Source organism: Molothrus aeneus, chromosome 4 (genome assembly GCF_037042795.1).
Source record: "Molothrus aeneus isolate 106 chromosome 4, BPBGC_Maene_1.0, whole genome shotgun sequence".
NCBI classification, from domain to species: Eukaryota; Metazoa; Chordata; class Aves; order Passeriformes; family Icteridae; genus Molothrus; species Molothrus aeneus.
In genome coordinates, this window is record NC_089649.1 from 44,298,506 (window position 1) to 44,442,684 (window position 144,179).

At 35.1% G+C, this 144,179-nt stretch overlaps 1 protein-coding gene across 1 annotated transcript; it reads right to left on the reverse strand.

The window, feature by feature from the left end:
* Window positions 1–10,054: 10,054 nt before the first annotated feature.
* TUSC3 (tumor suppressor candidate 3) lies at window positions 10,055–119,221 on the reverse strand. Its single transcript, XM_066549089.1, has 10 exons — window positions 119,058–119,221; window positions 81,766–81,935; window positions 74,072–74,189; window positions 71,627–71,767; window positions 70,930–71,070; window positions 61,841–61,930; window positions 33,077–33,140; window positions 20,481–20,555; window positions 17,638–17,728; window positions 10,055–10,340 (listed from the first exon to the last, which is right to left on the reverse strand). The coding sequence occupies exons 1-10, from the start codon at window positions 119,184–119,186 to the stop codon at window positions 10,325–10,327; spliced, it is 1,035 nt and encodes a 344-aa protein (XP_066405186.1). The 5' UTR covers window positions 119,187–119,221; the 3' UTR covers window positions 10,055–10,324.
* Window positions 119,222–144,179: the final 24,958 nt, after the last annotated feature.

Below are 144,179 nucleotides of genomic sequence, written 5' to 3' on the forward strand. Positions count from 1 at the left end.
TGCATCCTTTGCAGGAGATTCTGGCAATAGCTCAGATTTATTAGTAAGTGCAATGATGTCAATCAAAAAGGGAAAAAAGAAGTGCAAGCAGTATCTTCCATTATTATGTTCATATTGATAGTTTCAAAACTTCTGTGTTTTGAATTCTGGAACTGTTCTCTACTTTGAACAAAATATAACCATAAAAAAGGAAGCATATTAATTAATATAATATAATTAGTATAATTAGGAAGATAATAGATCTAACTATACAATAGTATATTAATGAATATACATATTTTAGGGAAAGTACTTTCAAATTAAAATAGCCACTGCTAATTTTAATTTAGCTACTCTAAAAGGTAGCCACACTCACACATGTAACAAGCTCAGCTTATGTTAGGGTTACAATGAACACCTATACTTGCACTGCCAGGGTTTACAAACATGCTGGGGCATGGGGTAACCTCATGAATGAAGTACAGCTGAAGGAAATGGGCTCAGCTGCTGGGAATAGAAGAGCAGGAGGAGGCACCCAAAGCTTTGCAGAGAGCAAGGAAGCCTAAGAGAGGTGGGTGGTATGGATTCTGCGAGCAATGGTGCTGTGTGACAGAAGCTGTCCTCACTGTTGGACAGGTTCTTCTGGAGAGCAGAGGCTGTCCCAGTCACAGCTGAGGGGCTTCAGCCCAGTGGTGGGATGGTACTGGTATGTTGCTTTCTGAAAATTGTTGGTAGATGAACATTCATGTAAATGTTTGTTATAACTTTATCAAAACACTCCTTTGCATATCCTGTAGACTCAGACTTTTTTGTGTTATGCTGGGAACCAAAAAGACAAAGAACAAGTCTCCTTGTCAGAATTGCTGTATGGGACATGTGAAGCCATTTCAAGTGCTGCATCTATCTGAGATTCCTGATTTTCTTGATCAGAGATAGCTGAAATTGAGTTGTTTCTATACTCTCCTTGAAGTTAGGATGACAAAGGCCACGCAGTTTTTAAAGGCAGAGTTTTATGAAGGTACTCTATGTGGAGCTGTGATGAAAACAGACAAACACATGAGCCATTTAACCAAGAATTATCTTTCCCACTGTATCCTTGCTCAATGGATGATTTTCTTAGACCCCACAAAATTAGCTGTGTTCTCCTTGTACAGGATGAGCTCTAACATATCTGGGTTTTAGGTATGCATCATATCTCTTAAGAGTGCCTTGAATGTCAGTCTGTGCTGTAGGTACTTGGCTGCCTTTGCCTCTCCTCAGCCTGCTGCCTGACACTGTGCCAGCACAGGAGGTGCAGCACCCTTGGAGAGTGAGCCACGTCCTTCACTCATGGCCTTGTGTCTGGCTGGGAGCAAAGCAGCCTGTGCCTTCCATCACAACACCTGAGACATGCAACTACACCCAGCTGGAGGGAAAAATCAGTATAGAGATGCACTGGGGTTTTTCTATTTTTGTTTTGATCCACTGCATTTGTTTACATTCCAGTTACCTTTACCATCTTCTGGAGTTCACATCTGCTTGCAAATACTGGAAATTCATAACTTATGTTTATAATTGGAAATTTTCCATGTTATTATATTTCATGTTCCCGGATCTCTGTTCCTATTATAGTCCAGTGTTGAAACTAGTAACTGCAATGGAAAGTATAGGAGATGTAACTAGTAAATACAAAGTTGCTTTCTATTATGAGACTTGTAAGCTTGATTTAATTTCTTTATCAGAAGCACTAAATACTCTTGTTCTTGCCATGACACTTTTTATCAGGACTTTGAAGATGATACTGATAATTAGCACAAATGTGCGCCTGCTGGTAGCATGCATGAAGAACTCAGCCCAGCAGTCTCCTAAACTAAGCAAATTGGAAACCAATCAATTATTCCTAAGTAGAAAGACAACTACTTTACATAAGAAAAGCTTAATGTAAAATGTAATTGTTGCTTTTATAAGCCAGGATTATTCATTATTTTGTATCTCATAAAGCTGTAATCCTAATTACATAGAAGGCTGCATGTCAGATCCACAAGCCAAATTACTCCTACGGTTGTTCTGATAAACTCAAATCACACACAGCATCCTCTCTGTAGAGAATTTCTGCTGAATGAGCTCCTCCCAGACATTTCCTATCACCAGTACTATGTAAAAACTTAATTTTATGTTCTGCCTTGTAAAAATAGTGCAGTTGGGTTCTTCGTGCATATTTTAGTACTGAGAACTGAATGCCAGGAGTTCCTTACATCATACATACACACATACAGAACAGTTTTCTTGTTTATTTATTTTATTTAGGAGTAGACTTATCAGGTACTTACCTGAATACCTGATACTCTTGACTGCAACTAACCTGTAAAGTTTAAATAAAGGATTTATTTAAACTGAATTCAGAATATCTGAATACAAGTAATATTTATGGGGAGAATGAAACCTAATTCCATTATTTCTTCATAATGCAAACATTGGTTTGGGAAGTACGGCAAGTAGACTCCAGGAAACTTGTTATTTAATTGCAGCTAGCATGTGATAATTGAGAGCTGGTGTGTATTAAGAGTACATTTTGTATCTGTAATTTACTGCTAAATCCACTGACATAACAATATTATAAATCTAAATATTGAGCAGTACTCTTGCTTTTAGACTAGTCCTGGGAGAACTGCTGCTTGCCTTGCCCCACCTGAAAATTGTGCTGAAAGCTAGTCTGTTTCAAGCCATTTTGTTATACATCTTCATTTATCTCTATTATCTTGCCTAGTTTTTTGTCTTTATTAATGCATGACACACTAGAGCACCTTTCAGTGTTGATTTATATTAGTGTCACAAAAATTGCAGCCTGCAAAAAGGAAATTCCTTTCCTCAGGAGGATGATAAATATCTACTTAAGCCTGTAATGACATTAAATGTTAATGTTTTCCTGAAATGAATCAGACAGAAGAGGTGTTTAAAGGAAGTGTGACCCAGAAAGCACAACCAAGTGAAAACAAAGTCTCTTAATGCACTTCTTAAGGTATCTCTCAATGTGAATGACACTTGAAAGTACCAAGCCACTTCAGAAAGAAAAGTGATGATACTTGTGCACTACTAGCAGTAGAGAGTCTCTTGAAGGAACAGGAAATTTGGAGGGCTTTTTAATGTACCTAAGATTTAGCAAGAAAGGAAGGCTGAAAGAAAGATCATTAGATTAGGGGATTTTAAGGACAGAGAGGTTTATTATGGGATAGTGGACTCCTTGGCTTATTGTGCTATGCCTTGTAATACTATGAACTTCTTTGAAGAGCTCATAGTGATCAAAATGGGTTTTTTCAGTTTCTCGTGAAACTAAATTTTATAATAAACAGAGTCTCTAGAGGCATTCAAAATGTCCCTGAATACATAGGAAAAAAGGTGTAGGGTACTTGTAGGAATATTATATTCACATTTCTCCTAGCAGGAGTCTCTGTGGGGACAGAGCTCTTAGGACCTTATGATATTTTGATATTTAGCTACGTAGCCATTTAAGACTAATTTTCTTGACCCTCTTAAGAATTGCCTCACCTGGCAACAGTTCAAAGCATGAAAAAACCCTGTTTCCAGATCTGTGGGGGCTAGATTTTTTTATTGTTACATGTCTGCCTTAATTATACATTATAGTGGCTGTTTTCATAATAGCTGTCATAATGCACTGGGATGAATGCTTTCACTATTTTGATTCTGTGAACTAAGATGCAGTCTTCAGATTTTCTGTAATGTGTGTGCCTGTGGTTTAGACACTGTTTTACCTTTTTTTTTTTTCTTTTTTTTTTTTTTTTTTTTTTTTGTGAAACCAGTCTGGGGAAGAAGCTACAGGCCTAGCAGGAAATCTTCCTTTAAGGAAATTCCAGTAAGATAGCTCTTGTGGGAGGGCTGGGCTAATGTTTTGACAGATGTGATTACAGAAGGGATATAGGATGAAGTTGTACCATTACTATCAGTAATGTCTTAACTTGAGGCATTTAAAATGGTCATTAAAATTCCCAGAACTTATAAAAAATTTTAAATAACTGAGCTGTGAGGGTAAGCTTGAAATGAACCTCCAGTGGCTTCAGGACAGAGGCAGCATTATAAAGCAATGAACTGTGACTATGTCCTGCTCTTCCTGAATGAGAAGTGCTGGAGAAATGCTTACTCTGCTCTTCCTACATATTCTCTGTATTTGAGTTTTTGTTGCATTGTATGTTAATTGGACATTTTAGTTGCAAGTAATTGCATGTCTGCATGAAAAATACCGTTTGAAAACTTTTATTTTTGCCAAGCTGTATCTGTTATTTTGTTGTGCTTTAAGCCTGTCCTCTAGAAACAAATGGACTGGTAACTGCAGGAAGGTCTCTGGACTGACGTCTCTGTACAGCAGAGGCTGATTTTTAGCTTTGTTTCCTCTTGGAGTTTTACAATATGCAAGCTGTGGTAAGGAAAGATCATTCTGCTTCAAAGTGCAGGGGAATTGGGCCAGCCCAGATCTCTTCTAAGAGTATCCCCTTAGAAGGAGACCAGCAGGGAAGCTGGTAAGGAAAAGAGGTTGCTTGGGTCAGGCAGTCATGGGATATGTGTGTAGGAGGAGAGGGAGCTTTGGCCTGGGGCTAGCCCCCTCTGACTTAGTGGAATTCTCTGAGAAGTCACAGAACAACCCAGTTGAGCTTAGAAGTGGTGAGATAAAGATTCAAAAGCCTGGAGAAAACAGGGCATCTGAACAGCAATTATCTGATGAGGATTTTGAGTGCCATGATAGCTGGGCCATCCACCCGCCTTGGCTTTATCCAAGATGGAGGTGGAGGAAAGAGTTATTTAAACACAGCTGAGGAGAGTGAGAAATTATAGAAAAGGAAGGGATAAAGGTTGTTCAGCACCAGGTATGATTATTCCTAGTTTCAAATGCCTTGACTAGTGAAAGACTTTATTGGCACAGATAGATGGCCATATCCAAAGTCAGAATTGAGGAGATTTATTAGATGTGCTGATGGTAGATAGCCCTCTTGAGGCCAAAAACTGGCTGCAACCTTCTTCTAATACTAACAATAACTTCCACTAGCTTTGACCAATGAAAATATTTTCAGATAAATAAATTTATTTATTTAGCTAAATAATTAGATAAAGAATTTAAAACTAAATATTTTCATTAGCAATTGAGTAATTTAGCAGAATGTTTACCTTCATTCTGCTAAATGACTCCATTTCTAATGACATTACATACTATTACAAAACAAACTAAAACTGAACAGGACTCAATCAGCTTCTTAAACACAATATAAAGCTTCCTGTTCTTTATTCTTAAAACCAAAGAATGAAACTCCTGCACCAAGTGCTACTGGAGGGGAAACAAATACTTATGGTAGAGCGTGCTCTACAGCCTAGATAAACTCTTATTTTGCACTGTTTTTGCCTGAAGCACTGCTTGGTAATGATTTACCTTCGGGCTTTTTTTTCTCTCTAGAGTAAGACTCCTGGAGCAAAAATGTAACTATTAGAAGATAAAACAAAGCTTTCCAACTTTGGAACTTCTAAGGCTTCTTCATTACTCTGTATACTTGTGATGCATTTTTAAAATGCAAGGCAGAAAGGCTAAATACAAACCAGAAAAATATTCCCTATTTCATTCAAGTACTTCTAGAGGGACCAGCACTGACTAATGTTATGAAAGCTACTAATCTGAAAATATACAGACCTGTGTTAATGGAGAGTAAAACATCCCTGGAAAATACAGATTGATGCTTCTTTGGGCATCATACATTTATTGTGTTGCAAAAAGAAATAAATTTGGGGTTGCTTATTCATGTCATCTATCTGGTGCATAGTGGTATAGCTAACTGGGGTAAATGGAGGACATCAAATTTACATTTTTAGCATAGGTAACATAAAATTAAAAACAACTCCATAAAATTCTGTTCCTCTGTCTCCATATCACAATGTCAAAGAAACTTAGACTTGAGTTGCTTGACCTATCTTTATGGATGATGGGGATTCAGTTTGCCACATGACAGACAACAAGCCCTGAAACTGTATAGCTCTTAGTGTGTGTAGCATGTATCCATAGTTCAGAGAAAAACATAGGATTCCTGTTCATACATGGACTGAGCATAGGAGAATGTCTGCTCTTGGATTTGAGATGTTCCAACAGGAAGTCTTTTCATTAAGAACTCCTAATGAGGCATTCTTTTGTATGTGTGTGTGTGTGCATTGGGAAATGAAAGATATAGGAGTCAAAATTCTCTAGGACAGAAATATAGGTGAGTAAAAAACCTCAATAAGAGTAAAAAATCTTCAGCTAACACTAGAGAGTACATCTATATTACATTTTTCTCTTGAATATAGTTATTCAGTACTACCAAACATATACAGCAAGATCATACTCAATTGTTCATGTGTTACAAAGAATTGGAAAAATAACTCCCAGAGTTTCTAACTTGCTCAAAGGATAGCTTAAATTATTTAACAATGAGGTCCTGAATTCGTGTGTGACTCTGCCTGATGAGAAACCTGCAATCATGTGGAGGTCATTTCTAGGTCCTTAACAGGACACTGAACCTTGTTAATGCCACTTAACATCACTGTGGAGAGAGATTTATTTGGGTTTTCTGAAGAGTATCCGGAGTTAAATTTAATTGAAAAAAGTATAGTGATTTTTTTTAATTTTTTTTTTTACATTTTCTTTTGCAGGGTTTTGCTTCTATGAATCTCTTATACTTTGATCCTCAAGTAGGGATTTCTTTTATTAAAAGTTTTTAGGTGTCCACTGCTGCAAACATGAACTAGTGAAAAGTGTCTTTAGGTTTTTTAGTACCATACTCCTGCTTATTTAGAATCTGAGCTCTTTTAAGAGACACTGCTTGCTTATCTCCACTTGTACCTTGAACTGCTGAGTCTTTGGAATGTGTGGATCAGAGCTACATACAGAACTCAACAGGAATCCACAAAGGTTTTGTGTAGTTGTAATGTTACCCAAACCCCTCTACTGATGACACAAAACATCTCCTCTTTGGCTGTCAGCACACACTGACAACTCTGCTAAAATTCATTCACTTACATCTTTTTCCTGAGTGTTAGCTGAACAAGGTATTTATTTTTCTCTAGATGTATTCCCAAGTTTTTACCCTTTAAAACACCCCAGTCTTACCCATCAAAGTTTTGGTGGACTTTTCTCCCTCAGCACAGTACTGTGAGCTTATCTGTAACACAGGTTGCACTGCCCATGCATTTTCTACACATCACTGATGAAGATATATTCCAGTGGTCCCAGCACTAGTTTTCAGGAAGGATGTATTTCTGACTTTAGTGCCCATTAAGCCCTATCCTTCTCTTGGTGTCTTAATTGGGTTTTCAAGAAGGACATCTTTTCCAATTCTATATTAGGTTCTTTAATAAATCCTTACCAAGGGATTTTTATCCTTGTGCTTTTCAGACACTATTTTAGCCATCTACAAGCTTTGTGAACCTAAATTCTCCTTTATACAAGTCCTACACCTTTTTCAGATGACTATGTTTATCCTTGCTCTCAGTAACCTTATTCTTTATTGCCAGCTAGACCATCCCATCAGGACTGGAAATTGTTCACTGGTCTGTAGCTTAACTTTCCCTCTAGACTCTCCTTTTTGTAGGTGACAGCTGTGTTGGCCATCTCTCAGGCCTCTGACACAGAGGCAATCTGTAATGATAGGTAAAGGCACCTTGCTCAGCAGTTCTGCAATCTCACATTTGATTTCTTTCAGAGCTCTTTGATAAATGCCATTTGGTCCCAAGATCTTACCAGCACCTAGCTTATCTATTTAAAACAATCATACATAGTGTGCCAGACCATATTGACCTAAATCTTCTGGCCTAGCTGCTGCAGAGAATTTGGCTTCTCTGTCACAGTCCTTATCAATGTGTGCCCCTTCTTACACCTTTGTCATCAACTCTGACTAGTTCCCTGCTTTGGGTGTATTTTAAGAAGCCTGTGCTACCATGATGAGCATCATTTTCAGATGATTTTTTTGAACCTGTTGTTTTTACACTTGACCTGTGTGCTGCTGTGTTTTTTATTTCTTTTAATTGTGGCACATATTTTATCTGTGCTTCTAATGAAATATTAAACAGCCACCAGGCTGTTTGTAGGTGTCTCACTTTTTGCTTATTGTTTGTTGTTGTTTGAGGGGGGTAGGTTTGTTTGCATTATTAGCTGCCTTTATTTCTAATATACTCCAAATTATTTCAGATTTCACTTTGTCCTGTTTTACAACAACATGTACCATACTGTACTGTGGTTCTTGTTACAGAGTAGCTATCCCATGAATAACTCTTACATAGTATGTTAGCACCCATGCATTACTCAAGCTGCTGCTTTTGATTTGAATATTATGTGAGATCTATTAGCTGTTCCAGCAGGCAGTCATGTGTCACTGGAATGCTTTACCTCATCATAAGCTGAAATATTTAGTCTCATTAGCACAAGGTCTTAAGATCTCTAACTATTACTTCCTGTCTGAAACTTGCACTTTTTCTTCTTTCACTTTCTAGTCACTTGTCATCTTGATCAAGCAGCACAATTCTAATTCTTTTTTTAGAATACAACTTCCAACCATGGAGACTTACTGCTCTGCTTCTTGTTTTTCCTGTAAGATGTCTATGCTGTCACACTCTATGTCATCTTTCTCATACAGCCCCACTCTGTCACCTGCAGATCTAGCTGTGCCATCCTTAAGTCATTAGCCTGATAACTGTCCTAGTGATTTATTTATTATCCTACCCAGGCTTTGAATGCTTGTTATACCAGGGCTGTTGTTGAATACCATACAACTTAATTTTTCCATCCCTTTCTCAAGCCTCTACCACTGACATAAAGGTCTTGCAAACCTGTCCTGGCTTTCATGCACTGGCACATGCCACTCAACTGGAATCATGGGCAAGCTGATCTGTCTTCCTGAATAACAGCTGAAGCATCTCTGAAAAGGCTGCAACCCCCTTCACAGTCCATATCAGTCAGTGAACCAGGTGTTTTGAGTTTGTTTTTACTCAGCTTATAATTTAAATATTGCTCTACAACCTTCTAGTGTTTTCACTAGGGTAACGAGTAGGTCTTGCTCTGGTTTTGTGTAAGATATAAGCTGTCTTTCCTCTTTTTTTTTTCTTGTCCAAAAATGTTTCCCAGTTCTTAACATACCAGTATTTCTGGAAAAGAAATAGTAAATACATAAGATGAAGTGAGTTTTGTAAAGTCTAGTCAATCTTCTCCTCCTAGATGCATTTTTATATTATGAATGAAGAAATTCCTAATGCTACTGACAGAGAATTGGTACTTGAAAAAGTTCCAGTTGGAAAACTGCCAGTAGGGAGGAAAAGAAGTAGGACTGAGGTAAAGTATCTTGTGATGGTTGTTGTTTCCTGAGCTACTGAGAATATACTATGTAGGTGTATACAAGGATTTATGAGTAATTCACATAATATGAGATGTGAACTGCTAAAAAATGGCATTTGAATGGCATTACTAATTCCTATACAGGCTTTTCACAGAGCTCAGTGGACACACAAAACTGGCTACTTCTGTAACCCCAGTTCCAGTAGACTCACCTGTACTGTGTTACAAGCATCATTGAGTAATACCTTCCTCCTGTTGCTACTTCAGAAAATAAGCATGTTTTAGGTTATAAAATATTGTTGCTCCCCACCCTCCCATTTTGTCACCACAGATTCAGCTTAAAAGGATCTGAGTTCTGACTGCTGTAACACAATGAATTCCATTATGAATTTCATCCTTTGGCATAAGAGAAAGATGAACTTGTATGTGTTCTACACACTGCTGAGTCAGGAAAAGAAATACAGGATGAAAATGTGTAGAATAGAATTTTATGTTAATGGCTCAGCATGTCAGAGTTGATCAGAGACTCTATACAAATACTCTGTTACAAAGCAAAGTGAGGGTAAGGTGTAGTCATTAAATAATAGTTTCCACCAGGGTGTATCTCTTAATTGTAGCTAAAGAACTGATGTTATTTTGTTCAGTTCAAAAACACATCTCAAAACAAACTTTGGGTGAAAAATCTCAGAAATACCCTTTGGATCCATGTAGTACAGTTAATAAGGAAGACTTAAACAGAAGCCCATTATACTGAAATTTATTTAAATTCTTGAGCACACTATATTCATAGCATTTTAGCACTTCCCAATGAGATATTTACTATATGTTTCTATAAATTATGCATTCATTGCATAAAACTGCATTCATTTCTCTATCACGATACTATATAAATTATCACAAAAACAGATGAACCAACAAAAGATTCTTGAATACATGTAACATTGGTGAGCTGAAAATAGCAGTTGTAGCTTATCTTCACGGTAAGCAGCTCTAAGTGAATCCCACTTGAATTCATTTAATTAAGAAGCTGAAAAGAAAGAAAACATGATTAAATGCTGAAAAATGCATATAAAACATAGCACCAAAATAATTTGAAAAGAATAATAAATAAGGACTTCAAAACATTAATTTGAAAAGTCATTTGACATTTGTGTAATAATCTCTTAAGTTTTTATATTCCATTTAGTAATTACTAAGCAAGCATGAAAGTTATCAAATAAAACATAAGTGATTGAAACTTAAATTTGCCTATTTAAAAAAATTAAAAAGAAAAACGCTCTTCAAACATCTGTTCTCTTTAATCAAGTTCTGCATCTGTTCTTATTACTTGAAGTGAGAAATCTCTCCCAGGGGATGTTTCAGGTTTATTTCAAACCATCTTCTTTTACTGCTGAAGTGGCCCCAGAGTTGGGAGAGTATAGAGCAATTGGCAAGGCTCTGTAGGGTTGCAGACTCTTAAATTCTTAATATTTTAATAAATTAAGACATTTCCAATGACATTGCTGTTTCTTTACATCTGGAAGGAAACTTTTTATTTTTAAAATGTAGAATATATTGTGTGTCACACCTTTCTAAGTACTTTACCAAATCCCATAGACTGGGAAGTGGGAACCCAGAGAGACAGAGACTTGTGCAAGACTATGGACTAACTGTACAAACACACAAGCTAGGAACTGCTAAATGAAAGTACTGCCTCTAGCTTTGCCTGGTAGGTCTTTCAACTCCTAGATATGCAGTGTGCACTAGCATACATGCTGTAGTAATTTCACCAGTTTTTCCATTCATGGCAATAATTAATCATTACAAAACATAAATACAAGTGCCACAAGCTTAAGAGACTGTATCAGTATAAAGATGTTCACTGCTGCAAAAAGCTGACAAGCTCATTAGGCAAGACATACAAAGCAAGGCAAAACAGACAGCGACTGTCTGGTGCTGGGGGTGAAGGGATTAATGACGGGGAAAAGCCAGCAAGAACTACTTCATGGAGAGAATTGCAGAGGGCTGAAGGGGGAAGTAGGAATGCTGAGCACATATGACTGAAAACATAACCCAGGTCTAGAACAGATGTGTAAGGCCATGTACAGGAAAGGATCTGAGAGGAGAAGAGAGAGGACTAATAGTAGTGAAAAAGTTTGGAGAGAAGAGTGGGAAGGGCTGAAGATTTCTTAAGCCTAGCATTGATAGGCTTAAGAGCTGTAAAAGACTCAGTAAGTAACAGCAAAGAAATACAAATACAGCAGTTGGATCAACATGCTTCTACCACAGCTATTGATCCTTACTTTCTGCCTATAAGGGAACTGCACCTTTAGCAGCTAAGAGACACGACACAGAATGTAGACAAAAGAAACACTGAAAGATCTAAAACAAGTGTAGGCAGAAAGCTGAAACACATCAATTTCCATCTGAGTATGAGGACAAACTTTCTTATTTCAAGAGTGAGAGAGCAGTGGAACAGGCTATCCAGAGAGGTTGTGGAGGCTCTTCCTGTCAAAAAACCTGCCTGGAAGTGATCTTGTTCAAACTGCTATAAGTGAACCTACTTTAGAAGAGTGATTCATCTCTAGGAGTCACTTCAACCCTAGCTATTCTTTGACTCTATGGAAAATACAAAAAGCCAAAATCCCATGAAAAAACCATAGAGTAGCCACAAAGGAGGAGATGGGGGGCAGGCAGTTTCTAAAAATCAAGAGTAACAAACTGGACAATATCTGTTGGGATAGATCTGCAGATAGATAGAAGAAAACATGTTGCAAGACAGGGTGCAGCAGAACAGGAAAGCCTGGACAAACTGTGCCCCTCAAGACATAAACTAGATGGGAATGGATAGAAATAGGTAAAAGTAAATGGCAGACTGTCAGACTTATAGGAAAGGCATACAAGCAAGAAGAGGCATTTTAAATGGAGAAAATCACAGAAGCAAGGTCCTTCTGGGAGAAGAGCATCCAAACTGTTTGCCACAGTAAGAGACCTGCTACAGACGCAGACATCTAGCATTCAGATCTCCCATTTTTAAAGGATTAGAAAACAGCACTGATGTTGACACTTCACACAGAGAAGAATATGGAGGTTTGTGACTTTTCATGAATTCAACATGCTGTTATATGGTTTACATGAATAGAGGGAGACTGTACTGTGTTGTCTTCCATTTTCACGGGCAGCTTTTTTCTTGAAAACATACTGTTTAGCCACATTAATAGTAGTAGTATAGAAAATACTAAATGTAAAGGCTTTGTTTTGACAACTGTATATTATTGTTTTCCTGTCTTTTAAAATAATCTTGATTTCTGCTGTTTTAAAGAAAGTAGGCAGTTTTGCTGGACACTATAGATCAAATTTTGAATCCTGGTATTTATCAGAAGTAGGTTTGCCAATTCATAAACTTAAGGTTAATAAATTTAATTGTGCATGAAATATCTAAAAAGCTGCTAGTAGTATGCTCATGTTTATTAATAAATTTAATTTCATATGTCTGTAGATGCTATTTTTTCTAAGTATTAATATTTTTCCAGTATATTTCCAAGAAATAACTATTCTATTTTATTCACTTGCATGTAATTTCAATATTATATAGGATTTCTTTACTGAAACTAATTTAATTACAACATGGGGTAGATGTGTATACAGTGAATGTGAGGATTTTTCAAGCTCTGGGGCATCTTACAATTTGTGTGTCCTGTTGCATTGACTGCCCTTCCCCAAGCAATAAATGAATACTTTATGTCTGACTTAACATTTATGGGTTTTTGATGAAAATAAGGCATCTCTTATTTATCATGCTTTGCACAGCTTAGTTCATTTTCTCTTCTAGCCAATAAAGAATATGTATTTTCTGTTCCATCAATACATAGTTCAGAAGGCTGATTATTTTTTATGGTTTAACTAAAAAAAGTTCACGTTACTCTTATTACTCTGAAATATAATGGCTATGAAGGATAATTGGATAATGAAACATTCAACTGCAAGGCAGGTTCTAAAAAAATTCAAAATCTACTTAATGAATAATTATGAAAACATAGAATATGTTCAGGTGTTTATTTCATTTAAATTGAGATTAAAACAACTAATGATAAAATGTAGGCTTGAAAGAACAATTTAAAGTGTTAAGAGTAATGAAACTGTGCTAGAAGTTTCATTCAGAAAATAAAGCAGAAAAAGCAATCTAGGGCAGTTAGGTTGCAGCCAAAGCTAAAAGAAAAAAGCAAGAAATGTTTTTAATACCAGTAAAGCGTGGATGAAACTTTTCTCTGCATCCTCTTGAAGCAGTGTAACAAATATTTACATGCTTAAAATTCCCAATAATACAATACTGTGCTTATGTACTGATATCTTCTGTTCTTAGCATGCTCTCTCATTCTTTTTCATAATCTGTATGCTTTTTGGGCTGAAACTGCCTAAGGTGTGGTTTCCAGAGAGCCAAGCTCTTTCCTGACTTGCAAAGTCAACTTAGAGTTCATGGTTTTGGCATATAGTGAAGAACAGTCTCTGTGTCACTCCCATGTGTATGAGATGACAGATGAAATTCTGTATTGTTATAATTACATTTTATTGCTCAGTCACTGAGTATATCTGATATTTAACATATCATTTATTCACTTTAAATAATAGGGTGAGAAGGCTTCCTAAAAACATTGTCCAAGATATATCAAAACACTTGTTTTATCCAGAAATAATTATAAAGAAAAAATGCTCAAGAGTATAAAATAAAATTATTACATAATCTTTCAATAGTTAATGATATCAATTAAAGTGAAAGTTTTAGCAAAATGAAAAATTTCATCTCGTTCCCATAAAAAGGTAGATTAATACAGCCATGAAAAATTCCTGCCATGGCAAAAATGGGTCTAGCAGAAAGATTTGCTGCATGTGAGCTCATCTATCATGATTGTATTTGCTTAGTGAGTAACCTTCATGATGACCCCCACTTTGAATCACCTTTCCCATTTCAATGCTATACTGTGTAAGAGTATTTTACCAGCATATTAAAGAAACAATTTTTGCCCAATACTAGCCTTCAAGAAGAAAATCCTGTGAAAGAAAGAATCAAATCAGAATTGGGAATGTCTGAAGTGGATCAAAAAGTCTGTTGAAATTACTGTGCCTTCCTATATACATGTCCTCTAAAGAGCACCTTAAAAGACCCCATTAAAAAAATAAATAATTTTTTTTTTCCAGTTTTTGACTGTGGCTTTATGTTTATCCAGCTCTGTTTTGAGTTATCTTCGCTACCTGGAGGCCGCTGCAGAAAAGAAGATGCACAGCAGATTGTGTTATTGTTTCACTTCTTACCAATGCGTGATATTTCACAAAGAACTGACTTGGCTGTTCAATGCCAGAGAATGGAAACAATTTAGGACATTTGAATTCTTTTCTTTTTTAAGTAGGATAGGGAAGTTGATGCTCGAGGTCATGCATATAGCATTAAAGCAATTTCAGTTTTCTTTAACTGCTGCTTTAGGCAGGCCAACATAATGTCACTTTTTCCCTGACAGATCATTAGTATGCATTGTTGTTAATATTGTTAAAGGCAAAGCTTTACTAGCCTGAGGACAATTCATCACATAAAGACTGAGAGTTTCAAGGTGAAATCTACAACCAGTGAAAGGAAAAGGATAGACATATTTCACATCTTAAGATATATCTGCATTGGGATCAATTGATGAGGTGTGGAAATGGAACTTCTAGGAAGATCTTAAGGAATTCAGACAAGAAGATTAATGTATTTCAGCACATAAGACTGAAGTCAAAATGCAAGATACTAAATTAAAAGAGGAAAGAGAAAATAAGAGTTTATATACTTGGTCCTCCTCAGTGCATTGCATATTCATTAAAATTCCTAAGAACTATCCACAAGAAACATAGAGGCTTCTCTAAAAAATGCTGTGGGATTGTGAAGAAGATGATACATTGTGACCACTGAAGTGTCAAATAATCAACAGTGTTTATTTAAAATAACAGCAAATTGGGTCAGAGCTACCCAAGAGACCAACAGAAACATGAAAGATTTAGCACTGAAAAGGACATGATAAATAAATTACACATTTACATTTTAAATGAGTAAATGAAATTTGATAATAGCAGAGCAAAAGGATCAGCTCTAGTGATGGCTTCCAATACTAGACGATTGTGAGGATTTAAGATTGAGTGAGGATTTAAGATTGAATGATTAATTTATTACCAGGAAGACTTGGAACCATCCAGGACAGACCAACTAAGCCCAAAAGATCTTGCGTAATTATGAAGAAGCAGTAACAGTATTTGAAAAACCCCAAGAAAACTGCATCACACTTACCCAGCTATTAAATGTTTCCTATGAGTTTAGGCATAAACACTGTTCATTTCTTTATGAATTTACTTGATTTATAAGTTATGGTATTGAGTCTAATTAGCTCCTTAAGACAGAATTTGGTTTATGGATCTAGTAATTTCTTCACAGTAACAACATGATATGGCACTACTTTATTTTATCAGGATTGTGATGAATTATCCTTTTTCATTGTCCCAGATTTATTTATTTTTTAACCAGCTTTAGCATACTAGCAGGTACACTTTTGATATGTATCACCTATCAAATGAATAAGCTTTTATTAGAATTCTGCCCCCTAGCCCAAATCATCCTCTCCTTTATTCTTAGCTTGGATAATAAAAGAGAAGTATGAAATCTACATAGGCCTCCAACTTCTGCTAGACACTCCCATTAAAAGACATCTGGTATTTCAATAAATTCTAGATTAATTGTGGGGAGAATAAAATTTAAAACTCTACTCCACCTAGCATTTACAGCAAACAGATTAGCAAGAGAAGAGAGAAAAGCCCTACATTATTTAAATTAAGATTCCCAAAGTTTATAACACCTGATACTACAAGATATATTCAGTGACTGAGTTTGCACTAACACCAGTGGTATGGTGTTGGCATGCAAACTCACAGAGCACACTAATGCTCACAATGCTGCTCAGCACCAGACATCCTAGGTATCAGGCAGCAGCCAAAATCCCCTGTTGCAAACTTTCACAAAAGCAATGCAAGGTCTGGCACAGATATATAAGCATGATGTTATAAGTGATATGAACATTCCTAATATGAACTAAAAGTGAAACTAGTACAATTGTCAGGTTCTCTTTAGTAACTGATAAACTGCATGGCAAGGAACATGCCACCACCATCGCCTTCTCCATTTAATAAACTTGTTATGAGAAGTTTATTAAGTGGAGAAGGGAGCTCAGACCATGGGTTGCCATTCTTTGGCAGTGCTTCTCAAGTGAGCTTTCAGCTGCAGATTAAGCTCATAAATCCTGCTTCTTTAAAGTTTAAGACTTAAACAGTTAATGGAAGGTAAGAAAACCTCACACTTAGGAAAACTGTATCCTGCCTTTCACCCCAACTCAGTCAAGCTAGAAGTAATCTCCAGAGAGGATGGTGAGAAGCAGGACAGTCTATCCCAAATGGCTATTAATTTCATACTGATGAAACTTTGCAGTATGATGCTACTGAGTCCTTTACAGACCTCTTTCCTTAGCAGAAATTACTAAAAAGCAGGAGCAAACCTTGTGCACATATTAAAACAGAAAGAGTTTCCTTTTCTTCAGTATGGTGTTATTAAATAATAAAACTAATCTGAAGCAACCTAAATGTCAATTAAATGGCATAAAGAGACCAAGCTCTGTAAAAATGAAAATAGTTCTGAAGTCTTAGAGCAAAAACTAACAGAAAAATTGTAAGGTTATAGCTGAAATGTTACATCTAAGTTGGCTTTGCAAGGCTGAATCCTTTTTAGTGGAATATAACAAAAAATACAAAACTGGCTGTTGTTCTAATCATGTGGCCTAATCAGAGAAATCTACTTTTTCCTTTGTCAGAAAAATTGCAGCTGTTTAACTGACAGGTTTATGTATAATTTAGAAAAACTATAATCCTTTCTCTCCTGCATGGTGCGGCTGACAAAAGAAAAGGGTACTTTTAGTGAAGTCAAATTTTAGCAGCATACAGTGCTTTGTTTTTTCTGCCCTGTCTTAAGTACATCTTAGTTATACAAAAATAAAAATCTAATAAAGCCTTACAAACCAAAGCATGTTTTTTTTCTGCATTTTTCAGGGGGGCACTGCGTATGTCACACATCTGTGCTCAAACCCTTTTAACTGGTCTGCTTTAACAGTTGCATTCCAGTCCTTTTTGGGTTGTTTAAATTAATCACCATTCTTCCTGCTTCTACCACCTTCCATTGACTTCAGTGGTAAAGATTAAAGATTGTTTAGCTGAAAGCAATTCTTAAACTTCTACAGAGCTATTACAGTCTATAGGATGAGAATTTAAAGACAGATTACCTGTATGGGTAGCCGTGGTATTTGGAGCGAAATATCGACAGCAGGAAGCTGAAGAAAAAGACCACAAGACCAAGGCCTACCAGACATATTACTGGAAAGAAAATAACTTTGTTTATTAGCACATAAAAGATTTAAAACTGCAATCTCTACAAACAATATTATTTATGTCAATCATTTATAGAGAATTCTGACACAGTTAAACACAAAATGTTACTGCCTTGACTACTGAAGCCCACTATCTTCTGACAGGATTTCAAACAGATATGGAAATAACATTTATGGTTATTAGGAAAAAATAACCTGTCAGGGCAAATGTATTTTCAAGAAAAAAGCAGAAATTTGAAAGTCAAATGTATGTGGATGCAAACACCTTACCGCTGATAATGGATTTAATAGCCCATTAAATTATACATATCAAATAATGTCATTTCAGGTATTTGCTTGTTCTTTTTGGAAAAAAAAAATCTATTTAGAAAAATGTCCCTTGACTAATGGAATCATGTCTCTAGCCAACCATCTATGGCTGAAGTAGTTGTAAAGGCAGCTTAGTAACTACTTTATCTAGTTACTAATAGCTAAAAATGTCATTGTTCTAAGTTCCAAGGCTGGCAGCCAAATTACTTTTTACTCTTAGCTCACTAGCAATATAAATCTTCAGGTTCTGAAGGTAAGTAACAATGATGCAGATCTTCTGATACCATCCAGGTGAAAGTGCTTTGCATCTTTTCAGATAAAGAATGAACTAACAAAGTAAATGCTTAAATTAACAAACAAAATTTGGAACATCTGTTGGCATCCTGTGCACTAATAGCATAAAACCTTCTTGATTGTGATAGCCCACTCTACTGCAAGTAAGTAATTTTTTTAAAAAGGGGCACATGTTCCAAACTGAGATGCAGCTCATCTGCATTAGATAACATTTTGATTCTAGTGAGCTACTTTGATTTTAAAAATTCCTCTTCTTATACTATTCCTACTTCAGCCAACTCCTTGCTGTTTAATTGCAATATTCATGCTTCAAAAGTGTGCTGCCTTTGAGCGAAGGATGAGAAAACATGAAGCGAAGGAAACTGACAATGATGCATTTTTTCATTAAAACTGACCATGTGGAAAGTGACACATGTCAACTGGAATATAAAATTTCTACAGTTATTTTGAGAAAACTAGCCAGGTACAAACCTAATAAACATACTTCATTATAAAGAAATCACCACTCACAAATATGATTTACAAGCATGGATGAATAAACTGGAAGCATGAACAGTGCAAGGCAGATACATAGAAAGCATTGATATAATGGCCACAAAGAGCAAAGAGCCTGAATTTTTACTGCAGTCCACTGATATTTCAGTGTGTTCACAGGCCCAGAGCTATGATCAAATTCCAATTAAACTTATGTCACTGTATCTTTTTGATACCTTGTGAAGGCTGTCCTAGAACAGAGACTAGACAGAGCTAAAGAATAAAGTAGGTATTTATTAATGTCTCCAATGGATCCACCTTGGGCAGCACAAGAGCCCAGCCAGGGCTACACCCAAGATAAACCAAAATGGTCACAAAATGGGCGACCGGTCACAAGGTCTCACACTTTTATATGCCCTGGTCCATTTGCATACGGGAGTTAATTGTCCAATTATAGCTTTAGGTTATGAAGTCCCATCCTTCTTGTTCTCTCTTCAGTCCACCGCTGTTTATGCTCTTGGACCTGAAATTTGGATCAGTTGTCCTTGCTCCCAAGCTAGAAAAGGAACTGTTTTGTTTACCTACTCTGTGAAGAGAGCTTACCATCCCTTAATATGAAGCTCAGAACTACACACTAAAGCAGTACAGAATCTGAAAAATATAAAAGCTAAAACCTAAAGCATCACTTTGACACCACTGTTAAAGCTAGCTACTATAGAAGATATTCACAATTAATGACACATCTACAGCTTGCTGAAGGAGAGCCTCAAATTACTATAGATTAGAGATATCTCTAGCCATTCACCCATTCACTCTAGTTACCATGAAGAGTTCTAGAATCCTTTTAAAGAAAATGGTTGGCCAGCTCTATCTGCAATACTGTGTATTACAGGGAACCTAAAGAACTGACCTCAAAAGAAAGAGGAGGCAGTGTAGGAAATATGGTATCTTCCAAAGACCTTCAATGGCTTATATAAGAAAAAAAAGTCAGGGGATATAAAAAGTGCAAAGGCAGATGGGCATCTTTGTTTCAACCTATGTCATACTCAGTAAAACCTTGTTTGACATAACAGTGAGGAAGTTTGATTCTGGATAAAACACTTTCATATTGTGTGTTTATGTGATTCATTGAGAAAAAAATCTCACAAATATTCTGAGTACCAACAAAATTCAGAAAAACATTAAAAATTGCACTTCAAGCTAAATATCTTTAGACATTTCAGATTAGGTATGTTCTGTATTAAACCTACTGTTGGGCTTCCACCTTCCTCTGGAGACTCGATACTCGCAAGAGTACCAAAGAAAAGAATTTTCACACTATTTTGGATGTTGTCAACTGAAAACGTTTTGAAACTCTTGTTCTTTAATGTCACTGACTTCTAATATAATTCAAGAGCCAAAAAGCATTTATGCAATGTAGTAGAGATACTGTGTCAAGCTGTACTTTGGCTGAAAATGCTTAAAGTATTTTTTTACTGTTACTATTTCATGTGAATGCAGTTTTATCAACAGAATTTTTATGCTCTACTCTTTTCCAAACAACTAAAGGTAAAAATTGGTTTAAGTAGAGACTGTCTGAAAGCTTAATCAGATATTCACTTGTAATTTTTCAGTGTCTTCTAATTGTCCAAGCATTACTTTAGCTGTAAAGTACAACTTACTTCTCCTTTTTCCAACATCCCCTTTGGAGGTAGCAGCTTCATTCAGGAGTACCATTCCCATGGTGATAGCAGCATCTGAATTGCCATTGTCAAGGAAAGCAGCAGATGTGTGGATACCTCAGAAAGCCACAAAGGTACATCTATGAACTACAGGTTTCAAGTTCATAAAATAAAAGTAGGTATTTATACGTAACAACTGCATATCACAATCTGTACTGTGCCGATACAGTCACCTATAGCAAAAATGTGCAGGAATTTCTTTGTACATTCTGGATTTAAAAAAAACCAAAGAAGGTTCAAGAAGTTTTAAAGGCCAAGTCATCAAGTAGGACAAAAATTTTGGACAGTTATGGAAATAGCCATTCCCCAATATTTTAAAATATTCTGTATATTGGTAGCAAAAGATTTTTAAAAAACAGAAACTGTAAGATCCAGAAATCATTCACTGCAATTGCACACAATTCACTGGTTATGTGACACAAATTGAAGCAGTTGGACTGGTTTATCTTCCTCTGCATTTAGATAAGACATTAACTCGCTCTTTAGTGTCATATTGCTTAACATTTTAGCAGAGAAACATCTCAGAGGCAAAGTCCTCCGTCACTTTCAGTGTTTTGTTGTCTTATTATAACTGTTACAAACCTGAACAAGTACATAACAATAAAACAATTTCACTAATCTAGCAAGCTCTTAAGCCATTCTCCTAATTGTTTATTTGAAGCCATATCAACAAAAAGGAACAGTTACTACTGTGCATAACATCTGTTCTGAAACAGAGGCAAGCCTGAATGCTACTCTGAAGCAGGTGTGAATCATGAGAACCATAGGTCACAATAGCAGCAAAGACAAACTTCAACACACTTTTACAGATGGTCAAATAAGGTTGGGGATTTCAACATTACTTAACCCAGGGCATGATGACTACAGCCTTGAAGAATAAGATGTTATTATTTATGCACACCATTCAAGAAGACACTTCAAATGTGCTAGATACATAAGTAATATCTGCCTCTCATAACATTACACTTGCACTAATCATAATATATTAATATTTTTTCATTTTAGGAATGTTCAAAATTAGACCAAAATGTTCAAAGACATCTGAAATTTTCATTGTAAAATTTTAATTAAGCTGAGCCTGAGCAAAAGGATTTAGAACTGTCAATGTGAACACAATCACACTTCCTAAGAGATGAGCAGCCTGACTCAGGTTTGACTTCCAAATTTTATACACACAAACTGAGAAAAGTCAAATGAAGAATAACAAGATTTTTAGAAGTAAACATCAATGGTGAAAGATGGCAGAAGCAAATAGGCAACATAGAGGAATTATAATTTTTACATCACCTCTTTGATGCAGACATCTTCCTACAGTCCTAAATTAAGCTCCAATTAAAATTATGCTAGTAACTCAAATTAAATTCCTCACACATGTACAAGCTGCAAGACACAGAGCCAGTCTGTGAATAACTGGTTACATTCAAGTCTTCCAAAAGCTTATGACTGCACTTGAAAAAATACTAAAAAAAAAAAAAAGGCAAAATACTGTGAAAAAAAAATCTTGGAATCCATGATACAAAAATTGCTTTCTAAAAGTTTTACTTGTTAAGATTCAGATTCACGAGCATATGAGACTGGGAATCTCCTGTTCTACTGCTATGCTCCCAGTAGTGAAAAAGAATTGGGGAGAATGTAATGAGAATATTTCAAGTCTTCATTTTTCAATGTTACAACACCATAAAGATTAATTAATTGAGGCAGTTGTCACAAAAAGGGCTGAGAAAAAATATTCCATATGTATTTCTACCCTATTAAAGAAAAGCCCCTAAGGCAGCATTACCTAATAACTTTATTTTACCAATTCCTCACTTAGATTTTAGTAGTGTTTTTCTCCTGAGTTTAACAGTCAAGGGAAAAAAACCTCACAGTCCCAAGGTGTAAAGGTAACTCAGCAAGTCCTCTTGGGAAAGTGCTACTTTTTGCAAAGGTTTTGAAATATCTTGTAAATGTTTTTGTGTTTTGTTTTTTTTTCTTGATTATCTCATGCAGTACCAGTACATAGTGTGGTTCTTTGCTATTTCTCTTACCTGGCTGCTTCTGAGAAACAAACCAACCAACCAACCACACACTAAAAAGCCATTTGGGAGACATCCCCTGTGTAACAAAGTTCTTATTTTCTTAGCAGACCATGAGTTTAATTCACTTTTCTTACCATCAGGAACAACAATCTCACAAAAGTAAGTTGTTTGCTCTGCAACTGAGAACTATAGATCTGTAACCACATGAATTGTGCTGGGGAATTTTTCCCCTCTCTTTTGAAGCTTCACATCATTACCCCTAAAGCTTCCCTAATGCTGTCACTATTTTTGCTTCAGTTGTTGCTTTCTAACCTTAATCAACATTGCTGAGCTTTCAGCCTCATTGGCTGCCTTTTACCTTCAATGACATCAGCTTCACAGCCACACTGTAACACTGTGCATGCCACTTGCCTCAGCTCTCTATTGCTAAAATAAAAATTCAACCTGAGTTGTCATTTTGATACAATAATTAGCTTTTTTTACCAGAGAATATATAGCTTGTTACTATTTTTCACTCATTTCTAACATTCTATGTTATGCCTTCACAATGTCTTGATATTATACAACATAAGGCAACAGTCCCAGCTCTGAAAATAATCTTTTACAGTATCACAATTCTCTAATAGTGCAGAATGTAAAATTTTAGCAAGTGGTTGCTTGAACCTGCAAAAAATGATGCATCAAAAGATGTACTTATTTTCCAATTCCTCTTTATCTGCCTCACTATGCATTATGAAACTATTTTGAAAAGATGAGGAGAATGTGGCACTCAGATAAGCCAAAGAAAGCAAATGTTTTCTGATGAATTTATTCCTCTATTGAATTTTTTTGTGTAAATCCTGTTATATACCTTCCCAAATTATTACACTTTTACATATGAAACTTCTGCTTTTCCTTTTCCCAGCTGAAAGGTTTTCATAAAAATTGAAAACATATTATTTACATAGGGCATTTGAAAAGGTTTTGAATTTTGATAGAGGAAGAACAACAGTTTTAAAGCAGGATAAAAAAGGCAGTAATAATCACAATTTATAAGCTTACACAATAAAATGGCCGGTAGTAACAGAATAAAAGATTGAGCCCTGAAAAAGTCAAGATGCATTATCAGAAATAGAGAAAAAAAACAGACCACTAAATCCAAAACAAAACAGAACAAAAAATATTGGATCAATAAAATCAAAATTATAGATATCCTACAAAATGAAACTAATTACTAGTAAATTTTGGATACTTATTATTAGCATACTTTAATAGAAAATTTAATCAAAGAATGCCCAAAAGGAAGAAAACCTGATAATTCCAAAGTTTATTAATGTAATACATAATTTATATCATTATGTCACAAATTTATTCATAATTAGTAGTAAGTGAGGAGAGAAAGAAAGAGAGAAAATAGCCTGACTTAGCCTGACTAGCATTTTGTTACTTATGTAAAAAAAAGTTTGGTGGTCTCATTCATATTCAGTTGTTTTTTTGCCAAGGGTGCAAAATCTGGCATTAGCATTACAAACACAGAAAGAAACAACTACCTTTTAAAATGCAGATCATGCAGTTGCTTAATAACACATGAGCAAGAAAAACTAGAGAACAAAATATTCATCCACTTGAGCCTGTGCTCAGTTTACTGTTACCTAAAATGGGGATAGATTATCATTCAATTTTTAAAAATTGATGGTTCAATTTAGCAGACATAGAACAAATAAAAGCACACACTTTTTTTCAAGGAGTAATATGATCAAGATAAAGATCTACTGAGATTTTGTCCTCTCTCTTTTCTATTTAATTTTCTTTTTTTTTTTCTTTTGATTTTATTTTTTGTTTGCTTGGCTTTTTGCTGGGGGATGATGATTAGAACATGAGAAATTCTTTGCTGGCCCCTTAAAAGAGGGCATATTATGCTGATAGATATTTAGCTTTTTCTTACTGAGACTTAAACTTCTATGTTTAAGATGCCAACTTCCCTACGTTTCATCTCACTGAAGAAGGATTATTTCTAAATCAGAAGTTGAAAAAGTGGAGAACAGTCTGAAAATTATTTATCTGAATATGGATTTATGGATGAATACACAATCAAGCTCTATTTAAGTACTTTTTAATGGCCTGAAATCCAGTTGTAATGATACTAAAAACAACCCTAAGCATACTTTCTGTTTAACACCTTCTGGCTTCAGCTTAACTGAATGTTTTTTCAATAATTTTAGGAAGCATCCCAGAAGTCTTGGCTTTCACAGAATTCTACTCAGCTCCTTGAAATATGCATGTCACAACAGTGAAGTAGCTCAAAGTTTGCATTTCTACCATTGAAATTCCAACTATACTATACCACTTTTCTTTTTGATGCTTTTTCATCATTTTAACAGAGCAGAGAATAGATTTCACACTAATATAGAATGTCCTATAGTGAAAAAGTTTATTATTAATTTGATTAGTTTTAGCTTCAATTCATGAACCTGTCACTCTAATCCAGACAAACTGAAGGAACTATTGCTCTTGTGGTGCTCTTAGACATCTGAGAATGGAAAGGCCATATAAAAGCATCAGAAGGAGAAAAAGACTCTGGAATCTGTTTTAATTCAGCTGCAAAATGGAGCATAGAGATACCTGATTAAGTTTGTGTTAAATCACTAATCAAACATTCAGAGTTTTTCAGTCTGATTTACATCCTAATTATTCACATTTAGGATCAGCTAAAACTAACACTGGGGAAATGATTTTTACATTTATTATTTATGACCTTTTTGGTTGTATAGATTACATCTAATGAAATTTCAGTTTAGTCCTGTCCACCTTGCAAATTTCTATAGCGTGGTTTGCCCCATAATATCTTTTTTTAGCTTTACTTGTATTTTGTAAACCATTTCTTTAAATTTTCAAATATGTATTTCAAATTAATATTCAAATCACAAAAGTATAAACACCTCTAGAACAGGTAGATGTATAACAGTACTTTACTTTCATTAATGTTAAGCATACCAGAGAAACAAATAAATGAGGGAATTTCTTAACAGTTTAATTTAACTTTTAAACGCAGACACATTTCCTAAAACAAACTTCATTTGAGCTATTTTTAAGTATTGATGAGGCTATATAATTTTCTCTCGGTATTCTAACACTATTACAAACTACCTTATCTACCTTATTTTCAAGCACTTCATTTCAAACACTAGACCTATGATGTCTCATCTGTTTTTTAGTACACATTTGATACTTGCACGCAGGCACAATCTCTCTTGCTTTCCCTAAAAACCTATAAATATTTTTGAGAATATCACACATTCTTTTTCTACACCATAAGTCATCATCAGTGTAAGTCTAGGCTGTCGTTTTACTCTCCAACATTGCTAGGATCTAGGCAATATAATTTATTTCTTAGCTGAATGCACTTGAGGACTACTCCATTTAGTAAAAGCATCTGTGGATCCAAAAAGTAAAAAATTAAACTTTGGACTAGTTTTCTGCATCTTTTATCAAGCTAATATTTTTCTTAACCACTAAAATAATTAACTGAAGCCTAAACAAACCCTTAAAAATGTCTTCAGCCCATTTAGGTCAGTGAATGCCTTGTGTTGTGTGGACTAGTAGTCAGCTATTTGTGAAAGGCAAATAAAAATGGGCCAATTGCGAGAGCAGCTGACAGCTAGATTAGCTTTGCAGGCGTCTGCACTTGCATTGGAAAATTTTAACCAGAAACTGAAAATTGTTGAAAATCACTGAAATTCAGAGTTGGTAAATTCATGCAGAGGACACACACCATATGTGAAGGTAGTTCACCAATTCCAGAGTACTGCCATTAGCTTATGAAAGATTATGATTTATGTTTCATGTTGTGTTTACAAATGCCCAACTGTAAATTTAAGGTCTCTGCATATCTCTCTCACATTTAAAGAACCTTAATGTCTTTTCTAAAGGGTCATATTATGAATTCCTTTAAGGCCAAGTGTTGCGGTGTGAGCAGTAGGAGACTTTGTTAACATAAAACTGTCTTGATTTTTCTAGCTATCATCTCCTTATGCTTCACTACATTTAGGAGGAATCAGACAGCTTCCAGAAGAATCAGAATAAGTTACAAGGTTAACAGGCAGTACAGGCAACTAATGCAAGTAAATAACAGAAAATGTACAGGATGTTCTGCTGCTTTGGATGTTGATTTCCTAAGTTAATTAGGAAGCATGCTTAAATATGCTATAATGTTTTGGTTTTAGTCCTAACTTTATCCACCGTGGTCTTCTTTCTTTCTTATCCTTAAGATCAAGAATACAACGATCTTGTCTAACTGCTTTAGTTACCATCCTCATTCACTTTACCATATAATCTCTGAGGAACACACAACTAGTTGTGCATATTGATGCACAAGTGACAGAATCTTACTACTGAGAGCTAAGTGAATATTATTCAACTAACTTACGACTCAAAATTTCAGATTCTTATTTTCAGTGACTCTGACATACAGAAAGTCATCTCTTTACATTCATCTTATGGAAAAGTTTCCTCACACCACAGAGGCACTTAATACACTTAATTTAAATTCCCTCTGTAGGACAGGAAATATTATCTCTTTCATAACAGGTGTCATTTTAATGCTACCAAAAAGCTTTGTCCTTTTCCCTTTCAATCAGTATCTCATATCCACCTACACAGGTGTCCCATTAAACTTTGCCTTAGGAATTCAAATTAGGAAACTGAAAAGACATTTCCATTTTTACTTAGGTGCATGTGTTTAATCAGCATCAATGCTAAGTTTAATAGCAATAACGAGAAAACATACCAGGTTAATCAAAACTTCTAATTCCTATAATAATGGGTTTTGGTTAATATATCTCTTGTATAGGAGCTATATTATATAAATATGTTATATAAGTATATAAGCAAATTGTTTAATAACTGAAACTCTTTTGATAATTAAAATATTTACTTTTAAATTTACTCCTTAAAGTTGGGATCCACTGTACTACAAAAGGGAAAAAACTATGACATATTACATTCAAAACAGTATTATTTCTCTGGGGAATGACATAAAAACTTGATGAAAATTCATTAGAAATACTGAATAGTGTCTACAAAAAGGAGGAATAAAAGAATTTACAAAATCTTTTAACTTCAACATAGCTTATCAAAAATTATTACTCCTTATCTTTCTTGCTGTATCTTGACACCCAGAGCAATATTTACAGCTGCACACTTCAATGCCTTTTTGGATATAACACACTATCTGTATTCAACTGTAGTTAATTACAACAGTAAAATTGATTGGGCAGTCTACTACATGTCATTTCTCTTAGGCAATGACAGCTCTTCATTCCAAAGTTATCTCTCTTTTGCATTTATGTCTTCTTAATAACTCTAGCAACAGTACTTCAATACCCTTGTCTTTAGTTTCTCTTTCTTGTCTCTCCAAGAATGTCAACCTACTCAGCATTTAAAAAAAATTTATTAGTACCCATCATTTCTGCTGACTCCTCTTATCTATGACCCAATTTCTGTCAGAAGAGGGCTGCAAGAATAGACACCACAAGCCTGGAACATCTTCTGCATGGGGAAAGAGAATTTTTCAACTTGGAAATAAGAAAAGAGAAGTATCTTTGGTGAACTCTATAAAGCTCCAAATGGAAGGGGAAAAAAGAGAGAGAATGGACTGCTTCCCATGACTTATATACTAAAGTTACACAATATATTTACTGTGCAAATATTAGGCAAAAAAAAAATCCTAAGGAATAAATTCTGCATACTACATGAAGTTTACACTGAAAATTCATTGCTATAGAATGTTATCCCATAATTAATTCAAAAAAGGATTAAAAAGAACTAAGAATTTATTAATTGATTACTAGAATCTATAACATTCTTTATAGTCAATCTGGCTCAAAAATCCCTGAATCATTTATTCCGTTTGGTTGTTTTGTTTTGCACAATTTTTCTCTATGTTCTTAAAAGTAATTGCTTCACTAATACATGTGGATGCAAACTGATGATAACTTGAGAAGATGATAAACTTTATTCCTAAATAAAAATGTGTTTAGATATGTGCTCTTTTTGCATGGTAGAATTGGATATTGAGCACACAATTACACTGCCTTACCAGGATTGTGACTGTGAACTAAGTTACTGCTCTGTGTAAACTGTGTAGTCCTTACAGATACGCAAACTCTTCAAGAGCAAAACATTGAATTACAGACTGCACAATGACTAGCATGTTCACAGCTCCACACATGTTACTGCTTTTAAATAATTTATCAAAACAAAATTCACTTTAAAAAAATCTATTCCATGCTCTAATTTTTCTTTGTGTCATCTGCCATATTTATTCTACAGCAGTTATACTTCTATTTATGTAATGACTTTTTGTTAAATTTTCTACTTCATCAGAAAGTCTCTTTACTGAGACTTTCTGATGAAGTAGAAAATTTATCAAAATTTATACAACCCCTTCCAAAGTATTATGTGATGATGAAGTAGAAAATGTATCAAAATTGATACAATCCCTTCCAAAGTATTATGTGTGTAAATTGAGCCTAGTTGCTTGAAGCACTGATTATCAAGATGATGTGGGCATATATATTATATAAAACTTCCTTCTCAATTGCATATAATAATAAGGATTTGTTGTTTCTGGGGAGGATGCAAAAATTGGCCAATTTCAAAGAAAATTGAAAGCAGATTGAAAAAACCAGCATTTTTTATGGATATAAACTCAAATTAAATTTATACCTCTTATTCCATATTACTTTTTTTGGGAAATAAGGATAAAAATATTTTCTTTATAAAAATTTTTTTAACCTGTCGATTTATGGTGAACAATGATGCATAATGTGGCATGAATAAAAGCAAACCTTGGCTTTTGTTTTATTCCTAGGCAATAAAAAGCTAAAACATAAAGGATCACATACTTTTATTCCATAGAGTGTTCTCTTCATTTTTTAATGAAAGCTTCACTACAGATCTTCCACCAATTCTATAAGGCTGGCAAAAGAAATCCAAAGGGAAGCCAAATGTTATGTCAGACAAGATTGTAATTCATACCAGAATGCACCATGAATTGTAGGTGGGAAGGTTCAGACTGGATGAAAAACAGCTTCACAGCTGAAACTGCCCAGAGAGATTACGTGATCTCCATCCCTGAAGTTTTGAAAAAATTGCACCCGACAACACCAAGAAAGCCAAGCTCCAGTGTTAGTGATAATCTTTCATTAACAGGAAGACTGCAGTATGTAGTCTTCCAAGATCCCTTTCAACCAACACTTTTATGATTTCCATAATTATGTCCTGAAGTTAACTCTCCAATACAAGAGAAAAGGGAGCCAAAGAACAAAACTGAGTAAGAGTCATCTTGTCAGCATAACACAGACTGCTCAAAGTAATAGCCTGGAAGTCACAGAAGTGTATCATATAAGCACCATGATATCTTAGAGGTCTTTTTCAACCTTAATGATTCTCAGATATCCAACCATGTCTTTTCACTGCTCTCTGCTACATGTTCATGAAGACATGTAGTTCATTAAGTCCATGAAGAACTTTCTCCCATAGGAGGAAGCAAGGGAAGAGTGTGATGAGTTCTCATCCTGAGGAAGAAAGAGAGGCAGAGACAATTGTGATGAACTGGACACAACTTCCATTCTCCATCCCTTTGCACCACTGTGGGAGACCAAGTCGATACATCAGGAGTAAAGTTAAGCTTAGGAGGAAGGGAGGGGTGAAGGGAAAGTAATTTTAAGATCTGTTATTTATTTCTCATTACCCTTCTCTGATTTGACCAGTAGTTACTTCAATTAATTTCCCTGAGTCTCTCCTTGTCCTTATCTTGACCCACGAGCCTTTTGCTACATTTTCTCTCCCCTGACCAGCTGAAGAGTGACTGAGTGGCTTTGGCAGGCTCCTGTCCAGTGAGGGTCAGCCCACCCCTAGTGCCAATGAAATTCACCCCTAGTACCAGTCCTTGGTGAGTACACTGTATGTGTACATATACCTGGTATGTAATCAGTAAATTTGTATAGATTTCACTGAATTTAATTTTGCCTTATAAAATGACTTAAACTGTATCTGAAATCTTCACAAGTCCTTCTTACCCAAGTCCCAGTTATGAAGCTAAAGCATGGAAAACCAGATCTTTATATAGAAATCAACTAGCAGATGAGGTAGGATCACTATCTAAAACAAAATACAGAAATGCAAAGGAAACTCATATTTTTTCATCTGAGGTATTAAAAATTCACTTTATAGAGAAATGAAACATTGCATTTCAACATCTAGCAAGAAGTGACAAGCTTACTACTAAAAAGTAAAAAGAAGCAACCAAATGAAACATGTACATTACCAGAATAGTAATGTCCTGGTTTAAAATTCAATGCATCTTTCAGAGGATACAATTAATCTTGCATATTTTTTTTCTATTTCCTACATTTTCTAACAACATTTTAAAAAAATAACGAAGGAGCAATTGAGCAGCTCATAATTACTAACAACACTGAAAAAATAAAGGAATATTAATTTTCATGAGCAACTGTTAAACTCTGTCAAGATTTTGTGTGAAAGATTTCATTGTGAAATTTCTGTGTGACCAAAAACTCATCTCAACGATATTGAGCCATGAAATGAAACCTTAGAGAATTCTTTCTGCAAGTGGCAATAAACAACATCACTGAAAGGATTCTTTCAGACAGCAGCATTAATGTAGCCAGCCAACTTCTTGGTTTAAAGACAGTATCTGCCAACAAAAAATATCACTTTCATGCCTGAGTCAGAGAAAGTATGTCATCAACACAATTTTTATTATTAATATTCTCTGGTTTGGGGGCCTACTTTTCTCAAGCAGTCAATGGGTTTGTTTTAGCTAACAGATTTGTTTAAATTGTGGCAGTACACGAAAAGCAGAAAACCGTGAAATCATAAATTATAGCTCTACAAAGGAAAGCATAAAAATGCTACCAGTAAGATGCATACTCTATCTAATAAACAAAAAAATTTTCACATGAAATGCAATAGCTGTCTCTGTGTACTTTTAAAAAAATGTAGCATTAAAAGTAACAAACACTGCGTTTTGACTTGGCAGTTTTGAGGTGGAAACCCGACACAGATGGAAACTCTGTAGCCCCTCTGAGTAACCTGTTCCATACTTGCACACCCTTACAGTAAGAAGCATCTTCTTGTCTTCAGGCTGATTTTCCTGGTTTTCAGTTTTAGTCCACTGCCTCTTGCTCTCTCAAAGGGCACTACTGAGAAAGCCTGTCTCCTTCCTCTTCATGTCCTCCAATCAGGTACCAATGCACACAGATGAGATCTCCCTAGGAGTCTGCTTTAAGTTTAAACAGTTCCAGCTCCCTCAGCCTTTTCTCACAGGATAATCCCCTAATCATCTTTGTGGCTCTTTGCTGATCTAGCTCAATTTAAGTCTGCAACATTCCTGTACTGGGAGATCCAGAACTGGAAACAGCATTCCAGTCCAATTGCAAATATTATATTTGCTCTGCAAAATATGATCATAACTTTGAAACTAAATTAATAATGGCTATTTATGAAGCATATAAGGTTTCAAAGGTAGCAAAATGGATGCCAGACAAATGAATGTAATGAAGGTGTAATGAGGGTGTTGTCTTTGGATAGGAAATGCCAAAGATGAAGGTAGACAGGGAAGTTAAAGGAAGGGCAGGTTCCAAGGCAACATAACTTCAGAGAGAGAACAAAAGAGTAGCCACGATCACAAATCTGGGATCTATCTATTACTGCAGATTGGGAAATACTATTTTCTTTTGCTTGTCCCTCTTAGAGAAAGGTATTTGTAATGGAACTACAGAACTTTAAAAATGGTTAATGGTGATTAGAGTTCGCATTCAGTGAAGAAAGATGGTAAGAATCAGGATTTTAAAACCCCAGAGAGAACAGAAGTTTTTCTTACAGTTTATTAAAACTTTCAAAAAAAAAAAAAATCCAACGCCGAAAACCCCAACTTAACTTTCTCTGAATCATTAAGACTGAAAGAGCAAAAGTAGGTCTCAAAGTCTTTCTCTGAGGAGGTGATGTCAGCGCAAAAGTGACTGAGTTATTCATTTCAAGAAGCAGTAGTAAACTGTTTATATTAGGTAGGGGAAAAAAAATCCAAGGACTATTGGAGGACAAATCATCTTCATGCACACTTGGTAAATTTCTGTATACCTTTCTTGTAAGTAAAAAAAAATAAAATTATTTTTTCATTGGATTTTTAATTATTATAAGAAAGGTTAAAAAATAAGGAAAATTAGTTTTTGCCACTGGAAAGGTAACACTGAAAAGAAAAAAAAATTAAGAATAGTAACCAGGCACAAGACTAAAAAAGGAGATAACAAGGTGCACATAGGTGAAAAGCAATGCCAGTGTTACTTGACAGTAAATAGAAACAACAATGAATATTTATTTAAACATATGATAAGTAAGCCAAAATATAATACCTGCCTAAATGCTCAATGATATTCACTGCCAGAGCAATTTTATTTAACAGTGCACTGTGCCTCATATTGGTTTTTTAATATTTATCACCAGTTTGAAGGATACTCAGCAGAAGAATAATATGCGACTCTGCCACGAACTGAGCCTGACTGCTTCCATGTATGTAACTCTGTAAAATAAAAATGAAAAACATTCCTTTAAGAAATCCATTCAACATGGCACAACCAGATATGTGAGAATAAAACCTGTTTTGCAGAAAAATGCAGGTAGCAACAGCTAGAAATTAATAGTACAGTTTATTTATATAGGTTTAGTAAAAAGGAATATTAAAAATTTAGACAAAACACATATATAGAGTAAATGTAATGTTTCAAACAGGAAAGCATTATGCTGGGCTCTTTTTCACTGTGCTGCTATGTGAAATAAAGAACATGCATTTATTTGCTCAAGTGATACAATTTTTCAGAAGGGAGATGATGAAATCAAGCGCATGCCACAGCATGGTTTTTACAAAAGTGATAACTGAAGCCTGCCTTAAACAAATCATTCTACTTTAGTCTTTCTTAGATTGAGTGAAGTTTCTTCATACCAAGTCTATTTTGTTGTTCTCCAGTAAGGTAAAATGTCCATCAAAGTTCCTAATGCATAAACCATCTTATTTAAACGAAAATATTGTAAAATGTTCAGACTAAAAATAAGTCTAACACAGTCTACTGCCCTCTATTCCAAATAACCATTGTTAATGGGCTCCCATTGAACATTACAAATGTAGATTTTTTTAGGTAGATTATTCTTAAAAGTTACCTAGCAATATATCTGTGTGTGATCAACAGGGTCCTCAAATTGCTTCCCCAAGACATTTTTCTCCAAGTACTCAAAACAGTAGCATGGCACATCTCCTCTATAGCTATGGGTCAACAGGAGCAGTGCTTGGTAATTACAGAAAGTGACAGACTATTCCAGGGATGAAGATTAACCAAAATAATTTCAATTTGACAACTTATTGTGAATCATCTACAGTACCTCATTCTATTTCTTATGAGGAATGGATATTAACCACTTCACAAAAGAATTGCAGAATATGTTTTTTCCTCAGTGAACCTTCAGACCTACTTTCTAAGACAAAAAACAGAGTAGAAGTTTTCAGAAGACAGAAGAACAGTATTTAATGTAAAAAAAAATTATGGCAAACAGCTTTTCTTGAAGAGCGAGTGGTGAGACCTGTAGAGCATTTTTATTTGTGTCCTTCCCTACAGGCATATGACAATAGTTTGAGGCCACTTGAAGAATGGATTATATGTGTATTGATACATAAATATGCAAATGTACCCCCCCACACACCAGTTCTGTACACTGCAATGGCCACTGACTCATCAAGTTTTGAAATTCATGTCCCTCTGTGACTCATACTTACCTAAAATAGAAATGTACTTTAAAGAAACATTTTTAAAGGACTACTGAAGGATTACCTTTTTATCAATTCTCAAACTAAAGAAGAGAACTCACCACATGTGAGATTTCTTTATTTTCATACTACTTCTTTCCTTCTATAAGAAGATTGCTAAATGACATTCTCATGAAATTTTATTTCAAGCTACAAACCATTAAAACACTGAGAAGTACAATTTCTGGTTTTGCTATGTTTTCTGCTTTTTGACACTGAATCCACTTAATATTTGGAAACTCTGTCAAGTCTACCTGGCTGCAAATGCTTTAGGCAAGTGTTTTAAATAAATTCATTAATAAACTCAGATTTTCTCTTTCATTTTAAAGGCAGCAAGAGGGAGGACCAGGTAAGATGCAAAGATAAAATCTGTCAGAAGAGAGGCAACCATAGGTTGAGCAGAAAACTGGACAGCCACACGATTAGCACTGCCACACAACAGACAACAGCAAATGTCATTGGTGGTAGGACTTATAGGGGAACCAGAGCCTGAGTAACCCACACTTTAAACAACCAGTCCTTTTCCAACTCCAACATTCTCCCATAGCAGGTCTTATTTCAAAAAAAAAAAATTGAATTTGGAACTGGAATAATCATATCCCTAAATCAGGCCATTTTCTTTGGCAGTGACAAACAATTGTTCAATGCATGCACATTTTTACAAAACTGTGTTAAATGTTTATCTACTATTCATAAACTCATTAAATATTTAGTGTTATTGAACTGCAGATGGCACACACACACACATATATACATAAATATATATAAAATCCCACACCAGAATACTCAAGGATAACAGCAATGCAATATCCTTTTTAAATTTCCCTAAATGCAGCATATGCTTGTGACTTCCCTTCAAGAGTCATAGTTGTCATGGTTCAGTAATATACTTAAGTATAATCTGTGCTCTTTTTTCCCTTTCTGTTAAAGCAGTGTAAATAAACCAGAAACAAAGCAAGGAAAAATAAGGCCTCTGCAAGTCATGTGCTAATTCTTAAGGCAAGAAGAATTTTGGACTACCCAAAATTAAACATGATTTCAGGTGCTTTCTTAAAACAAACATCACGATGTTTATTTTCCATTAGTATGCACAGGAAGGATACTAGGGTGAAGGGAGCTGATTAAACTGAGCTGGGTTTAGTAACAGCCTAAAATATGAGGCTACTTAACAAAGTACAACTTGGGATAACTGAGAAATAACTCATCCTGAGTTTATGAGATATGACACATACCTAATTAAAAACTGTACTGAAAACTGATCAAAAGCAGACAATTTTGCTAATAACTACTCTTGAAAATGATGAACTGAATTTGGATTGTATGTTGAAGAAATCCCTAGGTGGAGACTGTGCCCTGAAGGAGACAACGGGCCAAGTTCAAGCTAACATATGTAGAAAGCAATGAAGCAACAGAGTAGTTAACTGCCCCAAAGAGAGAGTTATGAATTCCACACCATTAGGATAAGCACTATTAATCTGTCTTCTTTCACTACATTAACATTCAGGGTGAAATTCATCAGAGAAAGGAACATTACAGAAAGCCATGGATTACTTAATTATGATTGAGCCTTTGGAATGGCACATTTTAATTAAAGACCACCAATTTTGCCAAGAACATGCATTAGATATAAGCAGATGTTATTTTCTCTTAATTTAGAGAGAAAAAGAACTATGCAACATTCTCTATCAATTCAGATTTTACATAACTTTCAAGTCCAGGAACAGCAGGACTTTCAGCAGTATTTAAATGCTTAAAAAGCAGAAGTTCTAAAACATTGTCCCACAATATCATTTCAAGACTTTTTCATTTTGAGTGCAGAAAAAGCTTAAACATTTTATGAAGACAAATGATTCATCCAGTAAAGCAAACACTTTGAAACCAAACATCAAGGTACATAAATAAATGTTTTACAGTATGATTTCATTACCATACCTGCATTTCTCCAGACAGGTTTTCTTCTAAGCAAACTATGTAACACTTCAAAAGCAGCTTAAACTACTCAGCAAGATTAAGAAAAAAAATCTTATACAGCTCAAAAGCTGAAGCTTTCTGACTCTGTTACAGCAGCTACTTATTTAAATATTATGCTTTCTAAAACCAGCACAGTTTCACATAGCTTCACTTGAAGCATGCACTCCCAATATGCTTCTTTAATTCCAGTGTAGTAGTATTTGTTCAGTTCATACAGGCAAATCAGTTTTATCTTACTTACAAACCCAACAGGGGACTTCCTCTGAAGTTATTGGCCTAGTCAGGTCTGTGAAAATCTCAGAATAGAAGCCTAATCTAATTCCCTGCTTTCTTTCCATCACAGAAGATACTATTATCTGCTGGGGATAGCACATGTTCAGTGACCTATTTCTCCTGTACCAGCCAACCCTAAAATGCTCTTCTTGGGACAAAAGACATGAAAAACCATGAGATAATACTGGTTTGGGCCTAAGTTATTCCCATGAGTGAGAATGGCTACCAGCTGGGGACATACCATGAGTATGAGTTTATTTTAAAGAACTTAAACAACACTGAATCCCAGTAAATAAATACATTAATCCCATCTCAAAAACTAAAGAAAGACAAGAAAGCTTGAAGCTAGTTAATTTACTAAAAGAAATCTCTGACTAGTCTAATCGCATATTATTATTCAATAGTTAGGAAAATGTCCAAGTATTTAATTGGGCAATTGGTATTATTGTAGATAACCAGATATAAAAGGGACATCTCCAAATGATGCTTAATGGCTTCAAAAATTAACGTAGTATTAAACAAAAAATAAATCTAAACTCACTTACTGCTAACAGAAATACTAAATAAATGAATTTGCATTTCTAGCAAAATGAAGACCACATATGACAGTAAGAAATGTGCAGTCAGCTATTTGAGACAATACCTTTTCTAGGAATCTTCATTTTATTTAACAATAAACAGAAACAATAAATTTCAATTTGACACTAACTCACCTGAAATAAACAATTGCTTTTGAACAGTTACTAGCTTTATAAACATTTTAAACTCAAATACAAGCCAACAGTTCACCAGCCTGGTGAAAATTTCATGTATTATAAGCCTAGCAAGCAATTTCTCTAAGCAATGTCTCTACATGAAATGCCACCTACCTCAGTTAGAGACAAGCAAGACCAGGACCAACAAAACAGCTGAAGTGCATACACCAGCACATATAAAATAGTGAGGAACAGAGAGAATTATTAGATGTTGTATTTATGTACTTTCAGTAATTTTATTCCATTTACTCAAGCACCTTACTCTAAAAATTAGTAGGATATCTAGAAAATCAACTGGACCTCAAATAAAACTCGATGTGTTTATTATTTTTTCAGTGTCCTTGGTGCAACAATTAGTGCAAGTATTCAGACTCACTAAACAAGACCATAAATCATATCAGCTACTTTTGATGGCTGGGTTTAATAGCTATGGATGAAATCAACCCTTTTAAAGAAATATTTAGTGTTGGTGTTTTTTTAAGCATCTTTGTAATACACAAACACACAACAATCTCATACAGACTATTTGATTACCTCATTTTTAAATTCAATGAATATGAGTTACCCTTTCCAGACCTGAGCTCATTCCTGTGTTCACCTTTGCTCAAAGCAAAAACTGAGACAAGAGACAGCAACCAGTTTTCATAGGACTGGCAGGCTGAAACAGCCTGTGCTGGCTGCCTTCCACGAAATCCATCTGGCACCAAGCACAAAATGTGATCTGGATTTCCAGCCCTAGAACAAAAGTGGAGAAATGCTGCCTTACTTTTGAAGACTAGCAGGCTGAAAGGGTAGCTGGTATAATTTAAAATAGCATAAAAACCCTGGTTTATTCGGCTGCTTTGGTTGTTCCAAGACAGCTTTCATACCTATACTGCATTATTTAGGGTTTCTAGGTGTACTATCAAAGGAGTCCACTAGTAGAGATTATCTCACAAATCTAGAAACTGTAAACACTGCTCAGATATAGAGGCTTTGATATAACCTGCTGAACAAGAATTAATTCTGAGGGACTTCTTCCATATTTATTACTCACAAAATAATAAAAGAACAAAAGATGCAGCAGGCCTTAAAAGAATCATACTTTGTGGATTTCAGAAAAAAACCAGAATTTAAACCTCTAATTAGGAATAAAACATTGCTACCCTTAAAGCCTTAATTCCCATGTTACGAAATGGATGGAACAAATGCAACAAATATCTTCCCTCTAAATGTGAAATATGACACAGAGTACCCAGGTCAGAGACTTCAACAGGGATGAAGATTTCCAGGATCTCTGAAACAGCATGTTGGTAGGCTGGGGAAGTTTGAGTGACACAGATTAGCCTACTTGCCTAAGGAAAAAGAATTTTTTGCAATTGTGATGCCTTGCTTAACAACTTGACTACTTTTTGATCAACTTTAAAAAATGGTAAAAAAGTTCTCAGAGAAAAGTGATTCCCATGTTACAAAATGTGCTCCTGCACATTTCATTACAGCTGGACAACCAAAACAGTGATTCTATTGAAAGAAAAGCTGTGATAAAAGTTCAACTGTTAATAGTTGTTCTGGAGTATGGACTGTTTGCATAACACAAGGAAGCCAAACCATAATACTTCTAATTAGGAAACAAAAGAAATTGAGATGTTTTTCATGAACAGCATGTAGTATATGGTAGAGATAATTCATGCTATTAATGTATAAAATATTGTAAAATCCAAGCTATGTCTTTTCACCTCCCCAGCCAGGAGCAGAGTCTTTATTTTTATTCAATTAGTTCCCGGGCAACGTTAAGATAATATTGAGTTTGTTAATGTATGAATGGAACCTTCCTGAGCGGTGATCACCGACTTCCCCAATGCAAGAGTGATCTCCCACCTCGCACCAGGAAGATTGCATCTACTACACTGAGTACTGGGCGCCACTGTGTTACATATGAATGCCGACTTCTCTGGAGTGCTCTGACAACATCTAGACACCTGGAACTGGACTTTTGTCTACCCCTGCTCATGTATGGCCCCCGTTCTGCATGTGAAGGGACACAAAGGAAGATTAGAAACATTCGGTCATTTCTGCCTCAGGCAGAACAAACTGTATAAGAGCATGCTGCACAAAGCAGCCGATGTGAACCAAGGGGGAGACTCTGACATTTTTGGTGGTCAGATCCAGGTTCACTCAGCGCCGATCCCGGGGCTGACGCTGCCTTGGCTGTGATGGATTTTTTTCTGATCAAAATTCTGTTTTGCTGACAATCTAATAAATCATTGCTAAATTTTCTTATAAATTTGGCCCCCGATTTGATAATTTATAACAAGCATTTCACAGAATCACAAGGTTGGAAAACACCTTCAAGATCATTAAGTCCAACCCATGCCCCAACAGCTCAACTAAACCATGGCACTGAGTGCCACATCCAGTCTTTTTAAACACATCCAGGGATGGTGACATCACCACCTCCCTGGACAGACAATTCCAATACTTTATCACTCTTTCCATAAAAAACTTTTTCCTAAGATCCAAATTATATTTCTCTTGGTGCAGCTGAGACTGTGTCCTCTGGTTCTGTCAGTGCTGCCTGGAGAAAGAAACCAAGCCCCACCTGACAACAACCACCTTAAAGGAAGCAATAAGGAGACTTATCTCCACTTTTCAGGAGAGTGGTAAGGTTACCTCTGAGTCTCCTTTTCTCCAGACTACACAACCCCAGCTCCCTCAGTCGTTCCTCACAGGGTTTGTGTTCCAAGCCTCTCACCAGCCTCGTTGCCTCCTCTGGATGTGCTCCAGTGTCTCAACATCCTTCCCAAACTGAGCGGCCAGAACTGGACACAGCACTCAAGGTGTGGCTTCACCAGTGCCAAGTACAGGGGAAGAATGACCTCCTTGGTCCTTTCTCTAAAAATACAAATGTATTTCTAATAACAACTATTTTCTGACTTCACAAATATTTCTTTTTGCCCTCTGATGCTGAGCCCAATCTGGGATAAATCTCATTAGTCTCAAAAGAAAAAAAAATGAAAGGCAAAGTATGCACCTAGATTCTGCCATATATCAATCTATTCCACAGCGTGGAAGTGTGATGATCTTCACAAAACTGATGTTCTGACAAAGAATGGCCATGGCAAAACAGGAAAGAGAGCTACAGTACAGCAGAACAGAAGGTTTCCTTACAAATATACAGATGGAAGAGCTGAAAGAGCCATTCAGCTAAGCTCATGTCATTGGTGTTATCTAAATTATGGTTTAGAATCTAAGACTAGTGAAAAAAAAATTTGTATCTTAAAGTTTCTGTTCTCCTGGGTCTGCAGTAATATTTTCTTTTCACAAAGAAATTACAGCCATTTTGGATAAAGCCTTCAGCATAACCCCATATACCTTTTCACAGTATTTATGACTCAAAAGATGTTTTTAATTTCCTAGTCAGGAGCTGCAATATTTTCTCTTTTGAAATTTTGAAGTGTTATTTCAATTGGATTTCAAGCTGTGAGGCATAGAAGGTATTTTCACTTAAACACTGAAGTGCTGCAAGCAGAAATGAAGATGGACAGACTACTATGACACTAGTTGCAAAATACGCTGAAATCAAAGGGCTGTGAAAAACAGAAACAAAAAGAAGTTTACTTTGTAGCAAAAGCAAGAGCAGGTGTCGATGCCAAATTGCTTCAAAGCTACAATCCAATCAACAACAATGGAGAATTTGGGATACTGTGAATGAGTCTGTTGTTCTGATAAAGACCAAAACATTTACATTGACATCTGATGATAAGGAAGTAACAGTACAACCCTTAACTACAACTGAAACCACAGATGATTGTCAGGGTCAGCAAAATATTACTAAACTATAGTGCTGTATACAGCTACAGAAATATCAAAGTTTGGCTATAAATCAGGTGGTACTGAAATCCAGCAAACGGAATCCTATCAATGCAAGCCATACGTTCGGATTCCAGCTGGGTCTTGTCAGCAATTAATAACATTTCTAATAGATATGGGAGTACAGCATTAATGCAGTGGGGTGCTGAGAAGCTGGGTGTACGAGACAGACAGCAAAGAGTCAAAATCACTGGAGTAAATGGAGCAAGAAGTGTCATCTGGGAATTGCTGAGGTTAGTTTGTGGCTCCTGGGCAAGCAGTACAAGTCTTCTCATCTTAACTCTAACAGCAATGCAGCGGTTGGAGTGCACTCGTTCCGTGTGGCACCTGCACTCCGTAATTCAAGAACTGCTGGTGTATCATAGTACTGTATTTTTCCTGCAGCACAAAATGAATGTATGAAGTTATAGCTGCTTTGACGCCATTAACAGCTTCAATACAAAAGAGAGGAAACCTAACAGGCATAGTACAGGTACCTGGGGTGCCTTCACATTCTCCTAATTCTAGCGCCAATGATGCGGAACAGGTCAAGAAAAAGATGGGAGATGCACCACCAGCAGTGCAGCAAGCATTTAATGAAATAAAAGTTATAACTCCACCTTGAGAGATATCAAGTTCAGGCAGTTAAACAACTTGAAACACTGAAGGATAATCTATCGGGACAAACCCCTCTGAGACTTGTGTTTTTTTCCTATTCCAGGAATAAAGCCAGAACACCCTCACTGAAGATCAAAGGAACCAGTTGGAAGTGGGGGAACTGCCAATTCTCGCAATTTACATGAGAAAGCTCACAGAAAACAGCCAAGATGATATGAAAAGCACTTTTATTTAGGCCCTTTTAAAAAGTAACTTTTTAGTTACTTTTATGGTAAGCACAAGAACCTTATCATAATCAATGGACTGTTCCTTTTTTTAATAAAAGGTCTATAGTAGACCAATTGTCATTTTTCTTTTTATAGGAACCTGCTAAGAGATTAAACTGAGCTGTGATGAATGGATGAAACTTTCAGTTGCCACTATAACTGCCTGTATTTTCAGTTTATTAATGTGATTGTGATCTGTGTTTTCATCACGAGTGCCTTGTATGGAAAAAAAATTAGCAGGACTGCACATTTTATCTGCACAAAAAAATATTAGCAAGACTGCACATTTTATCTATTATTAGTTTGATTTTTGCTAACGTTGTCTTTTTACTTAAAAAAATGGTGTGAGGAAAAGCTTTTACATTTATCTTATGGATGTATAGTTTTGCCTCAACCAAATTTAGCCTTGGGATTGGTACAAGAATTCATATTTGGAATCAAGGAAAATGTATTAGGCTTCCCAGGTCTTTCTCGGAAAGTTTTAGATTTATCATGGTTTGATTAAATTTTCCAGAGATATTAACAAGTGAACTAAATAATCTTGACAAAACAAAAGAAAATGTTACATACAAAATGGTTGAGTACACCTTCCTAGACCAGAAGGAGGAAATTCAAAAGAAAGAAATAGCAAGCTGGGATAATACAGCTAAACTTAAAAAGGATAATAATTTCCTTTATGACCCCACCAATAATAAAGCCACAATTTCTGTTTTGTGTCAGGATTAAATTACACGGAGTTGTACTCTATGTCCTGAAGAATAGAGTAAATGTAAAGATGTGTTTCCACGAAAACATTTTATACAGGAACATTTTGTATGAAAACTTCATAAGCACAAGCAGTCTTGTTGAAGGTACACTATTACCAGTAATGTATCGAATTACAGAATTCCTAACTAGGTAGAACTCCTTGTCAATCTTCCCCTTTTGGATTGCCTTAAAGGAGTTAACTCCAATTCCTGGCCTCTCTCGCTTGCTCTGCTCTCTTTTCAATTTCTTTCTAATCTCTCTACCTCCCATTTTACTGGTAAACAAAATCCCTACTATTGACTTTGGCATATGATATCTTTTGCACCCTAATTCTTGTAGAGGCATCTCTCAATAATTGGATGTTAACAGCTTGTTATCTTCATCCCAGTACAATCTCTCTCATTTGCTCTTTGGTTTTGCTAATTAACACTTAAGATCACAAAGAAGCAGTCACTTGGAGAAAAGAACTAAGGAAAAATACAGGCTTAGCATGATTGTAAGAAAAATCAAAATAGAACTGAATACCTAAAAAAAGGGTCAAAACCAAATTCCTAATAAGTTTTGCTGCAGCTGATTTTAAAATTTCTATTAGTATCCTAGAATAAGCCTATACTAATCAGAATTGTGCAGCTGAGTTATTATAAAAAAAGTGTTTAGTGTTGCCCAGAGCAATTTTTTATATGGTATATTAGGTCTAGTTAGCAAATTGGAAGAAGTACTGCTGACATGACATAGCAACTGAGTAAAATGAAGCCTTTAGTAGAACAAATTGAGAATACAAGAATCACTCCATGTTTAGAATATAAAGTTTGAGAGCAGGCACACCTGACAAATAGGAATTTATTTCACAATAACAAACTCTTTGAATCTATGCTTTATGAAGGCAGGTATAAAAGTCACTTATTTAAAGGCATTGCTTAATGCACTAGGAGATGATTCCTAATTATTAGAATAAAGAGTGAGAACATTTTTTTCAAAGGAAGTGCATGCCATTAAGAATCTTGTACTTCAGCAACTATCACATTTGTGAAGATGTCTTTCATAAAGTTTTTTTTATGATGTCAGGCAATCACTGGATATAACATAAACACCAGTAACTAAAAATTTTATGTTATGACACAAAACCTCAGACCTATTTGCTGTATTATCCTTAGCAAGTACTCCAGCCTAAAATGAATACAAATCAAATACTGCTGTCAGCAAGACAAGCTGTATTTCAAGCTTCTTCCATCTGCTGTCGCCAAGAAAAACACCCAAAGAGTAAAGCACTGAAAAGTTTCAGGATTGCAAAAAGCAACACAAGTTTTATACACATTCTGATTTATCATTACATTCAAGCTTATATTGAAGTTTTTTTAAATGCTAGCTTTACTAAAGAAGCAACATTAATATATTAATACCTAGAAGAGGAGAAAAAAAAAATGGAACAGTGTATGTCCATGTATTTGGGACAAAGAAAACTAGGAATTATTTGATGTGAAATAAAAAAATCTCACGATATTTTAAGGGCTTGTTCCTGTGCGACTTTGATACTTGGACTAGAGTTTGCAAGGAAGTTAAGAGTACTACAAGTACATCATTGTGAAATTGCAGTTTGCTTCCAGCTCAGAAAGGAGAAAATAAGCTTAGTCATATTCTACAAATATCAGAATCAGTTATTTAATGTTCAATTATTGTGCCTCAAATAATAAAATAACAAAGTTCTACTTTTCAACAAAATAATTGTTTTGAAATAAATAAACAGGTGACTCTGGACAAATAAGTTTTTAGGCCAAAGGCAAAGATTATATAATTAATTTCATTAACAAAGACTGAAATGCAAAGCAGAATTTTGAGAGCAAAAACAATACCTCATGATAAACTATTCTCGTTCTCTGCAGTAAGAGAATAATTTTCTTGGCTTCAGTAGATCATGGCTTGCAAGTAAGTACTATTAATTTGGGCAAAGTTGTTGAAAAACAAAACATTTAAGATGGTTCAGTTATAAGAACAGCATAGTAATTAACTAGAAAAAGGCAAAAAACTGATGTCAAAAATAAAAAAAAAGGTTTCAACACACACCACTTTACTTTATATAAGGTGTGAAGCTCTAGTTAAAACAGCTCAAGGTGACTTTGACCTAAGCAGATTCCCAGTCCCACATATTTGTAGAAGAGCAAAGAAGTTTCTTTGTACCTGAAATAACTTGGATGAAATAAAGATTCAAAAGAAGTCAATAAGCACTTTGCTATTGATTTCAACGAGCCAATATTTCATTCTGATGGTTTATTGCTGATAGAATTTCAGAACATTAATATTTAGAAAGATATATAATATTGAGTAAGCCACTTAATTGCACAGAACAAACGATAAAGTAAAACCATTTACTCTATATTAAAGAATTTCAATAAACATTTATTTCTCCATAACATTTAGCTGCAGAAGGCTGAACTGGCTATCACAAGAAAAATCAAGCTTTCAATATAGACGAACAGGCTCTGCAAATAACCTTGGGCAAGAGATTCAGCAGGTAAACTGTCAGACACGTTTTTGGTGGTTAGAAATGCCTCTTTCCCAAGTTCCTTCTAAACTGACCTGGAGATTAATTATTTAGTGAACCAAAATAAGACTTACATTGAGTGATTGAACAAGAAAAACACGTAAGAAAAGTTTAATGACATCCTCCTAATGTTCCACATTCAATCTGGTGTTGCACATTTAGCAGTTGAAGTTTCTCAGGTGAGTTTTTTCTCTGCTTGTTATGAGAATACTTTTTTTTTTTAAACATTAGTGAATATAACTTGCTTACTCCAAAATGCAACTAACAGATGGAGCTCCAACTTTTACAGCAGTGTCTACCTCAAGAAGGAACAGTGATGGTTAGAAGCTTCTGTATGTAATGTATGTGCTCACCTGTCTCAAAGATTGTGAAAGGAAGGTCTGAACACACATCAGGAGGAAAACAGTCACAGTCCTCTAAGTACTACTACCACTCTCAACTACTACTACTACTACTACCTCTCAACTCCTGCTAGTAGGAAGCAAGTTTCTGCCAATTCCATCTAATTATCTTTTACATGTCCTAAAACTCCTTCAAGTGATATGGAATGTGGCATCTGCCTTGATAAAGTACTCCAAAATATAAGCTATTTTCAGCACTAGAAAGTACATCTTTATGTCCTTCCTTAAGTAGTTTAAGAGCCCCTTATTAGTGAACATCTTTTATAAGTATCTGTAGTGATCTATAGTCCCTCAGAAGTTACTCTGAACAGCTGGCATGCTTTGCACCTGCATGTATTAGCATGACTGTGTATTGCTCCCTACCAGTCCACATCTCTTCTTCCTTTCCCTTTACACCTTGCTAACTCCAAAGAACCTGAATTAGTATATACACTGTATAAATGATTTAGGATGACCTTTGAAACAGGTAAGCTGGCTAGCAAAAAGCTGAGAGCAGCTTCAAATATGGATAATTGCTTAGCTATCTTAAAGATACAATACCTTTATTTTTAAAAGTTAGTCTGTGATAACATAAGCAAAACATTACCAGTAAGCCTGTGCTACTGTCAGAGCATTTTGAAAAAATTTTTTTTAGTTCCTTATGTACCTGGAAATTTGAAGACAGCGTTTTGCATACACATTAAAAAAATCCCAAAACAACTACCTTCTAAAGCAGAAAAGTGTAACTGAACCACTACTATCTGAATTACTCTGGTAGATTACAGGCTTCAGAAGCTTCCTCAAAGAATACTGTTCTTTATCATTATATGAACTAAATAATTAAAAGAAAATTTGGATAATAAATGAAGTATTTTTCATCTCGTCTGTATTTTCATTTCTTTCAATTGTCTTTACTTTCTTTTTACATTTTGGAACCTTCTAGAACAACAAAATCTACTAAGATTCAATCTGTTAAGGTATGAAGAGAAATATGAATTTATATATTTGAAAATAATACCAGTTTAGGTATAGGATTTCAACATTAAATATTTTTATCTTTTTTAGTGCACTTAATTACTCCATCAGAAACAGGAAAATTGAGGAAGAATGCACTTAACCACTGCTTCAGCCATTTTTGCTTTCCTGAAGGCGGCTAGATTGGCAGGGGAAGAGATAAGGTAACTACAAACAGCAAAGCAAAAATAACCCCAAATTTAGCCTCATTCTGTATGATGAACACTGTAGTCCAACCTTTCATACACTATAAAATATGTATTATCAACCATGGACCTTGGTAAAATCAGTAATACTCTGACAGAAGTTTACAACTTACAGCGTTCTTAGCACAACATCCAAAATTGATCTAAAGGCCATTGTCCAAATTAAGTAGGAATCTTCCTGTCAAAACCTACATGTTTGTTATCAGCCTCTTGAGTGATGCTAACAGGGAAAACAGGCAATTTTATATGATTTGGGATACTGTTAACACACCAAAAGAACTATCTTCAGTAGTAAAAGTTCCAACCATTACAAAATATGGTCAATTTTGTGTTATACTAACAAGGTCTAGCTTTCAGCAGAGCCACAATTCTGCCTACACAGAATTCTGCAAGCACTTAACATATTTGATTATTTTTTTGTTGTCTAACAATGACTTTTTGGATTTAAGAGTTATTTTCATACACTTGAAATATTTGTGATTGCTGGTGAAACCTTAAGTTCTGTGAATCTTTATTTGCTAACCTATATATTAGAAGATCAGAATTTCAAATAAGTAAAATACAAATATTACTTTAGAATATCTAAATGCAGTAATTATTCATAAGACTACCTATATCTTTTAGTTGAGATAACACATAATTCTTGTAGAAATTATCTCAAATAATAAGAGAACTATTGCTAACAATGACCAGTAAGTCAATAGAAATGAAAAGATAGTCTTCAAAGCTCTCTACAGTCTACCAGTAGTGGTTAAGCCCCTGATATCAGTGTAAATTCTAACAATATTGAAGTGGGCCGTGTGAAAGTTTAGCAGAATTTTATTACCATGCAAAATTTGCACAATACTTTTGAATGCACTGCTATTTCGTGCATTAGGTAGCCTATAGAAACAAAATAACAATATTTAAGAAATGAAACTAACAAGCTGCTCATGAAGAGCTGCTCAAACAAATTGTCAAAGACAGGGCTTGAATGCATAATTAAAAAAACCCCTAAAATTCCTTCGATGGTGATCCCAAATAGCATGTAATGGTATTTGTATATTACACTGTGTGCTAGTTTATATTCTGTATTTCACATTCCAGAGATAAACTTTGAAGTTCTAACTCTTTGGTAATTCAACACACCCCAGAAAAAAAACCATATTTAATGTCAATTTACTAGAGAGGAGGTTAGAAATGTGTTTGAAAATGACTTTTTTTCCCCCCAAAATGCTCATAAAAATCTCTGAAAGACACCAGAGTGTTATTTAATACTGTAGCAGGACTGACAGAAACATTCAGAATTTATTTTAACAGTCTGACATATTTATCATTACATTAATATCAAAACTGTATTAAAAAGTGAATTTCAGTACATGCAATGAGAAATTGGCTACACTACAAAAGCACTGATAATAGTGTTATCTCTTCTGTTCCAGCAAATATAACCTCAAAGAGGAAGCTTCCCTCTACTGACAATTCAAAGTATTCACATTATGACTCTGACACTTGCATGACTGATAAGAGACAAAGTCAGAAAAAGTTTGAAGGTCATTCTTTTGTCTCCCTTGAAACTGGTATTTTTAATACCATCTAGCAAGCCTTTTCTGGGAAACTCTTTCTTTGGAAATGCACTCTATTTGGGTAGATATTAAAATGCAACTACTGTGTGACAGAAAGTATTCTAGTCAGGTTTTTTTTAACTTGACATATTAAAAAAAAACCTTCAGGAATAATAGAACTGACCTTTAAAATTAAAAGAAGCAGCACTACGATTAGGAAATATACCTATAGATACAAAAAGTTTTCTAGTTATATTAAAAGATTAAGCTTTTAAAACTGATTATGTCTAGGATCTAGGTAGCAACTTGAACATGTATTTTCACTCAAATTTCCGAAGAGTTCTAGAGAATTATAAAAATATTAAAGGACTGAAAATTGTGCTTGAAAGTCAGGGGAAACAGGATAAAAACATATTTTTATGGTGTGACCTGTTAAATACAGAAAAATTGTATGGATAGCATGTTAAAAAAGCAAATTATCCTCATAATACACTAAAATGAATAAATGACAAAGGGGCCAGGATTCAACCACTGTAATACTTCCAAAAATTACAGATAATCTACACAGGAAAGTTTTTTACATACAAAGGATGCGACACATTTTTAAATTATTATCACGCATAAATAGCTTTTAAATTGTTTTATAGTTTCTCAGTTGAGAAATTAAATTTGATAAGTAAACAAAATCACTTCAAACTTGTCACTACAAAAGCTAAGTAAAGTAAGTCAAGATGTTAAACTGAAATATTCATTGAATTTATTGAGATTTTGACTTAACTATTAATTACATACAGACACCCTCCCGATTCCCCACCATATCTCTTCTCAGCACTAAAATTACTCTACAAATTTGGAATAAGGAAGTTTACCCTTTGGTATACTCATTTTCTAAAAATTCATTTAAAGAGGCATTTTTACTCTCAATAAAAAATTACAAGATTGAAGAGAGAGGATCTTCAACCTAAGTAGACAATATATTTTCGTATCCAATGTACAGTCTTACAAAGCCCTTAACTTAGGAAAGCAAAGCATTTAAGTAAAGATTCTGAAGCGCCTACAGACATTCGGTCTTTTCAAGAAATAAGAGAAAAGAGTGATATAGTTCTACTAACATAAAAGTAGACAGGACTCAAAGCTGTATCTTAGCTTTTTTTCATATATATATATATATATATACACACACACATATATATATAAGCAAGAAATGAACATATATTTATTATATACAAGATCATATTTTTTTAATGATGTTTTACCAAAATACGTCTGGTAAAACCTAAGACACGCCTTCTCTTAGGTACAGGCATATTGGATACAAATCTGTGGTTGAAATGATCTTCATGGAACTAGAGCTTCTAGCACAAAATCACTCTTCGTATCAGAATGAATTTCAAAATTTGACAGGAAGAACACCACAATTACTGATACAAAGATGCTTATGTTGAGCTGCTGTGGACCCAAAGACTATGTTTAGATTAGCAAGTAGTGCATTTTAATTCTTCAAACCCAATATACACACTGCACATGTCTCAAATAGTTCTATTTCACACTAGTTCCTCTTTGGTCCAACAGACTGAACAAACCAGTATCATCTGGGAGTGTACAGGCAAATTCCTAGAGTTCACCTTGTAGCATTATTTCATGCAAAAGGATCATAGGTCATGAGCCCTGTTTACTGTAAATCGAAGTACAGAAGGTGGGCATAAAGGCGGCACGGACACCAAAAGAGCAACCCTTGCCTGAACTAGGAACGATGTGAGTGAACATTTCATGCTTTGGAGGAGGACAATGAAGTCGAGAGATAACTGAGACCCCACTCTTGGAGAAGGATATCGCAGAGTAGAAGAACTGAAAAACATTCAGAAAAAGAACTCCTTGTGGAGTAAAGACTAATTTTCTAGGTAGAGTGGAAACAAATACTAATAAGAGAAGACTTCAATGATCAGTATATGCCACCTGGCAGGTTCCATTCTCATTTACCTACTGATTCCACAAGAATCAATAATATTTTAAGTGTGCTTTTGATATAAAAAGGGGCACTGTAAGGACAAAGGAAGCACAAAATAGTTTCAGGTAAATTGACTTGAGCTAATTCAGTAAAATAAACTGAAATAATAATAGCAACACATTTTAAACTTTCAATTTAGGATTTTTGCACTTGAAAAGAGCTCAAATGAAATGAAAAATTAACAAGGGAAATCACGCACACTAGAAAAAATTGGTGAACCGAGTGAGTCAGAGACTAACCATTAAAGTTCCTTAAGTTATCTTGAATTTATATCCAACACATCTTAAATAAGCAATTAATAAATTATTGACCTTTCGGAGAAGAATTCCAGAGCTAACTGATGAACAATCCCCTATGGAATACAATGAACAACCAGAGCTCAGAAAGAATGGAAAGAAAATAACTAGCAAATACATTTCCCTCTTAAAAGGTTAAGAAACTTATGGACAAAATAGAAGTTGCCAGGAGGCAAACTGAGGTGGCCCCATAGCAAACAGGTAGCTCACATTTCAGTCATTAAAGCAGAGAAAAAGCAAAATAAGTTAATATGCAGTAAATAGTGGTAATAATGGTAATAATCCAGTTTCCTAATTCTGTGAATGTTTATGATGAATAAAAGGAATACAAGTCTCCATAGCTGACAGGATGCATCTGTACCACATAAAAAGTTGCAGGAAAACTCAAAAAGCAGAATTCCAAAACTAGTATATGAGTCTTAAAGACCAGTAGCAATTTTATGCATTGATTTGAGACAAATCTATGTGCCCATGTTAGAGTAAATCTACAGAAGAGCATACACAGAAAACAAACACATCCTGAAAAGAAGGAAATAGAATTTCAGTAATATGAAATGTTGCTGAATAAATTTTGAAATTAACAACAATTAAACATGGGAAGGAACATGAAAAATAAGATGAAATACAGCACACTTGATACTAAGAGATAGGTTCCAGATCCATTAGATATAATCATTTTTTAAAAGTAATTAATGCTCCTGAAAAAAAAATAAAAGCTACTATTTATCTTGACTTTGCTATTTCATTCCTTTATATTTAAAGGTGTTAAAAAACGGGATTAGAACAAACGCGGTAAGCAGTTTGAATAACTGGCTCAATAGGGGACAGAACAGGCTGTTTAAAAATGCATAAAGGAAGTCTACATCTTGGAACTAATTTATGAAATTTGAAGTTGATGACTTGGGTGCAAAAATTGGTATTAATGAATTCAGCTGAGGCCAGAAAGGAACTGAGATAAAAACCACCACTACTTTACACAGGAAGAACTGAAAGTCAGAAGGATTTCCAGAAATTCTGTTCTCATTGTATGAAAATAAATCAGACAGGAAAAAGTATCCATTTTATAAGTATGGGCTGAATGTGATTAATATATGTGATCAAATAGGTCAAAATCAAGGTAGAAAGTGTTGCATGCATGATCCACCCAATAATTAAAAACTTCATTTGAATACAAAAGGTGGTAAAATAGCACTACAAAATAAGTCTGGGAGCAAAATCTTAAGTGAGAGACTTTTATAAGATATATTTTCCCATGACTGGACAATGCATATGGGGCCTCCTGCTACTGCATACCCATGCACTACAAATTAGGATTTTTTTTGTTAGTATTATTTTTGAGATCACAACTATACAATATGGTGTAGATGACTGACTGAAAAGAAAAAGGGCAAAAGAGGGCAAATTCAAATGTATATTATGCATAAGGACTGAACTTGCTAGCTTGGTATTTATGTTAATGACCCAACTGAACAGAGGTTCATTAAATAAATCAGTGTACTTGTCACCTATAGCAATAAAATCCAGAATTCTGTTGGAGGATATTTCTGCTTTTTGTTTGTTTTGTTGGGGTTTTTCCCCAGTTATCCTTTTCTTTTTCAAATTGTTGTTCCGTGTTTACTATTCCAGCTGTGCTGTCTATTTTCAGGATGCATTTTGCCCTGTGCCATATACGCTGTCTTTTTTGGAAGATAGCATGTTCAGAACAGATGTTCTTAAATTTATACAGAAAAGAATCCTCTGAGCAAGATGGTTTGAATGTGTTTTTAACCTGTTCCTTCTAAATTTTTTCCCCAGTTTTAAAGAAGCTTGGGTTGAGGGATTTCAATTGTTTGTTCTTCACTAAACGAAGCTTTCCAATATTTTAGCAGAGTTAGGAAATTTGCAAATGAAAAAAACAGGGGAAGAAGCTAGAAGAAATACAAATTAAAGTCTTTGTACTGTCGGCTTTTTTTTTTTTTTTTTTGCAGTTTTTCAAGATATTTGTAGACCAGAATTTGATCCAGTGGGTTATAAAAGTAAGAGCAATACAGCAGACCACAGGTCAGCCTGAGCAATAGCTGAAGTGGCACATTCATTCACATCACAGTCTTGTAGTTCTCTATTTTCCAGAGCTAATTAATAATAATGTATGTGAATATTTATTGGGATTTTAAATGACTAATAGCATAATTTTAATTCAATTTTGATCTCAAATCAATTCTTAAAATCTGTTATTAAACTGTACAGCTGATCCAATGCCTGCATTATCTCCATTTACTGTAGCACACGTCTAGCTAAATGCTCATCCAGTTCTTTACAGGGCCATATAAAAAGGCTGTGGGTACTATCATGTTGTACTGGTTTTAACACCAGCAGGCAAATTACACTTCAAATAAGCCACTTACCTCCCTGCCCTCCTTTTGGAAATTTCCTCATTTCCAGCATTAAGAATATCTTAAATGACAGTACTGGACAAGACCAGATAGTATTTATTAAGTCATAATGACACTGATTGAATTGTTCTCTGTCTATAAAACAAATAAAACATCAATAATAAGACCTACTCTGAAATTTTTGTTTTTCAATGACTCTGGTATTTAGCCACATGGAAAACTATGAAAAAATTCCTACTTTTCTATATCTGATAGGGATTACTCTGGTTAATATGAACTATGGAATATATTTTTTCTTTGAAATATTTTTTAGAACACTGACTATAAAAAAAAACATAAACCGAATCCTTCTTTCATTCCATTGACGCATATTAGGAGTGTGAGAGACTGTAAATGAAGACAACTTCCTTCTTTTAAATGGTAGTGCTATTTTTATTTCATGTAGAGCATTTTGCTATGCTAAGTGACCCCAGGACCTGTAAACATGAAGGAGATTATTTCATGCTTTTGTTTTCTGCTCAAAAGCTAGACTTGCAAGACTGTCAGTAAAGAACTCTTTTTAATTTGCACTGTACCTTAAGTTGAAGAGCTGCAGCCTTTAACAGCTTTGGTTTAAATATTAATGATAGACTTCTATGGGGAACTGTGAAAAAGGCCTCTTTTTTTCAGTACAAACATATACAGAAGAACTACAGTCTATTTCAAATAAACATGAAAGTTTGATTCTGTGAGTACTGAATACTAAGAGCAGGTGATGCACACAAAATCTGCTCCTCAACCCACTTCTGTACATAATATTAGCTTACAAAGATGCCTTTGAAATCTTTAAAAGAGCAGATCAATTATAGCTGTTACGCACAAGCAAACTGTCCTAAGATGGGCTAAAATCCTGCAATGTCTTTTTAAGTGACAGACAGAAGTGTGTGTGCCTAAAGCCTAGTATGAAACAAAAATAATTCCTTGTTGTAAAGCTTGTGTAAAGCCTACTCCTTTTGTGAACTTGCTTCTCAACAATGTGGACATAAAAGAAGTTTGAATGCTGACCAGAAATTAGGGTAGAAGTTAAATTATGTCCTCCCCATATTCCAAGAATAAGGACAAAGCAGTTTGAAAACAATAATTCCCTTAAAAACATTTTGGTGACTTATTTGAGAACTACTGCTTGCTGCTTACATAGCAAAACAATTGACTTAGCAATGTCTGCTTCTAAATATAAGCATTTATAACGCAACAGCCATGTAAGCGATTCTTGAGCAAGATCTAATTGGAACTAATATAAATCAAACTTTTCACCAAATAGTTTAGCTTGCCCATGTCCTTTGGACATAATGGAAGAACAAAATGCTTTAATATTAATAACACATGTTGTATGGCATTTCTGGTAACAAAAGCTTTATCGAATTTGCAAAATTTTTATAATTACTATAATTAGAATAAACAGAAGCACAACAACAACCAATGAACACTAGAAATTATTAATCTGAAAAATACAAAAGAGTCAGGAAACAAGGTCCTTAATTTATTGAAAGATTCTCATTGTTTCTTCTAAAGGAAGAAAAAATTTCTTTCTGCTATTGAAGCATTATTGTGCCAAAAGAAAAAAGAATACAAACATGTTCCTCCTTCAAGTTGATTTTCACAGTTGCTTTTAATAGGTCTATTGTTACAGAAGTCACAAACACCACCAACTCCTCCTCTGCTCCAACCAACTACAAAAACAGTTGAACCCAACAGTCAACTCCTGCCTTTACCAGAGCACCTACTTTCACATTCTGTTCATATGTATAATGCTGCCAAGTACCAGCTTATTCTATTTTAATTTTAGTATAGGAATAGGTTATGCCTATCTGAGCACACCAGATGAAGTCAAAACTGATTCCTCAGTTACCAGGGTTCAGACTGTTTAATCTTAATTCATTTTTGTTGCTAGAAGTGGGGAACAAAAAAAGGAAACTACCAATAGCAGGACTATTTTAAATCTCAAACCTAATGGAACAAATAACAGTAGTTGCAGCATCATTAACCTTGAAAATATTTATAATGCTTCAAAAGAATATGTAAGGAAAACAAGGAAATATGTAAGGAAAGCAGGTTTGTGTGTCTATCCCTAACTATGACATATATATCTAAATAATTTGTGTGGCAACATCTATAAATAAAAAAATTAAAAGTCTTATGAATGATTCAAAGAAAAGAAAATGGAAAAAACCCATATAAACTGCTACTTAGTATTCAGAAACTCAGAAATATTTGATATCTAATAGGTGAGGTATATAGCACCACCCTACTTGCCTTTGAAGGCAGAAGAAGAGACTGCAGGTACAAAACCTTTTAGTTTACCTTTTAATTTAGTCCTTAGTCCTTTAATTTTAATTTAGTCCTTATGTCTTCTTCGACTGTATCTTCCTTCAGTAATAGTCAGTTAACATGAAAGCTTAGCCAAAGAAAAGAATTAATGCTGGCAGCAGAGATAGACAAAAAAAAGTCTCAGAATAATTTTTGTTTCCATGAAAACATACAAAAAACATTTTATATTTAATAAAATATCACATAGCAAATAATTTTTGTCTTGCAGGAAAAAAGAAAAAAACAAAACCAAAAATATAAACCCAACCAAAAGTTCCTTACGTTCAATAAAAACCATGATAAAAAATGAGTAAGGACAATAAAAAGGTATCTTTCTGAACCAGAGATTCTGGGTGAATTAGTCCATGGAGGACTACCTGAAGTATGCTGCTTCATTTACATTAACACACTCAAATGCACATTCCTTCTCTTGGCATAGTCCGCAGGCATAAGAGAAGTGTATCTGTTACACTGAAATTACAGCATTAGAGCCAACTAGCAAAACTGTCTGGAAAGGCAAGAGCTCACCAAATCTAGAAGGCTCTGCAGGATAGAAAATATTTTGAGACTTTCTTAGAAGTTCACAAGACAATTCCCAACTGCTGAAATTTTACTTCAGGAAAAGAATCTTGCACCCATTACATTGACTATGTTTCTACAGGGAATAGATAAGATTCACAAAATAATCGATCAAAAAGAGCGAAAAATGGTGATGCACAACATGGAAAATATGGTCCTTTCTTCTCCTCTGCCTTCCCCAGTCTCCAAATTGTAGGATTTTAGAAGAAAACAACTGTTTAATAGGTACAAGAAGAACATCTGCATGGCTCTATTGAGAGAGCAGAATCTATACAGAGAAACATCTCTGACTACTCCAGGCATAATATTTTTCTTGTTTTCAGTGTGGATTTTGTAGTGATAACATAGTGTCACTTAAGCAAAAGTATGCTGGTTAGAAGCTCTGAAAAGCTGTACCACTCATCCAAGTCCAAATTTTATTAAAGTCAATATTAAATTCTAATTAAGAACTCAGCTAAATCAGCTTTACTGAAGAGGAAGATAAATTTTAGCATGACTGTTTCTGAGGGAAATTAAAAACAAAAGATAAAATATATTAAAAGGTAAAACTAAAAAAAATTCTGTGGATGGTTAAACACTGGAATAGGTTGGGAAATCTCTAACCACAGAGACATTCAAAATTCTCTTAGACTAAGCCCTTTGTCTAAGAGAAAGAGCAACCTTTGAGCAAACAGCCAGACTACACAATCTTCAAAGTTACCTATTAATTGTTTTAATAGATAAGGCTCTTACCATATACATCTCCACAACCAGGAAAGTCCAGGAAGACAGAAAAACTACATTCATGTGTGGCACTTAAACTGGCTTTACAAAAATGGTTCTTGTTCTGTTAGCAACAGAGGAACATGAACCAGTTATTCCCATGTGCCATTCTGGTTTTCTGCCTTAAAGTATATTTTACTGCATTGCATTATTGCTCTATCTTCAAATACTTCAAAAATTCATGTATTTGAGGCCTCCCTGATTTCTGACATAAGAGCTGTTCTGCAGAAAACAGTTCTTCCAAATGAAAGTAAATGGCTTCTAGTAAATTCTAGTAAATTCTTCCCACAATAAAAAAAGAGTACCAAATATCGTGTAAAGTTTCCCTTTTCTAATATCAAGGTAGAAACACAGGTTATACAGAATGCCAGATACAATCATCCTTGAATCTTGTGCTGCCAATTGATAATTTTTTTTACTAAATCATGACAGAAATTTAATTTAAAAGCTTTAGAAACCCTTTACTTCTTGTAGCTTCTGAATACGCTAACTGCTTTGATAACAACAAGAAAGCTATTTCATTAAAAAAACTCATAAGCAATGCACTCCTCATTTCAATCCAGCATGCCATTATAAATGATTGGCTATTCCAATAAAATATTAAGATATATTTTCAACAGTCCTATGGCTGTGATTAGTGGCAACAGATGCATCAAAATATTGCTGTGGTAAAAGTCAGGCCAATCTGGATACCTTATGTTAGGTACTGATAATAACCCGTATGAACTCTTTTTTTATCTGGAAGCAAGACAAAGAAAATAATTTATCACACAATAAAGTGACTTTTGTCTGTATTGCACTGCTACCATCAATGTGGCTACTTTTCTAAAAGTCAGGCATTACAAAGACAATCTTGGCAAACTTTACTTCAAACATGCTTCCAGATACACTGAAGGCCAAAGGACAATGAATTTAATGTGACTGACTGAGCTTGAAAGGCTGAGTTGTTATTTAAAAATGTTTCAAGAAACCATTCCATAGATTTTAATTAGATTCATATCAGAAACCACAGAAGAATTAACCTTGGTAAGTGACATTTTGCCCTGCTTAGCAGTGGAGGATAGTGCAAATTAAGAATCCTAGTATCCTTAGCATAAATTTTTCAGAATACCTTTGTTTTGTACTAACAAATGGAAAAAATATACCAGCAGTCAAATATATTTTTCATTTAACTTCAGAAACATAGAGCTTACTACATAACTGTATCAGCAAAACAAGTGAGTAAAGATCAGTGGTTATAAAACTACAAAAGGTAAGTAGGGGAAAAAAACAGGATGAATAAATTCTACAGTTAAACAAATATTTATATTTAATGTGATATTGTAAAGTGTTTAATGTAAAAGATCTTTTTATATACAAACTGCTTCCTAAGGACACAGCTTGTGTTATACTTAAGGAATTTCAACAAGATTTTAAATATAAGACAATAAAAAAATTCCAATTAATATAGTGGCAAATAATACTATTGTCCATTTCACAAAGCACCAACTTACACAAGAAAACCACCTAATATCTGATAATAAAATACTATATTTTCCTCTTCACACAGAAACTTTTCTAACTTTTAATACTTTTTTTAAGAGAAGGCAAGAAAATGACGAGCTTTGGAAACCATGTTAATTCAGCATTTTGGATCAAGTTTGTCCCTTTCCCTGTTCTCATTTAGAGCAAACTTCCAACCATTTTAAAGATGCAATCTTGAGCATATTGCACAGTAAAAATTGTAGAATTTGTATGCATAATAACAACAACAACAACAACAATAATAATAATAATAATAAAAAGGGCAGCTAACTCGTGGACAAATATATATAAATGCTCTCTTAGCCATTGCTGCTATTTGTTTAAAAGTTGATAAAAGTCTAGTGAGAATTCTTTGCTGTTAGGTCGATTAAATGGCAGCAGAGCTACCTCTACAGAGGGCTCAAACCCATGTAATTGCTTTCTCCATTTCTACTTCTCTCATCACCAGCTCTATACAGGTCAAGCTCTGAATAAAAATCAGAGGTCTCACAAGGCTTTACACACAGACACCAACAGAATGTTTAATTGTCACTCTCAGTCTCAGTAAAACAGGTTCAGATTTTAAAATAACAGAGTCAGTAGCGGCCCAATCCTAACCAGATTATTGGCAAAAGATGGAGAACTCTAGAAATAAAACAGAAATAAAGTATGTGTCAAGATCGAAGACTAGCATAGTTTCATAAACCTAAACCAGAACTGAAATAGCAAACAATGTTACTGTCTGATTCAGCTTTCTACATAAAAATGGATGCTCTTCCATGTGGACCCAAAACCTGAAATTAGCTGATAGCAGTAGGGAATGAAGGAACTACCTACAACAACTGCAATAAGAGAGACCATCAGCTTTATAGAACAGACCACACAGAAATATATAAAAATATTTCAAAGCTTCAAAGAGTACAGTCATGCAGTTAAAGCAGCTTAGGAAATCATAAACAAAATGCAAAAGCCAAGTTTTAAGAACTGGTGATGTTATGTGCACAAGATACTGGCAAGAGTAAGTAGTGTTGTCTGAGCAAAGGAAACAGATGTCCTTTCATCTTTTGAAAAACCCCCAGGAATTTAAGAACAAATTAAGTGTCATCTAAAATTACAGCAAGAACAAAGCATATAATAGGAGATATTTGAGGCAAAGAACAGTTTATGAAGACAGAGTATTACCATTTTCAAAGTCTGTTGGCATATCAGGCTAGTATAGAACTGAACCACTAATTTATATGAAATAGGAAAAACTTAGAATCCATAACTTTGAACCTAATAATAAAACCATTAAGCTTGGTGAGCTATCCCACGCATCGTTTTAAAACCAGAAATTTCCGTGGTAATACTGTCAACAAAGTTTCAGAGTATTACATGCAATTAATCCTTGCAAAAAACTGGCATGCAAATTTGGAATTGTTACTAAATGCTAGACATTGGAAAGAAAGTGGTGAGTTAAATTTCATCCAGAGGTAAAGACAGCAGCTAGTGACAATTCACAAAGTGTTACAGTAAATTATCATGGTTGAATAAATCTCACAGAAGGCTAGATAAGCAGATTTATTGCTTCAAATTCACAGAAACATGGATAAGTGTTAGAAAAATGAAACAGGAAGATGTTCAAGTGTTATTTGAAGAAAAAAAAAAAACAAACCACAATGTAAAATAGGTAAGGATTTATAGCCTACTTATTAAGCCTCTAACACTTCTCAAGTTAGAGCTTTAAACGACAACTATACTGGTCAGTGATAGCTTAATTAAAGCAGGATCTTGGTAATCCTGCATTTACTCTTCTAATTCTTAGAATCTAACTGGTTTTACTTATTGTCACATACAAACCGGTCAGAGCACTGACACATATGAACAAGGAGAGACAGGTGAATCAGAGGCACCAATAACTTACCTGAAGTCATAAAATGCATCAAAGCCAGAAAAGAATGCATTCCAGTCAGTACAACATATTAGTATCTAGAATTTAAAACCATTTTTGCCATTATTTCCGTTACTTATCTGTGTGTTCTAACATTCCCAAAGTAGTAGCACTTCGGACCTGCAGGATATGAGTTCACACTCTGAAAATGCAGACAAGCCAGCAAAAATTCAGGAATATTTTAAAGCTATTAAATGCGGAGTATACTTCCAAAAAAGGGGTTTAGGACATGCAATGTGTGTAAAATTGGATATGGTAAAAACTAATTTGTCACAAACAGTGCTCTTTGTAGTCAATATTTCTTCTTTCTGTCACTTCACTGAAAAGTATCATAAATTTAATCCTGCAAGGCAGTAATGAAAAATTCCAAATTTTCATAAACAGCATTTTATTGAGGTTATTTATGCATCATCAAATCTATATCTGAATAACAAAGTTCACAGATGAAATCCTGTTCTATTATGACATTAATATTCTGCTTCATTCCTGATAAAACACAGATCAGTAATTAATTTCAAACCATCATTTTTTCCTACTCCAATTAAGATATGACACAAAGAGAGCTTAAAATAAGTCTTTTCTTTAAGATGTAATACAGTTTCCTTTAACCAGTGATGGACAAAACAGAAAATAGCTCAATGGATTGTGAATTATTAAAAAAAAATCTTCCTGGTTATTGCAAGTTTTGTAGATTCCATCTCAAGAAATTGCTTTAAAAGTGGTAAATAACGAGGAGTGATTAGGAACTAGCCAAGGTCATTTGTACTATCCTAATAGGCAAAGAGAGTTTATTCTTCTGAGATCTGATGAACATTTGTTACCTTGTGAGCAGGGAGAAACAAATAAGGTAATCCTTTATAGGCAGCAGTAGCAGGATATAAAAGTAATTTTGTCAAGAGTCAATGGTAACTACCTAGTAAAGCTGATAAAGAGATTAAATTGAAGGAGCACGGAGATACAGGAAAAAGCATTCTGTAAAAGGTAGTGGAAGAGTTATAGACATGATGGAAAATGGTATAAAGCACATGAGGCATCTCCTTTTCTAACTGAAATGATTGGGAAAGGAAGGTAAGAGCTTACAAACCTCAAGGGTTTATGTAAAAAAAGGTTTGTGTAGTCTAAATGTAGGAAACAAAACATTTGTTTTCCACTGTGTGAGGAAGCACATCCCTGCAAAAAGACACAACACCAACATTCACCTTTGGGCATCGGGAGTTGTGTGGTATGGAACAATTCCTAACACATTCACTACCGCTAGGAGCTGCAGAGAGAGATGTTTGAACAACACAACCACTCATTTCATTGCTCAAATCAGAGATGGTGGCACCTTCTAAAGATCTGAAATTCCAAAAGAGACTCTGCTCGCAACATTTAAGACTTTCATACAGACCTACGGACCTGCAATTATTTGCAATTGTAGGCTCACTGTAGCAAGTGATTGCTTACACATCCCTTCCCCTCAAAATAAAACTATAAGAACCAACTCACCACTTGTCCATTCTGAGGATTTTTATGTGCATATGGTGGTCCACGGATGTGATTCCACATCTGACCAGATGTCATAGCAAATACAACACACTAGAAAAGAAAAAGAAAAACAATATACTAATTAATTTACTGTGAAGGACTGAACAGAAAACCATTCTGTTGGTTACTCTTGTTTTAGATATGCAATTTTTTCACTACCCAGACACAGCATCTACCTCTATTTGAATTTTAGGATAGTATCTTCAGATGCATTACTTTCATAAAATTCTTAATGACTTCTACCATTCTGAAAATTACTTACCTCAAGCCAGATTTTCCAAATCTCACTTGAAATAACCCAAAATTTATACACCATATTTACACATCTACATGACAACAAGTACTTGCAGCAGTAGAAGGCATTCATTGCAAATGTTCTGGAAGCCAGTACTCAACATTTATACAACCTTCCATGAAAATATTTCTGCCTCTAAATCTTATACAAATATTTATCTTACCCTTTTGTTTTCATGTGTCTGAAATTATTCATAAAGTAATAGAAAAAAAGCCAGTTATTAAAAAAAATCTGTACTATTTTATGAAATTCTCATTATGTGTCCAATATGACTGTGATTCATTTTAGCTATGACAAATAGCAATGGCTGATTTGCTGGAAAGGTTGAAAGTTCGCAACAGAAAAAAGTGTGAGGTTAGGTTAGGCATGTGTGACAACTGTAAAAACAGACCTTAATTCTTGTAGAATATCATACTGTAGAATATCCATGACAAACACCAGTCATACCAAGAGTCATTAAGACTATTTTAAAGAAGAAAGGACAGTATTTTGGATTACCAAGTAAGAGAAATAGGAAACATGTATCATCTAAATATGTCTTTTGTTTTATCAGTGTGAATAATCTTTACAAAAGCTACATTTTAAATTCAGTACATGCTCATTTTTACTGTACATCAATATTCCAAATAGCATCATAAAGTCATAAAGATATGGCAGATGGATCATGCCATAAAGGCAGATGGATCATGAATGTAAAAATTTGTACCATAGTGACTGACTAAACCAGGGTTTACTAAAACCCTTCAGTGTTTTCTTTAAAAAACATTTTGTAACATGCTTCTGAAGTAAATACAAGCTAGTGTAGCTCTGCATCTCTGTAAATGCAGCATTGCAACCTCTAGAAATAAGAACAAGGCCTTACTATGGAAACTTGTCAAACTTTATTAAAATCTGTCTTGGTTTTCCTGGCTTTGGGTTTTGTTGTCATTTGGGGTTTGGGTGGTTTTTTTGTTTGGTTGTTTCTTTGGGTTTTTTTGCTGTTGCTGTTAGGTAGTTGTTGGCGGGGGTGGGGGGGGGTGGTACCTACTCAGCTAAAACAGCAATTTTTCCAAAGACCAGGTGACCATACCTAGTTTACATTACATTGGCATATTATTTTTCCCCCTATTCTGTTTAGGATGAAATAGATAGGACTAATACATTGATGCATTACAGTAGTGAAGAGGTGACAGCAGAGACAGCCAAAGTGTAAACACAGGCTACAATGTGTCAGTATGGAATGACAAGAAATGATGCACAGGATTACACTGGAGATCCCAAGCCTATAAATATTACAATAGTGAATAAAGAAACACAGACATAGGAGCACATAGGAAACAGTTTTAGTGCTAACAAAGAAAACAAAGGAGAAGCATCCAACATATTTAAGATCACCTCGATTTACCCTGTAAATTCTGATCACCTCGAATTACCCTGTAAACTTTTCTGGCAGATCAGTGAAGAAGAACAAAGCATGAAATACTCCCAAATGGACCCTAAACCAAGAAGGAAGAAAGCAGCAGCATCATACTCCTCCCAGCAAAGACCATGGAATGCTGACAACTCATCATAATACCACATCACCCCAAGGGAAAAGAATGATCTGCAGATCCAGAGAGAACAGTGGAAGATTAGCCATGACATCAGAGAAATGCTAAGATACCAAGAAACGCATGCAGAACGATTTAATAGTGCTGTTATTAATGGACTTGTAATAGAAAGAAAAGATACATTTTCAAACACAGCTTAATTACGACTTTGCTGTAGTGCTATAATTTTAATTACAACAAGAAAAAGTTGTTATTTTTAATATAAATGTGTTTCATTTTGCTTTCAACAGGATTAAGAATGTAACAGCATAAAAACTAACATGGCAGATGAAGACATACTGGTAGCGATTGCTAGCAAATGGATTGTGTTTTTATTAATAATATGCAACAAAATGAAAAGAGTATACAGTGACATTACTGGGAGAAGAGTAATATAGTTATTTCTATACCTTGCAGATTGTTTTAGCAGAGAAATTTATACTTCAATTTTGCTGATGACTAACATAATAGCTCATGTGAAAGGACAAAAGTATAGAGATTGAAAGTATCAAAAGTGAGGTGAAAGATATTTAGAAAGGCAAAAAATTAGCTGAAAAGTCAAACATTGAAAGATAACAGATGAATGGAGTACACAAACTGTGCCGCTCTGAAAGTGTGCTTTCTATGAGAAGTAATTTTTCTCATTTTTAAATTATTGTTTGTAATTTATATTCTCTAGGGCCAAATCTGCTTCTATATAGAAAGATCAAAAAGACTCTACCCCATTTTATATATATTCATATATTTTATAAATTATAGATCTCCCAAATTACGAAGATCTTTCATGCTTTAAATACCACACTGTGAGACAGCATAAAATCTAGCAAAAGAAGTAACTAGGAGACACAATAGTGGGGAGAGGAAAATATGTAAGTGCATCTGTAATTCACACTGATAAACAATGTTTTCCATTCCAAATGGCATATTTTCCATAGGATCCTATACTTTGGGGTCGAAATATTTCTAAACTAACCATTACTGTGAGTTGATTTTTCCCAGTTAGAAACTTTGCCAAATTCCTACAAATTATCAACTTGTTCATATTTACTCTCATATGCAGAGAAATTGTGCCTTTCTGCAGTTTTCTTGGATCTTGTCAAAGTTCAAAGGATGAAAACTGGAGTAAAGGAAAAGATTCAAGTTGAGCACTTATCTCTGATCACAATGCTACTTTTCCATAGTAGAGTCCGTATTTCGGCAGTTCTACAGAGAGGAAGACTATAGACACACCTTTCCACCATCTGCTCCTTCTTTCTCCTTGTCAGACCCCAAGAACACCACTGACTGCTGCATGCCACCTGATTTATCAATGGAGTTCAGGATATTTTTCAGGGTTTATGCTATTTGAAGAGCTTCCAGATTTAGGTAGCTTATTTTGCATCTAAATGATAAAAGCAAGCAGAGTATTTGGCTCTGTAGCCAAACAGTGGTGTTCTAGGTGAGTACACTCCATGTGTAGATGGATCCACTGCGGGACCTTGTTAACAAATTACTTCAAGTGATGCTTCCTTGATGGCTTTTATCCTTAAGTTTCACTAAGGGGGAGACTGCTTTAAGCTCACCCATGGTGCATTTGTGTGTAAATCACAAGGTTTCTAAGAACAGATAAAAGATAAATTAAGCACCAAGAGTCCCAGCAGAACACTGAATTACAAGCAAGACACAACTTCACAGGCACATAAGCAGAGTATCTCAACTTCTTGGTCTTGCAAACCTTGCAAATTATTTATTTGTGTTTAATATATCCCCTTCTCAAAGGCCCAAGTTTTGTTTAACACTGTCTGCTAGTTCATCAAACAAAACTGGAGACTTAAAAAGTCATTTAGTATGCCTTTTGAAGAGAAGTTTCCTATTAGCAGATAGTATACAAAACCAATAATGAGATTTCTTTGCAAGTTTAGACCCAAGAACATGAGAAACTCTGTAATGTAAGAAAGATAATGAAATTTTAGATTCATTTATGAATATAGTTAAATTCAAGCATAGGTTGAATAAAAATGAATGACAGCTAGTTCAACACTTTATTTCTATATTGTTCTGTATATGTAAACTCTAACAATTTCAGAATTACTGTTTTAAAGAAACGTAATCCTTTCTTATCCAGTTTAGCCTTGCTTTTGCACTCAGTGAAGACTCTCATGCTATGAGCTATATAATCCATTTCTAAATCCATCACTTATCAGATTCTCCAATAAGAGATATAGAATTAAAAAACAGAGTGCAAAACAGGAGCAAAGAGAATTGTAAATTTTACCTCTTTAAATTTTACCTCTCTAAAATCTCTAATTATAGGAAGAAAAGGAAATTAACAATCAGAATTTATTGATGTTCTTTTGGATACCCACCTAGCCACACAGAGAAACCTTTCTTCTAGTGTTTATCTTTGAATAAAGCACATTATTTTTCATCCTCATTTCCAGAAAGGGGTGAAAAAGTCACTAGCAGCCATAAGACCCTCCAAGCTCCTTTGGACCAATAACTGCTGATGAACGTACTATGTGGTGCAAGTACTGGGGAGTGTATCCACACAATATGCATTTCTCATACCCATTAACTGTTATGAGAACAGGGAACACACACTTTGTCTCCTCATTCAAGTGACCTGTCATATTTTGCCCAAGAGAATTAAATCCTAGGCAGCTGCCTTCTAATCTGAGCACAGATTTTGTCTTCCCTGATTCCACAGGTATATAGGCAAATCTGAAATATACACATAAAGTAAAACTGAAAATTACATGCAGAAAACAACAGCCTGGTAAAGAAAACACTGTCAAAAGACAGTCTAGCCAACAGAACAGAAATTCTCAGCACACATACTGTTGTCTAAAATGAAGCAATTCCTTATCTAAACTGTTAGAACCTTGCCTAGTTTATACCATCTGACCTTTTCTTCTCCCTGCTTAAGAAATGAAGAATCCTGAAGAGTCTGAATTGCTTCTTGTTACCAGCATAAAAGGACAGGAGTCTGCAAATATCTAAGGACTGAAGTCCTTTGTCATCTTTGCGTTGGCATGTCAGAGGGAAAAATATCCATAGATGAATAGCAGATTTTGAATTAAAGCACAAAATAATCTAGGGGATAAATTTTACATGTGATTTCAAAAGATATTTTGGGATATTATGTACCGGGACTCAAGTCATCGTGGTTTGCCATCCTAAAACTCTTCTGGGTAATGTTGCAAGTGAAAATGCCTAAGGCATACAAGATACTACCAGAGCCTGCAGCACTTCAATGAGGGTATGAAACCACAAATATTGCTGTGGTGCAATCTAATGCTGAGGGCAAAACGAGTTTGATGGTCTTGTGTGAGCTGGCACTGGAATCAATCTGTGAGATTAAACCTGTGGTCTTGCTTCTACAAGTCTATCAAAACTATTAGATGCATCATTAAAACTGCATTCCTAAATATTCTTCTAAAACACTACTGGAAATACTGTCTATGAGACAACATTTTTATATCAATGAAGTTATCAAATTAACATTTCTGGGATCCCCTGTCAAAACAGCACAGACTCTTTATGCTGAGAATTTTCTTCTAATTTTAACAACAGATCATTCAATCAGTGACACAATCCATTTTTCATTTAAATGAAAAGTAAACACCTTTTTTTTTCCTTTTTTAAGATTTGGGAACAGTAAAACTATTCAAAGGAAACTGAGAAGCTCTAACAAAACAAGAAAAAGAAAACAAGAGTCCTCTGTTTGCAATGATACAGTTTTCAGTCACTGAACGCCATAATCTCTATGAAAAGGTTTCAGTTGGAATTTAAAAATGTTATTTTGAGTATGTTTAATGAATACTAGCCACCTAGCAGTACACCCAAAAAGCATTTAAAACCCAAACCTAAAGCTTTCAGAAAAGTGCTTTTGTGCTTTCTCAGCTCAATGCCGTCTGAAAAAACAACTGCCAATAAGGAGCAAAAGAGTTGTCAATACTTCTGCTGAAAATGTGGGCTTTCTGTAGCCTTTAAATATCTTGCCAGGATTTCTGTTTAATTTGGTTTTGAAAGTTCAAAAAGGAAAAAATATTCATGAAGAACATAATGATTTATAATTAAACATTTATTACTTATTTATACCCTTCATAACAAGCATTTTCCTAGGCATTACTTTCTCTCCTTAACTTGACACCATCTTATCAATTTTTCCTTTTAATGAGCTTTTATCAAAAAAAGAAGCTCTAAGTTTACTGGTAGAAAAAAAAGCACTATGTCAGAGAATCATAACTATACAATATTGAATATATTACTACATTATATAATACACAAACACACACATAAATATATATATATATATATATATATATAATATTAGTGACTGCCCGTTTTCTTTATGAATCACAACAAATTTTAGTCATTAACCGAGGTCATCTGTCCAAAAGCCTGCAATCAGGAGTCCCTGCTGATTCCACCAAAAAGAAGTTATAAAATTAACTTGTATGTCTGTGCAGGTCTGAATAAAACCAAAACGAAAGGACTTCTGATAAATGTATGATCTTTGCTAAACCATCACTTTAAAGGGTATGGGGCTTTTACTACATTGTGAAGTCAGAACAGTAACAATTAAAATAGTAAAGCATTGGCTCAATGCCATCATTAATTACAACATACTTTCAGATATAAGACCACTTCCTAGAACATCCTTTAAGTACTATTAATTTTTAATGTAAACAGAATTTTTCAGGGAAAAGTATTAGCAACAATATAGGGCATTAATGCCATTTTAGTTACTTGCTTGTCTATACAATCAGCAGGATGACAATTACTGAATTACATCAATACATTTCTTAAAATATTTGATTACATTTGGATCTGTCCTCAGGAGTTCAACTGAGTGACATTGTAGGTTTTCTACACAGCAATTAGCAGTCATGTTCAGATGCAAACTCTTCAGCTTCTGCTAAAGAGAAAAGTAAACATTCTAAGGAAAAATTGATGCATTCATTCTCTCAATTTTATTACATCTTCAACTATTTATTGCACCTTGTAGTAGAATGATTCTATGATTTGAAGAACTCATTTTTAACCTCTGCAAGAGAAAAAAAACAATTCCACAAAACACTGAAACAAACTTTTCATCTGAAAAGTCTGAGGTATGAAATTGAGATGAAATTGCTGTCTCCAAAGATAGAGTGCATGGTTAAACAAAAGAAATACCACTGATTACATATCTTTGTTTAATTTTTTGACACAAGTATCTATTTTCTTGTGATAATTACTGCTTTAGTCAGGTTGTTGCTATAAATTAGAAATCAAAAAAAAGACTGATACATATCAAATGGGAGACTAACTGGTGGTAGAGCATCTTTAGAAAGCATTATCATTGAAAAATAACCTAGAAAAATATATGGAATTAAATATGAAAGACTTTGGGAGAGACATGTCAAAACTCTGTGCTAGATCTTGGGATATTCCAAATGACATCCTGGAACAGAGAAGACATTCTGATCCTGGCTGTCTAGATCAAAAGGAAAGTTCATTCTACTTGAAATGTAGTCATAGTGGTGGTTTATTTGAAAACTTGTTCTGTATTCCTTTCTCAATGTATGGTGTAGATTAACAAACTGCTTAAATAAAGATGTTTTCCTACACTAGTAGGAAAAGCTATGGCAACACATGAGAGAAAACAGCATTATCAGTAGTCATTATTCAAGATTAATGTCAAATATTAAAGAATTTAGAACAAAGAGCTTTCCTTAATATGTTATTAATAATGTAGACATAAAAATTAGAACTCACCAGATACTAGGTAATTTTATCTTTGACCTTTATGAGATAAAGTCTGCCAAAGGCCCATCAGGTGATAGTACCACAAAAAGAAGATATCTTGTCACAATTTTGAATTAGAGCAGAATAGCAAACCAGTAATATGATATTGAAAAGGAAGAAACAGTTTTATGATAACCTAAGTCTAGCAGAACTAAAACACATAGAACTACGAAATAGCCCAGGTTGAAAGACCTTGAAAGACCACCCAGTGCAAGCTTTCTTGGGAAAGAGAGCCTAGATGAGAAATACAACATGAACGCTGATGTAGCAACAAATCTCATATTCCATATAAAATCCTAGCCATGTCTTTCAAGAAAGGTTAATTCATATTGATACAAGTTGAGGAGAAGTCTTTAAAATGATCACGGGAATAAATAAACATCTAAATGGCAAAAGAATAAAAGTTTTGTTGCAAAAAAAAGGTGGATGAATTTCTGAAAAATAGTGTTCTCCATTGATGTAACTACTAGAACAGTAAAATATTGGAGTGGACTCACTAATTACAGATACTATTCTAGTGTTGAAACCCATGCTTCTGATGCCATGTCCCTGAAAATTAAGCATTTGATGCTGTTCCTCAGATTTTTCCTCTTCTGTCAGTCACAATGATGTCAGAGTAATGAGTGCTTGTTGATGCACTGTAACAACATCTACCATCCCTGAATACTATTTCCTGTTTAAAACTGAGACAACTAAGTTGCACATCCCACATTTTTCATCAGTCTACTCAGTTATTTGAAAACAACCATGAAAATAAACACAGTGCAATACACTATTAAGCAAATTCAAGCTTCATTCATTATTTATGGTTTTGAGGATTGAGTTGACTAATATTTCAAACACACTTGGCTAGATCTAGTCTTTCCTCAGAGCTAACACTAAGGTCCATCCTACATGCATTTAGGTCAGCAGTAGAATGTTAAGGTCAGTATTACTGAAACCAGTTTTGGAAACAATTCCCTCTTTTTCTTTGTTTCTCAGATCTTTTATCATTGTCTTAGAACATAAAAGCCTCTGTTTTTTTCCTCAAACTTTCATTACTCTAAATTGATGTAGTCTGACATCAACATCTATGCTAAACCAACTGATTGACATTTTGGATTTTATCAAAAAAGGGCAAGTTGAACCATAGCCATAAACATCACTAACCATTATTGAAAATATTTTCATACTAAAATTCAAATAAAAAACTGAACCTATCAGAGAATTTGCTCATTTTCATTGAGTCACTCATAGTAACTGATACACACTTCTTACGAGAATCAGACCCAAAATCTGGATTATGAATCTTTTTCTGACAGTATAATTCTGAACAATGTACTAATTTAATTGTTTTTCATTTATCCTGTAAATAATAAAAACATATGCTAAGATAAGAAATTAATAAAAAGCATATTAGTAAAGGAAAATCTGCATACCAGAGCTGCCATTGCCCAGCCAGTTTTGTTATAGATGAACTCTAGATTATTTCTTCGCAGATATAACAAGCCACCAACAAGAGATACCAGAAGAGCCAGTGCAATTGTACCAGAATAGTTAGGAGGCCTGAACACTCTAATCTGGAAGGAAAAATGCAAATACAGATTGTAATAAATGCTTACATATAGATCATCTTCCATGTGGAGCACCAAACACAATGGAGCACCTGAAATCTGCTTTCAGAGTCAGCAAGACTAGTCCCTAAATATACTTTAATAAGAAAAAAAGTACTTTCTTTAATGAGCACATACTATGAAAAATATTCATGTTTAATTTGGAACTGTGCAGCTGTGAAACATTATTTCTTCAAAAGATTTGCAGGTTGTGTCTGAATTAAAAGCAGCTACCTTTGAATCTAAGTGTTTTGTATATAGTTTTGTAAAGCATATTTTATTTATTAACAACTAATTATTACTGCTTGTTTTTATCCAGAATTAGACTATAACAAAGCAAGAATGGAGTATAATCTGCAGAAGTTCTCACAAGTACCAAAAATGTTATTTTTTTTAATATGTTGTAGAACCCTTGCTTGACAAAGAAAGTTATTAAGGAAAGATGGAATTTATCGTCAACCTGTCTCAAACCACAAAGATACTTAGATTTACCTTCCACTTTTAGAATTGCTGAAAGACTTACATGAACATCTGTTCTGTCAGCTATCCATTTAGCTAGCTGTTCAGCTGCAAATCCGATTCTCTGCAGGTCAAATGTGTCAGCTCTCTTGGGTTTACCCTTTGGAGGAAAATGCATGAAAGTCGGAGCAGAGTTCATGTTCAGCTACAAAACCAGGAAAAACAGCAGGAAAAAAATTAGTAAACTTATCCTCAAAATATAATACCACAATAGCCTCAATAACACAAATCTAATTAGCACAAAAATATCACTTGCCTCCATACATTACATTTTTTGAAATATTCTCATATACAGTCCTCCAAAAAGAGTGCTCACAATATTCCTTCCTGTAGATTCTTCAAGATGTTTAATTATTTACAATGTTTCACCCACAAGCTTTTCTATATAAGAGTATCTTAGTGCTTTAAAGTTCTCATACATTGTAAGACCTTTCCTGTAATTGGTAAAAAAGAGACCCTGCACCCAACCGATCTATTAAATTATATTAACTTATAATTCTAAGGGAGTAAAGTAGCTTGACGGTGTTTGGCTACAAGAGACTAACCACTAGTGACTAGACTTTTTTGGAATCCAAAAACAACTGGATAACTAGCTTAAACTACATAACTTGTCCTAGAAGTTACTGTTAATTTAGGTGTTGATGCCACTGGAACTATTCACAGTATATTAAAAAATCCTCAAAAGTGATAAACAAATAGATCTACATATACATTTGCTATTTGAAATTTTGACTTCAGATTTGCAAGGTAGTATAGGAAAATGTCATTTCACTATATAAAATTCCAGTCCATCTCAGAAATCATGCAATAAAGCACTAGAAAAAATGAAAATTAACATAAACAAAATCAGGGGCAATGCTTAAAGCTGATGCAATATGGAGCTTTTTAAATAAAGTAAGGTTTTTTTTTTTTTTAATCCTGAAAAATGAAGTTGACACCACATTAGCAAAAATTTATATTGAATCAAGGACAAAGCTGAATTTATCAATAGAAATTATCAACTATTAAAATACTTTCCATCTAAGCAAAAAAAAAAATAGCCCTCTTTACTGAAATGATTTGGAAATAAAAAATATTTCAAGAGAGGCTAAAACACATGCTGTGAAATAGTTAAATAAAATATTTTATGAGATACAGAAACATTCAGACATTGTACAGTGTTTGGAGGCAGCTGATCTGGAACTGGTTTATCATTTCTCTATAAACATGGCAAAAGCTGCAAAAATCAAAATCACATTATTTTATGGGTTTTTTTTTTTGCTATGGCATCAGTATTACATGACTTTGCACACATAAATGTAAAGTCAGAACTACATTTCCCTCAAATCCATGTTGAAATAGTCATTAGTATAACTTATTCTTAACACTCCAAAAAACCCCATTACATATTTATGCTTAATTTTATCTAAATGTAAACATGCTTTTAAATGCATACCATTTGAAATAAACTGAATTTGTGCCCTGTTATACAAAGAATAAGTTGAATTGGACTCTTCTAACATGTGCTGATTGGCTTAAGGAAAGGTTAAAAAAATATTTTGTGTTATTATAACCATGCAGGTTACAACATATATAAAGTTCTCCAGTCTATATAGTCTATAGGTTATAAAGCTTTAATGTTTATAGCAAAAAAATCTTTAATTTTTAAAGCAAAATCTTATGCCACTAATAACCATTTTTACACAATGTATTCTAATATTTCAACTAGAAGTAAAAATAGTTATTAAACACACTATTTAAACTATTTAAAATAAGTATTTTAAAAAGACATATTAATCTTTCCCCTGAACATTTAAAAGTCACACACTTCACCAAAAGGTATTTAAAATATACAGATAACTTCAAAGTTTTTCACTCCTCCTAATCTGCACTTTTAGCTTCAATCAATGGACAAGTATCAAAGATAACATGCCAATATTCAGTATTCATTTTCAATAGTTGCCTTTTTCCTTGACTTCTCAATTTCAGAGCAGACCTTAAACTATTCTCCAACTTTTATTCTTCACAGCCAACAACTAAATTGTAAAACAGTCTTTTCTCTTTTCCCTGAAGAAATTCCAGACTAAATATTACTAGCTGGAAAATATTGTATTACATAAAAGCAATTAAAAGGCTCTTAAACTAAAGAGCTGGTTTTTTTCCCTAAAGAGAAAATAAAGGAAATCTTTAAATGAAAATGTTACTTACAATGTGTTTAATTCTAAAAAATGGCCTAAACAATTGCTTATAAACAAAGATTAAAAACTACACTTGGAAAATACTAGAAGTGGTTATTAGTAGAGTCTGTCTTCACTGATGTTTAAAAAACTGTTATGTTTTTAACCAGGAGGAAACTGTATACAAAACAGGGGTACACACCTGCAAACAACAACTAATTTATCTTGTATTATTTGATAAATTGACATGTAGTTCTAAAAATCAACAATGCTTTACAGTATTCAACATTTACCTGCTGAAAAACATCTGCCCCTTCGTCATAATCCACTATTGTGAAAAACAGTTTGTTTGAAAAAGCAGATGAATAGCGCCATGAATTAGCCAGCACTTGATATTCCTCATTAGCTTGCCTGTTAAGAAAAAGAAACAAATGTATACCTATATGCCATTCACTTGCAAAAAATATCCTATAAACAATGGTTAGATGAGTTATATTTGCAGAATCATTCTCCACATCCGTACTATCAATTAAAAAGTTTCAGCTCCTTATGCAACTTTCTGTTTCAAATTTGTCACCTCCAAAATTAGAAATGTGTTATGTTAAACTATACAAGAGAAATCCCAAGATAATATTAAGAAAAAGTAATGTTTTCCATATTTAAAGTCTCAGTAAATAGGACTGGTCTGAGTTGCAAGTATCAAATAAATCTGCTAACAGATCCATGTGAGGATATGCTTATGTGGCCCTTGAGTGTGCTATCAGGATATACTTGCTAGAAACAGCTATACATAAGGAATTCTGAAACTAGGGAACAAATAACACACAACGGTGAAAGTAGTACGTTCCTAAAATAGCAGAGCCACAGGAGAGTCAAAGAAGCTGCTAAGCACTGGGGAAATGATCCTAAGGGAATAAAAAGTAGGCTTGTAAGCAGCATGACAAACTCCAGACTATTTCTCTGAAAGTCGTTTTAGATGTGGTGATTTTATACAATATCTAATCTTTTCTATCAGCACTAGAAGGTGATTTGCTACTAAATATCCTTCTAAATAAAATAATCAAACAACAAACAAAAAACCAACCAACAAATACACCAAAAAAAACAAAGAGAACACAAACCAAAACAAGCAATTTTGCTCTGACTTTACTAAGAGGAAGAGAAAGACAAAGGGAATTCCAAGACAATAATACTAGCAATGAAATCCTCTAAACACACAGTGCCATAAAACCACAGGTTATTCCACAGGACAAATCTATACAGGAGAAAAAAATACCCGAAATGAAGGGATGCTTGCAACACTTTCTGATTTAGAGAGACTCCTTTGCTAATTTCCATATTACTGTTTAATCACATCCACTGTAGAGTCCAAACCAGTGGTTTACCACTTGGCAACTCAGCTTTGCATATGACAAGATTCTGAAGTAGTATAAATGTGTTCTGCAGCTTTTCTCAAAACAGTGTTTCTAGAAAAACAGTTCTATGTGTTTCATGGTGCAGAACACTATTTAAAAGCTGTAAATGCAAAAATCTGTTTGCTGCAAGAGAAACTTTGCACTAAAAATATATAAGAGAGAACAAAGAAGGGAAGACAATTACAGGATCATAGATATCATAAGACCTTCCCCTTTTCTCCATAACTGAGATCAACCTTAGACATGAAATATATTACATACAAGCTCCAATACAGTTGTGCATTATTAGCAAATCTACTGTACATGAAAAAAAATCATAAAATGCCAAGACTTAAAATGAAAATTGATGATCTCTTACTCCCACAAAGAATTAAATAACATGAAGCACAATAAAACTCAACTTTCATTCTTATTACCTGACTCAGTAAAATTTGCTACTTAACACCCTTACTCAATGGGCAGTTTGCAATTAAAAAAAGAAAAGAAGCAATTTAGGCATTAGATTGGTTACTTCTACAAACAGATATTATCACTAAGCAGACTAACGTTCATTGTCATCCTGAAGAGGGCAGTCAGACAACATCAAAGGAATGCTGTAAAATCTTAAGCAATATCTGTAGTGCACTCTTCTGTTAACCTGCTATATTTAAACTGAACCATTTTTATAATAAGAACAAGATGAAAATCAGTTCATCTTGATGCTACCATTCTTCTTTATCTACCTTTCACTTGTGATGAAACAGTATTTCTGGGAAATTTAGATACTTAGGCCCCACTATTTGAGAGGTCTCTTGTTCCCATTGATCTCCATATATTTTGCATCTTTAAACTATTCTGAATTAACGGGTAACATTTAAAGTATTATTCTGCAAAGGCTGCATTTTTTTGTAACAGACTCAAAACACAATTTCATCCTCTCACTGAAAATAGCAAACCATTCTATGATGCATCCTCATAGAAGCTCTTGAAGGGTGTGGAAAAGAGTGGAACAATGAGCAGTAGAAATACAAAGTTAAAGGATTACCACACACTCATAACTGAAGATCTTCCTACACATCACTATATCATTTCCAATTTAAAAATTTCTGATAGAATAACATTAGTAACTCTTTGTAACACTGGTTCATTCCTTTTCAGACACAGTAACAGTAAAAAGCATAAGCACTTGACTGAAAAAACTCACCCTTCAATTATCGGTTTTCAACTTGACAATATCAATTGTCAAGTTATCTACCTATCTCTATACTTAGTTCATACCCATTCTAACAGCTTGTTTCTAGGAAGTAATATTAATTATACAAAATTACTAGAATAATTATGTGAAAATCAATAAAGGCATAAAAGCAAAGAACTACACTTGGTCTGAACTCAACAGAATATAATGTTAGCACTGCTCATTTTCTTGACAGGATTGTTTAATAGATGGAGAAGATTTGAATGTTATTGCTGCTATAGTCACTTCTTTAGAATTTCATCATAATAGCAACACAGGAGCTAGCAACAACTGTAATATTGACCAGCTGGCAGAAAATAGTGGCCAGATCAAAAGGGAATGCTACTATTAGATTTACTCAGAAAATTCAATATACTGGAAAGTCAGCTGCTAAGCAAATGCTCTACAGAAATTCTTCCATTATGCAAGAGGTGCTCATGAAATATTAAAAGTTTTACTTAAATAGATTAATTATGTGTGTGGCTATAGCAGTTAATCAGATTTTTATAACTTGAGCTATATTTAATGAGATTAATTTTATTCTATTGGTCTGACATTATAGTAAGGAAAACACAAACTGAATATTAGGAGAAGAATAAAAGAGTATGGAATTATTTGAGAAAGAAAGTAGTAAAGCATTATTTTTTGGCACACTATGTACAATACTTAAAAATGTACAGTTGGCACAGAATGTACTACCAGGTTACTTACACATTCTTATCCATCTGTTTAAAGTAAACTGTGATCAGTGCTGCAATTTACTTCCAATACAACTTCTGGCTTCTATTTGCAATGGTGCTCCCCAAAACTGAAGGAACAAAGGCCTAAATGCATATTTTGACATCATCTCGGTGTCAAGAAGGCGGTAAATTCAGAATGCTTACTTGATTTTGTTTAAGATGACTCATGTCTTGATGAGAAGCACTGAAAAATCTACAAATATGTCCAGAAAGTTCACTAAACGCAACAGAGAGTATAAACACATTGAAAACCATGCAGGTTTTGCAATCTAGGTATCTATAAAAGGAGAAAGAAAGCTAAAATCTATGCTATTCTATTTACAGCATCCCATGAAATTTTCAATATTCTGTAGATGAAAAGAAGCTATGAGGTCCTCTTCTGTAGAAGTTGCAAAGTAAAAGAATAAAAAATTGTGATCTCAGGAAGAATAAGGAGTCCGTTATGATCCAAGTATAAAATCACTGCCTTGTTAAGCAGGACTCATCAATATTTCTACCAAGGTCCTGAAGTGCACAGAAACAGCAATTGCAGAACTTTCAACAGCTTGTTCCAAATTTCCTATTCCTTCATTGAACAAAAGGTCTCATTATATTTAAGAGACCTGTCAACGATTTTCTCACTATCTGCTCTTTATCAGCTAACAAAAAACTAAAACATTGGATCCTGTTTCATCTTTCTGATGATGCTCCTTGACTGCCACAATTCTTCTTGCTGTTGATTTACTCTTGCATCAGCTATTTGATGTCTTCTGAGATTTTTTTTAAGCGGGAAACCAACAAAATTCTTTTGTTTTTTTCAGAATTAATAAACCTCCTGGAGGTCTCACTGATATGGTAGATGCTAATAAAAGTATTTGGAATTTCTTCTCACGTATTTTTCCATTTTCTTCTCATCTTTTCAAGGAACACTAAGAAAAAAAAACAACACAAAATATGCATCTTTTTGTTGATGGGCTTCAGCTGTTGGGAAAAAGCTCAAGTGACCAGTCTCATTTCTCTGACCCAGATATCTTTTTCTAAATGAAAATACCCCAGCAATGAATTTGAAAAATGAACCAGACAAAACTGTGAACTGTTTGATAACAAACAAAACACCTCTTGTATGCACCTGTATTCAGAGCAGAGATGGTTGCTTCTGCCAGTCAGATAAGAGCAGCAGAGCTCAGAAAGCAAACTAAAAGACTTCATATAATGTGTTTATGGAGTGGTCAGATGGTACAGCAACAAACAAAAAAGGAGCTAATTATAACAACAGAAGATGCAGAGGACAGTCAGCATCAGCAGGCTTGAGCTAAAGCCCTTTAGTAGGTAAAAATCAAAACACTAATAATCAAGTGAGGCAGGGGGGGCCACTGAATTCTGGCTGGTAAAAGGTGCTGATCACTTTGGAAAAATGTAGTGATAATAAAATGAGGGAGCTGATTGCAAGGTGCAAGAAGATGAAAGGCACAGAAGCTGGCAGCAAATTTTCCCCCCAAAATCATTCAAGTTAGTCCAGTAGTTACCATTTGCCTGTATGCAATTCAAAGTACAGGCTGAGAAACAGTCCCTCCATCTCTATGAAGATATTCCTGTCAGAGTGAACGTGTTTTTTTCTCCTTCTTACATACATAAGTAATTTTTTTCAGTAGTCTGACTGATGTGGGTAACAGAGATAAACTATTTAGCTGAGTGAAGACCTAGGGACAAAGGGAAAAGGGAAGCTAGTCTTACATGCTGAGGAGTCACTATTTAGAGTGAGATTATTTCTGCCTGCTCATCCAAACTGATTCATCATCACAGTGCATCAAAGGGCCTTTCAGTGTCTACTTCCAATGTACTGTTGAAGAATATATACACCAAAAACAGCAGTAACAGGTAAATCAATTAAAACTAACTAAGTTTAATTTCCTGGAACCAGAACAGTTTAATCAAACACATTTCCAAACATGCATGGAAAAAACCCCATCCTAAGCCATTAGAAACACATTCCAGCTCTGTTCAAGAGCACATTGAATAGTTAATCAGTTATTCCTACTTCATTTTCTAACACCAGCTGTGTCATATTGGACTTAAATAACTGGGACAACAGAAAAACTGACATTTATGCTACCACTAACACAGTTGTAAAGGCATCAGATGTCTTTCAATACTTTTTTAGATCAGAAACCTGTAACTTGTTTGTTTGTCCACAAAGCTAGATGAAAGAGTTCTGCTTTAGAATAAAGATAAAATTTCCTTGAAAAAGCTCTAGAAGTGTGACTATGGGCTGTACTAATACATGTACATAGCTGCTGGCTTTCAGAAGTCTTCATGTGTTCGGACTAGATTGATTCAGACAGGATTGACTGAAAGGATATTTTTAAATACAAAAGCTTTATCTAAATATCTAGTGTCCCAAAGACTTCTTTGTATGCAGCATTTTAACATATAATTTTAAATTGATATGATTTCCATACACTTTCACAAATAACGTGATTTGTGTGACTGATGTTGTAACATCCTCCTTGCTGCACAGAGAAAATCCTCAGATTGTCTAAGACAAATTTGGTCAACTTTCCACATGTATCATAGAAAGATAAAATACAGAAGTGTCAAATCTACACACCAAAAGGAAAACTTTTTTTTTTATAGTTTTGTGGTGCATAAACCAACCACGCTCAATTTTTAGAGAGGAAAAAAGTTTTCGTTCTTGTGGCAAAGTTACTCAAAGATTTCAGACTAGGGGCTTCTTCATATTTGAAATATGACATTGATTTTTTCTCTCTATGCAATTATTCCAAAAATATTTTGACTAGTAGCAGTTAACTTAAATCTTGAACAAGAGCATCTTCACAGAGCCTTACAGATTAAGTTAAAAAATCAATTTAGCCTTTAGGCAAAGTGGCTAGTGAATATCTAACAATCAAGTAATGCATGCATTTCAGTTCTATATATCCTTACAGTGCTCCTGTCCATTAACTACCCATTGATTTGAAAAGATCTATTTTCCTGATAATGGTTTTATGTGCAGTATGATCAACCTCATTAAATTCCTTATATTTCACATGAACACATGGATCGCAATTTCACATTTCTTTAAACAAACCCAACTGAAAGTAGTATTCTTATTTTTCCTTCATTTTATGCTTAAAGATTTTGTACAAGATATCTAGTCTGGTCTTTCCTAAGATGAAGTTTATAAGCTCTTTTTCAGTACAGTAAACAATATACAGTTGCAAGCAAAATAAACTTCCTTAATATCAGCAATATTTATGTTGTTTGACATGCCCTACAAAGGACCTATATGTAGAACATGGAAAGAATTTGCCATGGCCATTATAATGACAAATACAATGATCCTTATAAAGCTGAACTTGGTGCATCTCGTGTAGCTTTACCCATTGGTAAATAAGGAATGATATAAAACAATATAATAAACTTTCAACTCTTGTATCATCTCCTGAAGCTGAACTCTGGCAACATAAAGAAGAAACAACAGAAAAGAAACTACTGAACTAAAAATTAACTTCATCTGAGAATGTTGGACAATTTCTGTACCTAAGCCTTCAGCTTCACAGTCCATATATGGAGGGTGAAGTGGAAAGACAATTTATATACTCTCCCTCAAAACTGACCAACTGACTTCAATGACAGAAAATTAATATATAAAAAACCTAATAAAAAACACAGACAATTACAGATACCCAAGTTAAAGTATCAGTTGTAAATGCCACATTCCAACACATCAGAAATCTAACACAGTGCTACATTTACCAACCTCGCATATAGTTTAAGTAAATGTATTTAAAAACAAGAAATAGTATTACCTCATATACAGCCTACATTTTTCAGTCTTACAAAATATTCTGCCACCTATCTAAATAGTGTTTAGAGCTCCCTGTTCAATAATCCCATTTATTACTAAACACAGTAATTTCTAATGCATATTTTGGCTGAAGAAGGTTTTATTAGCACAGTTTCTGATTTAGTGAGGTAATTAAGTGCATGACTACCTTTCAGTGCCTTGGCCCTATTTCCCTATCATTAGTCATTTTTGGATTAACTTATTGCACTAGGGACTTGCAGAGAGAGATCTTGAACTTAGAAGACTACTAGAGGCACTCTAATACATATTCAGAATGGAGCTACCAGAACACATCAAATTGCTGTGACAGACAGTATTCCACAATACCTATGACCCCATGGAAAAATGTGCTAGCACATAAGAACTGTCCAAACCTGTGAAATCAGAGGGTGAGACATCTGCATGAGCACCTTGGGCATCTCTTAACTGAAGAAATCACTGAAGTGCCATATTATTAAATGGTAATGAATCACTTTTGTCACAAAATGTCTTTGGAAAGATCATGGTCAACTGATAATAAAATAAAGTTGATTTCTTAAATAGAAAGTCTTCCTCAGCTATGTACATTTTGTTCAACTGCAATCTAAAAATCAAAACCTGGACTAATTCTAAAATGTGACACATGGATGAAATGCGGTCGAAAAGATGCTGTAACAAGTACACGAGCCTGTTGATTGGTGAGCATCTACCCCATGCAAAGAACAACTCCACTTGGCATACTGCACATTGATTCCAACACTCACTTGAAAACCAAGGTAAGGAAGATGAGCAAGGTCACCAAGGTATAAATTACCTGCACACAGAGCACTGCCGCTGTGGCTGGAGAGCAGTGAACATCACAATCACAGAGTAGTTACGAGGTGGAGCCTTCACAAACCTTCGGAATTTATCTCCGTTCATGCGGATGACTGAGCGCCTTGAGCTCCACTCCATCAGCTGTTCCACTTTCTCAGCCAAAAGATTCTGTAATTGAGGACAAGCATGAAGAATGTTTAAGCTTAAAATTTAAGTGCTTTGTACCTATATTCTGCCTTTGCACTCTCCAAATTCCTCTGGACTGAAGATGGAAGTTATATATAGTTGTATGTAGCAGAGTTTAGCTAATAGCATAATTTAGTCTTTCATGTAGTCAATGAGACTTTAAGTACTTAAAAGAATAACTCAATGTGGTCTTAAACAGAAAGAATACATAAAATAAAATCAAACAGGTCGCTACCAAAGACAAAGGAGTAGAGTAAGGATCACTGCCTATCTAGAAGTTACCAGTACAGCAATTATGTAACTTTCATTTAAAAAACTGAAGTTTTAGAAAACACAGCCTTATGTTGTATTTATTCTATTTAGTAAAAATCACAGCAGGATATTGTCAGTCACTTGAGTACAAAGATGAAAGATCAATGTACCTACAAAGAGAGAGAAATAGTTACTATGTTTAGAATTTCCTACAAATGTATCATACAGAATTTAAATTCATGCAAGTTTTGTATTTTGTTAGAGACAAGACTGCACTGTCATATAAACTCATCTAGGTACATTCCATTATGAGATCAATGTTTTAAGCTGATCTCAGGACTGAGAAGCACAAAATATTTTGATTGAACTACCACAGTATAAGAAAAATCTGCTTGTGTATTGTCTTTTGCTTGAAAGCATTCCACCCCATGAGTGATGTAAAAGCAAGCTATGAGACATACTACAAGACAGCCCTCTTTATCTAACTATTCCTATGAAAATCTATTTAGGGTTTTGTTTTTTGGTTTTTTTTTTATCAAGTAAATCTGATGCCACTCATGCTCAGCAGAAAGTGTTTAGTTTCCTAAGTTACCTAGGTTCAGCAAGCTTGTACTGACCATGCTGTAGTGGATTGCTGCATACAGCATACCAGAATTAATGCATCTATCTTGGCAAAGTCTTCAGCTCCATGCTGACTGGCCCTGTGGAAGCTGCTTTATCAAATAAAAACTAAAAATAAGAGTGGAGGACACTGGAATATTACAACTCAGAAGCTAAGTGCTGAGAGAAAGTGAGAAGGACAGAGAAGGGGGCAGAGAGACAGGAACAGAAAGTGAGGAAGGCAGACCAAACAAAGAGGAAACTAACTTCAGAAAACTTGAAGATGCAAGAACTCTGTTAAAATACACATAAATTAGTGAAAGAGTTTACAAACTGGTCAGGCTCTGGCGAGGAGGGGTAGAACAAACTAGCTTAAAAAACCTATAGAAGTAGGGACACGCTCAGAAAAGAGAGGCTGATGACATGTAAAGGCAAACAGAATGTTTGTGTAAGAACAACTTGTGTAAGAGCAACTGACCAAGGAGACAAGGTGGGTATTCTGAGAGTTTTTTTAAAAATTGAATAGAGTAGAAAAATTAGGTCATCTAGTAACATTTTGACAAATCAGTAATGCTATGAATGAGAGTAGGGATAGATATATGGGGGGAAGGAAGGAATGAACTGAAAGGATAAAGAAAAATTATATTTTGCCTGTCAGAAATTCCATCTTCAAAATTATCAGAGCCCCTTAGGGGCTGTGCCCCCCTAGGACAGTTCATCACAAGGCTTGAGTCCAAAAGAGGCTTTGATGAGTATGGATCATGAACAGTTCTGAAATACCTGAATTTACTCGACCCTACAAAAAAAATCCTTTAGGTTTTTGTTCTTGTTCCTGTTTTGTACCAGAATTTAGCTAGTATTTGCAATCATGAATGTGAAGGAGAGATTACAACTTTGTTTATCATGAGAATATCAATGATTCAATTAAAACTATAATTTTTCTTCTTCTTCTAAAAGACATATATTTTTGGTGGTTTTGCCTCAAGAAGATATTATGTAAGTTCTTTTCTTTAAAAAGAATCATAAAGCAAATTACACAAAAATTAAGCTTACACATTTGTAAGATTTCCTTCAATTAACAGTGTCAGGATTAAATCTTTGTTCATTTCAAAAGATTCACTTGTTTTGCATCAGACACTACAGCCAGTAATGCACAATAACATATGAGGAGCTAAAAAGGATGGGAACTAGTATATCCAAAAGCTTTAATTATTCAAGCAAAAAGATAAACCAAAGAGAACTAATAAAAAGACATAACTTTTATATTAACAGAGGAATGATGCATAATATTCTACTTGGTACAGAAAAACAAATACTTTTCAGATTAGGCTTTATTCAAAGAAAAGAAACCCATGAAATAGCATTAAGGGTATGAAAGCAAAAGCATGATCTTGACAGAAAGAAAAAAAAAACAAGGAGAGGGAAAAAATCCAGCTCTATTAGTGCTACATAATTTGCTTCTATAAAATACAGTTATATAGAAGAATTTTACTGAGAGAAGTCCCAATTGTAGTTTTACTTGGAAGCTAGTTACCAATAAAAATTAGTCTTGATTCCTTTAGATTCAGCCATGTGTAATGTCACCTTTACATAGCTCTTGTGCACTATTCACTAAAGTGTTCTCAACCACTTTTATCACTTCTTGTTGTTCAGTTTTTCCTATATGCACCAGTAAAAAGCTAATAACTGCACTAATTTTATATGTGTACTACACTAGGTAAAATCAAGCTAATATTTCAGGACTATAGTCATTAAGTACAATGTATATACTTGCTTCACTGCATTCTGAAGAAATCTATTTTTTTCAAATAGAAAGTTATGAAATAGACTGCAGATAGTGTCCTGCCTCATAAAACATTCTGCTATAGGCTACACTTCTCTTAGGTAACTGACTGCACTTCAATATCCTAACAATATTTTGGACACTTTATTTTAGAAGCTGTCTTTTGCAGAGTAATTAACAGAAGAGACCTTGGGACTGACATCTCTAGAATTCACAGTGCAGTCTTTTTGACTTGTAAGTCTTTAGAAAAATTTGAAGGTCAGATACTGGTTTTGTCTATTACAAAATATTTTCACAATATATGCTCCTGAGTAAGTTAGCACCTTTTCCTCATTTCATTTAATAATGAAATCGAAGAAATAAATCTGAGAAATAAAAGTTTGCATTTTAGCCATGTATTTGACTTTAAAGCTGAGTCTTAAGGAAATATGGCACATTTTGAAGTTCCGTCTAATTCAGCTTTGGATCAAAAAGACACCTACCTAACAGATACCACACTCAGAAGATTGGTCAGTGTGTTAACTAACAGGCAGTGGGCAGGGTAAAGTGTGTTTTATGTATACTGAAGCCAGCAGTCTTAAGGATTTCATAATTCAGAATCTGGTTTGGATATTTTTGTAAGAAAATTATTTTTTTCAAGATAGAAGTGCAGAAAACAGAAAAACATACTGTTGAATAAAAGCATGACTACATCAGTCAAAAATTTTCTCCAGTGCAAAAGAAGAGTGTTGAAAAGTAAAGAAAAATTGACTAAAAACCATGTAGAATGAAAAGGCAAAATTTTTATATTACCCTTAGAAAAATAATCTACTAATATCCTAGAAAGCACTGTTAGAAAAGACAATGGTCTATGTCAAATTGGTTTTGCTCTGAAGATACTGAAACCAAACATATTTTCTTTCACCCTTTATTGTCCAACTATACAATCCATACATACAATTGTCAACAAAGTGAATTCTCATTAGGATTCTAGACACTTACAGACTTTATTAACTTGCCTCTTTCCACCCCCTAGGAAAAGTCTTCTGCCAGAGAAAATCTGGAAGTAGGAGAGAGAGGCTAAATCTACCAAAACACGTTGTGATGATAGACACAACAACTGTTACTCAAATCCAGAAAACAAGGGACACTACCTCATTTTCACTCCAGATTTCTATTCTTCTGCTCCTTTCTATAGTCTCTGCAAGTAAAGACTCTGCATATATTTAAATCTATTAATTTACAGAATTCCTCTAAGCACTTACCAGATTTATGTGGATAACTGAAAGGGTTTTAGTTGAAACACTAAGGGAAAAACACCAAAAACCAAACAAACAAAAAAACAAGAAACCCAAACCCTAAGTATGACAAAGGAAATTCTTCCTGTAAAAAGAAAAATCTGGGTGTGATGCTTGAATAGCTACAAAAGGATCAACAGATAACAGTCTGTAAAAGCACTGAGAACATTAAATCAATGAATGAAGAAGCAGCCATGTATCATTTACTTACTTTCATTAGCTGATGCCATAAGTAGAATATAAGAACATGTATGACTATGTGTGCAAACAAAATGAATGCTAGTTTCTGTAAACAAACAGAACTACAACATTACTTGCTGCTCCTACACTATTTTGTAGCAAGTGAAAATATATGGCACATCAACATTTTTACAAAACTAAATAACCCTTAATAATCTGAGAAAATCCAAAACCCAGGAATTTTCTTACACAACAAGTAAAGCTGTTATTTTTTTAGAAAATGGGATTACTTCATAAAGCAATCACGTACAAAAATTGTCCTTGCTCTTGAAATAGTGACAGTCATTGGTATCTTTTCCTCAATCCTGTTAAGCAGATGATCACTCCCCACTGGAAAAAAAAAAAGCTGCTTGGGAAAACAATTCTAAAAAATTCCTCTTTTATCCCTAAGGCTAGTAAATGATTATTTCATTTGCAGTTTTCCCTATTATTGAGTCATGAAGGAAGCAAAAGGTAAATTTCATCTTGGTTTCCAGTGATGTGATGAATCAACCAAGCTACCTGTCAAAAATCTAAGTGTGACAAGTTATGAAACTAAAGATGCTAGCAGGCCAAGCTTCTGGCACTGAAGCAATTCCCTATTAGGGACTGCTTCCCAGTGATCCCCCATATCTTCTCTCTGCTTCTTAACCCAATAGAGCTTGACATCTACAAGCCTTCCCTTTCATACTCTGTGACTAGCAGATTAGCTACTGAAAACACAGCTTTACTTATTCATTCTCCCAAGACACAGTTGCCTACAAGACTAAGCATAAACAACAAGAATCACCTTGTATACACACATGCTGCCTCACTTGACTTTTAATCTTTGTTGGCCAGATTTTCTAAATTTCTTTTGGTCAAATAACACTGCTGTGGGCAGGGGGTACCAAACAACAAAAAACAAAATACCACACATATTTTTTTAAGTGCTACTTGCTCTGTCTGTCCATTGGATGTCCCTGATATTTTCAAGATTTCTTCTTTAGACTTCCTTTCATTTACTTTGCCTTCCATTAAAACAATGTAACACAGGTAACCTAAGGCATAAGGGGTTATTGGAAAAAAGCAAAGAATTAAGTTCAATTATATTACTCAATGATTCAGTGTTCAAATTAACTCCTTCCCTTCAAAAAACATCACCTTTAACACTTTACATCTTTCAGGTTCCAGAAGAAGTTTCAGGTTTTTCTGATGTAACAAGGCCCTGAATAATGCTCAATATGTGAACCTGGAAGACTAATTCCTCAGCTTTAGAAAGACTGGGTCAAAAGCAGTAACATGAGATTCCTATACTAGGAAAAGTATAAATTAGCTAGAGACTCAATCTACTAATAAGGCTGAATGTAGCATTCCTTATTACTGAGCCATTCCCCTTTCCTACTAAATTCCAATTCACTCCAGTACCTCAAATTTCACTTTTTGTAGTGAAAAAAATAAAGAAAGGAGTTTCTAATTAATGATTTGACATTACATTTGCTACTGGAGATGAGCTAAATACAGATTTTGTTAACTACTTCTGAAATGATGTTGCAAAAAAAAAAAAAAAAAAAAAAGAGATGGCTTGACTTCCATGTTCCCTTTATGTGTATTTTACCAAAACTAGCTAAGGCAGATTGAAAAACCACCCTTGATGAAAATTCTGTTTTGTTCACTCAGGTGCATCAAATCCCCAAGAAATGCTAGCTCTGTACACAATTATTTCAGGACAACACTCATTGTGGAAAAAAACCAACCAAAAAGCAAACCACAAAACAAGGTTGCACTGATACTGCATGTAAACTATCTCATAAATCTATCTAATGCATGTAGCTTAAATTCCAACTTACTTTTACAGTCTCCATTCTAGTCTTTAATTACACTAAGAATAACAGTACAGAGAAACTAATAAATACATTTCACCAGTATGTTGTAAGAACAGTTAACTTCTCTAAAAATGTGTCTGATAAACATTCACAGATATGCAATTACCGACCCCATTAAATTGGTGGCAGAAAGATGATGGATTCAACATTCAAAGTGTTCTTACAGGCATTCATTCCTCTGCTGTCCTTGGTCACCTGATGTCTGCATAAAAATGTAATTTATGCTACCAATATATCAGTATCCTTAAACATATAAAAATATTTTTATCATTTGTAAAACTCAACACACAATAATGGCATATATTTGGATAATTTCATATAAATTTCCTATACACTAAAAAGGGAGAAGATAGAAGGCTACTTTCCTGTGTAGGTCTTCTAAACATGATCTCAAATAGCTCATGGACTTGAAAGGTAATTTCTTTGAACTGTCTGCATCTTCACTCTTCTCTCTAATATTTTCTAAGCTAATCTAAAACCTGGGGAAAAAGACTGAAATATATTTCACTTTTGTCAAAATTTATTCTCTTCATATTAATGAAAGTACCACCAGTAGCTTTATCAAAAATATTTAGTCTCTATTTTGAACTTGTCTTTAAACAGGAATAGAAACCATGGGTCATGTCAAATTTACAAACTCTGATTTCTTGATTAACAACCCTTAGCCTAATGGAGAACTCCCAGATTAAGTATCTGAATATTCCAGTGAGCAACACATTATTCTACAGCCATACACTCATAAACTAATTCTTCTATTGAGAATGACTATCAATACAGAAAATATTTTCTTCTATAATTTCTCTTCTGCAAGAAAAGAGAAGCATGAATTAATGCAAATATTACTAACCACTAAGATATACAGAAATCTGTTTGGATACTTTTTTTCCTTCTCAGATTATTTATTTATTTACAAGAAGCCATTGCCCGAACATAATTGAGAAGCCATGTAAGCTGGCACAGTATGACTGACTTAATATTATGCTCCATTGACTCAAAGTCATTTAGCTGTGACTGAGGATTTGCTTTTTGGAATGAGACGCTGATTTTCATCTTTATGTAAAATGCCTACATTGTGGCATAATACCTAAAAAATGTCCTTTTAAGGATGAATAGATAAATGAACAGAGAATCAAAACTACTGTGGTTTTTTGTTTCTTTTTTAAATTAATATTTTAGCCCATATGTTCTATTAGATTCAGAAAAATCTGGTTAATTTCCTACTACATGAAGCTCTCATTTTCTGAACATTATAAAAGTATTAACATTAATATTTTTACACTGTGTAAGATGCAACACTGAAAATAACCTGTGTAATAGTTTACATGGATGTATTTTGTCCAGCTGATTTTACAAAGGTCATCAATTTCCACTGAGTACAATCAAAAATTGACAACTGATTTCAAAATACAAGAAATTTACCATTTTCTACTTAATATTTTCAAATTTTTCACAATTTGTCACAAACTTTAAAGTAACTTACATTCATTTAAAGATAAAGTTCATCTGATTTAAATAAAGCCTATAAGATCAACAATATGAATTATAGAGTAAGACTCTAGTACTGTAAACAAGAGCATAGCTTATTTCAGGAAAGATAATACCTACTATATTGCATTAAATAAACAAAAGTTGAACTATTTAAGTTTTATAGAAATAAGCCTAGGTAAGATGACTTATACGACTATAGGCTTTTCACTTACAATTTTATTTTACTTTTTTTTTTCTTTATAAGCATGGAAGTAATTCATTACATAATGAGAAATATCAAAAGGTTGAATTATGAATTAGAGAAAAGATTCTACAACAAAAGCACCAGCTAAACCTCAAAGTACATTTTGCTTAGGTCACCTTTATACTGGAAGGATATTAGTCTCAGGAGAGCATAATATAGGACATCCAGGATGATTCCAAGAGTGCTTGTTATACACAAAAGCTAAAAAAGCTCCAGTTACTCTCAGTGGAAAACAATTCAGGGTGACCTAGCAAAAATATTGCAGAAGTTCTTAAAGATGGGAAGAAATTTTTAGCTAAATATTAAAATTATGCACAAAAAGTTAAAACTAATTCTGCACATATATTTCAATTCATTAAGATCAAACTCCTAATTCTAAATTACTATTTTTTTTCAATATTCAGAACCTTCAGATTCCTGGGAATTGGATTCAGCCATACCTTTAAGAGTGCTAAATTTATTATTTTTATGCAGATACTTGAAGTTAACTCTATGCACAATTATTATTTCACAAATCAAAACTCTTTCTAAGTCCAGGAACACATCTCAAAGCTGCAGATTATCAAGATGTTTAATATCAACTTATTGGCCTGCCATTTTCAAATATTTCTGATTGTTAGGTAAAATTAAACTTAACTAAGTCAGCATTTTAAACTAGTTGCTATTTAGATTGCCATTCTGAGTTTCTGGACCCCAAGGAGTTTTTTTTTGTTAAGTTCAGCTTTCTGCAAGAGTCAGAGCATTCAATTAGCAGAGTAGAGTTATGAGTTCACTACTGAAAGCCATTCAGGAACTAAAATATACTTTGTGTACCTCTCCCCTCCTACAAAGAATAGACTGCTCAACACATTAACAACATTGTATTTATGTTTAAAAATAAGTAACTCTTTCCTTCACTTCAGGGTTTGCTGAAATCAGCAGGCAGCCTTATTTAACCTAGATCATTTGAAGAAATTGTATTTCTCTACTAAAAGCAAAGGTCTAACACTACAGACATTTCTCCTCTGTTTTCTTCATTCTAAAACTAGAGTCCAGTATCTCCAAAAATGTGAAAATGAGTTCTTTTTTTTACTCTCAAGTACTGTATATGAAGTTGAATGTTCTACAGTGCTATATAACCAGTTGCTCCCTCTCAACTTTATCACAAAATCTCTTTGCCAGCTGAATCTCTTACACTATTCAAAAAGAAAGTGTTACAGAGTAAGCCATAAGAACCTGATAAGGCAGGATCAGGTTACTCATATACTAGTTCTGTATACACCAGAGCATGTAGCTCTAGTACCCCATGTATTCCAAATTACATGCTGCCCTGGGAAAAATTCAAATAACTTATGTAGTATATTCCTTAGGAAAAACAAACAAACAAACCCAAAACCAAATGAAAAACCAGAAAAAAAAGTCCAAATAAAACCCCAAAACAAGTAACAACAAAATCCAAACAAAACAAGCACCCACCCCTAACTTCGGCACAACTCTTGACAATGCTCAGTCATCTTCACAGTACAGAAGTGTTCACTGATGCTCCGATGGAACCTTTAGTGTTTCATTTTGTGCCCACTGCCTCCAGGCCTGTCACTGGGCACCAACAATTCTGCCTGTCATCTTAACCCTTCAGGTATTTATTTGCATCGATATAACTCCTCCTGAACCTTTGCTTTTCTAGGATGAACATTCCCAACTCTCTCAGCCCTTCCTCAGATCATTTTTAACTCCAGAACATTAGGTGGGAAGCATGAAAAGAGATCACTTTACTGAAGAGTGGTTCCATCCAAATTTTTGGTTTTTTCATTAATGTAAAGCAAGTTCTTCTTTACAGAGCAGGTAGCATCTAGAGAAAAGGTGACTTGGACAGACACCAACAAAACTGTTCCTTTGTTCAAAGCGTATTTATTCCCTGTTTCACAATAAAGTAACTCACAAACTGAATTGCTGTTGAAATACTGCCAATCATGTTTCCCTTTCTATCTCTTACTGCCTATTTCCCTGCATATTTGTGGAATGACAAGATTTTATGTTGAAAGCTGATAAAGTAATGATGATAGTAACTTCACAAAGAGGTAGTTCACCTCAGAAATTTGAGGTTGCTTTGATTTTGGTGGAATGCTACCAATAAATCACAGCTTGAAAGGTGTCAAAAAGCCAGAAGAGCAACAAAAGTTCAGGGTATTACTGGATTTTCTCCCCAAAAAATTAAAAAATTAAATAGAATCTGGATCACTTTTGCTCTCTGTAAACAGGCATGCTAGAGAGACATTTTACAAAGTCATTGATAACTCAGCTCTCCTCTCTGTGGAACCACATAGAGACTAATCCCTCAAAGCCCTTAAGCACTGTGCTACACTGAAGAATTACCCAGACAACCAAATCATGGCTAATGCTAAAAAAAAAAAAAAAAAAAAAGAATAAAAATCTCTCTTCCTCTTCTTCACTTTTCTATGTTATTCCAAACACCAGGTTAAAATACAGATGCTGTATTTCCAGTCTCTGCAAGTACAGAATAGATGACTGAACTGCTACAACGAAAAGAAGTTTTATTAAAAAAATCTTATGAAAACTAGCTAGGGAAAGCATCAAGAATTTAAAGTGCATTAGATTATAAAGAAGACTGGGAAGGGGCAGCAGCAGCTACTGTTAAAGAAGTTTAGGACAAATCAATTCAACATTTGAAATGTAAAATGCAGAGTAAATGCAGAATAAATCAGAGAAGATTTGGTTCTGTGAGTGAAAACATACCAGAATGAAGGGGCAGAAATTAAATTGTTTCAAGGCACATAAGCACTGTTTGGTAATCAGAAATATAACTGCTTGAACAGGAAAACAATGAGACCTCAAACAAGCATACTGAAATAATTTTGACAGAATTTCCTTAAGAATAATGCCTGCTTTTTTAAAACAAATTGCTCCAATAAGGAATACAAGAGTACTTCAACTTTCTTTGTTACTATATAATACACATTTAAAAAGAGGATATATAACATAAAAGAATTTAGAGAAAGCTAAGTGACCTTTAACAAAATCAACAAATCAGCAGAGTTCTCCATACAAGCAAAGAAAAACTGGTTAACTTCATGCAGAGAATACATAAAGCATCTAGTTGAAAAATATTCTGGGAATGAATACTCTGGCTTCTTCATCTTCCAAAACATTAAAAAAAAACCCACAATCAAACAAAACCAAAAACACCAATCAAAAAACCAAACCTAAACAAACACAAAAACCAGCAACAACAAAAATGCTGAAACCCCAAAATCAACACATAGGCAGACATCATGAATTTGTCTTTTTGGTATTACTGAGAGAATTGTCAAGTACCTATTTCTTATTGGCACCTTAATACAAAAGGTTATCTTGCTGATCAGTACACTGGGAAGCTAAAAAAACAGAATTAAATTTCTCACTTGCCTCTTCACAGCAAGTGAATTAAGAGAGTAATGTCAGAGGAAAAATATGGTGATGATAAGTAATTAACACTTTTTGTCTTGTGACGAGGCAATTAAGTACTTTCTGAAATAAGATATCTAACTATGCACAAACTAGTCTGCGTAAAATTAAAGAATTTTAAAAATTATAATCAAAAATTGCAGACAAAATAATTAATCTTTAGAGTGGAAAAAGTTGTTACTGCCAAAGACACTGGAACATCTCGTGACGACCTACCACTGATACAAGTTTTACTTCCTCCTTAAAATTCCACGTGTTCTTTATGTTTTATCCATTAACCCAAGTACCCATAGGATTAAACCTCCTATGGTAGAAGAGAAATAAATATTATGCAGAACATTATTGCTATTCTCACCAAAAAAAATTGTAACTCCAGACTTGGCTAATATGAGACCTATCAGGGTTAAAAACAATTACAGATTTAAAACAAAGCAAAACAAACAATAACAACAAAAACCCACCACCCAAACAAAAAAGCAAAAAACCCTCTTAGATTATTCTTTTGCTAAAGAGGAACGTAATTTCAAGACCTAAACCAGTCAAGAAATAATAAGCTTCAATTCTGTAAAAGACCAAGTAGAGATCTATGATTATTCTGCATCTAAAGTTTAGATAAACAAAAAGAATACTTGCACTTTTAAAGAGTAGGGTGCTTAAGGACAGAGAAAAAATAGAGAGAAAAAAATTATTTGGTGGTTTGTTTTTTGTGGTTGATTTTAAGGAGTATGTTGATATGGAATAATGAAAAATATAAAGGAGAATGGAAGCATGATTATAAAATTTAATATTCCACAGACTCATCCTAGAGCTTTGCTTTGAAAACAATTAGAATAATAAATCTGAGAAGTCCTTTCCCTATTTTTTTCCCAGCTGAAAAAGAGACGCTTTTCCTAATTTTCCCAATAATCTCTTTTCCTGATTACCTTAATGCACATAGATATATTCTCAAGTCCTCTTTACATCCCAAGTCCATCATCATAAGAATATAACAAAGGCAGTACCAGCTCTGGCCACAAGTCAGCCTAGTCCATGCCCAATAGTGGATTCCCACAGATCTCAGGTACTATCCAAACATATTAGATATACCAGTATATATCTTCCCAACCTTCATCATTTGCATCTCAAGGACATGCTGAGGTAGAAAATACCATCTTTGTATTTAAAATAACTCCACAAAGAATTAACACTGAAAAATTACTTAAGTCAAAGGCTACATAATCTTTAAAAGGTAAACAATTCATATGCGAATAAAATTTACACGCATTCTTGTCCTGTCTTGGTTTGAAGCTAGCTGAAAAAGATTTAACATAGCTAATTCAACATATTATCCTATATTTAAATATTCTAGTTTTGATATCTGCATTCTTTAAGGTCAGTATTAGACACTAGTTAAGCACATCACCTTCCAGCTCCCCCCACTCTCAACTCCCATTCAACCTAGATTTTGAATTCAAGTTTGGCAAATAAAAATGCATCTCAGAAATGCTTACTTATAACCTGGGGAATGAACAGAAATGGTTTCCCTACAAAAAGTTTTCCTTATTGAGTGTGTCCATACTCCACTTAATCCCATGGAACTCCAAGCCACTTCCCTAGTTCCTTTAGAAATACTGCAACAGTAGCCATAATAAAGAACTAACAAATTTTGCCAGTTAGAAGACAGGACACATTGCCACTACTATTTTTTACAGTAGCACAATGGTCTAAACTAAAGCAGATGCTATTGGAAGGAGAACTCAGGAACTGACCCAAAAGCACGGAATGGTTCTGATCTGTTTACTTCTCAATTTAACAAGACAAAATCATTTACAGAGATAACCTAAGAAGCATGTTAACTAGTGAAAGATCAAGTGAGAAAAAATCTTTGATAAGCTTACACCCCTCCTGATCCCTGAAGTAGAGTAAGAGGGAGGATCTTCTGATAGATAAAGAATAATTGCTATAGAGAGGAAGATTAGATAGCCCTGAAACCAATTGTAAGTGATAAGTAAGTGCAAAGCACATCAATACATTTAGCAACAGAATTGGTGAATATTCATGGAACATGCAAGAACAAACAGTAAATCACCTCATTACAAGGAAAAATGCCAATCAGGAATATTGACATTGGTTGCACCACTTAAATATAATCAGTCTGGGAGATTCTCGTCACAGTCTTAAAAACACGACAAAGCAAATAGTACTTATCAATTCATTCCAGTTTTCATCTGGGACAATTTACACTCCACATTGTTCAAGGGAGTCAGGGTTTCACAGTTCAAGAACTGGACATTAAAAGAAAATACATTTTCTACAGAACTGTCCTATTCACTCTGTCAAAATTTCCTTTTCTGTGCATTACATATGTGCACGTGCCTAACTAAAATTCTCAATGTACACAATTAGTTTGCCCCCTCTATATTTAGAAGAAAACAGTTATGAAAAACTCTCACTCTGACAAGCCTAAAGATGAGTACAGTAATAGGAATTACATTCAGGTTCAAGAAATCCACTGCAGACATTTCAACTCCTCCCTGAATATTCAGTGAAATAATACATCAGTGACCACAGGGAGGAGAAAGCATCACCAGAAATTAGATGCAATTACTGCCCTAATCCCTACAGACACAAAGACTGAGAATACACTTTATCTCCATTTGACAGAAACCTATCCTTTTACAAGAACACAACATGATTTGCTAAAAAGTTTTAGGTCTGAATCACATTTAAAAATAAGTATGAGGCATTACTTTCCAATTTACTTTGCTGGTACACAAGTCCTTATCTCCCACTCCAAGAATGCAGCTAAACTGAATTGAATTTACTCTGCAAAACAATGTATATAGGACACAATAAATACAAATACAAAAAAAAAATAAAAATAATGCAGTTAAATATTCTGCATTATGTATACACATGGACTTACATATACAGGACTGAAACTGGATGATATTAACCAAGAACACAAATGGGTTGCTTTACACACACACTCCAACTGGACTGAAATAATCTGACTGCCTAAGTAACTTACTATTAGTTTGGCTCACTGGTTTCGGCCAAATATCCAAGAATTTATTTCTGAGGCACACGGTTAGAAGAGACCATATTTTTCTGAAAAAGTACTGCTTTGTCAAAAACTATGTAAATGAGTGGTTCAAAAGACAAATAAGAGTGCAGAAAGGCAAGTATTTAAAGATTTCATAATACAGAACAGACATGGCTTGTGAGCCAGATGGCTTTTTACCAACTGCTTGTAAAAGGGGCTGGGAGAAATAATCTGTAGCATGACTAAGTCAATTTGCAGATACACAGTTCTGTCTTCAGGATAAGTTACCAGAATTTGTAACACTAAAGTAAAGCTTCATATTTACACAAAATCAAATACTCTGTCTGAGGCACATTAACAGTTGCCATTTAGAACAGAGTTAACCAATGAGAAAAATTAACTCTCCAGGTACTTCTAAAAGGCATTTAAACAGACTATCAGGGAGAAGTAGCAATATGCAAAAATAAAGCAGTTTTCAGATAATTGAAACTCAAAATTTCAACGAATACAAGAAGTTTAAGGAAAGGGTATATTTTCAAAACATTAATCCAAAAAGGCAATGCTTTCAGGTATTAAAGGAAAATTATCCTAGAGAGAATTCAGTTCCTCAATAAACTGTACAAACACCTTAGAGCAAGCTCCACTCTCTGCTGATCTTTCCTCACAGTCCATACTACAGCTCCTTTTTCACTTTATACCTTTTTCAACACCCACTGTCAGGAAAATATGCACTTTTCCCATGGATATTAATGTGAACAAAGAGAAGTAAGTACTATTGACTTACTGATGGCAGACTGGGCCACCAGAACTGTTGGAGCAGAATACAGAATGGAAAAGAAATTGAATTTCTTCTTGTAGGGAGATTTCCAGGAGATATTCTAAAAGGAGCACAGGATCAACAATGATATGGGGAGGAAAGCAGACCTGAAAAATGGTCGAGGGCTATAAGGACAAAGGATGCAAGCTTCTGCCACATGTACAGTATCCTCTAGTATGTGCTACAAAGCTGAAAGAAGCAGGAAGTTACATTCAAAGTGCTAAACAAAACCTACAACAGAATCCATGACAACTGTACTGAACTCACAAGTGAGTGAGTTCAGTGCAACCTTTGAACTGCAGAACATTATATTTCCTTGATATTACTGACACAGAATTTATAGGCCAAAATACATTGTTCAGCATTCAAGTATAATATTATAGTTCCACTTACATTGAACCAGATGTGCAAAGGAATTGTTCTTTTGGTATTGTCATTATTTATGTAATCAGGGCACTAAGAAATCCTAATCAAGGAGCAGAATTTAATTGTGTGTTACTGGAGAAGTACATCAGAGACAGTTGTGGTACCTAAGAGTTTGAAAGCTGCAAGTCAAAGAAGACAAAACACATGTCATTTGCTTATTTATATATTTCTACACACAGAATACAAGAGAACCAATGAAGACCATGGATTAACATGGTTCACAGTTGCTTTGCCACATTTTTTGTCTAACCACAGACAAGATTTTAGAAACTTGAGAGCAAAATGGATTCAAACAGTCATTTAAAAAAAACAGTTTTTGCAGTGCTTTGTGATGAGTTGTTTCAATAGGAAAATATTAATAAAATTATTCCAGACATACTTGTCTTTAAGATTTAAATGAATGGACAACAAAGAAGATGCAGGATAATGAAAAGAGAGAAGTTGATACAAAAGATTGCTTACACACAGAAAGGATAAAGTAAAATATCTTTGGTAACTTTTGTTTACTATTCATAGTTGCAGAAGGAAATTATATATAATCTGTCACATATACTGATAGACTAGGGCTAGAAAATAAACAGAAGACAGATGTGGTAAGTAAAACACTGTCATTTTTGCAAGTTTCCAAAGCAGCCATTGCCTTAATATTCATTAACTGTACGGAATCTTTATTTTATCCCCGAAGCCCTAATTATTGTGAACCCACACTGTCATCTACATTTTTTGCAAGACTGCATCCTCTCCCTTTTCAGAAAACTTAATTAAATCTTTAATAAGCCAGTATAAATGTAAAGGATGTGGAAAACATAATATCACCTTATGCATATTTATTAAATTTCTGCAAACCCTAAAGCATTTCTCCCCAAATTAATGGTATGGAAAAAATTGATTTTAGTTTACCTACCAATTTCTCTTCTTGCAATAATTCCATCTGTTAGTTCTCATGGCAGGGGCCTTGGTACTAAAGAGCATCTGAATACAGTTTGCAGAAGTTGGTATCAAGCCCACAGCTGATCACTTCCTCAGATAATTGATTTAAATAATCCTGTTTTAATCATTGTGTGAAATTAAGCATGAAATCTACCCACCCTCAGCAAGTGGACAGCCTTATTTTCATATGCTTGCACAAACTGTAGCATAAAATGCAGCTTAAGATCATCAAGGAAGTTACCAATGACATTCTAGTGGTGTTACCATGATATAAATATGAATTATGGCGTTGAAACTGGTGATAGTATAAGTGAAATTCCTAAAAATACTTATTCCAATACAGTTACTTCAGGTAACTCATTAGACCTCTTTGACAAGCAAAGATCCTAAGATAGATATGACAGATCACTGAACTGCATGCATGTATGCAAATAATCTTCTCCTAAGAACAAACACTACTCTCAAATAATATTAGCATATTTAAGCCATCCAGGGGGCAAAGGAGGACAAAACAATGTTCAAATGTTCCAAAGAATTGAAAAAGTGCACTAGTTTTGGAGAAATTACATGAGCTCTAAAAAAAAAATAAATTAATCTTAATTCCATCTTTGAAGCTTGCGATGAAAACCCTATAAATTAATTGATTGATTAGACATCTGCACACTGTTGATTTCCTCTGGTTGTGGAAAATTTAACAGCTATGAAAGCATGACTTGCATTATTCATCTGATCTAAGTTTGAGATCTACAAATGGCATTTATAATGTCAGCACCAAATTTCAGTGCTGAGCACTCTGATAAAACATTTGGCTAATATTCTAAAAAACTGTATCAAACCACCTTTCAACTACCCAAAGCCCAATGATTAACAAGATAGTGGATCTAGCCTATCACTCTGCAGGACATGTTTTGTTCATCAGCAGTGATATAAGAAATGGTTATCATTACCTATTGATGGCCTATCCCATGCCAGTATGATAAACATATGCAATAATATAATTGGCTAATTACTTCCTCATTTCTTCATTCAAAAATTGCTCTCTCCTCATCAGCTTAGAATTGGTATTCATTTTCCAATGGCTGCCATTCTTCCCTCATCCCCCCTCATCACAGTATTTCAGGATGGTCTTGTAGAAGTGACCTTCACACTTTGTTCCCAAGCACACAGAGCAATCAGGTGGGTGAGTACAACATAGAGAAATACTGCACCATTAGTTTTTAATCACAGGATATAACCCATGTCATGCATAAACCTACTTGTCTCTCTCCAAATGACTGATGGAAGATGACCACTATATTAGACTGAAAAAAGACTTCTAGAATCATCTCATTCAAAAAAAATTATATGAAATGAGCATCTCTTATTAGTTACTTAAAGATCTAATGAGTATTCACTGCAGCACCATTGCTTTTATCAAGATGTAATACAGTTTCAATTAAAATAGTTTTAAAAATCATACATTCTTGATACTTAAAATTGTTTTTAAAATTCTAAATGTTGTAGAGGTCATCCTCAAATCATAGTTAAATTCAGGAGTTTCCATGGGCTGTTGAGGGCATTATCCAGTTTATAAAGTCTACAAGGATGGAGATTCTGCAACTTCTACAGACATCCTCTTCATTATTAATTATTTTTTCCCTTTAATTTCCACTGAAAATTTCCTTCTTCCTGCACCTCCTGGCTGTCTCTGTCATTTCACTATGCAAATTACTAGATTATGAATAACACATCCATTCCTTGTGTTTCTTGGAAAAAAACTGAAGAAAAAAATTAAGAGCTCTGATCTTTCACCAATTCAGAAACTGCATTATTTTCAGATTGACAGTTACCCACAGAAGGGAAGAATCCCTGTTCAAAGCATGTACAATATAAAACTTACACAATCTGAAAAACTGATTAAGTTTGATATGCCATATCAGCCATGTGTGTGCATAGGAAGAACCAAATGTGTTTATCATAATAGTAACATACAAGTCCAGTTCTGAAAATTTAAATCTCTTCTAAGTCAAACAGGTAATGTCCAATTCAAAGGCCAAACAATCAGAGATTTACTCCTAGGTCAATGTTACTTAATTACTCTCAGTCCCATAAAGCTGAAACTGCATTCGCTGTCTAAGACCATCATCAATAAAAGATCCAGATATCAGCTCAATTATCATTAAAGAAGTATGTGGTTCAGTAAGAGAATGGGCTCTTAAGCATCTGCAGTACAGAGACCAATATTTGGTAGAGTCTTAGTGCAGTATAGAGTGGGAAAAGGAGAATGTTACTTTTAAGAATGATGACCCACTGTGAAGAACATGTTTCCATACTACACTGATTAAGATGTAAACAAACCCCCTCCACGGAGATGGTCAAAACATTATTGCAATCCAATTTGTGCGTGGCAAAATATAGGTCTGATTACATAAAAAGTTTGAATATAAATGATTTGGAAGCTTCACTTCATTCAATATTCATGGTTAAGTGATAGAAAAAAAAATCTACTTCAGGCCAGAAGCGATTCTTGTAAAAGAACAAATTAACTATGAAGCAAGGTAGCTGTAAAGCCTTTTGAACAGTAACTCTATTCAGTAAATTCAGAAGTAAGTCAAATGGACAACACTGCTCTAGATAGTAGGAGAGATGAAAAGCACTCACTTTCTTTGACAGCAAAATACCTGGCAAAGATGAAGATTAATAAAATGAAAAGGCATGAGCTGTAAGACTTGTCAATCCTCTCTTGATGCAGTTGTAACTACAGATGTAGATTCCTTAACAGCATCATTCCGTAAAGCATGGAAAGAGACATGCAAGACCTAGGATTGATGAACTACTCATGACTGAGCATTCCTCATGGAGAGATCCATTAGTGGAAAACATTAGGCTCAAGAAAACCAGAACTGAAAACAATGGAAAAGTGGAAGATTACAGGTTGGTGAGGAGATAACGCTTCCCCTCTCTGGGTACCCATTTGCAGATGTCCTTAGGGAAAAAAATACTGGATTAGGTGAACTCTGACTGAATGAGTAAAGCCATTCTTACCCATCTTATATTGAGATCCTAGATGATTTGATGTTATAAATTATTCAAAGCACAAAGTAGTTTTAAACCACTGCTCAGAAAGGAATTAAAAAAGAAAATGTATCTTCTGATTATCACAATATGGCACATGGTTTCCTGTTCTGGGAAGAGATATCATCTGAACCATTTCCATGCAACAGAACACAGCAACAGGACAAAAATCACTTCCATAAGGGCTTCTGTCAATAGATGGATAACAAGAGAGGCAATGATTAGAGCTTAATGAATGAGAATCATCCCTTTTATATATTAGAGCAGAGAGTGATCATGATGAGATCAGAATCCATTACTAGCTTTATGTATTTCAGGGAACTGCAATAAGGACTGAAGCAGGAAAAATAAAAGCATTTAAAAGAGATCATATTTGTTTTGATAGCATTTCACACCATGTCATCCCATTTTTCTTCTCCAAATGTAGCAAAGTACAAAGAATTTATAGAGCTAATTCATGCAGCCTAGTTTCACTTTTCAGGGAAGAAATGCAAACTTAAAACCTACAACTCACAATGAGGACCTTCAAGCCAAAAGCAAGGAACTTATGAAATCTCAAAGACAAAAGAAGGTCATAGACAAAAAGAATCATGACGAGTCTCTGGAGTCTGAGAACTACTACACTTTATGCCATTATTAGAAAAGTCAGGTCCAACAGAATCACAATCTGCGTTGAATATCTGTAACACTGAATGTCCTTTAGTATCTTATGGTTAGAAATTGTAATTGGGGTATCTGAAGGATTTATCCTTGTTGTTACTTTGCAGCATTTGGAAACACAAGGAGAGCACATGACACTTAAGTATATGCTAACAATCAGAACAGTTACAGTAGGAGTTTCCACAGAGAAAACCTGAATCACATGAAACAGCAAATGAGTATTTTCTTCTGCAGTGTGAACTGCAAGATAACTTTCTAAAACAATGACTTATCAACCTGGAACCAAATGAATGATTGATTCAAGAGCAAGTTTAAAAAGTTAAAAACTGAAAAATAAATAATTAAAAAAGGGATACTTAAATTTCTATCTTTACTGCAAGGGGTATAGACCTGGAAGGAAAGCTGACACAAGGCAAATAACTGAATTAAGAATGAATACAGCATTCAGTCAACTCAGCAACAGGGAGAAACTCAAATAGTGACTGAAATAGGCTGATGGCAACAGGAGAAAGAAGAAAATGGTATGACCTAGTCTTTCTTGAGGGCTGTCAACAGAGCCCATCTGGGTCCTGACAGGATATACTTGTATAAATACCAGCACTAAATGTGCACATGGTCTCTGATTTTAAAACAAATCACACAGATCAGAAGGTAAGAGAAAAGATAAGTACCAAATAATGAAATCAAACCTTTGATTCCTTTCCACAGTTGTCTCCAGATATTATAATGATTACAGGTATGCTTTCTGCTCCTACTCCAAAGAAATCCAGAGGGTTTACAGGAAAGAACAACAGGAAAATTTCTAACCAATACAGATCTCTTCAGAGACATCAATTTTACTCAACCTACTTTTGCATTTCATTCATCTCTCTCCTTAGAGGAGAGCAAAATCTGACAATCTATCTTAGAACAAGTGATATAAAACAGATTGTGGGAATACTTTTAAAATTCATCTGTACATACCAAGAGGAGTAGAATATCGAAAAGAAGGGAAAATTTTGAAATACCAAAATTCTTGAGAAGAATGTTGTAAATATTGTAGAAAAGATGAAACTAAAGGCTATAACGAAAAACATCTAGATAATAACACAAGTGTGACAGTAATTCAGAAGTATGATGACAAAAAATATACAAAGGAAAACCATCATATGAGGAAAAAGTAGAATAACTGGGAGCTGCAACATGAATAAACAGACTGGAAGAAAAAGAATGCAGTATTACACTGCAAGCAAGAGACATACAGCCTAATACAGGAAGTGAATGTAGGCAGTCTGAAATTTGTCTTTGAACAGACCAGAGAACAATTTTTGGCAGAAAATACACAAATAACTTTCCCCAGGGCAGCCACAAACGTTCCAGGATGAAGTCTGCTCTTTGAGTTGAGCAGGCTTTAAGTTTGCATCAATATATGTGAATATTCTATTTCTAGAGAAAACAGAAAAAGCTGTGATAATAACAAAAACTAAAAAAAAATAGGAATTAAATTATAAGAATCAATCCACACACAAACAAAAAAACCCCACTATCTGGGTCATAGGAATAAAATAAGGGGACTTTTAGGTTAAACAGAATATGAACGTAGTCACAGGAAGAATAAAAGTAACTTTTTCTGTACCAAGTGAAGTTTGTAGCTGGTGAATCTGCATTTTATAAAAACCCAGAGGGTTTTGAAAACAAGTTATACCTTGAAAAACAAAAGAAAAGAAAAACAGGTGAAAAAGGCAATGAAAAACTGTATTAGAAGATGACTACAAATGTCAAAAATCTGCTGAATCCCTATCAGAGGAAGGATACAAGATTATAAGAGAAAAATCTACTATTATGTTTTTCTTTATGAGCAGAATGGCTAGAGCGGCATAAAATTAGAAAAATATGCACCCTTGCATCCACACTTTTTCAAGACCATATTGTGCTGGCATTGTCAAAGTTTTAAAAGACACCAGGGAAACTGGGTTTTTTTGACCATGTGCAACCATAAATATTTGATGGACTTCTATTATACATTCAGTTTGTTCTGCTTTCAGAAAATATCATAACACACAGAACTCAATTTAATAAATCCTTTTAAGTCTAACAGACTTTTGCAGATTGACAAAACCTATCATGAGCACTTACAGAACTTTTTTCCAAAACTAAATTTACTAAATTTGACACATTATTTGCTACTAAGAGAGGCATAGAGCACATAAAGACCACTACTTTTCCAAGAAGGACTGAAAATAATTTGTGTTGCCATACCTCAGAAATAACAACAACAAAAAAAAAGAGAAAAGAAAAAAAAAGGAAAAGGCAATGTATACTCCTTTCTTTGCTATGAAATGGAAAAGGCAAGAAAAAAGGGAAGCATCATCCTTTACAATTTATAAAATGGACAAGCAACCAAAAAAGTTACACAGAAAACCAGTTACATATCTAACAATTGAATTCAAATACCTAAAGTCTGCTGACAACTTCAGCATTAGGGGCAGTCCTATCAATGTCTCTCTCTCAAGCTGAAAAGGTAAGACAGCAAATTTCTTTCTTCTACAAGGACTTCAGAAAGTAGTACTGTGTTTCACTGCTTCACATGAAATTAATGAAAGCCCACTTTGGTTTTGAAGTCAACTCTTCCAAGTTTTTTTTCTCCAAATATCAATCTGCTTTAGGACACTAACAGTAATTATTAAACACAATCAAAAATATATACAGCACTTGATATGGATTACAATAGCAATATGATCCAGTCAATTTAATGGACAACTTACTATCAGACCAGAAAGTGAAGGGTCCAAAGCAAAGCATGAGAACTAATAAAAATCCTACTTCATATTAAAGAAAATTCACATTTTCTCTTCTTGCCAGAAATGACAAATTGTAACACAGAAATGTTCATATGATACAACTATTTAATTACTAAAATTTGGATTCAAGTTCGAACTGTTGATTTTTCCTTTTTTCTTTTCAAGATATGCAAAAACATCCTTTTCCTTGTTTTTTCTTATGATACATTTCAATAAAGAGATTCTACAAGCAATTTTAAAAAGGTAGAAAAGTAGGCAGTGGAGAAAGTTTTGAAGGTATCACAATTAATTGAGTGTAAGCTTCACTTTTAAAAATTAGAAAATGTGTACATTACAGCCATTGCACCTATTTTAATGTATGATTCAGAGTACCATGTCTCTTAATACTTTCTTCAAACTTTTCATCATGTCTCATGGTCATTATGAGAGAAATCTGCATCTACTCTCACATTATTTCACTGTCAATTGATTGCTAATGATTATTCATAAATTCTTTGCCACGTCTGACATTGACTCTCGATAGGTTTATTTAATTATGCCATCCATTCATTGGTCAATTTATTGTCACAATTTCCTAGCAAATTCTGTTTCTCAGAAGGCAAAAACACACACATAAATATGACAGAACCACTAAGTTCAGCATTCTTCCTTGTGCCTAGTACCTTTAACCTCTCTCAGCCATCCACATGAGGTTCTGGCACCCTTGCCATTTACCCATACATTAAGAAACAGAACTATCACAGTTTCCTGAGCAGGAATTCCTTTAATCAGAATACTACCTTCCCAGTAAGTAGTTCATTAGAACAGAAAGGACAGAACATGGTGCTAAGTTAATTAATGGATTCAGTGGTACAACAGGAGGTAGACAATCTCTAGTGGCAGATAAAGCACTTAATCCTTTTAATGTAAAATAATTACTTTGCACTTTTAGATCTATTTTTGAGTAGTTTAAGGAAAAACTATTAATAGATACCAGCACATAATTATTTTCTAAATAAAAAAAAAGTGATTAGTGGGACTAAAGCAGAAGTTCATTGTGGAATATTAAATCATGACTGTAAAAGCAGTCAGAAAGCTTTAATGCAAAACCTAATGGTTTTAATATGTTAATATGTTATTGCTGTTTAAACACCAGTAGTCAGCATTATTTTCTATGTTGAATATTAAAGATTCAGTTACCTTATAGTGACTAACTCAATAAATCACATTGAGGAAACTGGAGGTGAAATTAATGTCTACATTAGAAAAATAAAAATATGATGTGCTTACCAAAATTACATCATTCTTATAAAAATATTCTCATACTATAATGAAGTCTATATTTTTACCTTTTGAAACTAGCTTCTAAAATCCACATGAAATTAAATTTATACTTCTATACATTTTTCATTCTTAGAAAAAGTTGCTATAGTTCTAATGATGGAAACCAGCTAAAAGTGTCTCTCTAAGCCCCTTTTAAAGCACGCTTTTTAATTTTTTGTAGAGTCAAGATTTAGTGTAAAGACTTGAGTAAAGATGTATCTCCTGCATAACATTTTTACTATCAAAACAGTTCATTAGATTCAGGAAAAGTTCCATTTTCACTTGGGAGAAGTACAGACATCAAATTACTTTTGAAAACAAAGCTGCTGTATCAGCTAATGAACTTGTAATTTTCTCCCTCACAGCCAAGCAAGCATGAGTTCTGCATGACAGCACAATGCATTCATTGCTCAGAAAAACTGATATTGCTATAACTGAACAGCTTCAGCTAGATTTTTTAATCGCTTAAGACACATGCCAATAGACTAATACACTAACACAACCATAACTAGATCACTTTAATATGATGGGACAAAAAAATGAAATGAAAGATTAAATTTCTATTTCCTATGATTCTACATGTCATCTGAATGTGCAATATACACTTGCATTTACAACCTATCTAACATTGTGCACTTGAGTGTCTTGTAAAATGAGCATCATACCTGTCCTAACTTTATGAAGGGGATAAGGAGGGAAATATTCAGTTCTTACACAGGTGGGACCATTTTCATCAGTACTGTGCCCTACAGGTGGCTAAAGCTCCAATACTAACATAACAGAATTCTAGACTGGGGTGACTTCATTGCTTCCTGGTGTAGCTCATTTGCTAATATGTTTTCTACAGTATAAAAAATTTTGCACTAAAATTCATTAGCTTTAGTGCCTCCCCTCTCATTTATCATTTTATTAAAACAAAGTCAAATAATGTGGCATTTGACCACCTATAAATCTATATAATCTATAAATCATTATAATTTTGTGCTATACACTCTTTTGCTTGGTATCTGTAGAAGTAATGAGGTACTTAGATTAATCCACATAGAGCAGTTAATCAAGGAATTTGGATCTACAGCAAACAGAAATGGAAACCAGAGTGGGCAATTCTAAAGTTGAACAAGCTTCTCCTGTCTGCCACCAGGTACTTACAACACATACTTAAATTTTGTGTAATCTCCCCCTGCTTGGATAATACTTTCTTGTAATATCCAAATGGCCTGGCAAACTGAAAGAAAAATGCAGATTTGAGAACCTTGATGTTCCCACCAAGACCACTATTACCTTTAAATATTTCAGGGCTGGCTCTTTGAGAACTGGGCATAGTGCACTCTATACTTAGTTCCTTCAGCCACCTCCACTGTCACACAAAGTTACAGCTGAGAAGGTGACAGCTGCTTAAACAGAGAAAGCAAGTGTACAGAGGTTATCCTGAGAAGCCTTCACTACTTTAAAGTAACCTTGATTTCTTTCACTGCCCTCCCAACTGGTTTGGCAGGCAGTACTCATGTCCAGATGGTGGACAAGTAAACCTACTTGAACAGATTGTATTACAATGTTTTACACTGAACAGTTATTGGATTAAATGTATAAATAGCTGTGGGAACCCAGGACTTTCCTCTTTCAAATGATCATCATTCAGCTAGAAAATTATCTTCCTCTTGCCACTCCTCTGTGCCCAGTGAATTCTGCAACATTGTCCAAACCTCTGTGTCAGTGTAAGAGGACAGTTCAGAGGGGGAAAACAACTGATATACTTCAGAGCAGGAACTCTTTGAATTAACACAATAATGAAGATCACCTTAAGAGGATCCAAGCACCCAAAGGAACAGACAGACAAGCATTCAGGCTACTTTATGTGAAGCAGCATAAAATTTCCCAGAAATCAAATTAATATCAACTGCTCCCACTGCATCAGTTTCCCAGACATGCTTTAACCGTAATTCTACTGTGGAAGAGGCTGAGATGTCACATTTAATTGAAATTTAACTCCTATTGTGAATGTTACAAGTTCATAGCACACAATGACTTAAGAAAGCTTAGTTTCTGTGCACAGAATGGGCTAAAATACAACATGTCAAATCAGATGAGGACTGTCCTTCTCTATGCACTAAAGTAAAACCTCAGGTTATTATTACTTTTAAAGAAATTGCATTATGTTAGCAGCCTCACAAACCAATATACAGTTACATTAGGGCATTTTAGTTCAGAGTTTTACTCTGAAAGCTACATAGTCCATGAAGTTTGGTTAAAGCACTTTGATCCTTATAGCACCTAGAGTTACAGGACAAAAACCCACAGATGTCAACACCAAGGCAAATGCTATTTCATCTAGACCATCATCAAGATGCTAGTGTAAATCTAGTGTAAATATATGTGTGTGCATATACAGGCCCAGAGCCCCACATCTCCACTGACTGATTTATTCAGCTTACAGGAAACAAAAAAATGAAAAAGCTTACAATGCATTCAAAGGGGAAAATGATTAGCAATGCCCCTGACAGACTACAGGAAGAAATGTTCAGATCCCTTGAAGTTGCAAAGTAGAGCTTAAGGAGTAACTAGGAAATTAGGTGAAAGAATGCAGAAGTAGACAGTAGATTGTAAATGTAGCTGGAACCAGTGGATAAACAGATAAGGAGGAACCTAAATGGTTTTGTGGCAGTCATGTAACAAAAAAAAGAGTGCATGCCCTAAGAGAAGTTCAAGACAAGGTCCCTTAAAATTTTGGGGCTCTCAGTGAATATGACCACCTTTAGATGATTCTCTAAGACCTTTAAAAAACTTCCAGTAAGGGGCAAAGACATGTAAATTCATTCTAGGAGAAGTGATGTTTATGTATTAGCTTGGAAGTATGTTGTAGTGACTATGTACAGTCACAAAGGAATAAATACCCCGTTGTAAAATTTCATGATACACATTCAATAAGATGAAAAATACTGTGAATGTGTGCAGCACTAATAATAATACAGAATGCCTAATTTCTAATACTTCAAATTGTGACAGAACAATTATTCTCTGGCTGATTTCAGTATCACCCCAATAATATCTAGAGTCTGTCCAGCAGATATCAATAACTTTATCTTTTCTTCTAAACAAATTGCCCACTAAAGAAGTTAGTGCACTGCTAACAACTAACTTATTTCAAGATTTGAAAAAAATTTAGACAAGAGCTTCTATTCATACCTAGCTTAGAAAAAAAACTATGTCACAACACAAGAAAAATATTTAGGCAATAACTTCAGCATTAATGCACCATTTGTGTCCTTTTCATAACAATTCCTATCTCATCTACTCAATGTGCTGTCATATTGTCACTAACTGAATCCAGCAGCTGTGGACAAGGAAGAGGCGTAACAGTCGTACATCTTCAATTTTGGACTGAGCTTCCTGGGACTGGCATTCTTGATATTCCTATGAAATTACTGCCATTCATTTTCCATTTCAGTTGAAGATTTAGTAGAAATCAGGCATAGAACAGAAAAATGGGAAAAGTATCCACTGAAATGTTTTAGAGCTGAGCCATCAGATATCAAGAGCACAAATCATGGCTAAAATATTTAGAAGTGTGATGAAAAACTAATATAGAATTCAGATAACTTTACAGTACTAGTTTCTACACTCTTAACAGATTTCAGAAGTATTTAAAGACACTTCTTTAGTTCTGAATACATTTGATCATTAATCATTGGCTTTATAGTTTTTATTTTCCTATACACATTTTTTCTATCCTTCAGCTCAATGATAAAAAAAAAATCCTACTTTATCAAAGAAATTAACTTCAGCAAGTTCCATTTATTTTCCAAAACACAGGAAAAACAGAAAACAATGTTCAGGAAACATGTGATGGTATTTCCATTTAAGTCACAAGAATGTGTAATGTTACACCAGACAAAAGATTTGTACATAAGGCTAACTTGCTTTTCACTGACTAGATCTGAGGATAGAAGCTAACCAAGTTCATCAACCACAGGCATCTGCAACACAGTAATTTTACTTCACATCCAACTTTTAAGTTGCACAGACATTGCAGTAATGGAGGAGAAAATGCTCAACAATCTCTCGGCCTCTGAACATGCCCTACACTTTAACATGCCAGACTTGGCAATGAGATAAGTTATAGCCCCACTTTAGAGTCAGATAAAGAAGGTGGCAAGTGCATTAGTTTCCCCAGGCATCACCTGAAAATACCCGATAACTGAAGACATCCTGGTAAAAGTTATCACACAGGATTCACTTGAAAACAAAAACCACTTATTGCTGCATGAGTTTGTGCACTCTTTTAAATTTCAGTGTTTGACTCAAGCAGGGTGAAGATGATACTGAATACGCTTCTCCCATGTGGAAGTATTCAGGTCCCACATCTCAAAATCCCTGAAACCTGTCCTATAAAACATGATCAACAGGTACGCTTATACCATCTCACATGACCTGAACAGAAACCAGAATATACCACCTTAACCACCTCACCTTCAGTACATCACCATGTGATGAAAGAAAAAGAAGGCACTACTCTAATCAAGTTATATTATTATTTTGATTTTTTTTAGTTGTTGTTATTGTTAAGGACCATGTACGTAATCCTCACTGAAGAATCAGTATAGTCATCATCAATACTGTCTCCTCCTGCAGCTGAAGAGTACACAATACTTTACCAGCACATATTCTGAATAGTACAGCTTTTACAGTCTTGACTTTAGCATCCAAATTCTGGAGAATTATAAGATTTCAGAAACATCCTTTTGCATTTTGTATTCCCTAGCTCAAGATCACTGACTACAAAGAGTGCTGGTACTGTGACCTATGATGAGGTGCTCTACTGTTAATTAAATTGCTCTACAATTCCCTCACCTAATTGCAGCCTGAATTCCTCTCCTTGGAAAGACACCTAAACATATGTAGGTACAGCAATTTACTCCTTCACTGTATGTAGCCCTAGCCCTCTAACTCCTAGGGTATCTAGAAGAGCATTACCTAGGTCAGTCAAACCAGACACAGGTATTCTATTCATATTCAAATACCTTCTTTATCTTTCTAGATAACCTTGAAAAAAACAAAGTAGAGAAAGGAACTGTGTCTCAAAAAAATCTGTCTGCTCAGCTTTCTCACTCCCTACATTAATTTCCTGTGCAGAATCTGAATCTCCAGCTATGTCTTTTATAGAAAGACAAAGATTCACACTAAAATACTTTAATAGGATTAAAAAGAAAAATAATTTTATGTTTCATATTTTTTGTGTATCAGTATCCCAGTGAATCTAGTAATTATGGGTCAAATGGAATTTGTATTTCACTGCAGTTTATTACCAAAAATACAAGAGGGCATATGTACATAAGTAAGAGGAGTAAAAAGAACAAAATGTTTTAAGTAACAATTTGAATCACTGAAGCAAACAAAGACAAAGCAGATACAATTACCAAGGAAAGTTTAAGCAGTAACAATCAAAAAATACCTCTCCTACTTTATTGTTAAAATGACCATATTCCTCAGCATAGTGCAGAAAACCACTGCAATATAACAAGTCATTATACTAAACAGAATCTTGCATGACAGCAAAGTTTTGAGTTAAAGGCTCAACTTTAGATTCAGAATGCAACTGACCACTGACAAGATCTGAGAAAAAAAATGTGTGAAAAAGCCTGAATGTGTAAGCATGACCTGAAAATAGGAAAATAGAAAGGGAATTAGCTTATTAATTAACTGGATAACTGTCAATTATTTCTCATGAAAAACAGGCTAAGTATCAAAAGACTTCACAAAACAATCAAGATGGCAAAAATGCCTAGTACAAATTATTTAAAAAGCCCCAGAAATTAACCTTAAACTATAAATGGGAATTTTACAGTATTATCTAAACTTTTGCTTGACAAGCTCAAAAATCTACATTGAGGAGATATTTACATGGCTCAGACATGAATATATATACAGTGAAATCTCAAAAAGCTAAACAGAAATGTCAATATCCAAGATTCAGTAGACTGGCATAATTGGCCTTTTTAAGGCAATTGCTTAACAAAAGCAGTTGAACATGCTATTTTTTTTAATAGTAGAGAAGACACTAATAGTGATTTGAAACTATGAAAAAGCCAATGTAAATGCAGAGTAGAAAATGGTTTCTATCCTTCAAGCAGCAGATGCTACAGACTATAACCTTGAGCAGCTCTGTGAGCTCAAAATGTCATTCCAGAGGGACTGCATAACTCTAATTACCACTTCTGTTATGAACTTGATACACAAAATGTTCTATGCAACACAGCCAAACTCTGCTAAGCTTAATGACCAGTTCCTCTGAAATTCAAAAATTAGTTGCTTTAGATTCAGCAGCAAAGGATAAGAAAAATTAATGGAATGGCATAGTTAGGCTAAGGACTGCAATTCCTTAAAAACAGATTATCAACGTGGGGTATTCCAGAATGGTATTATCAGATACACTCATCAAAAGAAGTAAAATCCTAATAGCAAATCCTATTAGGTGGGAGAATAGTCTGTCCAGAGAAATGCTGGTCCTGCCACTACTTTAGCACTCAGGAAGAAGAGTGTTTTCATGAAGAAGCCTGCAATAGCAAGGGTACAAATCTTTTGCTACTCTATTTAGTAGATTTATTAGAGCAAGAGAACGAGGCCTAAACCAAATACCAGGTAAAGGTCTTTCTTTAGTTCTGACCAGTATCTTAGCCAATAAAATGTGACCTTGAAAACACTTCTAAAAATCAAGAGAATAAATCTGAAGACCCAAACCAATATCCAAAAAACCCAGTGCTTTCCACCCAGTGCTTAGAATTAAAAATTCTAATTTCACTAACTGATTTTTCCAGAGCATGTAGAATTCAAGCAGATACAATCTGTATTTTCCATGTGGTTGCACAGGATGTGCTGTATAAATGGTTATAGAACAGAACAGGGGAAAAGATCAATTATGTCACTGATCTGTCTTATGACAGCAAAGATGCTAAACACAGACATGTGGGACAAAAGGTTTCAGTAACCCAATCACAAAATGCTATCAGGCCACTATAAGCATCCTTTACTTCACTTATTGTATGCAGTCACTGAAGTTTTCTACACAGATTGGTCAAAGCCAGAACTGCTAGTCAATTTTGCCAAATATTTGCAAAATTTTAATTAATAAAGGAGAGAGGGTTACAGATGTTTTATGGGGTTGTAAAAAAAAAGCAGAAAAAAGGAACTCTTGCAAATATTTTTTTTTCCTCTATGCTGTCCCCATGCTTTTTAGGACAAGAGTAGAGAAAAACATTTAGAATTGCATTTAATGAATTTTATATTTTCAGGCATGGGTTAGAAATGTTATTTCACTTCAAACTGAGAACGCTTATTTTAAAGCTTTTGGCATTGTTTTAAAAAAGCCTCTCTCTACTGTAACAATAGTTAAAATGTCTACTTACATAAATGCATACAAAATCTCCACTTCAACTACATCTTTAAAATGATTTGAAGGCAAATGTACAGTGAGGCCTGAGTTTCCCTCCACAGATCCAAGCTTTGCCACATCTCAATTTTTAATAAAGTTTTTAAAGAGAAGTCTGTAATTGGTGTAACTGCCAAACACTTTCATGCATCCTGTGTCAAAAGCAAAATCATGCAGTGCTCCACAGTCTGGAGACCAAACCCAAAATTTTCACAATTACAAGATGAAGAAGACTTTATATTCAAGTTTAATTTTAAACAGAATTCCAGTAGACCAAGAGGAGAAACTTAGGTTTTAATTATCACTGTTATTTAAATAGTATCAGGGATCTTGAAAAATGGAGAATTTATTTTTTAAACTAGATGTGAAATTGAATATATGCTAAACACTTCCCATTCCTCACAAACCTTTTTTTCCTCCTTTCCTTTTCTCTGCTCATTCTACCATGTTTCCTAATATTCCTTTCAATTAAATATACATGCAGAACACTGAACAGAAGAAAAGAATGTTACAGATCATTGAAAACAGCACCAAGAAATAAAGTAAGAAACTAAGCAGTATTCTTTCAATTTTGGGGCTAGATCAAGGACAGCAGGTTTTCCTGGCTCTAGGGGGTGAGAATTGCTACCTTTATGGTAAACCATTGCCAGAAATTAGATGGGAAAAACACTTTAAAGTGGAAGACGCCATTCTGGCTGCAACATAGTAATAATCAATAACTGCAAATAAACACAATAGGCTCACTATGAAAAGGAAAACAAAAACTCATGGTGCAGAAACAAGGGGATAGTGCCAATCTATCCCAGCTAATTTCATATAAAACAGGAAAGTATGATCTGGACTGAAGATTCTCTCAGAAAAATTATCATATTTAATACTTTAAGCCTTAAAAAACCATACAGTTGCTTCTATTTAATTTAAAAAATAACAACCAAACAAACAATAACCTGTTCCTTATGGTCATGATGAGGACAAGAATTAACAGGGTCAAAAATGTAGGCCATGAACATCCAGAAATTTAGGTTAGATCTTTAGGGGAAAAGAAAAAGCCAGAAGTTGTAGAGTCACCACCACTAAAGGCTTCTGTGGGCACATCACACACATATTTGTCAAGAATAATAAAAGTATGGCTGAGCTTTGGGATAAACTATCAATTAGATAGTCCTTCCAACTCTACCTCCAACAATTTCTCACAACTGTCATAACTTCTACACTCAGCTGGGGAAAATAGACAGGGAGAAAAAGGTAAAGAACTTATAAATATGGTTTGAACTTATAAATATGGTTTAAGGTCTTTACCTGAAAAAAGGTAAAGAACATTATAAATATGTGAATCTTAAAATCCTTTAAAAATAATCAGGGCAAACTAAGATACCACAAAGCCTTGCCTTACAGAAGAGTAAAATTACTACAATATTTTTATATGTCCTCAGCATCATTTTACTAGACTCAAGCTCAACAAAATACTTCCACCTGAAGAAAGCTTGATAAGCTAAACAGATACCTTCCCTGTGTCAGGTTTAACAGTAATGACAAACTACATGCAGAAAAAGTTACTCCAATTGCCTATCAGTGGTTTAACTAAGCTTCTGAGGCACCCACCTGAAAGCTCAAAAATAAACATTATCCTCTATGAGAAATGCTTTTAATATTGCAAACTCAATGTTCTCTCTATGTGTTTCAGTCACAAGAAAATCTACAATAGAAAGCCAAGCCGTATATTTCAAAGTTAATGAATCTGATTCCTTTAATTTTTCTAATAGTTTAACCCACCTCTAATTTGTATAAGATATATAAAAAGCATAGCAAGGACTGGGAACAGAAAATGCATGTACATTAATACAATTATATTATCTCAAATGTGTGGAAAGAGTTAATTATTATTTCTTTTATTATGCATACAGTTTCCAAGAGAACAGCCCTACTCCAGTGTCTTGTTGATACTTCACAATCAAGAACTTTTATTTACTTCACTTTAAATAAAGGTACTCTTCAGCACCCAAATTAAAATCATAAAAAGCAGGCTTTTCAAATCTAGTTAGCTTCTAAGTGTGAGCTATGGGGGAAAGTTGAGGTGCTGTTCTTCATCTCATTTTCAAATTAGACATTCCAATATTTTCTATTTATCTCCTCATCTTCATGAGGGCTGTCATGAATGTCCATAATATGGAAAAGGTACAGCATGATTAAAGCAAAACAACAAGAATGTTTGTGGGTTTATAAGTTCAAGAAGTCATTCTAAAAATAGCTTCCATGAAACCAGATGACTAATAATCTAATTCAAATCTATTTCCAAATAGCTCTTTAAACTCTTGCAGATTTAATCAAATTTAAAACAAACCTTAGCACTTCTCAGTAATTTGCCAGAGAAGACAGTTTCTTTAGTTACCATTAAGAACATTTTACTGTATAGGACTATGTGTTTCAACAGTTTAAGGACTTTCACGTTTTCTAAATATGGCTTTAATGTAGTATTTCACAATCAACACAGAAATTTATAACAATGTTTCCCAGTTTCCCTGGTTATTTTCTCTGCTAGCATCAAGTCCTTCAGAAATATCTAATATCTTACTTTGGTCCTCTCCTTCCTGCAAAGGCATCTCCACCTCTTCCATGCTCATACAACTGATCCAGACACCTCCAATCATTCAGACTTTATGCATACTTTGCTATACAGTCAACACTTAAAAAGATAAACTAATAAAAAAAATAAAATCATTGTCTTCACCAAGAATACTTTCCTCCTTCTTTAAGATTTAACTCTAACATCTCAAGTTCTTGTAATTTTGAAGTACTTTTCAAGTAATCAATTTTTTTTTTTTTTATTTTGATTGGGAAAGCAGTTTCTTCTTTCTAGTCCCTTACCTCTCTTTATGGACAACCATGTCAACAAACACACACACAAAGCACAGAGAAAGCAGGAAACTGAGATGTGAGATGATTTTATCTTGAGATACACCTTTTAATCCCACTACATTAGCTTTTCCCTTGCAGTGTTCACTTTGAAACAATTCAGGGTGTGTTCAACCATTTTTCCAACTTCCAAAAAAAAAACAACTGTGTCAATCTTACCAGTCTTCATATAGAAAATCTTAAGTTCACTTAACACATTTAACTTCCATCACCTTTACCTGTTACCACTGTGCTTCTGGACAGTGGTGTGAACAGCAGTGTCCCACAGCACAATATCCTGCACTCTTTCAATTCACATAATTTTCCTCAGAATAGTTTTAAAACGTTACTTCCAAATTACTTACTGTAAGTACAAGTTTCATTTTTCACATACAGATGTTTTCCTCATTATATACATTGGCTAAATTCTACAGCTTCTAATATGAAGATTATGGGGCAAGAAGAGTCAAGACTTTAGTTCTAACATATACAACACAGAACCGTACAGTGTATAAAACCCTGAAAAAAAAAAACAAGTTACACTTTATTTTAAGCTTGCATTTAAAGTGAAGCAAGAACTTACAATATTGTAATAGTTTCTGTAAAGATGCAGTCATAGATACTATGTCTATGTCTACATAAAGCCAAGAGTTTGTCTGTACGAGCAGTCCATCGTCTTAAAAGCAAAATATTAAACAGTAACGAAAAATGGCAGCAAAAAGATCCAGAAGACTGGGATGTGTTAGTTTAAATCAGCTAAAAAGGAAAACACTGAATAACAAGCTTTACAGAGGAGAAATACCTGCTTGAACTGTAGTACCAAATAGGTGGACAAACAAACAAGCATTTCTATCCTTTTATGTACCACCTCCACAGTCAGACTGGGAAACTTTCTAAAAAGTAGTTGTACATGTCCATTTTAATTTGCCATTATTTACTTGTTCGGAAAAGGATCTCACTTAAAAGATAGATTATTTTAGCTATCTTGGTAGCACAGCTGGCACTCCACATGAAAGTGTCAACAAAAGTTGCAGTGCCAGCACATCACAGCAAGAGAGAGTCAAGTGTCAAACATTAAACACATTTTATTAAGAAAACTTAATAAGTTAAAGTTTTGAAAAGAAGTTAATTATAGCAGCAGAAGGGCAACACATTTACTGCTTACTCATTCCAGAAAGAGTGGAAAAGACAATGAATATCTAGAATGAAGGTGTTCATTTTTCACAATGACGCCCAAGGGATTTATTTCAATGATCAGATTGCTTATCTTAGTTAAGACCAGAGTCGCACCATTATTTAAATACTTAAATAAGAATTTTACATACTAACTTTGGCCTTGTAAAATCATAGAATATTGCAAGTTGAAAGGGACATTGAGGGATAGAGTCCAACTCCCAACTTCACACAGAGCAATCTAAAAGTCAAACCATATGCACAAAAATGTTGTCCATATGTCTCCTGAACACCTACAGGTTTAGGGCAATGACCACTTCCCTCGTTGTGTGCCCAGCCACTCTCTCAGTTAGGATCTCTTCCCTAATATCACATCTGAACTCCCCCTGAAGTAGATTTAAGCCATTCCCTCCACTCCTGTCACTGGACACCAGTAGGAAGACATCCCTGTTGTTTTACGTCTTTGGCTTGTAAGCCTTAATAACCTACATAGTTCTTTAAAGAAAAAGAAAACAAGAAAAACCCAAAAATTTGGACCATCCTTCTCTTTGTCTGAGCTGCTAGTTCAGAGAAAGAATCAGCTGTAAAAACTCTACAGTTTGGTTAAAAGCTAACTCCTCCCATAAATGAAGTTATAGTGACACTGTAGAGACTTATGGGGTGGCCTAGCACCTAGCAGGCAAAAGCCGGGCCTGAAATCTAGGGCAACCTAGGAAGGGAAGCATAGGCAGATCTAGCAGCATTGAAATCTGGAAAAGGCAAGTATGTACACTACACATTTTTACACACTTCCCTATTTAAATACAGAAGTTGGTGAGGATAAGCTGTTGATATGAATCTGAATTAAAACTGCTCCGTCCTCCACATCTCTCTTACCCCGAGGACAGCTCGAAGTGGCACCATCACCTTCACCTGCACTCACACGCACACCTGCTGCCATCGCTTTGATGCTCGTTATTAACTCTGGGCATTTCGTTCCCTTGGCACCACAAACACGGGTTTAACTTCCACCTCCCGGGGGCTCCGCGCCCCGCCGGGCTGCCAGGCCCCCCTGGCCCCTCTGGCCCACCGCAGCCCAGCCCAGCGGAGCCCGGCGCAGGAGGGGGGCTTTGCTCAGCACCGGCCATTTCAAGGCCCAAGGCAGCGCAGGGCACGGGCCCGGGCACGGACAGTACGCTGGGCACCGCCATCCCGGCGCTGCTCCCTGCGCTGCCGGTGCCCTGGAAACGCCGCCGCCGGCCATCACCTCCCGAGCGGGGCAGGGCAGGGCAGGGGCACCGCCTGCCCGGCGCCTCCCGCCCCACCGGCGTCCTGCTCGGGGCTAGGGAGGGAGCGGGGCCGGAGGAGCGCGGGGGGCGCCGGGCAGACGGGGACACGGGGACTCTGGAGAGGGAGGCAGCGCGACAGGGCACACCCGGCCCGGCGCGATGGCGAAACAAGCGAACGTCTCTACCTCCTTCTTTTTCTGTCCTCCCCCGAGCTGTCCGCAGAGGAGGAGCAGGAGCAGCAGCAGCCGCAGGGGGCGGCAGCCCCCGGCCGGCAGGTGCGGCAGCGGCCGCGCTGCCCCGGCACCCAGCGCCATGTTCCGCCCCCGCCGGCGGCACCTGCCGCACCGCCACGCTGAGCCGGCCCGCGCCCGGCCAATCGCAGCGCCCCGCGGCGCGGCGCCGCCTGGGAAATGTAGTTCTGCGGGCACTGAGGGGCAGGCTCGGCTCGGCTCGGCGCGGGTGCCGCGGGCAGCGCTGCGGTTCCGCCCGCCCAGGGGCGGCTCCGCCGGGCCGGGGGAACTCTGCCCGCCCGGAGGGGTTCTGCCGGCCCGGAGGGGTTCTGCCAGCCCGGGGGAGCTCTGCCGGCCCGGGGGAGCTCTGCCGGCCCGGAGGGGTTCTGCCGGCCCGGAGGGGTTCTGCCGGCCCGGGGGAGCTCTGCCGGCCCGGGGGAGCTCTGCCCGCCCGGAGGGGTTCTGCCGGCCCGGAGGGGTTCTGCCCGCCCGGGCTTAGCTTCGCTTCTGCTCCCGGTTGCCCGCAGCACACCGTGCAATCCTGCATGGAGACTGTAAAACAAAACAAGACAAAACACGAAAAAAACATACCAAAAACCGACCCAAACTATAAAGACTTCTTTCTTACATGTTTATGTGCATACACTTTTCGGATTTCATTAGGCACGCACAAAGCCAGCTTTGCAGAAAATAATATTAATGCAATATGCTGATACAATTAATTCGAATTTAATTCCCAGAGCATTTACTGTGCAGGTCTAAATTGATATTCTGATTCACGATACAGTCCTCAAATCAGTGATTGTGCATTTCTTGAAAGTGCACACTGCAGTGCACAGGATAGGTAATGTTAAATTAATGAGCACATACTTCTCTTTTTTTTTTCCTAGAATTCCAAGTACACTCTGTGCTACATTAGTTACTTACACACAGCTGTGCTGAAGACTCAGAAAGCAGAACTATTCATTTCTTTGGACATCTTGCTGTATCACTAGAAAGTTTTGTGCATTTTATAATAGAACACCACAATGAAATAGAAAGCTGAGGCCCCAGGAACATATTTTAAAGTATCTCCTTTTTTTGGACAGAGAATTTTTAGGTGGTATTATCATAATATCAGATGCTAGTCTGATGACACATCAGGCATCTGAGCACCAAGCAGTTAAAACATTAAATAGGCCATTTTTCTCTCTTCACTTATATTTGCAACATGTCTTTCAGAAGTTCATGTATCCCTAGGAATAGTAGAATGTATTCAAATAATCTACCAAACAATAATTTCAATAGATATCAGACTATTTGGTGTTTCACATCCATCAGATTCTGACTACTGTTGGGCAATAATAGCAACCAAAAAATGGTATGCAACCACGGCGTATGATTATAGAGATTTCTAAGACCTCTGCTCTAAAGAGACAGACATATATTGATCAGATCTGTGTGTTTTTAAAAACACTTTTTTTTCCTTGTCTTTATTTAGGTAGGAGATAAAAATTCAGTGGAAACTTTGCCCTGGAACAAGAGAGGCATATGTTAATTACTGTGCTAAAAAATAACATTCCATTAGAAGATCTCAGGCCACTCTTGCTAAATCCAGAAGGTGATTTCACTGGAACCTTGTTAGGAAAACTCTTGGTATCCTCCTGAGCCTGATAAACTGTGGACCCTTCACATTGTCACTGTATGAAAAGGGCATTAAAACTACTGAGAACATGAAAACACCTGGGAGCTCTTCATTCCTTGAAAAGACTACAACACCCATTTGACACAACTCAACTCTAACTTTCAAATTTCTTACACTTATTTTAAATCAATAACCTCAATTCTCAATCACCTGAAGTCCATACTTTAAGCAGGAAACAGCAACACGGACAGTTTTGGTTTATTTCTTTTCTGTTCAGATTTCATGTAATAAGGAAGAAGTATAAGCCTGGAAAGAAGTGCAGTGTTAGAGAAGGTGAGATGAATGTGAAAGATTACATGAAATCTGACTGGTTTACATTTGCTGTATTATTGTTCTTGAGAGTTAGCTCTGTTAACAGCATAATGAGGGGAATGGGCATTCTTAGCTTAGAAACATTTGTGGGTGCTGAAATGCAAATGACCTTGGGACAGCAAGGGAAGCACAGTTTGGGTAAAAGTCTTCTAAAGACTTAAAAAGAAAAAATGTTACCTATGCATGTCTTGTGAACTTAAATTTTCCTGTGAGATGTGTTAAATAAAAGTGTTGGAAAACCTCCTGTGAGGTGGAAGACTGCCTTTCCTAGTATCACAGGAGCCCTCCTAAGATGTAATAGAATAACCAGAGAGGAGCTGTGGGAATTGCCTAGAGGGGTTATCAGAGCAAAAACAAAAGCAGTGTGAGGCTCAGATAGCAGAGACAGGATGAGTTCAGGAGCAAGACAATGGAGAGAGTGTACCTAAAAAAACAGCAAATGAGAAGAAGGTGCAGTAGTAAGCAGGTGCCCGATATGTGGCTCTGGAGACAAGGAGTGTTGTGAAGCTTGGCTAGGGAGAATGAAGTGAGAAGCAGCTAACATGAACATGACAAGTCAACAGATCATTAACTCAGACCAGACCTTGCAATCCAGAAACATTTAAAAAATTTTAAAGACTGCAGATAGCTGCATGAAGGGGAAACAATAGCCTAAGACTTCTCTAGGAGAAAAAAAATATCATAAACGGATTAAAAGCATTTTATTAATGTATTGAAAATTAGTTATTTCTACCTTCCATGCATACTTTTTTGTTTTCAATAAGAATACTTAGTTATTGATTCATGAGTGAAAAGAATCAGCTCTCACAGAACCAGAAAGTTTAATATAAAGATCCAAAGATTTATAGGTGGAACTCAAGCCAGCATTTATTTTCTTTTCGAGCAGTCTCCTTAAATTTAAATCTGACCTTTGTTATAGTCCATCAAGTCCTGACAGAAGACTTAAAGGAATTAGGGTTGGTCATATACAGACATATAAAAAAAAGTTTCTGCTCTGATTGTCACATATCATCATTTTCCAGATTTAATTGGAAAAATTCCCACAACCCTACAAATATTTTTTGCAGCCATACAGCATTACAAGCTCCAAAACAACAAACTTATTCAGGCATTTTGATTTTTATGAAGCCCATCTATGGAATATTTACTTACAGTAGCAGCCTGGCCAAATGAGAGAAATGTCACATGAAGCTTATATGCTTCAGCTTCATGGAAAGAGGAATTGCATTTGTCAAGGACAAGTTAACATTTAACTGACATGAAATGATACAGTTTGATCATTTTTTGGATCATTTTACTGAACTGTGATGAACCATATTAGCTCTGGGAATGCTTTTGTGTTTCCTAAGACTAATGATGCTAAAATATTTTTATACTTTTCATTAAGACTGCAAGGATATATATATAAAAAAAGAAGGATTAATTTCACTGTGACCTGGGATCAAAATAAATAATGTGTCAGAACTTTCTGCAAGAAATTCAGACTTCTGTTCTAATTCCTGTATCTGAAATTTGTAGAGATAATAGGCTTGCAGACTGATTCAAGTTAGTATAGTCCTGCTTTTAAGGAGATGGGTGTGGTGTGTAGGTGATGATAGAGGTAAAGTGTCAAAGGTGGTAGTAAGGGCTTCCTCAAGAGAATATATTACAAACTTCTGGACAAACACAATTTCTTAAGGAAAAACTTTTACTACTTTTATATGGTCATTTAACAGTTACAAGTCAGATGTTGCAAACTTTAATGTTGAAAAATGGATTTTCTCTTACAATAAAATTTAAAGGTATCCTCTTTTTGCTTTCAGCCGTCAACCTTCAGAGAGCCCTTTTTCATTCAAGCCCCATTGATCTCTCCCTACCCAATGAGCCACATCACATCCAATTCAGGTCTGAAGGGTGGTGTACTGAGTTATATATTCTCTTTCTGCTGTTGAAGATGAAGTGTGCAAAACAAAACTTAAGAGTTGCTGAGTCAAGCTGCCTCCCAGAGAGGCACGGTGCCATTAATCAATTGCTGTTGTTAATAGGACTATTACTCCTCACAGATGTGCTTTTCAGGATACTGAGGCTCTAGGGTTTTGGCATTGCACAGATCTTGATGCATGCCATTGGAAAAAAACCTGCTCATGCAAATGGTTGGCAGTAGTGTAGCAATTGCTGATTTCTGTTCTGAGCTTTGTTTACTCTCCATAAATAAAACTGCCTAGCTACCTGTCAGCCAACCCAGCTTATCAGTTTATGGAGTGACCTATTTCACCCCTCCATTTTTTAGGGGGTGAGGGGGAAGAGAAGAAAAGAAAAAAAGGAAAAGAAAAAAAGGAAACAAGACAAAAAAAAGGGAAAAATAATTTTTAAAAGTTTAAAAAATAAATAAAAAAGGGAACAGTTGCCCAGGCTGGTAATACTGAAAAATACCATCCTAAATTGAAACTAGACTAACAATTTGAGTCATAATGTTTTGTTCCTGAACAAGACACACCAATCTCTTCCTTGGGAATACAGCTATAGTAGTTGCAACAAAGCATACTGTGTTTGCTTTTGCAAATAAATTTAATAGCATCCTTTATACCCCTCATATAAAAGATAAGTACTATGAAGCCAGATTGACTAGAAAAGCTCACACCAACTTCGCTATGTTTTTTCTTTACTTTTAGTATTAGCAAACTTCTCATTTGTGTAGACAGTTCTACTGATGTAAATATTTCTATTGTCCTCTTTCACTGACTAACAAAGAATCCAAGAAATATTGGGCAAAGAATTAATAGTTGGATTTGCATATTCAACATGAAATAATTGACATCTACACCAACACTCCATACATTTGAAACTTTTTTTGTTTGTAAACTTTCCTTTTTCTTTGTTCATAAATTGCTTTCATAATATTACGAGGAATTCATTGCATGTTATCTTGGATAAACAAACACATACAAAATAGAATAATCCATATAGTCAGGGGAACTAAACCAGCAATCTTAGCATAAAAAGAATTTCTTAGGATATATATTATATTTAATGGTTTAAACTTTTACAGGGACGAATACTTAAGGTATCTATCATGTCATGCTTGTTTTACCATTATCACAAATGAAAAAAATGGCACTCTTTATTAAGTGCTTTAATGGGAATCTTAAATTGAATCATCTCTCCCAGTTAGGGAGTATTCAAAAATAAGAAATGCCAGTGTTCTTTAGCTCTGTATTAATATGATGGTTTAATCACAATTTAGGGTTTATAAGCATGAAAAGGATAGAGTATCTTGAAAAATTAATCCCAGCAATCTAATTAATCTAATCATCACAAATTATATTCTCCATCAGTATCATATTTTCTAGTACACATAGATATATAAGAAGTGTAATTTATAGCTAGTCCAATAAACAATCTGCTTTCTATGTTACTGAGCTGTTCCTACCTCAAGTATCCTACCTGATACTACCTCAAGTATCAGGAGGTCTGTTAAGGTCTGTTGACCTTTTTGGACAATGTTTTTTGAAAAGACACTTATGAGAGCCAGAACAGCATTGTAGTGTAAGAACATATGCAGGTTGAAAATGTAAAGCCTTTTAAACTTTTGGTGGGTTGACCTTGGCTGGATGCCACTGTCATTGCCCTCCACAGCTATAGCAAATGGCTCATGGGTCAAAATAAGGGCAGGAAGAGATCATTCACCAGCTCCTGCCACAGGCAAAACAGACTTAGGGAAATTAGTTCCATTTATTACCAATTCAATCAGAGTACGGTAATGAGAAATAAAACCAACTCTTAAAAATACTTCCCTGCCATCTCTTCCTTCTTCCTGGGCTCAACTTCACTCCTGAATTCTCCGCCTCTTCCCTCCAGTGTCACAGGGGGACAGGGAATGGGGGCTGCAGTCAGATCATCCCATGTTGTCTCTGCTGCTCCTTCCTCCCCAGGAGGAGGACGTCTCACACTATTCCCCTACTTCAGTGCAGGGACCCTCCCATAGGAGACCATCTTCCACCAACTTCTCCAACCTTAACCCTTCCCACAGGCTGCAGTTGTTCACAAACTGCTCCAGTGTGGGTCCCTCCCATGTGGTCACAAGTTCCTGCCAGCAAACCTGCTCAACTATACGCTCCTCTCTCACTGGTCCACAGATCCTGCCAGGATCTTGCCTCTTTGGGCATCCACCTGCTCTGGCAAGGGGTCCTCCAGAGGCTGCAGGTGGATCTTTGCTCCACCATGGTTTTCCATGGGCTGCAGAGGCACAACTGCCTCACCATGGTTTTTCTGTTCCCAGATGAAAAGATAAATCAGAAAAAAAAAACATACTTGGTTTGAAAGCCATTTAAACATCAGCTTACACAAAATGTCTTCAGTCTGTGTTAGGTTCTATGGGGACAATCTTTCAGCTAATTATTTAATACATATCCATATAAATGTAAGTACCCAGAGCAAAGAGATTCGGCTCTGGATTAGGAAATGCAAATCAGCTTCAGGAATACCAGCAGCAAAGCTAACAAGAGATTAGCATAGAAGCTGCAAAGCTAACAGGGGATTACCTTTCAGAAGAGCTTACTAGTTTATCGTCATGAACAAAAAATATAACAAAAAAAGACAAGAACAAGAATAACTATGAAGAAACACATTCAGGGTAAAATTACTGAACTGTTCCTGCAATGAATACATGGCACTATATTTCTAAGCACAGGCCTGAACATACACTTCACACTAGACCTTCTACCTCCAACAAGGTGCAAGTCAAGGGTGATTTTAAAGCAAGGTACTTGAAATTAAATAAATTTCAAAGCCTCACCCATATTATTCAGAAGCTGAGTTTCAAGCATGTTTCTGTCCAGAGATAGTAGGACTCCCATTGTAAACAGGTAAAATGGGTTTGCCTTAGAAAATATAAGGACAGTAGGGCAGGGACCTTGACTGCCTGGCTGATACTGCTTCTGTTTCCAGCGCACACACACGTGCACACACATATATAAATACAAACCTAAATAACACATCAGTCAAAAGAAGGGTGTACTGTTGAGAGGCACTAGGTACAAGAAGTTAGAAGGTTTGTGAAATAACAGACCATATAAACAAAATGTTAAAGTAGTGATGTCCTAGGGAATACTGGAAATTGTATTAGTGCAACTAAAAGTTGTCCTGAAATGTGGAAAGTGACACCCAAAGTTTATTTTGTCCACAGAATAGCAGAACTGCTTTGGTTATTTCACACTATTCAGTCCTATTTTAAAATGTTTACATTATAATTATGTCTCACTTAAAACCCCCAAGCTCAGTATGCTGAACTGTACTATCTGTCTGCATGGCAAGTTTGAAAAGACTGAGAAAGCTGAATTCAGTTCCGATGGGGTCTCATCTGAAATCATTATCAAGGTTTTTCTTGTAAGTTGAATGCTTCAACACTGTGTTCTGCTTCAACAGGAGCAAGCATTTGCTTTTCATTACCTCTTTTCCTTAGACTGGGCAACAGACACCTTCCTGCAAAGAAGCTTGGAATTCATTGGTTTTGAGAATATCAGACATACCCAACCTAACATACTCTCACCTGCTCTGGTTTTCTATTAAGTGACTGGTTTGATCTGCTTTTTAAAATTTTAATTGTCAATAACTGCACAGTTTCTGTTCTGGAAGTAACAGGAAAGTTTTAACACATAAGGGATCTGAAAAATAATTGCAGTGAACTTCAGGTCCTTTCCTAACCAACGACAAAACTGCAGTCCCTTAGAAAGTTAAAGATTGCAAAAAATATCTCCATACACTAGCAAATTAAGTAGGAAGCCTTCTCTATATGAAACTGGGAGTATATATAAAGCATAATAAAGAAATTATGAATATCTTAATTTGTTACAGCCTTTCCCTACTTGAGTGGATACATATGAAATATCGTACATATTCATTTTTGTCTAAACCAATTATTTTGTCCTTAACTGTATGAGGAGTTAACTTACTTCATACGTGTAAGGAAAGGCACATAAATTTTTAAACATTATAAGTATTTAAATTTCAAGGTCTTGATCCCATTCTTGTCTCAGACTGCAGACAAAGCAAGTAGAGCACCATGCTGTATCCCATTCAGTAAAGTTCTTGTATACATCTCTGATCATCTGGACTAAAGTCCCACTGAAGCATTTCCTCTTCACAAATATTTCAATGAATCACACCTGTTACAGATGAAAGGATATTGAGGTAAATCTGTGAGCCTAGCTCTCCAAGGAGCTTTAACCCAATGCAAAAGGCAAATCATTTACCATCCCTATTTAGTAGACTGTTGTTACATTGAAATTGGACAGGTGTAAATTAACATTATCCACACAAATTTACTTGAGATGCTTGATTAATTAAATTTTCCAATTTAATTATGCTGACATAATATTTGTGACATGCATATTGCACATTATTTCACTGTTGGGTAAGTCAATCTCAAACCATTAATTCTTGAAACCCTACCATTATTATGCCTGCCTTAAATTGAAGAGTGTATTTGTGATGGTGTCACACCTGAATGATGCAGGTTAAGATGGATATTTTTCCCAGAATTCTGTTCTTATTACTACTAAAACACAAAATAATACCTGCAACTTTTGAACTGCAGCACTACCTTTAACATATAAAAACATAATCTTTAAGTAAAAAAAAACTGCATTGAATTTCCTGTGGAACATGTAAAGTTGCTGCAACTGTCCTTATGGCAGTTCTGTGGGATGTAAGCATCTTAATATTGTAGGCTTTGCTGAGAGTCTCCTAAGATTCTGGGAAAACAATTTCAGCCTGAGGGCAATTAAGCCTCCAACACCAAAATCACCTGTTCCTATTTAACTATAATGTATCTGCTACAGTTACAAACCTCTACCACAATAGTCACATAATACAGTATCAGCGATACCAGAAAACAGCAATTATTTAGGAGAAAGCTGAAGATTTAGCTTTTTAATTCCCTTAACATTTGGTTAGTAAAGATTTCAGAGTCTATATTCAGAATTTGAATTCTCCTCTATGCTACTAAATAGTCTTGACTTAAATAAAGCTGTGAGTACTTTGCGTGTTATGCTCTGAGTGTTCAAATTCATCTTCCTCCCACCTTTTTGCCCTCCCCCATGACACTCCTGAAAGAAAGAGTCAATAATGCCACTGATTGTATGTCCTGGAAAATTCTTCCACCTACACAGTATTAGTAACAGACTCACAATTTTTCTTTCATTATTAAAAATACAATAAGCACTTGTGTTGGAAAGACTCATTTCTGCCTGAATCTTCAGGTTCAACTGGGTAGTTTAGGCTCCTTCTTGGGAAAGAACAGGGGCACTTATGATCTTACTACTTTTGACAGGTAGCTTTGACATGCTACTTACTAAGTCTCAGTAACTTACTGCAGTACAAGCAGTTGGATGGCCAGATTCAGAAATAGCCTTTAAAAATGTTATTCCCATGCTTGCTGGGAATGGAGGAGCAAGATAAAATACTGATCCTAAAGACTTTACCAGATCTGAATGCTGTATTTTTCTTTTTCTTTAGACAGAGTATTATTCTCTTAAATTATTCCCAAATTAGTTTGAAGTAGAAATTCTGACCATTAACAAGTCCAAATGTATATGCAAGAAAAAAGGAATGTGTATGAGTGCTCCTCTCTAGTAGCAACTTGGACAATGCTTACAAGTTAATATCTTTTAGATATTAACGATGCTGGATACAAAACCCCCACATACACAAGATCTTAGCTGACTAGCTACACATAATGGACTTAGGAAGTTTTTTTACTATGCTTATTTTTTTTTTTCTTGCAGGTGATTAAATTCAAGTGATTTTTTTGTTTGTTTATTGTTTGTTTTGTTTGTTGGGTTTGGTTTTCAGTTTGCTTGTTTTACCATAAATGACAGTGGATTTAAAAAAAATTGTGTTAGATTGTAATCTTTACATGATCCTCACCAAGTTACTCACGACAAATATAGCACTACTTCCTTTTTGGTCAATTGACCTCTGAGATCAGACTCTCAGATGGTGTAAAACTTTTGCTCTGGAAGGTTTTCCCCCCACTTACTTTTGTTTAGTTTTCGACTCCTAATTGCTATGTTTATATTTGCTCTCTGATTGTTAATTTCTTGTTTTCAGAGAGCAAAGCCCACTTGGTTAGCTTAGGAAGTTACAAGGTATCAGAAAAGTAGCAAACTTCCGTGCCCTCTGCAAATATGTTCTTCACCTCTTAGTTATGTTGCTACTAATTGAGCTATTTTTATTTTCCCAGTTTCTTTTCTTTTTCCCTGTGATTCATGTTGTACATCAGCTGATCACAGTTGTCACTTACCCCCTAGGACCAGTGTCCCAGTTAAACCACCACAGCCAGGCAGCTGCATGGATGCTTTGCCCACTTGGTTAATAAAACTTAAAGTGAGGAAGAATTGCTATTCCAGCTTTCTGTGATACTTTGAACTGCAAATGCTGCTATGCCAACCAAGTGTAACATTATTAACAGTAACCACACAATAGCACTCGGGTTCACACCATGTGCATGACCTACATGCAAAGCTGAGGCTGAGAGTCCGACCTAGTGCCAAGGGTGGTCTGCTTTCTAGCTGTGTTGCACCTTGGGTCCTCATCCTTCTCCTTGGTAATGTTGGGCCAAGACCATTTCCACTGCTTCATTGCCACCATCCTTCATGTCAGCCACTCACAGATGATGTGCAGAACTAATTTCTTCTGCCAAATCAAGGTCTTTGGCAGAACTACCATGGGCTGATCATCCACTCCTACTTGTTGTTGGATTCATGCTAGAAGTATCTTGATCTATTTTATGTTAGCACTTCTTCCCAGAGAGATAATGCATTGCTATGAGATCAGCTCTTCACCAATTCCTCTGTGGCCATTTTATTTATCCAGGTGATTCCACAGGATTTCCAATGCTATGGGATTTACAATGACTCCCACTGATTCTTCTTGTGGTGCAAATACTTCTAGGATTATCCACTTCTGGATAATATACATGATGCAGTTCCAAGTACACAGAGCAGTGCAGGCACTTTCATTCATTGGTGCCACTGACAGATATTCCTGAGACCACTGCCACCTCTGCTTTAAGGAGGTCAGAGTAATTAATCAAAAATAACACATTGACAAGGCAACATATTTTAGCTGTGTACCTATTATCATCCACATAGGCATGTATCTTTGCCTCCCCTTGCATCATGGTGTGGGTTTGGTTCTTCATTACCTGTGTGATAATTGAACAGAATTTGGATGAGACTGAGATTCTGATGGGGAAATATGTCTCTACTTGTAATTGTAATAAAAGTCTCTACAGACTTTTATTACAAATTTTTGCTATGCAATCTAAATTTCAGTGTGTCAGGATTCTGCAAACAATGCTACGCATGAGGCTTTTCTGTTGGTTTTTCCCAATTTGTATGCTTGCTTCAATTTGAAATCCCAGTAATGCCTTGATATGTTTTTATTGGAATGTTTCACATTAAAACTGCAAAAAAAAAAAAAAGAAAGCACAACCAACTGCTTTCTAAATCTATTTAGTTACTTCTCGAACACATTAATGGTGATACAGGCACACACATGCTACATTTGTACATTGGTTTTGTTGATAAGTTTTTAAAATTTTTTCTTGATTGTTGAAATATTGCAATATAGAACACAATGCAAGAGAAAAAAGCAACACTGTGTTTTTCTGTGTTCAGAAACTGTTGGTAAGAAGATACAAAGAAAGAAAAACAGGCAATTTTCATCCCAAAGATGCACACTAAAAAAAGTGGGATGACAACCATAAAATTATAAATGTCCTAGTGGCATCGAGGCAAGTGACAATGACAGCGGCTCCAAACTTCATCAAAATGTCTGTGGTTTTTAATTCTTGGGGTATTATGTATCTACATGGATTATATTCAGCTTTTAATGGAATTGTTTTAGGCGAATAAAGGTAATTGTAAATCTAATAAATTTGGTCTTTTGAGAGTGTTTTTATACAATTGCATGTTGAACAATTTAAGTAGCTTTAACGATGTAGATCTAGAACAGCTACATCTCATGTATCAGAATAATAAAGAATCATCAAATCAAAATGCTTCTGGTGGTGCTCTGCTGAGAGCAGGTAAATGCTACTATTGGGCATTTTTGTTACTGTTCTAGCACAAAAAAACTCCCTAGACATACTGCTGACAAAACTTGGAGACTATTTTGTTACTATCTGTTATCAGCAACAATCTTGTTGAATCACTTAGATCACATAGCAGGCATAAGATATTCAAGAGCACAATGTTTTATCTATAAAAAATAATTTCAGTTTTTGGTCATGGCCAGGGGAATCCTGAAAAGGATTTACAAGAGAAAAACATTTCACAGTAACCTCAGCATAACCTGATCCTTGGCTGTAAACAAAGAAGTGGGGACTTAATCTCTCAGGGTGATGTGTCTAACTGCATTGTTGGAATACTGCATATTCTACTGCTTTTCATGTTTAACAAATTGGAGAAGGCAGAGGAAAGAATCAAAAAAATCACTGAGTGCTGAGAAAATGCCTTGGAGGAAGAGACTTAAAAACTTAATCTGTTTAGCATGTCAAAAAGAAGATTGAAGGGTGGCTTGACACAATGCATAAGTATTTCCTTGAGAAGCAGATACCTGGCATCAAAGATCTTTCTATTTTAGCAAAGAAAAGCTTTAATGAACCATAATAACTAGAATCCAGACACAGTCTAGGTAGAAAGAGGACATGAATTTTTTAAAAGAAGGATGTTTGTTCACTGACTCAAACTGATGGAAAGAGACAGAATCTAACTGTTGATTTTTGGTACAAGACCAAACGTCCTTTTAAAAAATAAACAGTTGGCATCAACTGACTGAAATTCAGTGGCAGATATCATACATAAGGTCACAGCAGATGACATAATGCTCCCTTCTGGCCTTATACACAAGTAAAAAAATTACCTGTATGAATGTAAAGTATCAGAACTACAAAGAAGAACCACATTTACATTCACTAGTGTGTTTCAGGGTAGACGCTAATAATTAGTTTCATTAGTAGATGCTAATAATATGCATCTTCTTCTTTGGGACTTGAACTCTGCAATCAGATGTCTGAGTAGAGCATTATTGCAAACAAAGCTACTTAATTCATGTAGTGTGATCAACTCAAACAATGGTATACATATTAAGTTGGGAGTCTTTATGTGGTGGGGACAAAATCTGAGCAGCAACAGCGCAACACAGGAAAACATAGTTCTGCTTTTGTCCCACCAAGAGCAATTCAGTGGTATCCTTCATCAAGTGACCAAGCAGATAGCCAGTAGGTGAGGTTTAGCACAGATATTCTGTTTAGTGATATGGTTGCTCTTGCTCCTTATGGACATCCCACCTGTTAGAGCACTTTTTTCAGCAGAAGAATTTAAAGGTGTATATAAAGGGCCGAGTCCTTTGGAAAGGAACTTCATGCAGTTATTGGAGAGCCCAGAAATACTTAACAGATTATGAGTGACTGTACTACAGTGTGGACAGGTCTTCTGCATCAGGAGGCTGGCATCAGCAGTGCCTGGCTCCCACCTAACTCACCATGTTATGTGCCCTTCACCACAAGAGCATGCTAAACTAATCAATTATAAACAGTCTCAACTGTCCAAAACCCTAATTTAAGGGCAGCATATCAATTTCAGTCCTTCTTCTTCCTTAGACAAATCAACTCTGTGCTGTTCTTTTGCCTCTAATTTTCATTCATGTGTTAAATTGTGTTAAGAATTGGTCCAATACTTGTTTGATTTAGCCATAGCAACCATAAAAAACCAAAATCCTTAAATCCTTACCAAAACCTTTTTTTTTTTTTTTTTTTTTTTTTTTTTTGTGGTAGACAATAAAACCTTGACGGGGTTCCTTATACTAGACAGGAAATAATATCTGGAAATATTTGCCAATTGTAAAAAATTGAGGTGGATTTGATTCCAATTGTAATAAATGCAAAACAATCTTATGCTTATTTACATATTTTCTTAAGGAGTAAATGTTAATTATATATATTAATAGAATGAACTTCACTTTGCAGAGAAAATAATTAGTGCAAGAAATTAGCAAAGTCAAAAATCATATGGTAATATTTTTCTCTATGGCTAAACCTAAAACCTCAGGTGATCTTAAGTCATAATACCTAGAAAAAGATTTTTCATTAATAGATTTGTCTGATTTAAAGTTGGAGAATGCAGTCACACAAAAATATCTTAGCTAGTGGTTATATTTTTTAGCAACTATTTATTGTTAGATCACTGTAATACTGAATAAGGAATAGAACTGGTAGCCATCTAGTTAAGAAGTCCTGTACAGAAAAAGGAAATTAAAAAAATTGCAGTGTCAGTATCTCCAAAACAAAACACGAAGGCAAGAATGTAGTATTCCTTATTGGGGATGTATGTTACATAATGCCTTTAACAGGAACTGAGTTTATTTGAATTACTTTTAAAACATTTCAGTGAAGTATTTAATGTGTGCAAGTTTAAAGCACAAGCTGACAATTTTTAGAGGAATTATTTAAAAGTGCACATGATAAATGGGTATTCCCTGTGTCTGTATGGTGAAGTCCAGAACATTTCAATATCAGAAGGAAGCACAAGACTTCATAAGTAAATTTTGATGAGACACTTCATGACCAGAATTAAAGGGCTCACAATCAATATCTAAATTACATGTTAATGACTAAGCTTAAAGACTTCACAGTTCAGACACTGATGGAAGGAATGTGCCCTTGGAAATAAGTTGAGACATTGCTTAGTTTGTTTCTAGAGGTAATTACTATTAACTTGGGTTTTTTCTCAGCAATTCCTCAAGGGCAAATAAGTAAATCAAGTCTGTTTTGATAATTTGCATACAAGGTACCTTCTTAATTGTATTTAACCATAAAGCCAAGGCAGTTGAATGCTGCTCGGGTAATTGATCTCCAAAGTGCATCACCTATGTTCTCTCCTCTACATATTTCAAGTTGACATAGGTGGCTTACAAGAAGCATTTTACTTCTCTCACTTGACTTTTGGAGCAGTCTCACAATTCTTGAAATGTAGAAAAGGAGAAATCCCTGTGATCCAGCAAGTTCAAAGGCTACAATTAGACATTGTCCTTATTCAAGCCTCACAGGCTCTGGATGAAAAGAAAAAGTTGATTCCCCTTTCTCTCTTCATACATCTGCATAATTTCTAGGTACAGTATGGCCCTTTGTGAGATAATATATATCTTTTTTTTTTGCAAGAAAGCTATCCTTCCTGGTTTAGCAGCATCTTTGAAAGTACTTGCCAGTGGCAAAAGGAGTTGTAGCTCTTAAGGAATGATCACAATGATCACTGTAATTACCAGTGAGCATGCTGGGACCCTGACAAGACTGATTCTGGATTGTCAAGTCTTCACTGTAAAATTTGTATAATCCTTATTTCTACATTAATAAAGATACTTCTGACTCAGGACTTTACACCATTGCTTGTGAAACAAAGCACACACACTGTGATGGTTCAATTGTTGGCATATTACAGCTAAAATGGAAATAACTTGTTTTCTCCTCTAAAACCAATTGATTGATTTCTTTGAATGCACACTGCAAGAAGCACATGTCAAGTGCAACTGAATAAGACAAAAATAATCTTGAAAGACATCTAAAAGATGCAGCTTTTGCTTTACAGCTGTTTAATACTGTCCTCTAACTGCCCAAGCTTTAGTACTATATTGAACTTTCCCTTTATGTAGGCACAATAGAAATAATGATTTTGATGTAATTCTATCTGAATAAAAATTTAATAATGTGTGTAATTAAATAAGACTTTGTATAACTCCTTTCTTTTATGGTTACTATGGTATATACTATAATTGGTTAATGATAAAATGAAAAATTTTTTATCTTTCTTACAAGGATCGTGACAGGGAAAACTGTGCTTTTAATGGCTTACTGATCATACAAATACTTCACTAATTTTCTAAAACAAGCCCTAGAAAAGAAAAACTATTTTTTTAGTTTACATCTCCAAATATGACAAGGTAATCCTTTTAAGATTAATATGAAGTTAATTTCAATTAGTTAGGTTGTGAGTTTATAGTTTCTCTAGCAAAATCATTATTATTTGTTTCTAGGCTGCATATGAATGCAGCCTAGAATGTCTACTGAAGGCAGACAAATATCATAACATGAATCAGAGAAGTAACCCAAGCAAGGGATGCCTGGAGTACTAAGCTCACTTCTAGATGAAGTTTAGTTTACTAATCTGTTGCATTAAGCAGAAAAACTAAAACAAACCTGACCACTGCATCCAGAAATGAGCCTTTCAACTGGAGTGTCTCTATTACCTTGCTCTTCTGCTTTCAGACAGCATAGGCAGAGCTGTCTGCCTTCACCTGCTGGCTCATACATCCAGGGCAGGGGAACTTTAAATCTATACAAGCTTGTAAGTAACTAGTGGTCACTGTGAGTGCCAACATGTGGATGTAGTATCAAGTACATGACAGCCCTGTAAATGACAGCCCTGAATTCTGTATACTAACACCTCTGTGCAGGCAAGCTTTGGTAAGTCTTTTAATATGACTGCCAGGGTGAAAATGTGTTCAACTGCCACCTTGTTTAAAACATCTTTAGACAGGACTTTGCACAGACTGGAGTTGTTAGTGGCAGAACACAAAAGAACACAAATATCTCCACCTTTGATGTCAGGACATAGGTGCTCATCGACTAACATCTTTGATAACTCAAGTGAAGGTGAATGGGAGAAACTCTTTCTTTACAAGGATAGGTTACCAGCCTGCCAAACACCTTCTTCTGTTACATACTGTTGCCCAGTAAATCCTTTATATTCTTGAAATTACATAAGAGCTTCCCTGGAGGTGACAAAGTTTCAGCTTCAAGTAGGCTTTTGTATGCTTCACCTGACTTTTATGGCAAGTTACAAAACCTTTCCAGTGAAGAGATTCCTCCTAGAGTTAAGCCCTCTTTTTTTTCTTTTTGCTTTTTTTCTCTTTCTTCCATTTTTGTCCTTGGTTTTTGCATTTCTAGGTAAGACAATCAGAGGTTTCTCTGCACTCCAGGTTTTGATTTTCTCACTCAGCCCTATGACAGCATGATGCTACCAAGGAAAGGTTTCTTCAACATTTGCAGAAATACAAACTGTGACTGTTTAATCTAAACAACCCTACTAACACAGGTTTCTAATTATGTCAAATATAGAATTTTTGCTGGATATATAAAACAATTTGTTCACTACTTGAAATGGCTTACTATATTATTAAAAATAAAGTAATTATTTTTTAAACCTTTCACAGTGTTGTTCCTACTCAATGCTGCTGTTTTCATTGTTTCTCTAACTGTAGTTTTTTGGGTTAGCCCCCATAGGCAACTCAGTACCACACAGCTGCTTGCTCAGCTTCCCCATCCCAGTGAGATGGAAAGAGAATCAGAAATGTAAAAGTGAGAGAAGCTGTGGGTTGAGATAGAGACAGTTTAATAACTAAAGCAAAAACTGTGTGCCAAGAAAAGTAAAATAAGGAATTAATTCACTTCAGCAGGCAATTCATTCAAAGAAAAGCAGCCTTTTATCACATATAACAGTCACTTGACAGTACAAATATTATAACTCCAAGTTACGTCTCTCCTTCCTCCATCTTCCCCCAGATTTTTTTTGCTCAACATGGTATCCTGGGGTACAGGAGATCCCTTTCATCATCTGGGTTCAGCTTCTTGGGCACTCCCAGCCTGCTGCCCGGCAGAGCAACATGAGAAGCAGAAAAGGCCTTGACACTGTTCATCCCCATTCAACAAATAATAAAATGCCCCTGTGTTACTAAAATTGTTTTGATCACAAATCCAAAACACAGCAATGTACCAGTAACTATGAAGAAAATTAACTCTATCTCAGCCAAAACCAGCATAATCTCTACTCCTTATTCCACACCATTTAGGTCATCCACAGGCCCCACTCTAACCTGTAAATTTTCATGAACTATCAATTCCCTTGCCATCCTTTGATTTCTGTGGATGTCAATCACTTAATCTATAAACCACTGCTGAAACATGCCCACTGAGTTCTTTTAGCCTGTGACTTGGGTCTCCATCTGTTTCAGTGGTCACTTGGGACAGGAGAGGTGATGTGCTGTGTCATGTTCCTGGACACCAAAGCCAGCTCTGTCCAGGTCACTGCAGCACTTCCATTGCTTCTTGTAAGTCTTTCCCTCCTACTATAGTACATAGCATCTGTTAGCTGGAAGCTAGAGCATAGGCATACCTTGAACTGTTTACAAAATCTGTGTCAGTGATCTGGTTGACATTTCTAAGCAACTTATAAAGACTGTGCAAATTTCTCATGGGTAATGAGAAAATGCCAAACTTCGTTTCTTCTATTTCAACAAAACTGGAAACAGCTCTGTAGAGAGCATTCTATGCAGATGATTGTTCACATGAAGAATTTTTGACTAGTCTTAAATGCTCCCAACAAACCTGGTAAAAAGTAATCATGGGCTGTGATTGCAAGTGAAATGAGTATTATTTAAAAAAACACTTTCATTTTATGAAGAAACATGGAAAGCTATAAAGTGTGCTCATCACGACTAGTGAGCACTTCTAACAAAACTTAAGAAGTCCATGTGGATCCCTTATACCAGGCATTACAGGAATTATGAGAGAAGTGCGAGGGAAGAAAAAGGTACCAAATGTTACAATACTATGTTTTCTTGAAAACAAGAGGTTTTATTTATCTTTACTTGGTAATACTATATGAATTGCCAATGAGGTTGCTAAAGTGGATGCCAACACTCAAGGTTTGATGGAAGAGAATGGATTTGAAACTTAGTTGTGTTAATTATTTAATTACAGAAAATCTCTGATCAGGCATCCCTCTCTCTCTTCCCTACCCCTTTGTCCTTCTTCCCCAAAAAACAAAATCGTCTTGTAGAAAGTAGATGTTCCTCGTTGTCTATGTGACCACATCTGCATTTTTTAAGTATAATGCTTTTAAACAATTTGTACCACCTTTTTTAAAGGGCAGTTTAGCTCTATTTTTTATGATCTACATCAACATTATTTTCAGCTCTTAAATGTGCACCTTAATATAACCAGCAGTAAAATTTCTGATTCACCAAATAATCATGATATTAAAGCAGAAATTTTGTTCACAGATTAGCAATTTCTTAAAATGTATTCTACAATAGATTAATCAATTAAATTATGACTGAATTATTCCTAAAAATATCTTTGTCTTTACCAAGACATAGGGCTGAAATTTCAGCCCCAAACCATGTTTGAAATGTTTCCTTTTTGTTAATTAATTGAATTATTCCCCCACAAAAAATATTTAACAGTAATTTCATGTACAGCTAGCCCTGGCATTATAGTTTACAGGAGAAAAATGGCACTAATTACATGTTGGTTCTATAGTTCATATCAGCCTTTTTTTGATATACATGCCAGCTAACTGCCAAGGAAAACTTCCTTATTTCTGATTGGGACTCTTCTGAGTAGGGATGTGTACACAGGTGCTGTGGAGCATGCATGCAATCAGACTCATACCTCCTGTTAGAGTCAGACCAGCTAGGCATTAACTGCAAATGTACAGAGAATTTATATCCCACTCCCACCCTGAGCAGCTCAAATCATTTGTGCAATACCCGTGCAGCTGGTGTGACATTGGCCTTACTGCACTGTATGGATAAACTGGTCATACAGACACGATCGGGTGTCTGCAAATTCAGTGGCAGAGTGTCATTGTCCTGTCATGTGTCAGTGCTTCACATTCCCTCCTTGTTCCATAGTAAAATTGCAAGTTCAGGTGTCAAGTTTGAACAGTAAAATAAAAGAAATCTGCTTTCCAGGTTCCAGACCAAGTTAATTTCCCTAATGACTGACTCTCACCTCTAGTAATACAGCTTCAGCCTAAAAAGGTCATAAAACAAAATGAATTTGCTAGAAAAATGTAAAGTGTTCTTAGTTATTAAAAAAAATCACCCTTAATGTCATCTATTTTATGTGGGCAGGGCTTCTATAAACTCAACATACTCACAGTTTGCTGAAGTCCCTTGCTTTGTGCAGTTATAAACCCAAAAGGACTTCTGAGCATGATCTACAGCTTCTATAGGTTATACTTAAGTGCTTACAACTTTCAGGAAAAAACAGAATTCAGCAACAGATCAGGATAAACTTCACTGGAATTGAGGCAGAAATATTATATCCTGGATATAAATAATGGCCTGAAAACTGCCTGAGATCTCAGAGGAAAAAAGCCAACACCTGAACAAAGAGCGTATCTAGATGAACTAAGCTGCTGGTAAAGTTGTTTTATTTGTTCTCCTTGGAACAGAAGGCTTCAGTTGTTCAACCTTTGTAAGATGGGAAGCTTTTCTAATAGCTGGTCTCTGCTGCTTCATCTGCAAAGCCTTAAGAACAGCTCTAAGAAGATGGAGTAAAACACAAAGCTCATGAATGTCTGAGAAGATAAATATATGCAAATTAGACATTGTTAGACAAATGTCTACTGCATCACTTAATACAGTCTGGGTTCTTGACTCTACATAAAACTAGAAAATGGCTACACACAAACAACTTCCCTGACTAATTTAAAATGAAAATTGCACACTATATTTGAAAGGCTTTAATAAATAAAAATATTATCTGCACATCGTGAGCTGGGAAGCAGCTGAGATATAAAGGGGAAAACTATCAGTTTACACCTTCTCAAACAGGTTTAAAACATATTTACAGATAAATGAAGTGCAGTCTGTAAGAGCTGCACCCGTATCAGCAAAAGAGAAATAAGGGCTACTGAGCCTTTCCCTGAACAGGGACAGATCACAATGACTGTCAGATCATTATATATAAGCAATGAAACTTTTTTCCCGACTCTCTGGAAAAATCCAATCTTGTGAATAGCTTCTCTAACAGACAGAAGCCTCAATTTGAAGATGAAGGGTTTGTGGAAACAGTATGGCCTAAGAAGTTCCTGCCTTGGCAAGCTGTCACAGCTCGCTGTCTTCTGTTCAGTGTTTTGCTGGGTACCCCTGTGGACTGAGGGCAGCATAAAATATAAGAGTACAGAGACAAAAAAAAAAAGGAAGGAGGGAGGAAGAGGCAGCAGTGTTTAAAGAGGATATTTTGGTCCAGGTTGAACCTGGCCATGCAGTCATTTTGTTTGAAACAGCTGACAACCTACCAAGCTGCAGGAGAAATAACAAGAGCAGGTACAGCAAGGGTTTGGAGGGTGACAGGAGCTTTTGAAATCAGCATTGCCACCAGGGCCATTCATCCAAAACTAAAAGAATTATTTTTATATCACAAGATGTGAATGACAAAATGAGAATCGAGTGTTACGGCTCAGGAGAAAAACTTCCTACCACTTAAAGATACGTATATAAGGAAATGAAAGAAGGATAAATACAATTTCATTAACAGCATCTGATTTTAAAATTACCTAAAATTAAAATAGCCTCATCTTTTCATCCAGAATCAGCCATGCTGCAGTTATAAGACAGACAATTAAAAGCTAGTAAAGAACATGATTTATTTACCCGAAAGTGTAATTAATCCATTGTACAATCTTCATTTTTTAAAACAAATATAAGGATTTTACAGGCAACTTCAGAATTTACCATAAAATCTTCTAAAGTTACTTTAGATAAAATTTAAATAATCCATTGATATTTTCATGCTTCAGGACATGTGCAAGAACTGACTGAGGGGAATTGAAAAAAAAGCTTCTAAAAATAGGCTACCACATTGTTCTTGCATTTTTCTCAAATTTACACTGATTGTTCTCAGGCAGAATACATTAGGTTAGAATGATCAGCATTCTCATCTACAGCACTACTGGAAACCAACCCATAATTGTCATACAATGATTTTCTATGTGGCTTCTTATATGACTTATTTTGCTTATAATATAGATGGATCTTCTTACCTCTAAATCTAAAGAGACTATTTAAAAAAAAAAAATCTGTGCAATTCAGTCTATTGCCCATCTAGGACCATAATTAAGTCAAGGAAAACAGATACTGTAATGGCTGGGGAGCAAAAGTTTGCATAATGGCAGATTCTTGAAGGTTTTCCTAAGAAAACTATGATTTCTACCACCAATGTTATAGGCTGCTTGTCTCGAAGGAAACTTAGCAACCCTGAGTTACTTCTGTACAGAAATGTGTTTAAAACCTGGCATAATCTTAAAAAGGCCAGGTGATAATAGCTGCTTTGGTAAGTAGCAAGTTTTTTTGAAAAGTGCTAAAAATAAATTAAGGACATAAAATAAATGTGTGAACAAAAATCCAAATTTGGAGGGAAATATGTTGAACAACACAGGGGACATACAAAGTAAAATATTCCAAAGAATCAACAAGTAATGAAGTCTGAGTTTCAGTGCAAGAAATACTGCATGTACTGCCAGACAATATCACTTGGTTAAAGATTCGAGAAAAGTCTGTGCTGTCTTTAATGAATTCCACTGATCTCATCTGACTGATGAAGGATCTTATGAGAGCCAAGAGAAAACTTACTGGCTTAGGGATTATCTAACAAATGTTTCTTCTGGTAGTTTGTAGTGACATAGAGTTGCATGTCAGCATATGGATATGAAAACCCATGTGTGTGCACAGATATTTCTCAGCAAATTAATTGCATTCCTCATCCCTGCTACTGAAATTTCCCAACAAGTCTAACAAAGTTAGGGAAAAACAAAACCCAAATGTTTTCTATGCAGATAGCTTAGAGGCAGAAAAGCTTTATTTTTATACAGTACCTGAGAGTTGAAACTTAAATAACTAAAATACTTTGAGAGAGATTTTATTGGATTTCTTTAGCCTTTTTTCTTGCCTCTGTGCACTGAACTAGAATTTCAGGACTGCTGAGTGATGTCATTTTGCTTAATAAAACTAGCTGGAGGGTCTTTGAAATTTTATGGCTTCTGCAGCATAAAAAAATCAAAACCATGCAATTTTCCCAGTCCTTGGTAGGAGTTCCCAGAGGAAGGAATTATTTTTCACTTAACCACAAGAGTGCTTAGGTTGTGGGCAGAAAGACACAGGGTGCATCAAACTGAAGTTTGTTTCTGAAAATGCTGAGACTCGTTTGATGTTTCCTACTTTGAAGAGAAGCCTAGCTTTGCTGAAGATGGAAGCTGCAATGAAGGATGACAACTTGTTCAGAAGTGCTTTGAACAAAACTTTAGCACTAATTACAGCAAAGGCCAGGCAGAGACCAAGGCACTAGCATTTTTGCTAAGGATGCACAGTAGGAAGTAAGGATGTTTTGAAACAAAACTGAATGCTAGAGCAAAGAATGTTATGTAGCTTCTGTTCTTTTTTTTGTTAGGATTTTTCCTTTGTTTTACTGTTTTGATGGTTTGAATGGCTTTAAATGTTTCTGCAATAATTTCAAGTAATATATCCTGAAAATTATGGGGAAAAAATGAATAAAGTCTGTAACTTGGATTTTAATGCATTTAAGCTATATATTAAATTCAGATTCATTTTTATATTTTCAGGGTTTTTTGATTTTTGCTTTAAGTGTTTGAATAATCTGTGTAATTTTGCCAGAAAAATTATGTCTAAGATAGAAGATGGAAGTCTGTCAAAATTAAGGGGACAAAGGAGAACTCCATTGCATAATTCATTTTGACACTTAAACTCTGAAATATCATGGAGTAGGGAAGAATTGTGTAAGAAAAAATGATTGGAAAAATTAGAAGTAGTTACTTCAATAATCAGGAACTAGAAGGGGCCTCTGCTGTCTAGTCCTGAGATATGACAGCTCAGTAGAGTTCTTCCTAGATTGACTTGCACCAGTTTTCATGGCTCTTTATACTCCAGTATATCTATATATATATACTCTATATATCTATATCTATATCTATATCTATATCTATATCTATATATATATATATATACTCTATACTCTATATATATACTCTATACTCTATACTCTATACTCTATACTCTATATATATACTCTCTATATATATACTCTATATATATATACTCTCTCTCTCTCTCTCTCTCTCTCTCTTTCTCTATATATATATATATATACTCCAGTATATATATATCTCATTCATTCAGACCACCACTCCTGCAGCACTCAAACCTCCTAATTTTAGATGAACTTTGTTGTGATCTGTTCCACCTCAAGCCAGCTGGGACTAATAATAGTTACAATCAGACTAAACCTCCCAGAACTAGCCTTCCTCCACACCTCAACCCAAGCATTCTTCAAAGCCATGCTCTTCCTATGCTCAGGCTCCATCATTCACAGCCTAAATGGAGAACAAGACATCCAAAAAATAGGAGGACTCTAAAAAAATACTACCCACAACTACTGCATGTCTCACCATCAGCAACCTCGCCCTAATAGGAACACCGTTCCTAGCAGGGTTCTACTCAAAAGACCAAATCATTGTTACCCAGTAGCATCATCATTTAGTTCAAACAGTTCTCCCTCCCAGAACATGCTTACTACCAAATCAGACATGTCATTTGTTCAATATTGTTGTAGGGTTTTTTCAATTGAATTTCCTAGAAAGGGTTAGCTGGTCCTCAAAGTCTTGGAGGATTATTTCTACTTGAATTAGCAATGGAAATATGTCCTCATTTTGAATAATCTGGTACTCTATTCACCATTTTCCTCTGTTAGGATAAAATGAGATGAAGGTTTCATTTTGTCTTTTGGACTGTATCAATACAATCTGAACTGCTAATGACCACTTTTTCCCTATTCTGCTTCTGTTTTTGTGGCTTGTTTTTTGTATGTAGAGTGTTTAGTGTTTAGTCTGGATTTTAATATTGCACAATCAGTCCTACTTTAGGCTGTATTTATTTTATCTCTGCAGTTCTTGATCTGTCACATTCAACTTTTCTTTTAAAAATGAAATTTTTCATCCTCCTTTTTCTAAATTCATTTTTTAATCCTATCATGGCCTGAAGAAGGATCTGGAATCTATTTAAATTTCTGGTAGCATTTTTACCTTGCTAAGAAATCAGATTTCTTTGATTTAAAGAAATTCTGAACCACTTCTAAATTCAAGCTCTTAAACTCTTAGTTCCTGTAGTTTTACTAACCAGTTCTCTTCACTAATGAAATGTGAGCATCTGAAATTCAAAAATTTATCCCAAAACCCTATCATTCT

Bases quoted from the DNA above. Each gene is read 5' to 3' on its own strand.
- TUSC3 (XM_066549089.1), bottom strand. From the start codon at position 119,186: ATGGCGCTGGGTGCCGGGGCAGCGCGGCCGCTGCCGCACCTGCCGGCC. The intron at 74,190-81,765 runs GTAATTTATACC...TTTTCTTAACAG, and splicing joins CGGCAGTGCTCTGTGTGCAG to GCAAGCTAATGAGGAATATC. The intron at 71,768-74,071 runs GTAAATGTTGAA...CTGGTTTTGTAG, and splicing joins GGGCAGATGTTTTTCAGCAG to CTGAACATGAACTCTGCTCC.